This window comes from Podarcis vaucheri (assembly GCF_965113315.1).
Source record: "Podarcis vaucheri genome assembly, chromosome: 2".
In the NCBI taxonomy this organism is placed as follows: domain Eukaryota; kingdom Metazoa; phylum Chordata; class Lepidosauria; order Squamata; family Lacertidae; genus Podarcis; species Podarcis vaucheri.
The window spans coordinates 25,316,914-25,459,866 of NC_138760.1; the positions used below are offsets into that span (position 1 = coordinate 25,316,914).

Consider the following 142,953-nt stretch of genomic DNA (forward strand, 5'->3'; position numbering starts at 1 on the left):
CAGAGCCTAGGACTTGCTGATCAGAAGGTCGGCGGTTCAAATCCCCGCGACGGGGTGAGCGCCCGCTGCTCGGTCCCTGCTCCTGCCAACCTAGCAGTTCAAAAGTACATCAAAGTACAAGTAGATAAATAGGTACCGCTCCGGCGGGAAGGTAAATGGCATTTCCGTGCGCTGCTCTGGTTCGCCAGAAGTGGTTTGTCATGCTGGCCACATGACCCGGAAGCTGTACACCGGCTCCCTTGTCCAATAAAGCGAGATGAGCGCCGCAACCCTAGAGTCGGTCACGACTGGACCTAATGGTCAGGGGTCCCTTTACCTTTACCTTAGAATATTGGTGGTGGTGTAGAGCAGTAGCAAAGTGGGAACCACGTGTTGGAAAGCCCTGCGTTCTAATCTCTCCTCGGATGTCAAGCCTATGGGGAAATCTTTAAACAAGCCGCTGCGGTTCTCAGCCTCAGCTCCTTCTCCATTTGCAATCAAATAATGCTAATCAAATTTCACAGGGCTGTTCTAAGAATTGCTGAGGTTTTGCTCTAAATGGGCATTATATATAAAGGCTAAGCATCGCCATCCTTAGTAGACGTGCTCTCCTCTATAGGGGTGCAGTTACCAAAATCTGTGTGCTAGCTAAAGCAGTCTCTGCTTGCCACTTTTGAGCTTTCTACAGGAAAAGAAAATCCAAATTAGGAGCAGAGCACAAACACTTCCATCACATTTATTGATCACCAATTGCCAAAGATCATCCAGAAAACGAAGAGTCCACTATTAGGGACACAAGCTGATCAGTAGGGATGAACGAATGAGATATCCCACCGTGTTCCTAAAGTATCTTCCTGTCTCTTGAACAAATGGTCACCTCCCTCTCCCCCCCTCCCGCCCTTTCCCTTCTGGTTGCTGTCTGCAGAGGGACAAATGTTGCCTCTCCGCCAAAGCCACCGACAGGATTCGTCTCTTGGGCATGACAGCTGCAGCTTGCATGGGGAAACTAAAATGAAGGGAGGAGCAGGGAAACCATAGCCGGGCTGTGAGAGGCTTTTGTTTAGGCGTTGGGGTAGGTTGTACGATTGAAGTGCCTCCCACAGTTGACATGGGCGTAGCTAGAATTTATGTTGGGGGGAGCAGGCTTTATGTTTGGGGGGGCACATAGCCTCTGTTAAAAAAATATATTTATTTGATGCATTTTTTGGAGTGCACTTGATACATTTTTACTTGGTGTATTTTTTTGATTGACTTTATCGATTTACTCGCTGCCTTTTTATTTTAAATATTTTATTGATTCACTGCCACCAGCACCCCTTGGCTACGCCCATCATGACGGCTGGGCACGTGCTTTCATTTTTCCGCATTGATATGTCACCCGTCAGACTCAGTCACGAAGCAGCAAGCAAGCAATACATGCCGAGAATCCGGCTGCTCAAAGCTGCCAAGTCCCTGGGGCCCTGGCATAGCTGTCAACTTTTCCTTTTTTTAAAAGGGAAATTCCCTTATTCCGAATAGGATTCCTCGCAAGAAAAGGGAAAAGTTGACAGCTATGGGCCCTGGGTGCCCGAGCACCCACAAATTTCGGTGCCACGGGCATGCACGCCGCGTGGCACCCATGGTCGCGATGCCCAACCGGCAGCCCTGAGGCTGCTATTTCTCCTTCCGATCGCAGATATTTCGGGGCGTGGAAAGGATGCGCGCTAGCCAGCCTCGGCTCCCAGCGAGCTTGCCGGGCTTTGCCGCATTGCAGTCCCCGCCTCCCCTCCCTCCCCCCGCGCCACGCGTGTCCGCGCAGCCACCGCGGCACAAAGAGCGCGCCTCGCCCGCGCTGGGCGGCAGGAGGAGGCGGGTGGCGCCGCCGCTCCTCCTCCGCAGCCAAGCAGGCGCAAAGCCTCCCAGCCAACGCCCTGCCTCTCGCAGTGCGGACGGAAGGGGGCGCTGGCGAGCAGCCGCCGGGGAGAGACAAAGAGCCGCCAGGGAGTGGGCGGGGTCAGAGACAGGGAGAAAATGCGGGGGGGGGGAGGCGCGTCCTCCCACGCGCCGTCGAGGTTACTGGATTTCCAAAGCAGGGGCGTCACCGCTTTCTGCAGCAGCGTGGGCATAGCCATTTTTATATATATTTTTGCATGGCCACCACCAAAGGAGTTCGTCTCTTTGGGAGGCCGGGGGGGGCGGACGAGGGTGTGGGCCCGCCCCCTTGTGCTAAAGTTGTGGTTTTAACTTGGGTGGGTGTTATCTATTTGGGGTGGGTTTGTTTTTAATTGTTCTTAAGAGTTATATGTCAGTGTGCATTTTGAATTTGTGTGTTTTCTTTTGTTTTATAAGGCTGATTAATACTCTACAGCCTTTTAAAAATACAGTGGAACCTCGGGTTGCGAACGTGATCCGTGCAAGAGGCACGTTCGCAACCCACAGCGTTCGCAACCTGCAGCGCCACATCTGCACATGCGCAGGTCGCAATTCGGCACTTCTGTGCATGCGCAAAGCGCGATCTAGCGCTTTTGCACAAGCGCCAAAACCCGGAAGTAACCCGTTCCAGTACTTCCGGGTTCAGCGCGGTACACAACCCGAAATTGCGTAACCTGAAGCGTCTGTAACCCGAGGTACCACTGTACATAGCAAACTGAGGTTCTTCCCCGTCCCCTCAAATCCTGGCTATGCCCATGGCTTGCTTCTGAGTAAGCATGCTATGGATTGTGCTGTTACAGAACCCCATCTGTGCTCATCTATAGCTCTACTTTACTGCCAGTCTTCTGCTCTCTGAGGTTTGGAGGGCATTTTATTTGTTTTTATTGTCAGGGCCTCTGACGTCATCTGGGAAGTCATGTCCGAACCCAGTGTTGTGGGTGCTTAAGCACCCAGAAAAAATTCTTGGGATAATTCAGAGGGAAATTCCCATGTGTCAAAAGACTATATATGCTGCTACTACTGCTTCATGTGTTTTGTTAGCCCAAAAATGGAAAACAAGTGAGGCCCCAACTAAAGAAGAATGGCAACTTAAACCGATGGAATACGCACAGCTTGCAGATTTAACATACAGTGGTCCCTTGGTTCTCAAATGCCTTGGTACTCAAACTACTTGAAACCCAAACACTGCAAACCCAGAAGTAAGTGTTCCAGTTTGCAAACCTTTTTTGGAAGCCGAACATGCTCCGTTTTGAGTGTTACGCTTCTGATTTGAGTGCCACACTTCCATTTTGAGGTCTGTTTTTGCAATTTATTTTGCGTTTTTGTTTTTGCGGCTCTTTTTGTTTTGTTTTTGTGACTGTATGGAATCCAGTTCAGCTACTGATTGAGTGTGTGACTGCAATACATTGTTTATTGCTTGCTTTCATTTTATGGATCAATGCCCTTGTTAGATTGCAAAATTCATGTTAAATTGCTGTTTTAGGGGTTGCTTTTAAAAGTCTGGAACAGACTAATCCATTTTGCATTACTTTCTGTGGGAAAGCGCACGTTGTTTTTGGAATGCTTTGGTTTTGGAACGGACTTGCGGAACGGATTCAGTTTGAGAACCAAGGTGCCACTGTATAGAATAAGAGAACAAGAAGAATATACATTTAAAGAAGATGGGGAAATGTTTACTGAGATGGAGGTTGAAATATACTCAGAGTCGCAAAGTGATTTCATGCTCTTTATTCAGCTCATAGTGGTGAGGAGGAATGAATGAAAGTCCCCTCAAAGTATCTGCTTTATATACATTATTTACACAATGGGCTGCACATGATTGGTTAATTCTGGAATTCTACTGTAAGCCAATCAGGTTGTGGATTCACTTCTATCTGGAGCATGATTGGGTGGTTCCTGCCAACCAATCATACTGCTGCATTGTTCTTGGACCAATCAGACTGCTGCATTCTGAATCCTATTGTTCTAGGACCAATCAGACTGCTGCAGTTTGGATCCTATTCAACTCAGTACATAACAGAGGTCATTTTCCAAGGTTGCATGAAGCCACCTGCAGAGGTCGTTGCTTGCCTCTCTCATGGCTAGCCATTGTGGTGCCTTGCAGATGTTTGGTGGGCTCCAGAGTCTCCTCAATGCCTAGGGATGGTGGGAGTTGTAGCACAGCAACATCTGGAGAACGTCAGGTTGCCCACCCCTTACCCTTAGATCTTCCAGGGTGTTGAATCCAAACGGAATGGGTGTGTCCATGAATCCACTGCAGGATGGGGTGGGTTTTCCCCCACATACCCAGTCTGATTTTGAGCCAGATCAAGGAACTTCCAAGAATTCCCAGCCCTGAGTGACTCCCAACATGATTCTTCCCACGATCTTTCTCTTTATAATCAAGTAAGCCACCCTGGGCTCCTTGGGAATAAACATGTAATTAAGAAATAGAACGGGACACCACAGCACACCTCTTTATGCTGCTGAAACTGCAGTCATCAGAACCTCCTGTACTTGGGAGTCTGCCCCACCAAATTTATCCGTAGTCATGTTTACGATTGTGCTGTAAGGCTGCAGTCCTGTTCATGATTTCTTGGGCGAAAGACAACGGAACCCAGTAGGGCTTACTACTGAGTGTACTTGCATGGACCACTTATGAACGCCATCTCCATCTCCTTGAAAGATTCCATCAACAGTGTCTCCGAATAGTTTTACACATCACTTGGGAAGACAGGAGAACTAATGCCAGGGTACCGGAAGAAGCAAAGGTCACCAGTGTCAAAGCAATGATTCTTCAACATCAACTTTGTTGGACTGGTCATGTGTGGATACCTGATTATCATCTTCCAAAGCAACTACTCTACTCCGAACTTAAAAATGGAAAGCGTAATGCTGGTGGTCAACAAAAGTGATTTAAAGACTCTCTCAAGGCAAATCTTTCAAAATGTAGTATAAACACTGACAATTGGGAAACACTGGCCTGCGAACGCTCCAGATGGAAAACAGCCTTTACCAAAGCTGTCATGGACTTTGAAGACGCTCGAACTCGGGACGAAAGGTAGAAACGTACTAGGAGGAAGGCATGCTTGGCAAACCCTCACCGTGATCAACTCCTGCCCAGAAACCTATGTCCCCACTGTGGAAGGACATGTGGATCCAGAATTGGCCTCCACAGTCACTTACGGACTCACTGTTAAGATTGTGCTCATGGAAGACAATCTTACTTGGCTACGAGTGATTGCCAAAGACAGGCTGTAAGACCTTTGCTATGTATGGAATCCCATTGAAACTATGGGATCCACATTCATAGGATCATAGAATCAGAGTTGGAAGGGATCCTGAGGATCATGTAGTCCAGCCCCCTGCAATGCAGAAATATGCCGCTGTCCCTTACAAGGATCAAATCTGCAACTTTGGCCCTTGAGCACCATTGATTCTGGCAGTCAGAGGCTTTGAAAGTGGTGTTTCCTGTACAAACAGTGTTCTTCTGCATGTCAGTGAGAGAGATTAGTAAAGGATGCTGAGTCCATGAGCAAAATACAATAGCTACTGGGGGACACGAAGCACAGGAGTGTAAATGTGTACAAGTGGTGAGGGATGATTTTTTAGGTTTCGTTTCCTCCCAGAGCCGTCTTAATTGTACTCCCCCGCAAACCTTGAAGTGGCAATAGGGCCTTGGTGTGGTGTGGAAAGGAATACAGTCGTACCTCGGAAGTCGAACAGAATCCGTTCCGGAAGTCCTTTCAACTTTCAAAATGTTCGACTTCCAAAGCGCAGCTTCTGGTTGGCTGCAGGAATCTCCTGCATCCAATCGGAAGCCACGGAAGCCCAGTTGGACATTCGGCTTCCGAAAGAACGTTTGAAAACCAGAACGCTCACTTCCAGTTTTTGATCATCCGGGAGCCAGAACGTTCGACTCCCAAGGTGTTCGGGAGCCGAGGTATGACTGCTGACTATGCACATGCCTGCTCTTTTCAAATTAACTAAAATCTCTAGGAAAGGTGCTGAATTCAACAGCGCAGCAGGGGAAGGAAGTAACAGAGAGAGAGAGAATGGCAGGAAGGGCAGCGGGTTCTTTGTTTCTTTGTTTCTTTTGTTCTACAGCTGCCTTGCCTGATGTGATTCCTGTGCAAAGCACATGTTGGATGATGCACTGCTTGCTACATAAAAGCGTATTTTTTAAAAAGCCAGAAGATCTAAAGTAAGATAAAAAGCTGACCCTTTAAACCTGTGTGGGAAAACTTATGGAAGATCAATTGGAAATTCACAAAAAATGCAACACAAATGGTACCTAACACCATGGAAACTTTCGAAAATGTACAGAAATGTGTCAAGTAATTGTTGGAGATGCAGGGACAACTCAAGAACTTTCTACCCTATGTGGTAGATATGTAAGAAAATACAGGTATTCTGGGAGAGTATTCATGCAGAACTTCAAAAAATGCTAGAGATCTCTTTTAATAAAAAAAACCAGAGGCCTACCTCCTGGGAATTACAGATCTGGATATTCTGCAAAAGAGGAAGGGCATCTTTTTATACACTATGGCGGAAGCAAGAGTTCTTATCGCGGTAAAATGGAAGAGTAATGAAATCCCGTCTATACAAGATTAGATCCAAAAGCTGACAGAATATGCCGAATTAGAGGGTCTATCAGAAAAAATAAAGAATAAATCAAAACAGGAATTTGTCTCAAAATGGGAGGTTTTCAAAGAATATTTGAAATATAAATATAGTAGTTTAAACTCTGTTGCAGCATTCGAGGAACTTCAGTAATAGTTCCAAGGTAGATATAAGAATTAAGATATATTAAGAAAAAGTTTAATTATGATAAAAGTGTGTATTGGCAATAAGTAATATGAAATCGAAATATGGAATAGATGGAATATGGAATAATTGGGTCTTTAGTGTTACAACCAATTTATGTTTTATTGTTTGTTAAGAAAATTATGTGTCTATGGTTATTCCTGTGTGTAATTTGGTATTTGTGTTTTCTCTTTCTTCTTTTCTTGCTGTGTCAATAAAAAAGAAAAAAAGAAAAAATAAACCTGTGTTCGCACAGGCTCAAAAAACCACGGATTCCTATTCTACCTGCTTGCAAAACACTGTTGAATAATCTGCCTGATGGAGCTCACACAGGCCTCTGCTGTCTGTGCAAAACAAGAACCTATACAGTAACTGGCATGGGTAAAAAGTTAAAGGACCCCTGGACGGTTAAGTCCAGTCAAAGGCGACTATGGGGTTGCGGTGCTCATCTCGCTTTTCAGACTGAGGGAGCCGGTGTTTGTCTGCAGACAGTTTTCCGGGTCATGTGGCCAGCAGTGCCATAGGTGGGTGTGGGTCGCCCTGGGTGTCATCACTGAGGAGGGTGACCGCGGGGCCTGGCCTGCAGCACACCCGAGCCACACGTCTCTCGTAGGGAATGACTCAGTGGCTCGGGTACCTGCAGGCACTGCGCTGCCAGAAATGGCAACATGGGGTTGCGGACTCCGGTTTTCCCCGCCCCCAGGTGCAGGGCATTTGTGCTGCCCCGGGCACCTGAGCAGCTAGCTACGCCACTGATGGCCAGCATGACTAAACTGCTTCTGGTGCAAAGGGACACCGTGATGGAAGAGAGAGCGCACGGAAACGCCATTTACCTTCCCGCCACAGCTGTACCTAATTATCTACTTGCGCTGGCATGCTTTTGAACTGCTAGGTTGGCAGAAACAGGGACAGAGCAACGGGAGCTCACCCCATCACAGGGATTTGAACCACCAACCTTAGTAACTGGCATATATGCTACCTAGAGGTAGAGTGCATTTTCCACTTGGTTGATGCCTGCCTCAAGGCCATTGGTTAGGGTACAGTGTACCTCTGTTATGGGGTGGAGAGCGTCTGCTTCTCAGGTTCTGACTGATTGCAATAACTGGAATCTAGAAAGAATTCCCTCTGACCCTGATTAGATTGACGGTGACCTCCCTACCCCGCCTCCCACAAACAACCAGTGCTTGGAATTGTCTTCCCTTGCAGTGTTTGACTTGTCTCAGCTTGCATGGGTTGTCTGGAAGCAATTTGCTTTGCAAACACCTACCAATCAAGCCTTCGGACTGGTTGATTTCCATGTGCTTTGCTGCACAGTTACAGTGTGATGAATGGATTGGGATTATTGTATGTGTATCTCAGCCTTTCTCCAAAGAACTGATATATAAATGGGGGTTTGGCTTTTGCTGCCCTACCCCCCCATGGGACTCTGAGTCCCCTAAGTCCATGATCGGTCAGAGAAGAATGGATGGAGGCAGGATCCAGTGGAAAGCAACACAGATATTTATTTTTCATTTGCAACAGACTTCCCTCCTCTCCTTCCAAGAAGGGAGAGACCCAGAACAAAAGTGTGTAGGAAACTTTAAAGACTTTTGACCCCCTTAGCCAAAGACTGCCCCAGAATCATCATACATACATCATAGGAGGTGGTCTACAGCAGAAATCCTGTCTGCCAGGATAACTGATAATGGTTGCTGATATCATTACCTGGGCAGCCTGGCCATTCTTTTGTGGTGGTTAATACTTTCATTCCTGAATCCATGTCACAGGCTCACACTATTCCAGGGGTCAGCAACCTTTTTCAGTCGTGGGCCAGTCCACCTTCCCTCAGACCATGTGGTGGGCCGGACTATATTTTGATGAAAAAAATAAATGCATTCCTATGCTCCACAAATAACCCAGAGATGCATTTTAAATAAAAGGACACATTCTACACACGTAAAAACATGCTGATTCCCAGACCGTCTGCGGGCCAGATTGAGAAGGCGATTAGGCCGGATCCGGCCCCCGGGACTTAGGTTGCCTACCCCTGCCCCATTCATACACAAATATGCCCTTAAGGCAAGATTTGTAAGCGAAAAGACAATTGGAAGGCTTTCCCCATTTGCCTCCCTTAGCGCAGAGGAATATTTTGAGCTCATTGGGAGAGTCAAAATGGCTTCAGGATTGCTCTCCTGTACTATTTCAAACTGTAGGGACACGGGAGGTGCTGTGCTCTAAACCACAGAGCCTAGGGCCTGCCGATCAGAAGGTTGGTGGTTCGAATCCCCATGATGGGGTGAGCTCCCGTTGCTTGGTCCCTGCTCCTGCCAACCTAACAGTTTGAGAGCACATCAAAGTGCAAGTAGATAAATAGGTACTGCTCTGGCGGGAAGGTAAATGGTGTTTCCGTGCGCTGTTCTGGTTTCACCAGAAGCGGCTTAGTCATGCTGGCCACATGACCTGGGAAAACTGTCTTTGGACAAACGCCGGCTCCCTCAGCCTATAGGGCGAGATGAGCGCCGTAACCCCAGAGTCGTCTGCGACTGGACTTAACGGTCAGAGGTCCCTTTACCTTTACCTTTACAGTGCTTGAATAGTCTAGTCCTGTGGTAGCATATTACACCGATCCTGGTCGGACCGCACAGTCAGGGGTACCTTTACTATTTCAGACACGTGGTTTATATATTTAGATATGTGAGCATTTATGAATATTCTACATTTGAGACCTTAAAATTCTTGTAACAGTTGCAAGCAGAAGGTGCGTGTTGGTTGGGGGCAGAGGTCTGGGAGTAAGTGGGGCAGGGCCTCAAACGGACCAGACCACCACAAACTAGGAGAGAGATCAGCTCAGGATTCATTGCTGTTAAAGCGAGTACAAAAGCACCTCCTGCTTTACCTCTCTGTCCATGTGCTTGTGTCTCCTCCTCTGCTTTTAGGCTCCTGCCTCACATCCTCCTCACTGTCCGGTTGGGAGCATGCATAACGCACAGCTAGGCTTGGTCTGTCTCACCTTCCAAGCAGAGCAGCGGAGTGTGGCAGCCCATCTGCCGCGGCTGTCACTCAACTCGCATGCATATTTCATGGGATCTAAAAGGCTCAATTCTTTCCGCCGAGATCAATCAGTGCACATCACAACACCACCCCCCCAAAAGCAAGCAGCTGCAGCAGCGGCACAAAGGCATCTCTCTCCCCGTCTCTGAAGGCTTTCCCGCTGAAGACGTGCTTCCTCTCATGGCAGTGCCTGAGCTGCATCCTCTTTGTTTTATCCTGTGGCCCTGCATAATTGACTGGGCTTGAAAGACAGGCAGGCTTCATTTAAAAAACAAAAACAAAAGCACCAGCAGATTATCTAAACAGGGCAGCATGGAGCCCACCAGCCACAGCCCTTGAAGACATTCGCAGATTCTGTTTTTGAATTTCACTTTCTTTCCTCTTGTGTTCTTTTAAGGGACTCATCACCCTGGGAATGAAATGCACATTAAGAACTGTTTTCTCCCATATCTATCCCCATCTTGTGTCCCCATTATTAAAATCATCCAAGGAGACCCTTCTTTAGGTTCCCCTGAATCAGGGTTTTCGTTAAGGGGTGGGCCAGAGCCTCAGATCTTTTGCATCAGACCCAGTGCTTCCCAAACTTGAGTCTCCATCTGCTTTGGGACTCATCTTCCCTGACCACTGGTCTTGCTAGGCAGGGATGATGGGAGTTGTAGTCCAAAAACGGTAGGATGTAAAATGAGTACAGTGCTACCTCTGGATACGAACGGGATCCGTTCCGGAGCCGCGATTTGCCGCTTCCACACATGTGCGGATGTCATTTTGACTGCGCATGCGCGAGCGGCAAAACCCGGAAGTAACACGTTCTGTTACTTCCGGGTCGCCACGGAGCGCAACCCGAAAGCGCTCAACCTGAAGCAACTTCAACCCAAGGTATGACTGTATTTTAAATTGTAAAACAGAAAATTTAATAAGAATTACACACACACACACCATATTTGGCAAGCCTTTACTTGCCAAATCAGTGTTTCCCAAATGTGGGTCTCCAGCTGTTTTTTGGGGACTACAATTCCCATCATCCCTCACCACTGGTCCTGCTAGCTAGGGATGATGGGAGTTGCAGTCCAGCAGCATCCGGAGGGCCATAGGTTCCTCACATGTGCTTTCATTAAATATTTTCTGGGATATGGGAGATTCGCGCATCGCCTTGCAGGTGTTTGGAATCTGTACATGGGAAGGAGCCTGGGATCGCAGCATCCCAGAGCTAACAGCTTGGAAATCTGGTTGCTCTGTGTTCATCTGGTTCTGGGAATACAAAGCCTGAGGAAATGCTGCTGTAGAGGCAGCTGTTGCTGAAAGATGTATGTATCACTGTTGAGGGAGGTGGGCAGATGTCACACAGTCTCAAAAGAGGAAGGTAGTTTTAATATACCCTTTTCCCCTCCTCCTAAGTTCATTCACCCCAAAAACTGCTGCTGGCAAGTGGACTTCAGGGATCCTTACACTGCAGAATACAGTGGTACCTTTGTTCTCAAACTTAGCACATAAAATGAAAGCAATAATCAATGTACTGTGCATAAATAGGACAGTATTGTAGATGATAAAAAAAAAAATTAATTCTTACCTGCACTGATGATAGTCATTGTTTGGATGGGGGGCTTTTATCCATTTCCGCAGTCACACAATCAATCAATCAGTAGCTGAACTGGATTCCACACAGTCACAAAAACAAATGAACCGAAAAAGCCTCAAAAACAAAAGCACCAAACTTAATCCGTTCTGGAAGTCCGTTTGACTTCCGAAATGTTCAAAAACCAAGGCGCAGCTTCTGATTAGTGCAGGCACCCTGGAAACAATAACCAACAGCCGCATTGGGTGTTTGGCTTCCAAAAAAGGTTTGAAAACCAGAACACACACTTCCAGGTTTTCGGCATTTGGGAACCAAGGCATTTGAGTACCAAGGTACTACTGTACATGGAAGAATAATTTTTTTCATACTGTGGGAGTGCTCAGCGAGGAAAGGTAACCTATAGGTGTGTTAATGCATGGGCAGTGAAAGCTGGTCAAACTTAAAAAGCGACAGCTTGCTGGTACTGCCCATCTCCTTATTTTTGCCTCCTATTTGCTGCTCCCTTAACTTCACTGCTAACCACTCCAACACCATTTACATCTTGTGGGCAAGTCCAGCAGCACAGCCCTATTCCTCCTTCCCTGTTTGGACGGCTGTCCACCCAAGGAACACTTCAGGAGGGCTACTGAATCTCTCCATTAACTGATGTAGTGGCAGGTCATATTATCCGTTAATGCTCACGACCCCCGTTGATGAGGTAAAGGTAAAGGTAAAAGGACCCCTGACCAGTCCAGTCATGACCGACTCTGGGGTTGGGGCGCTCATCTTGCTTTATTGGCCGAGGGAGCCGGCGTACAGCTTCCGGGTCATGTGGCCAGCATGACTAAGCCGCTTCTGGTGAACCAGAGCAGCGCACGGAAACGCCGTTTACCTTCCCGCCGGAGTGGTACCTATTTATCTACTTGCACTTTGACGTGCTTTCGAACTGCTAGGTTGGCAGGAGCTGGGACTGAGCAACGGGAGCTCACCCCGTCACGGGGATTCGAACCGCCCACCTTCTGATCAGCAAGCCCTAGGCTCTGTGGTTTAACCCACATCGCCACCCGCGTCCCATTGATGAGTTGATGAGGACCGTTGATGAGGACCGCCGCACAAAACTGGCGCCCTGCTCTGCAATTTAGTGTCCTTCCTGTTAACACTGAGCCATAGCTGCTAGGAGCTATACAGGCATTGATTTGTCTGGGGGGGGGGAGAACAGTGGAGTCAAGTCAGGGGCAGTCTCTGCCCTGTCTCTGCCATCACCAATGCCATCGCACACCCTGCCACATCTGCCGCTGCCTTCCGTGCAAGATCATGCCAATTTGGGGTAAGATCTCACCTCTAATGGATGTGATCTTGCCCCAAACCAGCGCCAATGGCAGCCGTGCTTCTCTGCTGCTGGCAGAGATGGAGGAACAAGCTGGGAATCTGTAGGGAATGCCGCCTGGAGGGGCTTGTGCCGCTTGAGGCAGCAGCCCCACCTTGCCTAATGACTGGGCCGGCTCTGAGTCAAGTCTGACTGGAGACATTGCCTCCAGATCTCTTAATGGGTAGCTCATCTGCCCTTTCCATCATGGTCTATTGCCCTAACACAGATGGGGAGCTACTGGGTTCCTATGCTAAGGTTAACAGATTTTTTTCAATGAATCTGGGGACACTTTAAATACGTTCATACATACATACATACTACACGTTCGCGATGTTGATGCTGCAGCGATGACAGTGGCAGACGGGTGGCCGCTGCCTTGACCTCAACTGCCACTTTTCCCCTTCCTCCGAGACTTCATCTCCTTTCTCCATGAGCCTGGGCAGCCCTTGAGTTGTTGGTTCTTCGGTGGTTGTGGTAGTGGTGGGGAAGTGGTGTGCGGTGGGTCAAGCACGGAATAATAATAATAATAATAATAATAATAATAATAATAATAATAATAATAATTTATTATTTATACCCCCCCATCTGGCTGAGTTTCCCCAGCCACTCTGGGTGGCTCCCAATCAAGTGTTAAAGACAATACAGCAATAAATCTTAAAAACTTCCCTAAACAGGGCTGCCATCAGATGTCTTTTAAAGAGAAGATAGCTGCTTATTTCCTTCACATCTGAAGGGAGGGCATTCCACAGGTTAGGTGCCATTACTGAGAAGGCCCTCTGTCTGCTGGAGGTGGAGAAGGGAGAGCCGAGAGCCGAGAGCGGCGGTGGCAGCGGTGAGGCTCAGGCAGTGCGATACCTCCCTTCCCATCGGAGCAGCCCTAATCCCATTCCTACTTGCGTGCAAGCAGGAGGGGGTGGGGATCCCTCAGCTGGGAAGGGGGGCTTCCCGTTGCCTAACAGAGATCCCTGCCCCCTCCTGCTTGCATGCAAGCTCTGATAGGCAGCGTGAAGCCTCCCTTCACGGCTTAGTTGCTGAGGTCAGGGAAGGGCGAGGCAACTCGGAAGCCACATCTTGGAGCCCCTACACCACCATCATTTGGGGACTTCTGAGCAGCTCCTGAAGCCAGCCAGAGCCAACTGCTCCGGGCTGCTGAGACTGCCACTGCTGCGTTTCCCGGGGACATTAGATGAAATCCGGGGATGGAATTTTTCCGGGGACTTATTCGCAAATCCGGTGACTCCAAAGGGAGCTTTGGCCAGAATGCCTTGTTTGTTTACTTAATGACTGTTGGGGGGATAAGTGGCTTCTAACAGTCCTGCATGCTTTCCTTTGAGTGATTCTTTATCTCTTTGTGGCTCTCGCCCTCTCCCTCTCTGATGCCTGAAGCAGCATCCAGGGACGGCCATGACAACAGTCGCTTGGGAGAGTTGCTATCAACAGTAAACAAAAAGCCAGAAAGGAAGCTGCTTATCCCAAGAGATTTTGGGGGGGGATCTATGGTCAAGGGGCCATGGTCCCCCCCCCCCGCTTTAAGAAGCCATGCTGCAGATACAATGTACATTTAAAGCGCATGGTTCCCCCCCAAAATCCTGGGAGCTGCGGATTCCTCCTCATGGAGCTACAATTCACCCTTAGCAAACTACAGTTCCCAGGATTACAGTCGTACCTTGGAAGTCAAACGGAATCCGTTCCGGAAGTCCGTTCGACTTTCAAAACATCCGGAAACCATAGCACGGCTTCTGATTGGCTGCAGGAAGGTCCTGCAGCCAATCAGAAGCCGCAAAAGCCCCATCGGACAGTCGGCTTCCAAAAATAGTTAGCAAACCGGAACAGTCACTTCCAGGTTTGTGGCAATCGGGAGCAAAAATGTTTGAGAACGAAGCTGTTTGAAAACCAAGGTACGACTGTATTTGGGGGAAGTCATGAGCTTTAAATGTCTGCTGTGCTCACAGGCCCTACGTACCTTCGGTTTCCTATCTGGGTCACTTCGTAACCCAGTGTGTCTTCTTTTTAGGGATATCTTTGTTGTATATCGACTAAATGACCCTTGGGGTTCCTTTCAGCTCTGCAATTCTGTGATTTTATGATTCTAATCGGCAGCCTATACATAACTTAGTCATTATCAGAAGTGTGTCATTCCCTTTCCCTTTCCTAGGTTATTCTATAGGCATCTGCTGATTATTCTATAGACTCAGTTGGTTAGAGTGTGGTGCTGATAACATCCAGGATGCAGGTTTAATCCCCATACGGGACAGCTGCATATTCCTGCATGATCCTGAGGGTCCCTTCCAACTCTGCAATTCTACAATTCCATGATTCAAATGACCATGTGGGGCTCGCAAAGATCTCCATGCTGTGCCAGTGTGGTGTAGTGGTTAAGAGCGGTAGTCTCGTAATCTGGGGAACCGGGTTCATGTCTCCGCTCCTCCACATGCAGCTGCTGGGTGACCTTGGGCCAGTCGCACTTCTTTGAAGTCTCTCAGCCCCACTCACCTCACAGAGTGTTTGTTGTGGGGGAGGAAGGGAAAGGAGAATGTTAGCCGCTTTGAGACTCCTTAAAGGGAGTGATAAAGCGGGATATCAAATCCAAACTCCTCTTCTTCTCTGCTGATCAGCAGGCTTGAAGACACACCCCAACAGCCACAGTCACCTAGGACTTCGTAAATTGTCTTTTCTGTATGATGGGCAATAAACTTATTACAAGATTTCGCCCTCTACAGTTGGTGTTGTCTACTCAATTGTCTTCACAATGGCAAACAAGATCTGGATTATACTAGCGATAAGAGGCATCTGCCCAGGATTCAGTTCGTCCCTGGCTACTTTCACACATTCCATTGCACGAAAAATCATGGAGACAAGGACTTTATGATGGTAGAAGCCCCAGTTCAGTTAGAGGACAAATAACAGTATGGTTCTGCACCGCATGAAAATGCCAACCATATCATTTGATTTCAAAGTGGAACGCAATGCATTTTCAACAATTTGCATGGGTTTTTGGCAATGGCATTCCATTTAAACAGGCCTTGAGCGTCGGCTCTCCCTGCCTCCCTTTTGCCATGTGCCTTCAGTGACTAATGGTAAGAGCCTGAGCCATGGGAATAGTATTATGGTCTGGTTTTTGAACATTCAAATTTTGCTGAGTTACTTGTTATTTTCATGCTGATGTTTTGGGTGGAATTGTGAAATAGATGTTTTAAATTTATTTTAAAATATATATTTTTTATTGGCTGTATTTGGCTGTGTCTTTTGTGAACCACGTTGCAAAGACTCTTTTATGTCAAAGAGGTTTATAAATCTGTTAGACTTTTTTTTTAAGGGCTGCCACGTGGATATCGAGGATGGGTTCACAGACACTATACAATTTAATCAAGTGGTATGCTACCTTAATAAAAATCTACGCATCAACTGAATGACCATTTGAGAAAAAGGACGCCATTGTCAAACAAGGCCAGATGCTGAGGGTCTTCTGATAAGAACTAGATTCGACCCAAAATTCATGTTTCTACTCCAAAGTGAATATTTCCCCACTTATAACCATTTGGCTGTTCGTGCCAAGTAACTAGGTGAGCTTAAATTGCATTTAAAGGCTGGTGTCGTTGCTATTGAAACATGAGCCTTGGTGCCAGCATTGCTTTTGCAATCCATTGTTTGGATTCAAAAGCTGGGCAGAATTGAATGGCGTAAGATGCAACTGCTTTCTGTATTTACACTGCAATCATGCACAACACATATATTTGTATAGCACTCCACTTTAATACCCAATATAATTATTATTTTTTGTGTTGGACCACAAACTACATGTTAGCTAAATGTATATTCTTGTGACATGATGTTCCTCAGCGCAGAGAATCCAGCATCCACACAAAGCCCTACAAGACTTGTTTCTGGTTCACAGAAGCTGCTGCTCATTCTTGCTGACTGCATTGATCATCCTGACAAATAGATTAATGCCTATGTCAAGATTAGTGCCACTGGTCTGATTGAAAATCAACATATCCTCCAGCACTGGCTGGCTTGGGGTTTTGAAATAGCAAAGATTCTCTATGACTTTCAATATCTGGATACATCTAGCGCAGAGGACACAAAGCACAATGAGCACAGTATGTTTCCACAACTGAATATCCGCTATAGCGTTTAGGTAGTGGGGGCTTCATCTGAAAAGCTGAAAAGCTATTTTCTATAATTGATCATTCTTGGAAAATGTAACTACTGTTGTCTATGCTCTAGTAACCTCAAGGTTAGATTACTGCAATGCGTTATACGTAGAGCTGCCTCTGAAGACGGTTTGGAAACTTCAGCTGGTGCAGAATTCGGTGGTCAGGTTGCAAGACGGTTTGTGCATATCGCACCGATCCTGGTTTGACTGCACTGGCTACCAGTGAGTTTCCAAGCCCAATTCAAAGTGCTGGTTTTGACCTATAAAGCCTTAAATGGCTCAGGACCTCAATACCTCAAGGACCGCTTCTTTCCATATGAACCTACCTGGGACCCTGAGATCACCTTCTGAGGCCCTTCTTTGTGTGCCTCACCCATGTGAGGTCCGGAGGGTGGCAACATGAGAACGGGGCCTTCTCTGTAGTGGCCCCCTGTCTGTGGAATGCTCTCCCCAGGGAAGTTTGCCTGGTGCCTTCATTATACACCTTTAGGTGCCAGGCAAAAATGTTACTTTTTAACCAGGCCTTTGGTTGTTCTGTTAAAATGTGGCTGTTTTTTCGGGGTGTTATTGGGGTGTTATTGGGTTGTTGTTTTTATTCTGGTTATATATGTTGTGATCTTTTCTGTGAACTGCCCTGAGACCTCCGGGTATAGGCCAGTGTATTAATAATAATAATAATAATAATAATAATAATAATAATAATAATAATTTCATTTTATCGTCACAACAACCCAGTGAGGTATGTTAGGCTGAGAGAAAGGATGGGCCCAAGGGCAGCCAGTAAGCTTCATGACTGCTTGGGGACTTGAACCTTAGTTTCCTAGTCCAGCACTCAAACCATTACAGGAAACTCTGGTATTCTATTTATTTATTTATTTTTTAAATAAATATTTTTTATTAGCAATTTCAACATAACAAATTATCAAACCATATAATCGTATACATTATTTTTCCCCCTCAGAGAGAGGAGCTGAGGGAAGTCTCTGGTGGGGGAGGGAGGGAGGGATTGAGGGGGGGAATAATGTGGTATTCTATTTCTTACTACAAGTGTTAAGAGTATTACATTAGGATTACACACTTGATATCTCAAAAAATGATTAGAGCCTCCATTTTGCAAAACGCCAAATGAAGCCCGATTGCATTTGGCCCCGCTGAAAAATTAGAGCCACATTTCACGTTTCTGATTCTTTGTCAGCAATCCTTGTCAAATCGTACGCTTACAGGCCAGTTATTGCATAATGTGGATCTTGCAAATTGCGGCCTAGAGCTTCCCTTTGACAGTAGGCTTCATCTCCTTCTTTTTTTATCCCAGCCCTCTTTTTTTCTTTGCAGTCAAAATGCCAAACCAAACGATGAAGCGCAGCGTCGGCATCTTTGTGATTGCTCTTCGCCACTCAGAGAAAGGAGTAGGCTGAAGAGGACCCTTCGCAGAGCCATTTAAAGCATGGCAACTATACAGTCATACCTCATGTTACGTTTGCTTTAGGTTGAGTGTTTTCAGGTTGCGTCCCGCGGCAACCCGGATGTACCGGAAAAGGTTACTTCCGGGTTTCGTCGCTTGCGCATGCGCAGACACGCAAAATGACGTCACGGACATGCACAGAAGCGGCGAATCGTGATCCGCGCACGCGCAGACGTGGGTTGTGTTCTTTTCAGGTTGCAAACAGGCCTCCGGAACGGATCCCGTTCGCAGCCAGATGTACCACTGTAGTTTGTTAAGGGTGCTGGGATTTGTAGCTCTGTGGTGGGTGAACTACATTTCCGAGGATTCTTGCGGGAGGGGTGATTTAAAATGTGCTTTAGGTATACAGTGGTACCCCGGGTTACAAAAACACTTCAGGTTACACACTCTGCTAACCCGGAAGTAGTACCTCGGATTCAGGATGAGAACAGAAGTTGTGCGGCGGCAGCCGGAGGCCCCATTAGCTAAAGTGGTACCTCAGGTTAAGAATGGACCTCCAGAACGAATTAAGTTCCTAACCAGAGGTACCACTGTACGGTGTCTGTACGCAATGTTTGGTGTCAGGGAGAGTGGGAGGCCAAGACAAAGGAGATTCCTAGCAACCAAAAAGTAGACAAGGCAACTGTCCGTTGTGTTGTTCCTGCTCCCCGTCTCCCAGCCACTGCTGTCGCGCACATTCAAGGCACAGCACAGCGACTCCCAAAGGCACAGCTCTGATGACTTGCAAGGTGAAAAAGGGGATACCAAATGCCACCAGGGTTCCTGTTCCATCTCCTAGCAACCGAACAGCTCGTTGCCTAGCAGCGCAAGGGGCCATCTTACATACATAATTAGGCTGCAAGCATCTCCCAGCATCTTGCTTGCCCTGGGGATGCGAAGGCATTGATTTTTATTCTCAAGCAAGCGAGGCCTGCTCCTCCTGAGAGCAGCCTATTGATCATCCCTGCTGCATTTGGAAGAGACCTTTTTTTAGTTCTGCTGTTACCGGCAACCATACTCCGCATCCTGTGTAGTACGAATTGCTAGCTAAAAACTTGCTAAGTTTGCTAGGGGTAAGGAAGAAAAGCTTCCAAACCTCCCCTCAGCTCTTTGTCTGCTCATCGCCCAGAAAGCTGTTACGGAGCAAGGGTTCAGAGCTAACCTATTATTATTATTATTATTATTATTATTATTAAAGGTAAAGGGACCCCTGGCAATTAGGTCCAGTCGTGACCGACTCTAGGGTTGTGGCGCTCATCTCGCTTTATTGGCCGAGGGAGCCGGCGTACAGCTTCCGGGTCATGTGGCCAGCATGACTAAGCCGCTTCTGGCGAACCAGAGCAGCGCATGGAAACGCCGTTTACCTTCCCGCCAGAGCGGTACCTATTTATCTACTTGCACTTTGACATGCTTTCGAACTGCTAGGTTGGCAGGAGCAGGGACCGAGCAATGGGAGCTCACCCCGTCGCGGGGATTCGAACCGCCGACCTTCTGATGGGCAAGTCCTAGGCTCAGTGGTTTAACCCACAGTGCCACCCATGTCCCAGTATGTTTGTTTGTTTGTTTGTTTGTTTGTTTGTTTATACATACCCCACCCACTATGGGCAGCTCCCAACACAATCAAAAGCACAATAAAAATCAAACATTAAAAACCTCCCTAAACAGGACTGCCTTCAGATGTCTTCCAAAAGCCAATGCTCTCCTGAGGAAGAAGGAAAGCATTCAGGAGGCTATGTGGGGAACAGAGGGGTGGGGTGGGGGTTAAATGTTTTGCATGGCCTCCTTCTCTCCTTTTTTTTTTTTACAATTTTGTATACTGCCCTTCATCCATAGATCGCAGGATGGTTCACAACACAAAAAGACAACACCAAAACCCCTACAAAATTCATAATAAAAATAAGAACGAAAATAAAACAATACCCCTCCTCCCACAACACATTTAAAAGGGTATCGGATGTTAATCAGCTAAAAAAAAAGGTAAAAAAGTAAAGGATCCCTGGACCGTTAAGTCCAGTCAAAGGCAACTATGGGGTTGCGGCGCTCATCTCGCTTTGAGGCTGAGGGAACTGGTGTTTGTCCACAGACAGCTTTCTGGGTCATGTGGACAGCATGACTAAACCGCTTCTGGTGCAACGGGACACCGTGATGGAAACCAGAGTGCATGGAAACACTGTTTACCTTCCTGTCGCAGTGGTACCTATTTATCTACTTGCACTGGTGTGCTTTTGAACTGCTAGGTTGGCAGGCGCTGGGACCCAGCAACGGGAGCTCACCTCGTCGCGGGTATTCAAACTGCCGACCTTCCAATGGGCAAGCCCTAGGCTCAGTGGTTTAGAGCACAGCGCCACCCGCGTCCCTAGAGTACTGCTTATTTTGTCTAAATACTTTAACAAGTCTGTTGTGACTTTCCTCAACATCACTACTCTTGTAAAATATGATGTGTTGATCATTTCAAATCATAATATGCATTACTTTGCTATTATGTACACCGCATTTTTTTCTCACCTGATTCCCGCCCCCGCCCCCCTCTCGACCAAACGACAGCCTTTTCAGTCAGTTCTGTAGGATTTTCAAATCCTTGCACTTTGTGCATCTGTTTGTGGTAAAATCTGTGTGTTTCACAATTCAGAAGGAAAAATGAGCATGAAGTCACGGAATATCAGCACAGTGAGTGGCGCAACTATGCTAGCAAATTCACAGCACACATGGCAAATTATAAGCTACCAATTGGTCAATTGGATTTTAAGTGGAACTGAAGGCAGCCACAGACCCCTGCACAGTTGGGGGGCAGCTGTAGTTTGGGAATTGGCACCAAAGCCTAGTAGGACCTGGGATTGACCTCCTTTTGGCTTCTATTTCCGGGAGTACCGCTGTGACCTATGTTGATCCTAAGTAGGGATGAGCTTCTCAAGCTCATATTTGACCATATGGTTGAGAGATATTTGGACCTCCGGGTGGGGGCAGCAACAAGAGAAGAACTGAGAGGGGCTGAGTGCACCTGGCTTGGGGTCCCAGCTGGAACGGAGTCCCGGAATCAATCCACAAATGAAACAGGCTTCCAAGCAGCAAAGGACGAAAAAGCGCAGTCCGAATGAACCAAGCAGGAAAACTCCTGGAAACGAAGAGAGGTGAGTTCTTAGGAAGCAGCTGTCTGCTTTGTTCTGCCTCTCACTGGAGCCGCTGGGATCTCAGCTGCGCTAGAAAGATGAGCTGGCATTGGTGACTGTCTCTCAAAAGCAAACAATGACACGAGGGCTTCCTCCACGGTTACCTGCTAATTTGATGTGAGTGTACTCTGGCCGTCACCTCCTGGGAAATGTGATTGTCCACAAGGACACCCCATTAGCCTCCAAATCTGATGAACTAGATGGAGAGCTTTTTGTTGTTGTTTAGTCATTTAGTCGTGCCCGACTCTTCGTGACCCCATGGACCAGAGCACGCCAGGCACTCCTGTCTTCCACTACCTCCCGCAGCTTGGTCAAACTCATGTTTGTAGCTTCAAGAACACTGTCCAGCCATCTCGTCCTCTGTCGTCCCCTTCTCCTTGTGCCCTCCATCTTTCCCAACATCAGGGTTTTTTCCAGGGAGTCTTCTCTTCTCATGAGGTGGCCAAAGTATTGGAGCCTCTGCTTCAGGATCTGTCCTTCCAGTGAGCACTCAGGGTTGATTACCTTAAGAATGGAGAGGTTTGATCTTCTTGCAGTCCATGGGACTCTCAAGAGTCTCCTCCAACACCATAATTCAAAAGCATCAATTCTTCAGCGATCAGCCTTCTTTATGGTCCAGCTCTCACTTCCATACATCACTACTGGAGAGCTTATGCTACAATAAATGCGGTAGGCTATCAAGTGCTATAAGACTCTCCTTTGCTGCCTCTCCTTGCTGATAAGCTTCATGCGCAGAGTTTGAGTGGCTGGCTGAAACAAACAGGCCAACAAAGGGTTGAGGCATGCAGGCTGCACATGGGAGGAATAATATAAATAATAAATAATAAATAATAATATTTTTCTGTTTACAGTATACCCCGTCCTTCCCAGTTCAGAAAACCAGGCTCACGGCTAACAACAAATTTAAAACACTTAATTGATGCAACAAAAAAACAGCATAAAATACAGTATAAAATGGGAATAGCAATAAATTCAGAATTCAAAAATCAATTTAGGGGGGAAATCCACCCAATAAACATTAGAGGATCACCAGGGCTAGCTGGCTAAATTAGTCCTATTTGGGCCAGCGGGGAGACCAGGGGAGAATTAGCTGTGGGATCTTCATAAAAAGGGAAGAGGGAGGGAAGGAAGGGGAATAAAAGATCAGGCTAAGTTCAAGTTGAAAGCCAGGCGGAATAGCTCTGTCTTACAGGCCCCGTGGACAGAAGTTAAATCCTGCAGGGCCCTGGTCTCATGGGACAGAGCATTCCACCAGGTCGGAGCCATCACTGAGAAGGCCCTGGCCCTGGTGAAGGATAATCTGACTTCCTTAGGGCCCAGGACCTCTAAACTATGATTATTCATGGACCTTAAGGTCCTTTGCAGGGCATACCAGGAGAGGGGGTCCCGTAAAACAGCATTTGACATTGTCCTCTTTATTAAGTTGTGGGTTGACATAGCAGCCGGCACAGCGATTCCTTCAAGTAGCTCTTTATTAAGGTAAGCTGGAACAGAACTGACTGTGAACAGCTCAGCCGGCCTGTATTTATAGGCAGCCGGCTGTCAACATTGTAACCACAACAGCCCAGAGTTCCCGCCTAAAATAACTGCCGCGGACCTGAGTGAAAACTATCTACAGACCTGAGTGAAAACTATATACAATATCCCCCTGTTGGCCCAGGGTGAAACTACACTACATAACACCCCTCCCCACCGAGATAAGGCGTTAGTTACAATCGTAATGGTTTCCTTATATACAGCACTACGCGTAATGGTTCAATTAGGCACAAAAGCATATCGGTTACATTTCCCATACTTAGACCAACAGTGATACCTGCCCAACAACATAGTCCTTTAAATAGGTTGGGCGCTTGGAAACTCTGCCAGACCGCCGGGGACTGGTAGCCAAGTCCGGAGGGCCACACAGTTCTCGCTGAGGCTGTGGTGCGACCCTAGGTGGCGTTGGAACCAACTCCCCTGGATCCGCTGCTGTGGGTGGAGCCTCCGCAAGTGGAGTGGTCTGAGTCTGTTCTGAAATGGCTTGGTTCGGCTCCACGCTGGCAGTTTGCGAGGGAGGTGTAGGTGGGGCCTCGCCATCTGTACGTGTCTCTTCTGGAGCCGCAAGCGCAGTTGGGGGCACCTCGGTAGTGTCCAAGTCGCCAACCCTGCACCTAAGCTGGTCTATGTGCCGTCGCCACAAACGTCCGTCTTCGAGTGCCACCTGGTACGAGCGAGGTCCAGTGACTCCCACTACTGTGGCTGGCACCCAAGGGATGTCCCCCACATAGTTCCAGGCAAAGACCTGGTTTCCTGGGACAAATGACCGTGGTGCGTTGGCACAGCCTGGGGGTTCAGCCACGGCAAAGTCTGGGTGTAGCCGGTCGAGCGGTGACCTGAAGCGGCGGCCCATAAGCAGTTCAGCAGGACTCCTCCCTGTGGCCGCATGAGGGGTGATGTGTTGCACGAACAAGTATTCGGCGACCCGCTCATGCCAGTCTCCCCGGTCCAGGCGCGCCAGTGCCTCTTTTGTCGAGCGCACCATTCTTTCCGCTTGCCCGTTGCTGGATGGATGAAAAGGTGCCGTTAGGGCATGGCGGATGCCCAGTCCCAAAAGATACCGCTCAAACGTGCCTGACGTGAACTGCGGTCCGTTGTCAGAGACAAGGACATCAGGACACCCATGCGTTGCAAACAGGCCTCGCAGCACCCGGATGACAGCTTCGGTAGTGGTGGAGGGCATCAGGGCGACCTCCAGCCATTTGGAATAGGCGTCCACCACTACCATAAAGGTCCGGCCGTGAAAGGGGCCAGCCAGATCGATGTGCACCCTCAACCAGGGTGTCTTTGGCGTCTCCCAGGTGTGTCCCTTAGCTGCCGGTGGTGCAGGCCTCGACTCTTGGCACGCTTGACAGGCGGACACCCAGGCAGTGATGGCATCGTCCATATTAGGCCACCAGACGTAACACCGAGCCAACGCCTTCATTTTGACAATTCCCGGGTGGCCAACGTGCAGAGCCTCCAGGACGCGCTGACGGAGTCCCTGGGGAATCACGATGCGGTCTCCCCACAGCAGACAGCCGCGATGAGCTGAGAGTTCATGTTGTCTGGTTGCGAAGGGCTGGAACTCCGATGCAAAAGGCCCTTGTGGCCACCCCCTCCACACCCAGTTGAGCACCCGGCTGATGGTGCGATCCTGGGCAGACGCGGAGGCCACAGTGGCAGCCGATACAGGCGCTGCCGGAAGATCCTCAATCAGAAGGAGCGATGAAGCTGGAGCCGGGTCTTCCACAAATGCTGGAAGAGGGCAACGGCTGAGGGCGTCGGCATGGCCCATCGATTTCCCCGGGCGATGGATGAGCCGGTAGTGGTAGGCAGCCAGGAAAACAGTCCATCGCAGCATGCGTGGTGAGAGGACCGGTGGAGTTGGACGATCACCGGCGAGGAGGCCCAGGAGTGGCTTGTGGTCAGTGATGAGGTCAAAGGTCCTGCCATAGAGGTATTCATGGAACCTCTTCACTCCAGCCACAAGTGCCAATGCCTCCTTGTCGAGCTGGCTGTAATTCCGTTCCGTCGGAGATAGTGTCCTGGAAAAGTAGGCGAGCGGTGCTTCTCTTCCATCTGGAAAACGGTGACTAAGGACAGCACCGATGCCAAAAGGTGAGGCGTCGCAGGCAAGGACCAGCGGCCTGGATTCACTGTACTGTACCAGCACACTGTCTGAAGAAAGGAGGGCCTTGACCGCGTTGAAGGCCGCCGTCTCTCGATGACCCCAGGCCCAAGGCGTCTTAGTGCTAAGGAGTCGGTGAAGAGGCTCAGCCACTGTGGCTTTGTGGGGCAGGAACATGTTATAAAAGTTCAGCAGCCCCAGGAATGCCTGCAATTCCGTTTTGTTCTTTGGGGTGGGGGCCTGCTGGATAGCGCGGATCTTGGATGTGGTTGGATGAAGGCCGGAGGCATCGATAAGATAGCCCAGGAACTCTACCTGTGGAACGGCAATCTGGCACTTCTCCCTCTTTACCTTGAGCCCGGCCTCCTGGAACCTGGTCAGCACGGCACGGAGGCGCTCGAACAGCTGCTGATGTGAGTCTGCAGACACCAAGACGTCATCAAAATATGGTACCACGCCAGGAAGCCCTTGCAGGAGACGCTCCATAAGGCTTTGGAAGATGCCAGGAGCCACACTCACCCCGAACTGCAACCGGCGGCAACGGAATGCCCCCCGGTGGGTGACGATCGTCTGGGCTTCAGCAGTGGCATCATCGACTGGCAGTTGTTGATAGGCTTGGGCAAGGTCCAGCTTAGCGAAGACCTTACCCTCACCCAGGGAATGCAACAGGTGTTGGACAACAGGAACTGGATAAGCGTGCTGCGGAAGTGCCTTGTTGATCGTGCACTTGTAGTCAGCGCAGATTCTCACCGACCCATCTGGCTTGACAGGCGTGACGATGGGGGTTTCCCACTTTGCGTGGTCAACCGGCTCCAAAACTCCTTGGGCGATCAGTTTGTCCAGTTGTTCGTCCACCTTAGCCTTGAGCGCAAAGGGAACCCGGCGTGGCTTTAGCTTGATGGGGGCGACTTGTGGATCAAGGCTAAAGGAGATGGGCGTACCTGTATATTGTCCCAAGGTGCCGTCAAAAACCTCGGCAAAGTCTTTGACCAGACCCTCAGTCTCTGCGTTAGAGATGCAGTTGATGCCGGTGACTTCCAGGCCGAGGGCATCAAACCAGTCTAGCCCTAGGAGGCTTGGCCGCTGACCTTCGACCACCACCAACCGGAGCAGGCCCGAAAAATCCTTGAAGGCGATCCAGAACCGGCCAACGCCTACCACGGGAACGTCGTTTCCCTGGTAGTCTCTCAGGTGTACGCGGTGAGAGTCGAGTTGCCTTTTGGACACTCTGGGTACCAGTCTTTTGATGGTGCTCCATGACACGATGGACAGGGCAGACCCGGTGTCGATCTCCATGTCACATGGAGCTCCTTCAATGAGCACCGTGACGTTCAGCTTGCGTCGCGTAGGCGAGTTGGTTTGGCCAATCGTGGTTCCAGACGGGCAGCGGCAGTTGGTGAGAGCGAAACAACTTTCCTTGGCAGACTGGAGTGAAGACTTGAACTTGCGAGTCGATGAAGGGGGGGGTGTCAGACGGAGCCGATCGGCAGACCTTAGCGATGTGGCCCCTTCTGGAACACTTCCTACAGATGGCGTCTCTGAATCGACACTTGGCATGGGAATGGTTGCCTCCGCAGCCAGCACATTCCGGTTGGCCCTTGGACTTCTGTTGGAACTTCCTGCGCTCCCGCTTTGTCTGGTGCATGTCATCGTCTTCACTGGAGGATGCATCATCACTGCTGGCCTCTTCATGATGCACCGGAACTGGCTCCCTAGCAAGACGCGGGCTGCTGGACTTGCGGATCTCCTGGGCGGAGCGTTCAGCAGCTTCTGAGGCCACAGCCTCCTCAATGGCTTTCTGTAGCGTGAGGTCTGGCTTGGCTAGGAGACGCCATTGCAGATGGATGTCCCGGACCCCGCAGACGATTCGATCCATCAGGGCATCGTCTAAGTCTCGGAACTCACAGTGCATTGCAGCCTGTCCCAGGGCGGTGGTGTAGTTGTTGATTGACTCCCCCTCTGCCTGGTTCCGGTGGTAGAACGCATGGCGGGCAGCAATCTTGGACGGCTTCAGTGCGTAGTGGTTGCGGAGCTTCTCTTGGATCGTGTCCCATGGTGTTGCCTGGACTGCTTCAGGCGCAACCAATGCTCGGGCCGTCTCAAACACCTCAGGCCCACAGAGGCTGAGGAATAGGCCCCGCTTCTGATCCGTTGATACTGCTGTCAGCTCGTTGGCTTGGAGGTAGCAGTCGAACCGAGCGAGGTAGGAGTCCCATGATTCAGAGGCTGGCGCAAACGGCGGTAGAGGCACAAGTGAAGCCATGATTCCGATGCCGGCGTGAAGGGCGATGGATGGAACACAGCGCTCCAGCCAGAACAGTCAGCTCTGAATTGGTTCTGCCCAGTGATTTCGCTCAGTGATTTCGCTCTGTGATTCAGCTTAGTTCAGAGGCTGGCCGCATCTGGCTGTGCTCTGATGTCCATCTATCCCATCCTCGTCGCCAGTATTAAGTTGTGGGTTGACATAGCAGCCGGCACAGCGATTCCTTCAAGTAGCTCTTTATTAAGGTAAGCTGGAACAGAACTGACTGTGAACAGCTCAGCCGGCCTGTATTTATAGGCAGCCGGCTGTCAACATTGTAACCACAACAGCCCAGAGTTCCCGCCTAAAATAACTGCCGCGGACCTGAGTGAAAACTATCTACAGACCTGAGTGAAAACTATATACAATATCCCCCTGTTGGCCCAGGGTGAAACTACACTACATAACACTCTTGACCAGGGTTTTCTGCTGCTCCAATGATGTGAGGGAAAGGAAGGAACATGGCACATCAGGTATGGCTGGGCTGTCACTTCCTAAGCCCATTTACAGGCTTCCTTTGTTTATTAAAATCTTGAGAGGTGCCCATTGTGGAGAGATCGTACAGAGCATGCCAAAGCAGATCATGGGAGCATCTTGCTCAGTATTGTGTACACTGACTTGGAGCATATTTCTAGAGTTCATTGGTGGTGTTCAACACCAATCCTGCTCAGAGTAGACCCCTTGAAATTAATGGCAAAGGGAAAGGACCCCTGGACGGTTAAGTCCAATCAAAGGCGACCATGGGGTTGCGGCACTCATCTCGCTTTTCAGGCCGAGGGAGACAGCATTTGTCCACAGACAGCTTTCTGGGTCATGTGGCCAGCATGACTAAACCACTTCCGGTGCAACGGGACACCGTGACGAAATCCAGAGTGCAAGGAAACACCGTTTACCTTCCCGCCGCAGTGGTACCTATTCATCTACTTGCACTGGCGTGCTTTTGAACTGCTAGGTTGGCAGAAGCTGGGACAGAGCAACGGGAGCTCACTCCGTCGCACGGATTCGAACCGCTGACCTTCCGGTCGGCAAGCCCAAGAAGCTCAGTGGTTTAGACCACAGCGCCACCTGCTTTACCTTTCCCTGAAATTAATGACCCTGACTTTGAGTTGTACTTATTTGAATACCACCATAAATTTTCCCCCATCCTACCTGGAGGGGCCAGGGATTGAACCTGGGTCATTCTGAAAGCAAAGCAGATTCTCTTGTCACTGATCTACAGCAGCACTTTGGTGCCCCATCTCTATTTTCTATTCCATTGACCTGCTCTTTATTTCCAAGGATGTGCCAGGGCTTGGTTTTAGAGAGCTCTATTTTTCAGGCTCTGAAGCGCACTGCCAGGGGGAACTCGTCTGAGCTGTTGAGTAAGAAACTTGCCTCAGTCAGCTGAGTCAGAAAGCTGAGATCAAAAGAAGTGTTGTAAGAAGACGAGCATATAAAAGCTATGAAGTAATGGGAAATGTTTTCCTTGCTAAATTTTTGTCTCCCAGAAAGCTTTTTTTAGAGAAATCCAGGAGCCTTGTTTTCTTCAGTTGCAACTCTACTGGTGTCATGTAACCGCTAGGCCAGCCCATAATATTTAAGCGGGTTGGACTAGATCAGTGGTTCCCAACCTTTTTTTGGCCATGCTCCACCTAAGCATCTTTAAAATCCTGATGTAACCCCCCCCCCATGACATATAGTAATTTTTATTACTCAAAAAGTGAACTCCTATTCACGTGGTGGAAGCCTAAAAGGCCATTCAGGGTTAATAACCTATTATCAAATTGCCCCCCTTAAAAATAAAATCACCCCCTTTAAAAATCAAATTGCCCCCCTGTGGGGTGTGTGCCCCCCGTTGGGAACCACAAGCCTAGATAGTCAGCCAGTGTGGTGAAGTGGTTAAGAGCAGTGGACTCGTAATCTGGTGAACTGGGTTTGATTCCCCGCTCCTCCACATGCAGCTGCTGGGTGACCTTGGGCCAGTCACACTTCTTGAAATCTCTCAGCCCCACTCACCTCACAGAGTGTTTGTTGTGGGGGAGGAAGGGAAAGGAGAATGTTAGCCGCTTTGAGACTCCTTAGGGTAGTGATAAAGTGGGATATCAAATCCAAACTCTTCTTCTTGTTGTTCTTTGGGTCTCTTCCAGCTCTACAATTTTTATTATTTTTTTAGTGTCCAAAGTGGAACATCAAATGTGCTCCTCCCTTTCCCCTGTTGAGGCACATGAGACCCAAGTCTGGCCAAGTTATTTTGACACTTGAGGCAGGCACCCAAAATCAGCTGCTGCCTCACTCTGCCTAATGGTTGGGCTGGGGCATCTCCTCCAACATCTGTGGCCGCAGGATGGGACTCCTAAACTTGATTCATCTGCCACTGTGATTGGTGCAAGTACAGTGGGACCTTGGTTCTCGAACTTAATCCATTCCAGGAGTCTGTTCGACTCCCAAAACCGTTCGAAATCCAAGGTGTGGCTTCCAATTGGCTGCAGGAGCTTCCTGCACCCAAGCAGAAGCCACGTCGGATATTCGGCTTCCAAAAAACGTTCACAAACCGGAACACTTCTGGGTTTGCGGCATCTGGGAGCCAATTTGTTCAGGAGCCAAGCCATTCGAGAACGAAGATACCACTGTACGCTCATCATTTGCGAGCGTTTGGATTGTCTCCTTAGCAAAGCCACAGCAGTTAGTGTCATCAGGCAAATGATGATAACAATTAAAGCCACTAATGAGATTAAAAAAAAAAAAATATCAGTTTGTAAGTAGACCAGGAAAAGAAAACCCCAATAGAACAAGAATCATTTCCTGTGTAGTAGCATTTTTGGCTAGCGTTCAACTGGATCTCATTTCAAGCCTGGTTCCTATTGTCACAAATGCACTGAAAAGCCATGGCACAAACCAGAGTAAAATGACCCTGAGAACTAGACCGTACAGAGAGTTGAGTTTCCTGGCATCACCTTCCCCCCACGAGGCAAGGAATAGGCACAAAACAGCCCTGCTCAGAAAGCACTGATCATCATCCAGGAAGAGAGATACAGTATTGCAAGTGAGCAATATGTGTCTCAATGAACCGCAGGGGAAGGTGAACGTAGCACTTTGCTGTGTCTGGCTAAAGCTGAGCTCAGAATCTTATTATATACTGCATGGAAAGCATTATACTCTTCTTCATTCTACTTGTTCGCCAGTGAAGCTGAAATGTGCCTATCCCAATTATTCACCAGATGCAAACCCCCTAGATTTACTAATGTAAAGAAATCATACAGAACCCCACAATCATGCCCTCCTCCCTCCTTTTCCATTTAGCCTGTTTCATTTATTAGTTAGTTGGAAGTTCTTAGCAGGGGGCAGCTTGGTTGGAGTAAAATATTGATGCTCTCTTGGCACCAGCCAACAGCCCACTATTGCTAATGAAGTCTCTGTAGGTAGACTTGCTTTGTTACTAAACCTCATAGGTAAAGCTAAAGGGACCATAAGGTCCAGTCGTGGCGGACTCTGGGGTTGCGGCGCTCATCTCGCTTTATTGGCCGTGGGAGCCGGTGTACAGCTTCCGGGTCATGTGGCCAGCATGACTAAGCCGCTTCTGGCGAACCAGAGCAGTGCACGGAAACGCCGTTTACCTTCCCGCCGGAGCTATACCTATTTATCTACTTGCACTTTGACGTGCTTTTGAACTGCTAGGTTGGCAGGAGCAGGGACCAAGCAACGGGAGCTCACCCTGTCGCAGGGATTCAAACCGCGCGACCTTCTGATTGGCAAGTCCTAGGCTCTGTGGTTTAACCCACAGCGCCACCCGCGCCCCACTAAGCCTCATGAACGTCTTTAAAAAATAAATAAATAAATTGTGTTGTTATTTGCTCATGAACTTCTTAAACATGTCAGGAAATAGTTGGGCTTTATTATTATTATTATTATTATTATTATTATTATTATTATTATTATGAAACCCCAGCAAATTGATAAGATTTCTTTTTCTTTTTTATGACCGCTATGTTTTAGCATCTCTGGAACACTTGTCTGCACTGCAAGTTAGCTCACACCTTTTTCATTTGAGATAGGCTTCTTTCACTTATCATCATCATTTTTTATTTGTATACTGTCTTTCTATCTTACAATACCCAAGGTGGTTTACAAGCTGAAGAATCAAAGAATGTACACCTTATAACAATCTAATTCAATACAAAAATGTGACAATAAAACATAACTTTAAAATAAGCAACTTATAACAAATAAAATAATAGTCATAGAATATTAAATATCAACATCTAAGAATTAAACAGAAATCCACTCTTAACAACAATAATACAGTTATACCTCAGGTTAAAGTTGCTTCAGGTTGAGCGTTTTCAGGTTACACTCCGCGGTGACCCGGAAGTAACAGAACACGTTACTTCCAGGTTTTACCACTCACGCATGCGCAGACGCTCAAAATGACATCACGCGCATGCGCAGAAGTGGCAAATCGCGACCCGCTCACGTGCAGACACGGGTTGCGTTCTGCTCAGGATGCAAACGGGGCTCCGGAACGGATCCCGTTCGCATCCAGAGGTACCACTGTAAATAAATTCTAAACTATAATCAATAAAACGGCAAGTCACAGCGCATAAAATAATAGAATATAAACTGAGAAGCAGAGACTGGAGAGTGGGGCAAAGCAGATGGAAGGAGGCCTTGCCTGATGAAATCTCTCCCCTCCCCTTTCACTTACTAAACATTAGCACAATCTCCATTTCTTTTTAAAAAAGAGAGCTTTTCTAATCCTCATGGAACAAGAAAAGGAGCAATTGCAATAATGATGTTCCTGTGCTCTGTATTAGGGCTTTACCATATTCTAGTGACAAAGCTAAAACTACCCTTTCCTTGTTTGCTTGCTATAATATACTTTGCTATTTCAGTGTTCCATTAATCCCAGATTTATGCCTGCAGTCTAGATTTTTTAAATAAATAAAGTAAAAGGAGTCAGCTCCATCATTTGGAGCAATTACAGAAGGCGGTTATAGAACTATTTATGATGTCTGTGCCTTTCTTAAAGTGACATTAGGTTACAGCTTTTGTTTGGGGCAGGGCTCCCCTGTGCCTTTAAAAACAACGAGACAGCTAGAAATCCAGTCTGCTTCCCTATCACAGCATCTTCACGATTGCAATAAATAAATGAATAATTCTCCCTAGGCGCACTCTTGCAGACTGTGCCACTGCTAAAAGCACAGGACCACTCCCAGGAGAAACGGTGGCAACCTAATGGAAATGAATTAGCGACCGGCTTTCAAGAACCGCTAAAAGAAAAAGATCTGCTTATAGATCCGAAACCGCGGGATACCAAGCTGTACAGCTAAAGTTTGGGGCAGAGGAAAACGCATCGTCCACGCTCAGGAAACCCAGCCATTGATCTGAGGGCCAGCTAGCAAGTGTGCATTAAAATTTGTCTCAACAGGAGCTACTGCTTATTCCGGCAAAACATTTATTGTCAGAAGGAAGCTATATCTGGGGAGTCAGTGGCGTAGCGTGGGGGGTGCAGGGGGGGCCGGCCGCACCGGGCGCAACATCTGGGGGTTAGGGTTAGGGGGCGCAAATCCACGGGTTAGGGGGCGCAAATTACTTGCCTTGCCCCGGGTGCTGACAACCCACGCTACGCCACTGCTGGGGAGGCGGGGTGAGGAGATGGTTGCAGGTCAGTGTGAGGGAATCAGGGCTGTTAGTCAAAGGTTTCAATCAAACGGGCACGGTTCTGAAATAAAGGAAGATCTGGGCATCCGCTGGAGAGGTCGAGGGGGCGCAATCCAACCAGCTTTTTTTTGGGTGGGGGAAGCACATTTATATAACATAGAAAATGCGTAAAAGATGCGGGATCTTGGCGTGAAGAGGGCGAGGGGATACAACATGGGTTTTCATCTTTCTGGTTGCGGGGGGGGGCTGCCTGGCTGTCTGCCTCCGACTCCACCTGCAAGCAGCTGTCTCTCTCCCTCATATCCGCGCGCCCTTCCCCGCCACCTGCCGTCTATCTTGCCAGACGAGCAAGGGAGGAGGGCGGGGATGGACGAGAAGCGGCTGAAGAGCCGGGAAAGATCGTTAACTGCGAGCCCTTGTCAGGCACGATCCGGATCGACGGAGACTGCGACGGTTACTCCTCCTTCCCCCGCGCCCCCTCCCCGTCGCTTCTTCCCCAGACAAAAAGCCACACCCACCCTTGGGGCGTTGGAACAAATGCTCCGAGGGCTTTCCTTACAGGAGGGCGCGCACACCCACCCACCCGCCTTCCTTCGCCCTTCTTGGCTGCAGAAAGGAAGCTGGGAGCGGTTTGCTGGGAGCAGGAGTTGGAGAGGCGGAAGGCGGCACTTTTATTGCGCTTAAGGCTTTGCCGTCTGACCTAGGCGCCCCTGCTTAAGCTCTGGGTTTCGCTCTCCTTCCTTCCCCCAGTTACAAAAAAACATCCCAGTTTATCGTTTTTTATCCCCACCGGGCCCAACCTCAGCCCCTTTCCTTTCAAGCTCTGGGTTCAGATTTTCCCCTCCACCGCATCCCCTGCTAGGAAAGAGACCTCCACGCCGGAAGCCGCCTGCGGCGCTTTCTCCTTGGCTAGGGCTCCCCCACCACCCACGCGCGTCTCGCTCTTGCGTAGACTGGGAGGAACAGGGACCCGATCCCAGACTTATTTCCACGTCAGCCGCAGATTCCCATTGGGCGCTGCGTCCCTCTCGCCAGCTCGCTGCGCAATTTGCCGAGGGCATCCGTGTGACAGGGCAGGTCTGCAAACAAAGTCGCTTTTACAGCAGGTCTGCAGCGTAAGGCAGCAGCCGAATGCACAATTGGGCGTAGAGAGCCCTCTTCTGCAGCTTTTTCCTTGAATGCATAATTCTGCTGACCCCTAACATTTTTGCCTGCTCGTCAGCACCGCTGTGGCCCCACTAAGTCCCAAGTTTCCTCCATCTTAATTATATCTAATAAAATATTTTTTAATGTATTAAATCTTCTTTGCTCATCAAATGAAAGCAATCGCCAGTTGCCCAGACCTCTCTTTCAAAAAAAAAAATACAAATAAAAAATACAGTACTTTTTTCCCCAAATTATAGGAATCTCAGCCCAGCGACCTGCTGCTGTTGCCCTTGATTTTGCAGAAATGCGCATCCCGTGGCAACATTATTTCTTTGCATGTTACTGCAGGATTGACATTTTGGGCTGCACCGTCCTGAGCGGGGAGAGGGCTGTACTTAAATGTTTAAAATCATGCAAAATTCAGATGCTCCTCTGGTACTGCCCCCCCCCCGCGCGCCGCGCCCCGCCTCGCGCGCTATGGCGCATGGAAGAGAGTAACTGTTCTTCTGTTTGGTCTCTTTGTCTGGAGGATGCGAGGCGACTTTGGATGCTGAGGAGAGGCGGGGTGTGGGGAGAGATTACCTCATCCTATGCGCCCTGAGCCAATGGCTTTTCTCCTCCCCTGGTTTCTCCAGGCAGATTGGGGGTGTCTCGACCAACCGCAAAAAGCCTTCGCCCGTCCCCATGGTGACGAGGTTGTATATAGGGAGCCGCGTTGCCCTGTGTGCTACAGGTTCTCTTACATCGACCTCCTAAGAGTCGCGCTGTAAGAAAGCAAAAACCCTCCTCGGCTCCCGTTTGATTTCTCGAAGCTCGGCAACCAAGAGGCAGATATGGTAAGCGCCAGCGCCTCTCGGCTGCAGGGGGGTTTCGGAGGAGGAGGGGGTGGGACAAAGCACAGGCAAATCCTGGCAGCATTTCTCCTGGCCCGCCCCAAGCCAATTCTGCTTTCTTCCCCATCTTTCTCTTGGCTCTTTCTCTGGGCATGCTTTGTCCCTGCGCCTCTGCGGGGGCTCTTTTTCTTCCATCGGCTCGCTGCTGCTGCTGCCGAGCTGTGGAAATGCAGAGAGGCTGCTGGTTCCTCCTTCTCCCTTCCTCTCTGCAAAAAAAAGGGGGGAAAGGACGAGCTGCTGTTGTTCTCCAAGGCGGCAGCAGTACATCTGCGAAGCCTGATGCAATGGCTTCCCCTTAGCTGGGAAAGGCGAGGCAAGGGTGGCTTCCTGCCTGCGTAGCGCTGCTGGCTGCGGGCTTGCGTCTCCATCTCCAGCCCTTCCCAGATGCGGATGCGCATAGGAGGGAGGAGGAGGAGGCAGTGTCAGCGGGGAAGCAGCGGTACCAGCCCCAAGCAAGCCTGTGCTTTAACCCGAATGCAGGGGCGCAAATGGAGCCATCTGCAATTCAAAGCTGCTCTCCTGACTCGGAAGGAAGAGGGGTGGAAGTCGAGGGGGGGTGTTATTTCACAGGATGTAAACCTGATTAGACTGGGGGTTATCAGTGATTATAAAATTAAACCCCTTTTAAAAAAAAGAATCCAAACAAACAAGGCGTACTAAACGCAGCGGCGTAGCACGGGTTGCAGGCGCTCGGGGCAGGGCAAGTGTTGCGCCCCCTGGGCAGCTGGGGTGGGTGGGAGGGCGCGCCTGCCCCTTAGACCAACCCGCCTGCCGCCATGCCTCAGCTGCCAGGGCTCTGTGCCCGTTGCGGGGGCAGCTGATTGAGCCCCTTCAAAAATGTGGGGCCACGGACCACCCCCCTCCCGCCCGCCCACACTACGCCTCTGCCAATGTTATGGGGTTGAAGCTTCAGGATTCCACACACCCCCTTGGAAGTAAACGTGTTTCAGTAGCAAACAAAAGCAATAGGTTTCCGTCTGAAACAAGATACTCAGTATGATTGATTTCTGAGCCACTAGCGATTCCGCAAGGGGGCAAAAGTTAGCAGCAGTGCAGCAGTCGTGGGTCTTGGGGGGCGGCTTATACCGAAGCTTTCTTGTCTTCTGCTGCAATCCTGCGCTCTAGGAAGAAATGGTAGAGGCAGGGGAGATTGCTTCTGAGCAGAGAAGCATGCATAGGCTGGGGGGGGGGGCGGGGGGATCGCCACCAGTTCAGGAGTTGTCAGCTCTGCCGATTTCTTGTGCGCAGAGGGGATCATCTTGGCAGAAGCCACGCCTTTGCATCGCTCCAAGAGATTCCGCATAAATAGCAGCATTGTTAAGCGAGGAATCTGTGTTAAGGATGGGGAGCGTTCGGGAAGAGGGGGTGGGGGAGGGCAGGGCTGGGGACCCACCGAGAATCACGTCGGTTTAAGTGGCAGCTCCTTCCCTCTCCCCCTCCCCCTCGCAGCCCACAGATTGGTCTGAAGGCGATGGCTGAGACAGCAGACAAAGAGAGTGGCTCCTCTGGCAGATGTGACCAGAATAATTATGGAGAGACAATAATGCAGGGCGGCTTAACTACGCTGGTTGCCGTTTTCGAAAAGCACCCTCGCCGTTGTGGTGTTGCAGATAGCTTCCTATGCATTTCCTGCTCTGGAACGACTCTTTAGCTGCCCCCTGAAACTTTCCCAATATAATAAAAAGATACTGGGGCTTAAAAAAACAACAACACACGCATCCTCAATTTTCATGGGAAGAACAGACAGCAACATGCCCTCCTTGGCAAGAGATAGGAGGTTTGTCTTCTGGTCCAGACACCCCCATTGATTGATTTCATTCCCAAGCATGTTCTCAGCCCGGGTCAGAGAAGGGAAAATTGGCAAAACGGTATAATGAGATCATGCTGGAAATAGACTCGGCTGTGTTAATCCATCACAGAGCGCAGGCTCCAGCAGTCAGCGTGGGCGTAGTCAGCAAAAATAATTGACTAGAATGGGTGTACCTAATGCAGAAGAATACCCAGTATTCCTGGACAGGGTGTGGCATTTCTTGGTGTTCCCTATGGGCTAAGGAATAGATCACCTCAAATGACTAAATGTCCCTGAAAGCAACGGAGACAATACCTGGGATTGGGCACATTGTGCTTGCAAATTGGAGGGAGGAAAAGACTGACGATAAATCCCAGGGTTCAAAGGACTTGGGTCTTCTGAAAATTCAGGCATTTACTATGTGCCATGTTAAGGCTGAGCATTCTTGGATAATAAGTCTCCGAATCTCCGTGAGCAACAAAGTTGGATAGTGAATTCACTGAGATTCATAGTATCCAAGGAACAATAGGCTGGGTGTGGCACCCTTGCCTCATTAACAGGTATGCTACTAGAGCTTTTAAATTTCACTGGATTCTATTAAAGGGGGATTAAGGTGGCTCTCTCACACTGTTTTTTAGTTCCCATTTGAACAAGGGTTTTTGAACAATGGGCTAGCACCTGCTGCACAATTTTTGGCTTTTGTATATATAAATAACTTTTATTAAATTTTCTGTTTTACAATTTAAAATACTCATTTAAACATCCTTAAACTATCAGTGACTTCCCGTCTTCTCTTCCCATGGTTCATTTTGCATATCAAAAATCCCTGCATATTTTGCAAAAAGTAAACCATTCAGTATTCCATTATTGCCTCCATCAAAACCTATTTCCACTGTTGAATTTATCTTAATGCTTCCAACGTTTTCAAATGCACACAATTTCCCCCCATGTATTCAATAAACATTTTCCAATCTTCTCTAAACGTATGCTCTTCTTGTTCTCTTTATCTGTATGTTAAGACTGCAAGCTGCGCATACTCTTGTCAGCTGAAGTTGCCATTCTTCTTTATCATAATTATGGGCTTTGTCATTCGCTGACCTTTGCTGTTCACCTTGTACGCATCTCCCACAAAACTGGTTGCCTGCATTTCTTCTATCGATGTCCAGTTGACAGGACTGAGGTAGCGAATACAGGTGTAGCTTACGAGCAGAATCCTATATAGCAGGATTATTAAAAGAGCACCCAAAAGCAAATCCCAATTAATACATATATGTGATTCTCCTTCACCTTTAGCGTGAGTGCATCTCCATCCACGTTGGCCAAGCCGGAGTCCAGATTGGCAATGCCTGCTGGGAGCTCTACTGTCTTGAGCACGGCATCCAGCCTGATGGGCAAATGCCCAGTGACAAGACCATTGGGGGAGGAGACGACTCCTTCAACACATTCTTCAGTGAGACAGGAGCTGGCAAGCATGTGCCCAGGGCGGTCTTTGTGGACTTGGAACCAACTGTGATTGGTGAGCAAACAAGGCACTTCTAATAGCTTTCTAGCTGTGTTTGTGTCTACAGGAGGGATGCCAGAGGTCTTGATGCTTCCACTTGCTTCTCTCCACAGATGAGGTGCGCACTGGCACCTACCGCCAGCTCTTCCACCCTGAGCAGCTCATCACTGGCAAGGAGGATGCTGCCAACAATTATGCCAGGGGCCACTACACCATTGGCAAGGAGATCATTGACCTGGTCCTCGACAGGATACGCAAACTGGTAAACATGTTTTGTCTGAAGGAAGATTTGTGAAGGATAGAAAATGAAGCAACATGATCGTATGTTGCTGTTTTGTTTACTGCCATATAACAAATATCAGTAGTTAAAAGAAGATCAACATTGATATTAGCTACTAGGTTAGTATTGAAAATGCAGATATACATTAATTATAGACCTTATTCTAATGTTAGGGATTAAAAAGTTAGCTTGACATTGGAGTTACATTGAAGATCAAGCTAACCTACTTGAAGAGAAGATGTATAAATCATCCTAATAAGTTCATGGGGAAATGGATTTTTCTTGTAATGCTTTTGAACAGGAACTAAACATTCTAGACTATTATTTTTTTTAAATCCCATTTTGCAAAATTCTAAATATGCTCACTGGCCCAAAAAGCTTGGTGACACAGAATGTCATGAACTAGATTGATACACATTCACTTTAAGAATCTACATAAGTATGCAGTCCTTTCTCATCTAAACAGAATGGAGAGAGAAAATATTTTTTTATTTACATTAGCATCAATTTATCCCAACAGGCCGACCAATGCACAGGTCTCCAGGGTTTCCTGGTCTTCCACAGCTTTGGTGGGGGCACTGGTTCTGGGTTCACCTCTTTGCTGATGGAGCGCCTGTCCGTTGACTACGGCAAGAAGTCCAAGCTGGAGTTCTCCATCTACCCAGCTCCCCAAGTCTCCACAGCTGTCGTCGAGCCCTACAACTCTATCCTGACCACCCACACCACCCTGGAGCACTCCGACTGTGCCTTCATGGTAGACAACGAGGCCATCTATGACATTTGCCGCAGGAATCTTGACATTGAGCGCCCCACTTACACCAACCTGAACAGGTTGATAGGTCAGATTGTGTCCTCCATTACAGCCTCCCTGCGATTCGATGGTGCCCTGAATGTAGACCTGACAGAATTCCAGACCAATCTGGTGCCCTATCCCCGAATCCACTTCCCCCTGGCCACCTACGCCCCGGTCATCTCAGCTGAGAAAGCTTACCATGAACAGCTTTCTGTAGCAGAGATCACCAACGCTTGCTTTGAGCCGGCCAACCAGATGGTGAAATGTGACCCACGTCATGGTAAATACATGGCCTGCTGCCTGTTGTACCGTGGGGACGTTGTTCCCAAAGATGTCAATGCTGCTATTGCCACCATCAAGACCAAACGTACCATCCAGTTTGTGGACTGGTGCCCCACTGGTTTCAAGGTTGGCATCAACTACCAGCCCCCCACGGTGGTCCCCGGGGGCGACCTGGCCAAAGTGCAGCGTGCCGTCTGCATGCTGAGCAACACCACAGCCATTGCTGAGGCCTGGGCTCGCCTGGACCACAAGTTTGACCTGATGTATGCCAAGCGTGCCTTTGTCCACTGGTACGTTGGGGAAGGGATGGAGGAAGGCGAGTTCTCGGAGGCCCGGGAGGACATGGCTGCCCTAGAGAAGGATTACGAAGAAGTGGGTGTGGATTCTGTCGAAGGGGAGGGTGAAGAGGAAGGAGAGGAATACTAAAACAAAATGTCACAATGGTGCTGCTCTTACAGGGAAATTAAAGCTATTTAACAACATTCAAGTTTTGGTCTGATCAGTTAATTTATGTAGCCGTGTTCAGAAACCTTTGTTTGCCCTACAATAACTGATCTGTGCTCTAAAACATGAAGGTTTTTATTACAAGCCCAAGCCATTTAATGTTGTGGGTTTGGGTTTGAGAATAAAAGGCATTCCCTGTCCTAGGATATTTGTGTCTTTGTCTTTATTCTTAATACATGCAATATTTATTTTTTGAAAAATATGATATTGGGAATTGATTGGGGGCACATTCCTATCCAGTGTTACCTCTCTTTTCAAGTGTAATCCGTTCTGGAAGACCTTTCGACTTTCGAAATGTTCAAAAACCAAAGCATATCTCCCATGTAGTCACAGATGCAAACACAGACAATTCCTATCCGCTGGTGTTTTTACCTTTAAAGGTTATTTGCCTAGCTACAATTCTGGAAAACGCTCACCCTGGTGTGTAATTCCCATTGAATTCAGTGGGCCTTCCTTCTGAATGGACATGTATGGGATTGTAATGTATTTTGCATTTTTAAACAACAACAAACAAACCCTACCATTTCTGCTCCTCTGACACAGAAGGGAACAAATGTTTTAAATAAATAATGAAAAGGAAGTAAGAAGCAGAGTGAAATTGGAGATGGGGAAAGCTGAGAAGAAAGAGCATGCCATGAGAGAATAAACTCACATGTGCTGTAAAAATGTCCAGCCCAAAGATCTACACCAAGTCAATATGCCTCATATAAAAAGAAGAGATGTCAAAAAGAGGAAAACTGTTTTCAGTATAATAATAATAATTTGTTATTGTTTTTATTTATACCCCGCCCATTGCACTCTGGGCAGCTCCCAACAGAATATTTAAAACATTACAAAACACCAAACATTAAAAGCTTCCCTAAACAGGGCTGCCTTTTATTTCTTTTTCAAAAACAATAATTACAAGAGAGTGTTGTTTTTTTAAGCATGCTATAAGTTAAAGTTAGGGATATTATATGCTACTTCCAAAAAGCAAACTTACCCCCATTAGCTTTGGTGATATGGTTTTATTTGTGGCAGATAAATACTTCATTATTTGCTCTCAGGCGTGTGTAGATCCCTAGCATGTTTTCCAAAAAGTATTGTAAAACGATGCTAGCGTAGACTGCTATTGCTACACATTTCAACACATTTATTCACGTAGAGATGGCTTTAAATGCAATGCCATGCTTAGGGACATACGAAGCTGCCTAACACCAAGTCATATAACCCACACTGGCTGGCAGCAACTTCTCCAGGGTTTCAGACAGGAGGTTTTCCAGCCCTACCTGCAGATTGTGGGACGCGGGTGGTGCTGTGGGTTAAACCACAGAGCCTAGGACTTGCCGATCAGAAGGTCTGCGGTTCGAATCCCCGCGACGGAGTGAGCTCCGGTTGCTCGGTCCCTGCTCCTGCCAACCTAGCAGTTCGAAAGCACGTCAAAATGCAAGTAGATACATAGGTACCACTCCATCGGGAAGGTAAACGGCATTTCCGTGCGCTGCTCTGGTTCACCAGAAGCGGCTTAGTCATGCTGGCCACATGACCCAGAAGCTGTACGCCGACTCCCTTGGCCAATAAAGCGAGATGAGTGCCACAACCCCAGGGTCAGCCACGACTGGACCTAATGGTCAGGGGTCCCTTTACCTTTACCTGCAGGTGGTGGGATTTGAACCTGGGACCTTTAGCATGTAAGGCATATGTTCTGCTACTAAGCTATGGCCCTTCCCAACCCCACATGTCACAAGCAGACTGGGATAATGGGGCTGTGCTAAAAATCCTTGAGCTTATGTGGAACGTTTTTAAACAATGATGTGACCATGCTCATTATTGCTATTAACTTTGGTTGATGAAGTGACGTCACTCACTGGAGATGACCATATGACAGTTCTGCCTTTTGCATGGGTAAATACAAATATTACCACGGTCATGGTGCTGTTTGCCCCACGCTCCTGGCTGTTTACCATAAGGTCACAAACATAAGTCACACTTTAACTTTTCATGAACAGAATTTGGAGAGAAAGCAAGGCTTATATCCAGGCCAATACGGTATTTATTTTAAAGGGAATGTCTATAACAGAAGCCGATAATATCTGCAAGCATGAATGAATACTGGAGTGAGTAGTGATGTCAGCAAGTCTTGTTAAGCAACTCTTGGTAAGGATCTAGATAAGATTTTTGTCTGATTTGGAAGGGTTCTACTTATGCCCTTGTATTTTCCAGTTACCAAGGAACTATCACAAAGGGCAAATAAACAAAGCAAAGGTACCATTTTCCTGCAGCTTGTCTTGCTACTAGATTCTGAAATGGACACAAACTCCAGACTCTAACAGTGAGTCATAAAGCCTTAACTGAGTCTTCCTAGTCCCTCTCAAGAACCAGAAAAACTTACGTTTTAGGTGATAGTATTACCAACAACATGTGATGATGCTAATATTTCTTTGGCATTTCATTAGACTGGGAACATCTGGAGAGGAGAAAGGAACCGTCTTCAAATCCAAAGCACTCCAGTTCTTTGCCTTCATGACAGATTTGGCATCACATGTCAGGATGAGTAATCCTAGTTTCTTCCTTCTCTTTAGGAAGATTTCTTTCCTACCTAAAGGCAGTGCTAGCATGCACAGTAGGCACCCAAAACATGCAAAATTTGTGCAAAGTGTGCAGGCTGCAGGCAGGAAGTGGAAAAAAATGAGAATCACCTCCTGCCTTCTTTGTGCCTGTAGTTTGCACCGATTCCCACTACTGACATTTTCAGTGGAGGTTCAGCACAAAGGAATAGCTGAATGCAAAATCCCGTTGGGTTGGAGGACAGAATTCCTCTCCTACTGTAGATATTAATATTGCACAGCATGAAGCAATTGGAGGCATAAAAACCATCTCCTTTGGAAATAAAAGTAGTCCAGACCCATAAATATTATTCAAAGCTTTTCTAACCAGAACGTCTTCAAAACAGGTACAAAACAATCAATGATACATCCATAAAGTTGTATAAAGCATATGCATATAGGTGGTTCATATAACATAATTACAATTAGAGTAAAAATTCAAAGGTCTGTCTCTTCCATAGCTTGCATTAGCCTGCGTTCAGCCTAAAGCTATGCAGCTCCTGGAGAGACTCATTTATCACATCTTTCTCTCACTGTGCCTGGAAACAAATGGCCCAGAGGCAACACCCTTCAAGATGGAGATTTGCAATCGAATACCTTTCACATGATTTAAGGTTAAACATCCATGTGAAAGCTAGCAGAGAACATCAACAGTTAACTATCAGCTCAATTAGAAGCTTAGAGAGCTTCAGTACGCTGCAATGGAATTTTCCAATGTTAAACCCTGTCAGCAAGACACATGCAGGCATTCTCCATTTCCGGTGCAATTAAACAATTATACATAACATGCCCTCCCCACTCCACCATAGGAGTCAACTTCTAGGGGCTGAGGTCCTTTCACCTCCCCCTATAAATTGAGGACCCCCCCCCGTTAATGAGCACTGCCGTTCAAATGATGTGTGCGCGCCGCATCATGTGATCAATCATGTGGGGTGGGGCTTACCTGGGCCTCCTCAACATTTTATTCAAGTTGGCATCCCTGGACCCCAGCAAAGGGAGACTGGGGGAAGCTATAAAATGTTTAGTATGTGAGAATTGTCCCAGGCGAGCAAGCAGAGGGCAGGGATAGAGAAAATGAGATTAAAAGCGACACCCTCGTTCAAGACCGCAATTGTACTTAATAAGGTGAGGTTGCAGTAGTAGGTTGTACAGCGGTACCTCTGTTGCGAATGGGATCTGTTCGGGAGGCCCGTTCGCAACATGAAAAGAGCACAACCTGCAGTGGCACGTCTGCACATGCGTGGGTTGCGATTCGCCGCTTCTATGCATGAGCGTGACATCATTTTGCGCACATGCGCGAGAGGCAAAACCCGGAAGTAACCCTTTCCGGTACCTCCAGGTCACTGCGGGACGTAACCTGAAAGAACGTAACATGAAGCGGACGTAACATGAGGTATGACTGTATGGGCAATGTATCCGGAAGATAAATTGTATATCGAGGAGTTTATGATCTAATACAGTTGCCCTTCCTGCCTCTGTTCCTTCCTCTTCTTATCTCTTATTAAGTTATTTGATGGCATGAGAACAGCATTTAATGTCCTAATCAGTGGCGTAGCGTGGGGGGTGCAGGGGGGGCCGGCCGCACCGGGCGCAACATCTGGGGGTTAGGGGGCGCAAATCCACGGGTTAGGGGGCGCAAATCCACGGGTTAGGGGGCACAAATTACTTGACTTGCCCCGGGTGCTGACAACCCACGCTACGCCACTGGTCCTAATCAGTTGGGAGGAAGTGATGGTGCTAGGCAGTAGCGGAGAAAGGTGGGGGTGGTGGGGGTGGTCCGCCCCTTGTGCCGTCCCTGAAGGGGGGTGACATCGCCCTGGGACACACGCCGCCACTGGTGCACCCCTCTGAGACGCTCTCTGCTGCTGGCACACACCCCTGGGACATGTGCCATCGCTGGCACACCCCCACGGACGACTAGCCCTGCCCCTGCAGGCTGCTTCAGGTGCTGGAGCATCTAGCGCCGCCTCTGGTGCTAGGTATCTTCCTTGATGCTGGACACTGTTTTGAGAAAGTGAAGCATTGGGAGGGGGTGGCTAATGAATAATCTGCACATAGCCAGTCGGGAAGCCACACAGGCTAGTTATCTATAAATCGGATGTAAGAAAGGATGTTAATTGTGAAAGCCGATGTAGGGAAGGAAGGAAGTCCGGGTGCGATAATGCGCATGGTAAATAAGCAGACACAAAAATGTTGACTGTAAGAGTATATGCTTTATTTACACTCCTGTGTGAGTGTCTGGAGGCGGTTGGAGGATGGATGGCGGCTAACAGATTGAGGTTGAATCCTGACAAGACAGAAGTACTGTTTTGGGGGGATAGGAGGCTGGCAGGTATGGAGGATTCCCTGGTCCTGAATGGGGTAACTGTGCCCCTGAAGGACCAGGTGCACAGCCTGGGAGTCATTTTGGACTCACAGCTGTCCATGGAGGCACAGGTCAAATCTGTATCCAGGGCAGCTGTTTACCAGCTCCATCTGGTACACAGGCTGAGACCCTATCTGCCTGCGGACTGCCTCGCCAGAGAGGTGCATGCTCTGGTTATCTCCTGCTTGGGCTACTGCAATGCGCTCTACGTGGGACTACCTTTGAAGGTGACCCGGAAACTACAACTAATCCAGAACGCGGCAGCTAGACTGGTGACTGGGAGCGGCCGCCGAGACCATACAACACCAGTCTTGAAAGACCTACATTGGCTCCCAGTACGTTTCCGAGCACAATTCAAAGTGTTGGTGCTGACCTTTAAGGCCCTAAACGGCCTCGGTCCAGTATATCGGAAGGAGCGTCTCCACCCCCATCATTCTGCCCAGACACTGAGGTCCAGCTCCAAGGGCCTTCTGGTGGTTCCCTCACTGCGAGAGGCCAAGTTACAGGGAACCAGGCAGAGGGCCTTCTCAGTAGTGGCGCCCGCCCTGTGGAACGCCCTCCCATCAGATGTCAAAGCGATAAACAACTACCTGACATTCAGAAGACATCTGAAGGCAGCCCTGTTCAGGGAAGTTTTTAATATGTGACATTTTAGTGTATTTTTCATCTTTGTTGGAAGCCGCCCAGAGTGGCTGGGGAAACTCAGCCAGATGGGTGGGGTACAAATAATAAATTATTATTATTATTATTATTATTATTATTATTATTATTATTATTATTTTGGAAAATCAATAAAAAGCATTTTTTTTAAAAAAAAAGAATAAAATCTTTAATCTTCTCACTCACTTGCGTTTTGTATTGCTTGCGAATCTCATTTCAAAAGAACCACCTTGCATTTGGCCAGACAGAGGTGGGGATGTTTCACAGAGCAGAAAGGCGTCGGCTCTGCATTGCGCAGGGGAGTGCAGTGAACAGGGGCAGAGATGCCACGTGGGTGCTGGGTGAGAAGCCAGGTCTCTTCCATTCTGCCTGCACACACAGACCGTGGAGCCAGCAAAACGAGGGCACGCAAGGCAAAACATGGCGTTACAAGGAGGTTCACCTTGTTTCCCGCCCATCCTTCTTTCCCCGCTCTCCCCGATTTTACAAAAATGTAAATCCAGCTTCATACAATTGACATCCAGTACCCACAGCCGGGAGACCCAATCTCTGAACTTCCCTTCGTTCAGTCCCTTCTGCATCCTTATACAGGGCAGCAGAGGAGCCTTTGCTTGGCAGTCGTGCGTATTTGCATCTTCGCAGCCTTTGGTGCTTCTGCCCAAGGGCAGGAGAGCAAAGCCGGTCCCAGTGTCTCACAGTCTGCAGCAATCTCCAGAGATATTAATATCGTCGTGGCTGCCGCAGTTTTCCTCTGCAGGATGAAGCTGCAGCCACGCAGCGCACCGCTCAGCGTCAGCTCACCCCCGCTCTGCAGTTCTGTCTTATTATTTATGGCATCCGGGACATTCCTCACTCATGCTCTGCATTTGGCTCCCCGTCCTCTTGTTGTTCCAGAGCCCTTTTAATCCCCTTGCACATGGCCGTGTTGTTTTTGCTTTTCCGAACGATCATCTCTATCTAGGACAAAGACTGGGGCTGAGTCTTTCTGATTCTTTTTTCATTAAGGAAGGCTTATCGACCTATGATGACGCTACGACAGGTTGGGCTAAGGTCAAAATAAAATCAAAATGCAACTGTGCTGGCCTTCCTTGAATTCCAGGCCTGTCTTATAAATCACTCAGCAGATCCAGCTACAAGGGGGATGGGGGAAGATACGCATATTGTATCTCAGCCAGAAAGCATGCGAGTTATTTGACCACCAAATATGCTGAGAAGCCCCTGCAGCTGTCCGCCATTTGTCTTCCAGACCCACCCACCCAATTCCAGCAGGATAGAGATCATTCTGAAGTCGGTTTTTCGTTTTAGCGCCACAAGCGATATTTTGCACCGTGCATTTCAATGCTGTTTTAAACAATGCAACGATGGAATTGTCCTAAAGAACATAAGCCCTGGGTTAAAAACAGAGACCTACTGGGGAAACTGTGGTTTGAGGAAGGTTTGCTGAAGATATGGCAAAATGCAGCCCCATTTCTCTGCTTCGATTTCAAAAGGGGGGGAGGGAGCTGTGTACAGCTTTTATGAATGCATGTGTGTGCACACACGATTCTACTGGAGGCCTGCAACTGTTGTGTCCCAGACAGACGGCTTAGACAACACATTATAATCCAAAAGCGCCACTGTATCCCTATGGGGACAATAGGATGTGAATAAAAGGGACAGTGGCGCCATTCGAGTGGCCTCATGCCCCCCCCTGCATTTCTTCCTACAGAATGACCCTTTGATCCTCTCCAAAAGCAAAGATAATTGCCCTGTTGAAGGATCAGGGCTCTCTTGTCTCCCTAGAGGGGGGGGGAGGAGGGCTGTTTTGTTACATCACTCTATGAACAGTTGTTGTTTTTAAATACCGGTAAATACATAAAATACCCTGTGATCGGGAGTTTCCGATGCAAGGAATTCAGCTGGGTGCTATCAAAGAATCTTCAAGCCTGTCCCCTAAAAAAATGAAGGATTCGCCCTCGTCGGAGAGCAGGAGGAGTGGATCCCGGGAGCCCACACACCTCGCCGCCTCCCTCTCTTCCCCCCAAAACCCATCTTCCCAGCGAAAAGGGGGACATTGGTTTCAGCCAATCACGGATTGTGAGCTCACAGACGGACGTGCCCGGCTGCCCAATGGCAACCGCGCAAGCAGAAGGATTATCCTAAATGCATTGCCAGCCCAGCTTCCCCCGCCCAGCCCTGGGAGGGAGATGTGAGATAAAAGCAGCCGGGCGGCCCCTCCATCTCCCATTCGGTTACTTACATCGACTCTTAGCTTGTCGGGAGAAGTAACATCCCTGCTTTCTGTCCCTTCTTTCCTTCTCCTGCTTCCTGAAGCCCTTCCTCGTCGACATCATGGTGAGTGAGGCGAGGCAGGAGGAGGAGGAGGAGGAGGAGGAGGAGAAGGAAGCCGGAGTGGGGGTTTTTTTTTGGGGGGGGGAGAGAAGGGGATCCTTTTTTTTTTTTTGCAAAGGAGTAGATCCCAGGGTGGGGCGCCCCTCCGATGTCCAGGGAAGCGTGGGGAGAAGGGATCGGGGCGGGAGGGGGGAGAATCCGGAGGCCGGACTGGATTCCCCACTAGGAAAGCCACCGGCGGTGATGGCTGGAGCGCGCGCGCAAGGATTACGGGATCCACCGCTTGGAGGGTCGGGTGGGGGCTGGGGAGGAGGTTTTACCTTATGGAACATAAGCATCGAGAAGCTGGGGGGAGCCCAAGGGACAGGCAGCTCGCCCATAGTGGCTCGGGAGAGGATGTGATGTGTCTGCTGGCGGAGAAATCGATTTGGATCTTGGAAAGGGCACCTCTGAAATAATAACAAAAACGCGAGGCGTAAAGAGGGGGCTGGAAAAGGATCGTGGCAGGAGCCGGGCCAGTCCTTGATCTCGGGAAGGAAGGTGGTGAGGTTTTCTTGTTGGGGGGGGCTGGAGAGCCAGGGGTGGGGCGGAGAGAAGGTTCTAGACTGGGTGGCCAGGAGCTGGTGGTGGGCCTGGAGGAGGGCGATGATGGAGAAGGGGGGGTGCGATCTCAAAAGACGGAGGTGCTGATGAAGGGAGCTCTTTCCCCCTGCATTTTATGCCGTGCCCTACACGGTCCCGCCCCCCCCCCCGTTTCACCTTCCAGCCAGGTGGGTTCAGCTGAGTTGAACGAGACGCGCGATGCGAAGCCGGGTCAATCCTCGGCTCTGATCCGACCCGTTCATTACCGCCTCCGGATTAATGGCAGGATTGGAAGGGAGTGTGTGTGATCGTGGCGGGGGGCGGGGTAGCCCTGCTGCTGAATTGCAATTGCGGGAGCGGAGAATGCACCAGGTCGGCCCCGGTGGAACGGGGGGGGCGACTAAATGCGCCATTGGGCGCAACCAAGAAGGGCTTTTCCTCTGTCTGGAGGTGGGAATGCAAGAGGGCTCCCCCCGCCACTGCAAGATAGATGCCAACTTCTTAATAGGATCTGAAGGCTCTGCATGGATTACCTCCATATCCTAAAAGCCCTTAACATACAGTCCCCGTTATCCACTGGAATAGACATTCTTGCTGGTGCCACTGGGGGAAAACTACTGGGGCCAAGGCTTGCCTCCCTATTATTATTATTATTATTATTATTATTATTATTATTATTAGGAGTTGCAAGCCTTGTCATCCGAGATGCGTGGGAGGGGTTTTGCTAATTTCATTGGGTTATTCGGATTATTATTATTATTATTTCTTCTACGCTGGTGGTGATGGGGAGAGGTTGAAAAGGCGCATGGAGCCCCCCTTTGGCTCCTCCCCCGCGCGCCTGCCGTTAACATTTTCCCGCGCTGCGAGGCTGGAGGAGGGGGCTGCTTGCCTTTGGCGCGCGGAAGGGGCGCTGAGCCCGCGCCACGAGGTCTGCTTCCGCTGCAGCAACAGCAAAGACGCAGCAGCTGCATATGCTTCCCCTTCCCCCATCCGCGAAGCAGCGCACACATCACATATTCTGTTTTGGCACAAGGGGAGGTCGCTCAATCGGGGAGGGGGAAAGCTCGCCAGGTTTTCCTGAAAGTAGCCCAAGAATTTTGGGGTCTTGAAGTTCAACAACTTTTGGAGTGTCCTGGTTTTTACTTTTTTTGTGAAAAATGGCAACCCTGTCCCCTGCTTGTTTCTGCAAATCTCCCTCTTCTCCACCCCAACCTTTTGGAAACGTTGCAGAACATTAGGATCCAGAGCTGTATCTTTGCTATGTTATACCCCCCTTTTTATTATTATTTTTGCAAATTTCAAGACCGGACATAACAAAATCTCTAGTAATAAGGTGCAGTGTGAATTGGAAAGAAGACCTATAGAAAGGTCAATTAAGTATTCCTCCTTACAAAACTTCTTGTAGTCCTACTAGCGTAATTTGTTGGTTACAATTGCTTTTCAAATAGTTCATATACTTCTTCCAGTCTTCTGCAAATCTCTGGTCCCGCAGGTTTCGAAGTGCTACAAAGTAGATAAAGAATAGAGATACTGGTTATGTGTTTTAAATGTAACAGGGAAAATAAGAAACGTATACCAAGAGATTAGATTGGGAAATTTTCAGACAGGACTGATGGAAGTAAAAAAAAATTGAATAAGATGTAAAAATATGTTTAATTACTGTTGAAAATGTAATGTAATTAATATTATATTATATTATATATATATATATATATATATATATATATATATATATATGAATGAATGAGAAAGGTCAATTAAACAGGTGGGTGGAGTGCTGCTTTTCCTCAGTAACGCATATCCAGGCTGGTAGGTCATAGAGTTGGAAGGGGACCCCAAGGGTCATCTAGCCCAACCCCCTGCGATGCAGGAATCTCAGCTAAAGCATCCATGATGGCCGTCCAACTCTGCTTTCAGACGTCCAAGGAAAGGGAGTCTTACTGAGCCCTTGGACGCTTGAGGAAAGCCATGGCTGAGGCAGGCCGCCGAAACCAGGGGTTAGCACGACACGAGGGGCTGTCCTGAATAATGAAGGTTACATTTGGGGTCCCTGGGGCATGTTCTGCTACTGCCTAATTTGCCCTGCTTAGAATGTAAAGATAAAGGGACCCCTGACCATTAGGTCCAGTCACGGACAACTCTGGGGTTGCGGCGCTCATCTCGCTTTATTGGCCGAGGGAGCCGGTGTACAGCTTCCGGGTCATGTGGCCAGCATGACTAAGCCGCTTCTGGTGAACCAGAGCAGCGCACGGAAACGCCATTTACCTTGCCACTGGAGTGGTACCTATTTATCTACTTGCACTGGTGTGCTTTTGAACTGCTAGCTTGGCAGGAGCAGGGACTGAGCAACGGGAGCTCACCCCGTCCTTGCGGGGATTCGAACTGCCAACCTTCTGATCGGCAAGCCCAAGAGGCTCAGTGGTTTAACCCACATCGCCACCTGCATCCCTGCTTAGAATGACTAATGTCTGACATGCTCAAGAGCCCAGTGGCCTCTCAAGTGCCACCTGTTGGGAGGAAGATTCAAAAGGCATGTTTCAAAGCAAGTGACACCCTGGGGTGTGTGGTCTGTGCCTGATGAGCACAAGTGGATTGCAGAAGGCATCTGACAGGAATCTACATCTAGGCTTGAGATAATCCTCGCAGCAGGCCGCCAGCAGGTGCTGCACAGAGTAAATTGATTCTCGAAGGGTGGGGCTAGCGGTTTCCGGTCTCTGCTTTACACATGGGGGAAGAAGCCGATTCCATCAGCTTTTTGCCTTCCGAGTCAGCTGACGGCAAGTGGCGTGACCTGCTGGTTGCTGACTGCAGAGAGTACAGTCACAGCTTTGTGCTGAACAGCTTATTCATGCTGGTTTTTTTATAGACGGCAGAATTCCCCTCTGTGATTAAGTCTGTCTTAGTGCGGGAACTTCATTAGGCCTGCAAATGAAAGCTAATGTTTAGAAAAAATTCCTCTTACAATATGGTGAGCTAGGCCTTGCCAGCTGAACTGTAAATGTGCCTCACTAGCAATCTTAACTGCAGCACGACGTTGCTCCTGTTACCAGTAAATTCGTGCAATTCTTTTCTTTTTGATCCATTATACAGTGGTACCTCCGATTACATACGCTTCAGGTTACAGACTCCGCTAACCCAGAAATATTGCTTCAGGTTAAGAACTTTGCTTCAGAATGAGAACAGAAATCATGCTGCGGCGGCAGCAGCAGGAGGCCCCATTAGCTAAAGTGGTGCTTCAGGTTAAGAACAGTTTCAGGTTAAGTACGGACCTCCGGAACGAATTAAGTACTTAACCCGAGGTACCACTGTATAAAGCACAAGGTTTCCTTCGCGAAAGTCTGAGGGAGGGGCCACACAGTGTTTGAAATTCCCATTGATTTGGGTGCGTTTTGCGACAGGGAATTTCAATAGCGTGAGCAGCTTCTGAGCTCTGGGCGCAGTTCTGCGCCTGAGATTTCAGATTAAAACTGCAGAGTGGAAGGAAAGGAGGAGCTTTTTCTGCCTCCCTGCTTCCAGATGCTCTCTGAAGACTGGAGAAGATACCCTCTTAAGGATATTAAGGGGATGGGCAGGGGAAGGACTAGACCAGTGTTTCCCAACCGGTGTTCCGCGGCACACGAGTGTGCCGTGAGACATCGGCTGGTGTGCCGCGAGATGCCTGGAGGGAGGCGGGCGAGTCGGGCGGCGAGAGGCGGGGCGGCGGCGGCGAGGAGAGGCCGTGCCTCCTGCTGCTGCCTGGCGCTCCTCCTCGCAGCCGGCAGCGCTGCCTGGGCGCCTCCGCGCGACTCTGCCTCGCTGGGTTTGGTCTCCCAGCAGAGACGGGTCACACGCGCCCCTCCCTCCCTCCCTCCCTCAGCCTGCGCGGAGGGAGAGCCAGAGAGAGGCATCGCTCCTGCGCGGCGGGAGAGGGAGCAGCCGGAGCGATGCCCCAAACGAGCTGAATTCCGAGCGAGGGACTGAGGGGGGAGGGAAAAAACTTTCACTTTCGTGCGTCCCTCCCGGCGTGACGCTGCGCGCTGACGTCACGGGGCGGGGCTTTAATGGTGGTGTGCCGCGAGATTTTTTTTTCAGTAAACAGGTGTGCCGTTGCCCAAAAAAGTTTGGGAAACACTGGACTAGACCAGGCACATCCCAACAGGTAGATAGTGATCTACCGGTAGATCACTGGATATCTGTGGTAGATCACTGGCTCCCCCCAAAGAAGCTCAACAAGTTTGGCTGCCCCCCCAAAAAAGTTCAACATTTAAATAGCCCTGCACCCACCCAAAAAAGCTCAATGACCTTGACCTCAGCCCCCCCCAAAAAGAGGGCTTTCCTTCCCAAAAAGGCTCAACAACTTTAATCTGCACCCCTAAAAAGGGGGTAGATCACTGCCAGTCTTTGTGAGTAGATCACAGTCTCTCAGGAGTTGGCCACCCCTGGACTAGAATACGTGAAAAATAAACTTAAGATTTTAGCTGAATTTTCAGCTTTGTATTCTTTTTATAAAAACACGCCCAGACATTCCATTGTTGCACCAATAATAATAATAATAATAATAATAATAATAATACTTTATTATATATACCCTGCCCATCTGGCTGGGCTTTCCCAACCACTCTGGGCAGCTTCCAATCTAGGTTTAAGATGTCATTTAGCTCCTCGCTTTCCTGTCTCCGTTTCTAGCACTGGGACCACATAATCTTTAATGCAAAGAGCCGTAGAAAAATACCAAAGCAATAAGGGCACCTGCTCAACGCATACAGTCCCCAGTGTGGTTCAATAAACTGTTTATGAAGGGAAATGTGAAATGGGTCTTGATTCAGGACTGCTTGGAACATTTCTTCTAATATGAATCATCAAAACTTTATTCCATTTCTCACATGTTACTTTCAAAACTAGTTGGGAACTGTCCTATCGTACAGCTGGTCCTGATACATTGTGCTAATACAAAGAACTGTACCCAGCAAGGGCCTTTTCAATGGAAAAGGACACTTAGGGTGGGGCCTCCTTGTATGGGGAACTCCCGACACAGGTGTGTCCGGCCTCTACTTTGAGGTGGTTGGTTCAGACGCATCTCTTTTTTGGCAGGTATTTGTGGGAAGGAAAGACCTGATCGCTGCTGCTATTAGCAACGTTGTTTTTAAATAATCGAGTTGTTTGATTGTGTTTCTATTTTATAATGTATCTTACCTAGTGAGCTGCTCTGAGATCTTCAGATGAAGGGTGGTATAGAAATTCAGTCAATGATCTGCTTACCTACAAATCGCCCTGTGGCTTTGTGCAAAGGGTTGTATATAAATAACAAACAAAACAAACCTGCTAAATTTGTTCATCAGCTATTCCTCTCTCTCTCCTTGTTGCAGCGTGAGTGCATCTCCATCCACGTTGGCCAAGCCGGAGTCCAGATTGGCAATGCCTGCTGGGAGCTCTACTGTCTTGAGCACGGCATCCAGCCTGATGGGCAAATGCCCAGTGACAAGACCATTGGGGGAGGAGACGACTCCTTCAACACGTTCTTCAGTGAGACGGGAGCTGGCAAGCATGTGCCCAGGGCGGTCTTTGTGGACCTGGAACCAACTGTGATTGGTGAGCAAACAAGGCACTTCTAATAGCTTTCTAGCTGTGTTTGTGTTTACAGGAGGGATGCCAAAGGTCTTGATGCTTCCACTTCTCTCCGCAGATGAGGTGCGCACTGGCACCTACCGCCAGCTCTTCCACCCTGAGCAGCTCATCACTGGCAAGGAGGATGCTGCCAACAATTATGCCAGGGGCCACTACACCATTGGCAAGGAGATCATTGACCTGGTCCTCGACAGGATCAGGAAGCTGGTAAATAACTTGCAGACAGGTTTTAATGAGGAACTGGGTGAGCTTAGTAGGATAAAGCATTTGAGGGCACCAGTGGAATGATCTCAGGCAGGCAAGCAAGCCCCGATAAGAATTAAGGAGTCTCTGGCAGTTTTGCGGTATGTTTATTTACAATTAACTTTCGCAGGAAGGAGGATGCCAAAGTCCAGCCCATCCTCTCTTTTACTTCCATTGCTTTATAACCCTTTCAGCTCTTCTGGGTTTGGGAGAAGGTGGGTAAACTCCCCCGCCCCATCAAACGAAAATCATTCTAAGCGTTTCCTACCTCCTGGTTGCATAGCAACCCTCTCAATGTCATCTATCTCCTCCCCTCCCTCTGCCTGCGAGCTCTCTGAGACTGCTGCTCTATCCGAGTCTGGGAACTCTTGATGAAGGGGGCTGAATTAACCCACTCTTGCTCTGTCTGTGGCTGGCTGCAATCCCTCGTCTCCAGAGTCAGACTCTGGCTCCCTGTGTACTGACATTCCTCCATCTCCAGTGTCAGACTCTTCCCAGGCGTTCGATTCAGCCACATCCCTGACAACCAGCACAGTGAGAAGAACCCTTTCTGGGTGAGGTTTTAGAAGCTGATAATCTCCAGACTTGAGGATATGTAAGGGGAAGGGAATTGGGTGGCCTGAAAGCAGTGATAAAAGGCCATGGATGAGTGGACAGTTCAGCACTAAAGGGTCGGCTTCCCCTAACAAACCCCATTGGTGGAAGTCCTCTGCAAGGTTTCCCACTTGTGGAAAGGGGGTTCCCTGCTCTCCTCAATCCTTGCAACCACCGAAATCAACTCATGTGAGTTTAGGAGAACTCCCAGAACAGTGCATGGTTAAAGGTAAAGGACCCCTGGATGGTTAAGTCCGGTCAAAGCCGACTATGAGGATGCGGCACTCATCTTGCTTTTCAGGCTGAGGAGCTGGCATTTCTCCACGGACAGCTTTCTGGGTCATGTGGCCAGCATGATTAAACCGCTTCTGGCACAATGGGACACCGTGATGGAAGCCAGAGCGTACGGAAATTCCGTTTACCTTCCTGCCGGAGCAGTACCTATTTATCTACTTGCACTGGTGTGCTTTCAAACTGCTAGGTTGGCAGAAGCTGGGACAGAGCAACGGGAGCTCACCCCGTTGTGCAGATTCGAACTACCGACCTTTCTGATCGGCAAGCCCAAGAGGCTCAGCGGTTTAGACCACAGCATCACCTGCATCCCTACAGTGCATGGAGGGAGGAAAGCAGGGATCATTCCATCTGGAAAGCTGAAATGCTTGTGCAGGCAAAAGGTTTGCCATAGTGTACAGCTGAAATGAGGCATTGTCTTTTAAACATTGACTATCATACCCTCAAATGCAAGGTGTCTATGACAAAAGTGTCTCTCGCTAAATGTAAGCAAACCATGAAAAAGACTATAAATTGTATTGTGGGAAGGGTAGAGGGGGGGCCAAAATGTGTAGTCTCTGCCCCCCCACCCCCTGCTGGCAGTCGCCCTGCCTTCCCAAAACAGGCTAAGCAAGGCACTCAGCTTTGGGAAGGAGGCGTGAGGCTCTTGTAGGGTCCTAGAGCCCCCCCCCCCTTCGCAGGAAGACTCTAGGACACTGCCAGAGCCGACACCTCCTTCCCTTGCTTACCTGGATGCGGGTGGCGCTGTGGTCTAAATCACTGAGCCTCTTGGGCTTGCCGATCAGAAAGGTCGGCAGTTTGAATCTGCACAACGGTGTGAGCTCCTGTTGCTCTGTCCCAGCTCCTGCCAACCTAGCAGTTTGAAAGCATGCTAGTGCAAGTAGATAAATAGGTACCGCTGTGGTGGGAAGGTAAACAGCGTTTCTGTGTGCTCTGGCTTCCATCCTGTTTCACCAGAAACGGTTTAGTCATGCTGGCCACATGACCCAGATAGCTGTCTGGACAAACGCCGGCTCCCTCAGCCTGAAAAGCGAGATGAGAGCTGCAACCCCAGAGTTGCCTTTGACTAAACTGTCCAGGGGTCCTTTAACTTTTACCTTTACCTCCTTTCCTTGCTTACCTGGCTTTGGAAATGTAGTGCAAGGGCTGGGGAGGCAAGGTCCAATGTTGCCAAGGGCTGCCAAAAAAGGCATTGAAGCAACGTGTTGGACCTCCCTGTTCTAGAACTTCAGAGAACAAGGAGTGAGCCTTTTCTCATACCCAAATTCAGCTGCAGATTGGAATTATTTGTTTTGGATTTACATAACCAAGTGCTTTTTCTGGGAGGGGTGCAGGGGTACACATACCCCTAAACATTTTGTGAACCTTGGACTTTTGTCAGTTTACTATATTTATTTCCCTCGATTTGAACTATAAAATGGTGAGTTTCTTGAGTCAAAATGAGATTACCCCTAAACATTTTTTTAAAAGAAAGAAAAAGCACTGTACAGTGGTACCTCGCAAGACGAATGCCTCGCAAGACAAAAAACTCGCTAGACGAAAGGGTTTTTTGTTTTTTGAGCTGCTCCGCAAGACGAATTTCCCTATGGGCTTGCTTCACAAGACGGAAACGTCTTGCAAGTTTGTTTCCTTTTTCTTAACACCGTTAATACAGTTGCGACTTGACTTCGAGGAGCAAATCATAGAACGTGGTGTGGTAGCCCTTTTTGAGGTTTTTTAAGACTTTGGTGATTTTTGAAGCTTTTCCAAAACTTTCCCAACACTGTGCTTCGCAAGACGACAAAACTCGCGGAACGAATTAATTTCGTCTTGCGAGGCACCACTGTATAACTTGTATTTGTGAAGGCTTGGAAGTGTGGAGCCATATCAAGCTTCTTCTTTTTTTTAATAAAATATTTATTAAAATTTTTTGAAATATAACAGTAAAAATGAAAAAGAAAAATACAAAATAAAAACAGTTAAAAACATACATTTTTTTCTTTTACTTATTTTCTTTTAACTTATTTCCCAGACCTCCTCATACCTCCCTTTTTTGTATTCCACTTCAATTTATTGGTTCAGCAAATCCTTACCACAAGCTTCTGCCCACCTTAGCTACCCAAGCTCCCAGATCCATCCTGGTTGTTCTGCCTATGTAAACACTAGCCTCTGCCCTTTGGTGAGGGCAAGCATATTTAAACACAATTCACCATGCGAGCGATGAAAGGGATAAAGGGGGGGGGTTGGAATCCTCAGATGAACCGCAATCAGCACGAGACATCTGGGGAAATCTGATCATGAAAAGCAGCCAAGACTTAACTGCAGATGCATGAGGGAGTTTTGAGTAGATAAATGCATGGTTTAGTCTGAGGTTTGCCAGTGAAATGGTATTGATGTGAAGAAGTCCTTGAGGGCTATGCTAGTAACTTTTACAGTGGTACCTCAGGTTACAGACGCTTCAGGTTACACACTCCGCTAACACAGAAATAGTACCTCGGGTTAAGAACTTTGCTTCAGGATGAGAACAGAAATTGCGCGACAGCGAGAGGCCCCATTCGCTAAAGTGGTGCTTCAGGTTAAGAACGGTTTCAGGTTAAGAACGGACCTCCGGAACGAATTAAGTACGTCACCAGGGGTACCACTGTGTTTAAAACCAGCATCCTTTCAAAACTGCTTCTGCTGTGGCATAACATGCCTAGAGAAGCACAGCTGGAGTTTGGTGTTAGTATTGGGATCCAAAACAGTCTTGAAGAGATCAGTGTATGAGGCTGTTAATTTGTTAAGGAGGGCCAGGAGTCAATTTAGTTGCTGAACGCTAATCCTGCCTGTTAAATTATGTGATAGGGCTTGCCTTGCAATAGACAAGAGTGTTAGAATTTTTGAAAAATCAGCACTAAATATTGTGTGGTTATTTCTAACAGGCTGACCAATGCACAGGTCTCCAGGGCTTCCTGGTCTTCCACAGCTTTGGTGGGGGCACCGGCTCTGGGTTCACCTCTTTGCTGATGGAGCGCCTGTCCGTTGACTACGGCAAGAAGTCCAAGCTGGAGTTCTCCATCTACCCAGCTCCCCAAGTCTCCACAGCTGTCGTCGAGCCCTACAACTCCATCCTGACCACCCACACCACCCTGGAGCACTCTGACTGTGCCTTCATGGTAGACAACGAGGCCATCTATGACATTTGCCGCAGGAACCTGGACATTGAGCGCCCCACTTACACCAACCTCAACCGGCTTATCAGCCAGATTGTGTCCTCCATCACGGCCTCCCTGCGATTTGACGGTGCCCTGAATGTAGATCTGACAGAATTCCAGACCAATCTGGTGCCCTATCCCCGAATCCACTTCCCCCTGGCCACCTACGCCCCGGTCATCTCAGCTGAGAAAGCGTACCATGAACAGCTTTCTGTAGCAGAGATTACCAACGCTTGCTTTGAGCCGGCCAACCAGATGGTGAAATGTGACCCTCGTCACGGTAAATACATGGCCTGCTGCCTGTTGTACCGTGGGGACGTCGTTCCCAAAGACGTCAACGCTGCTATTGCCACCATCAAGACCAAACGTAGCATCCAGTTTGTGGACTGGTGCCCCACCGGTTTCAAGGTTGGTATCAACTACCAGCCCCCCACGGTGGTCCCCGGGGGCGACCTGGCCAAAGTGCAGCGTGCCGTCTGCATGCTGAGCAACACCACAGCCATTGCTGAGGCCTGGGCTCGCCTGGACCACAAGTTTGACCTGATGTATGCCAAGCGTGCCTTTGTCCACTGGTACGTTGGGGAAGGGATGGAGGAAGGCGAGTTCTCGGAGGCCCGGGAGGACATGGCTGCCCTAGAGAAGGATTACGAAGAAGTGGGTGTGGATTCCATTGAAGGAGAAGGGGAGGAGGAAGGAGAGGAATATTAAGCCTGTTCTCCATCACTTCTGCTGCATGGCTCATCTCCACGGTTTTTTCAGCTTAACACACTTAGCATACCTGTTAACTGGGGGAGTGTTGTCTATGAAAAAGTGCAGCGGTCTTCACTAGGTTATCTCTCCATTCCACTATGTGATTATGTCAATTTTCCATGTCTTTTAAAGTATCATCATGTCTGTGAAATAAATGCTTTAAAAGGATTTGGATATGCATCATTGAATTATTAGCAATCTCTTAACACCAAGGGTGCACAGACTGAAAGTGCTGGAAATGCTAGTTCTTGCCTACTACACCATTCAGCACTTTCACTTTCTTTAGAAACTGGTAGGACAGAAAACAAATCTCTTTAACTGATGTCCATAGCCGTTAATATATAAGCTAATATGCAAACTTGTACAGTATATAGCTTATTCACTGTTCCTTTGATGTCTGGACTTTTAAGTACAAGTACACAATATCATCATCATTTATTAGACTTCTTAGTTTTTACAAACAGATCATTAAGTAACTTGCACCATATTTACAAACAAAAGAACATAGCGACACATTAGCAGAAAAATACTGTACATGCAATTCATGAAAAACGTGGGAAGCAAAAAGCAGCTGCACAAAGCTTTGGCAGCACACAAACTGCAAAACCATCATAGTCCATTAAAAGCCTGCAGATGCTTGCCTATGACTTTGCAGCTGTGTGGTGTGTTTTTTTAAAAAAAACATCTGTCCCAATTTGATTTACTAAAACTGGCTTGAGAAAAGGAGAGAAAGAAACACAGTGCTAATTGGCTGGTAAATGTCTGCTTAGAAATAAGTCCCATTAAGTTAAATGAGGGTAAGTCCCAAGTAAATGGGTATAAGGCAGGGGTCAGCAACCTTTTCCAGCTGTGGGCCGGTCCACCATCCCTCAGACCATGTGGTGGGCCGGACTATATTTTTTTTGGGGGGGAGGAATGAATTCCTATGTCCCACAAGTAACCCAGAGATGCATTTTAAATAAAAGCACACATTCTACTCATGTCAAAACACCAAGCAGGCCCCACAAATAACCCAGAGATGCATTTTAAATGAAAACACATTCTACTCATGTAAAAGCACACTGATTCCTGGACCGTCAGATTGAGAAGGCAATTGGGCCGGATGCGGCCCCTGGACCTTAGTTTGCCTACCCGTGCTCTAGAGCTATACACTTGTCTTACGCAAATTCCCAGCATTATCCCGGCTAAGCAGATTACTGAAGCCGTTACAGAACTCCAAATCCCTGCTAACACTCCAGAGTAAAAACACGCTGGCTCCCGGACCGTCTGTGGGCCGGATTTAGAAGGCAATTGGGCTGGATCCGGCCCCTGGGCCTTAGGTTGCCTACCCCTTGGGTATAAGGATTACAACCATAGGGTGAGTAAGTGCAAATATGCCATCACAACCTCCCACTGAAAGCAGTAGGAGTGTAGCCCCCTTTTCTGTTGTAGCTAAGCGATAACTAGCAGTCTTGTACCTGAAAACACTTGGGAATTCTAAGCTTCCAAAAATATTGCAGTTTTTAAATCAGTGGTTAAAATTGGTGAAGGATGTACAGTGGTGCCCCGCAAGACGAACACCTCGGAAGACGAAAAACTCGCTAGACGAAGGAGTTTTCTGTTTTCTTAGCCACTTCGCAAGACGCATTTCCCTATGGGCTTGCTTCGCAAAATGAAGCTTGCCCCGCAAGTTCCGGGGATAGCGGGGAAGCGCAGCGCGTCTTCCCCGCTGTCCCCGGACCTCTTGAAGCAAGGGGCGGCGGGGAGAAGATCGCTTCTCCCCGTTGCCAGCCCCGCAATCTCTGGGGACAGAAGGGTAGGCGTGCGCACCTTCCCCTCTGTCCCCGGAGATTGCGGGGCTGGCAACGGGGAGAAGCAATCTTCTCCCCGCCGCCCCTTGCTTTAAACAGGTCCGGGGACAGAGGGGAAGGTGCGCGGCGCTTCCCCTCTGTCTCCGGGCGGTCTCCATAGGAACGCATTGATTGATTTTCAATGCATTCCTATGGGAAACCGTGCTTCGCAAGACGAAAAACTCGCAAGAAGAAAAAACTTGCGGAACGAATTAATTTTGTCTTGCGAGGCACCACTGTAGTCTGTTATCTTGATTAAAATGGGGTCCAATTGTATCCAAACACAGACTCCTTGATCTCCTCATGCAAAATTTGTTATGATATCCGAATGCATAGCAAACAGATAATTCCCTCACTGGCAGTTCCCTCACTGCGAGAAGCGAAGTTACAGGGAAACCAGGAAGAGGGCCTTCTCGGTAGTGGCACCTGCCCTGTGGAGTGCCCTCCCATTACATGTCAAGGAAATAACCAACCATCTGACTTTTTGAAGGCAACCCTGTATCGGGAAATTTTTAACATCTGATGTTTCATTGTATTTTTTTTTCATTTTCTTGGAAGCTGCCCAGAGTGGCTGGGGAAACCCAGCCAGATGGGTGGGATATACCGTATTTTTCGCTCTATAACACGCACCCGACCATAACACGCACGTAGTTTTTAGAGGAGGAAAATCCGTATGCATGCCACCCGTAGGCATTCCCTCCATAACACGCACAGACATTTCCCCTACTTTCTAGGAGGAAAAAAGTGAGTGTTATGGTGCAAAAAATACGGTAAATAAAAATAATAATAGACCAATACAGTGGTACCTCTGGTTACATACGCTTCAAGTTACAGACTCCACTAACCCAGAAATAGTGCTTCAGGTTAAGAACTTTGCTTCAGGATAAGAACAGAAATCGGGCTCTGGCGGCGCGGCAGCAGCGGGAGGCCCCATTAGCTAAAGTGGTGCTTCAGTTTTAAGAACAGTTTCAGGTTAAGAACAGACCTCCGGAACGAATTAAGTATGTAACCTGAGGTACTGTAATGTCCTGGTGACCGATAATGCCAATTTAAAAAATGATAATCTTGGTTGTATTGCTGGAGCTTTATTAAAAGCATGTCGGCCCCCCACAGCCTAATTCTTCTTTGTCCACTGATACTCTCCACCTGTGCTGCTTTATTGTCACATCAGCTTGAGGTGCAGTGTAAATACTAGATGGGGATGGTTACGATGGTGCACTGGGCTGATAGATGGGGGCTTGCATGCTGCTCTTTTGGAGCTGGTGCAACGGGGCCCTGGCGACATAGCACAGTCAGCGCGCATTACAGTTGATGCAACAAAGCTCCTTTGTGCATTCAGGGGATAAAAAATTAATCTGGCCACCTGACGGAGCAATCAGATTACTATTTTATTGAGTGCCCAGCTGTAATGTGCATGAAACTTGCCCCATGGCAAGGCTCAGTTTTCATTAGTGTACTCTTCCCTTGTGATAAATGACTGAGAACTATTGTGGAAGACTTTTTTTATCATTGGCTGTCTTAAACGCAGCCTGTCTCTCATCTGATTGTACAGTGGTACCTCGGGTTAAGAACTTAATTCGTTCTGGAGGTCCGTTCTTAACCTGAAACTGTTCTTAACCTAAGGTACCACTTTAGCTAATGGGGCCTCCTGCTGCCACCGCACAATTTCTGTTCTCATTCTGAAGCAAAGTTCATAACCCGAGGTACTATTTCTGGGCTAGCTGTAACCTGAAGCGTCTGTAACCTGAAGCGTCTTTAACCCAAGGTACCACTGTTGGGACGCGGGTGGCGCTGTGGGTAAAACCTCAGTGCCTAGGACTTGCCGATCGCATGGTCGGCGGTTCGAATCCCCGCGGCGGGGTGCGCTCCCGTCATTCGGTCCCAGCGCCTGCCAACCTAGCAGTTCGGAAGCACCCCCGGGTGCAAGTAGATAAATAGTTGCGGATGACTGGGGTTGCGGTGCTCATCTCGCTTTACTGGCCGAGGGAGCTGGCGTACAGCTTCCAGGTCATGTGGCCAGCATGACTAAGCCACTTCTGGCTAACCAGAGCAGCGCATGGAAACAGTACACACATAATATTTTACTACTAATATGTACATTCTGTGACAGCGAGCACATAAACATTTTACTGCCAAACTGCATAATCTTGGTGAAGTGTTAATTGCATACATGCGATTGCACGTCTTCCTCTGTATTGTGGGAGTGGATATGGCTCGGACACACTGTCGGCACCTGGTGCCCTCCAACAGTGGGTGGTGCTGTGGTCTAAACCACTGAGCCTCTTCGGCTTGCCGATCAGGTCGTGGTTCAAATCCCCGTGATGGGGTGATCGCCGGTTGCTCTGTCCCAGCTCCTGCCAACCTAGCAGTTCGAAAGCACACCAGCGCAAGTAGATAAATAGGTGCCGCTGTAGCAGGAAGGTAAACAGCGTTTCCATGTGCTCTGGTTTCCATCACGGGGTTCCGTTGTGCCAGAAGCAGCTTAGTCCTGCTGGCCACATGACCCAGAAAGCTGTCTGTGGACAAACGCCGGTTCCCTCGGCCTCAAAGCAAGATGAGCGCTGCAACCCCATAGTTGCCTTCGACTGGACTTAACTGTCCAGGGGTTCTTTACCTTTTACCTTACACACCGACAGTTGCCAGGGCTCAGCAGTCCTGATGGATCCCATTGGGCACTAACACCTATCCTCATCCCCAGCTGTGGACTTAATGTGCCCCAGAGTTATGCTGGTGTGGGGCACCTCATGTCACCATGGGCAATGGAAGTCCACCGGAGGGCACTTGGCTGAGGAGCTACTTACACCTGCAGCAGGCCCAAATGCATCTCTCATGTATAACAGGGAAACTTATGCCCCTGTACCTCTGCCACTGCCTCAAGTGGCAAAATGGGACTTGCTAGCCCAGGCATTGACGGGACGCGGGTGGCGCTGTGGGCTAAAGCCTCAACGCCTAGGGCTTGCCGATCGAAAGGTCGGCGGTTCGAATCCCCGCGGCGGGGTGCGCTCCCGCTGCTCGGTCCCAGCGCCTGCCAACCTAGCAGTTCGAAAGCACCCCCGGGGGCAAGTAGATAAATAGGTACCGCTTACCAGCGGGAAGGTAAACGGCGTTCCGTGTGCGGCTCTGGCTCGCCAGAGCAGCGTTGTCACGCTGGCCACGTGACCCGGAAGTGTCCCCGGACAGCGCTGGCCCCCGGCCAATAGATGTGAGATGGGCGCACAAACCCCAGAGTCTGTCAAGACTGGCCCGCTCGGGCAGGGGTACCTTTACCTTTACCTTTAGCCCAGGCATTGAGGGGAAGACTGGCAGCCTGCTGGACACACAAAGATGTTGAAAGAGATTGAGGAAGATGTGTGTTTGCCTAGGTAGGAGAGCCAGCACTGGAAGGAATAAATAATAATAATATTATAATAATTTATTATATCTACCCCGCCCATCTGGCTGGGTTTCCCCAGCGACTCTGGGCAGCTCCCAACAGAATATTAAAAACACAATATAACATCAAACATTAAAACTTCCCTAAACCTGGCTGCCTTCAGACATCTTCTAAAAGTCAGATAGTTGTTTATTTCCTTGACATCTGACGGGAGGGTGTTCCACAGGGTGGGCGCCACTACCGAGAAGGCCCTTTACCTGATTTCCTGTAACCTCACTCCTCGCAGGGAGGGAACCACCAGAAGGCCCTCAGAGCTGGACCTTAGTGTCCAGGCTGAACGATGAGGGTGGAGACACTGCTTCAGGTATACTGGACCGAGGCCCTTTAGAGATTTAAAGGTCAGCACCAACACTTTAAATTGTGCTCGGAAACGTACTAGGAGCCAATATAGGTCTTTCAGGACCAGTGTAATATGGTCTCGGGGGCCACTCCCAGTCACCAGTCTAGCTGCCGCATTCTGGATTAATTGGCTTTAAAGGACCTACAAGCCAGCTCTGAGAGAGGTGTGGAACTTAATGAACAGAAGAAGAAGAAATTGCTGAAAGCAGGACATGAGCACATAAGCACTCGATTCCTATCTTTCCCCGTGATGAGGTATTGTTAAGCCGCTCTGAGAATTGTAGCTTTGTGAGGTCAATAGGGGCCTCCCTAACAATGCTCAGCACTCTTAACAAACCACAGCTCTCATAATTATTGGGCATTTGTGTGCCGTGACTGTTTAGAGTGGTAACATTTTGCTTCATATAGATGGTGCCAATGTGGCATAGATGTCTTTTGAGAGGGATACCATGTCGTGCACCTTCTCAGAAGATAACCTCCCTGGTTGTTTTTCTAATTCTTGCAAGGCCTCTAGATGGTGCTATATGCATATGGTTATTTCCGGGGTGCGCATGAGAGCAGGTCTGAACTTAATGCATGGTAAAATTGGGGAATTGGTCACAATGAGTAGCTGTCATGCTGTATGTTTTCATAGGTCATGCTGGGCAGTGAACCCTCAACAGTGTAATAAAGCACAGAATCTTAATTGTGATGCAAACCCTTATTTAGTGGTTTTGATAATATGGTGCGGCGTCTCAGGCTAAGCGCATGGCAGTGAGTCAGGTGCCTCAATTACTCTATACAGAGAGACATAAGGCTTGTCTCATCCACTGTTGGGTCCAGGTTTTGCGAGGGGCTCTGAGCAAGAACCCCTTAGTAGGCTCTTCTCTTTCTCATTGCCTATTGTGAACGGAGAAATCTGAGGGCTCCCTTGGACAAAAAACAAGGACACCAGCCAGGAATACCAGAGCAAAACAGCAGCCAGTAGGCTTGGTCTTTATTGAAGGCTGTCGCGACAGGACTCCCACCTGCCACAAGGTGGAACAAGATGGAAGCCCCGAACTAAAGAGTCCCCAAACTTTTATTAGCTGCTAACCCCCGTGTCACACCCCCCCAAACTACGTCACTCATACATCACGGTTACATCATGAAAGGGGAGGTCTGGTGGCAGTAATCTGAGCATCCTGGACCCTGCCCCATAGTTCTCCTTGCCCTCCACCAAACACCCATCAGGTGTAACAAAAGAGATATTTGCATTTCCCTATTTCCCAGCCAAGTTAATCCCACCCTTTTGTCTTCAGCTGGGTTTGTTATTTCTGGAATGGCTACCTGTCTGGCACTCAGGTATCAGGATGCCAGGGATTATCACTCAGGCAGAGGGGCTGCTCAGTAGCTGAGCTCACATGTCTATATGAATTTCTGAAGTTTTCCCTGTGAGACAGTACATAGATACATTTATCAGTGAATTGTCACATTTGGTATTGTGCAGCAAAGGCCCTTTGAATAGATAGGAAGAAACTGTGATGAAGTGTTTTGTGGGGACAAATCACAAAAGCGATTGTGCTGATTTTGGTAGTGGGCTGCATGTGCATGATATCTGCTGGAGGGGCAACCCCCCTCCAACCTATACATAAATTCCTGCAACACTATCAACCCAATGTTTACAAGTGACGGGGGGGGGGGGGAGAGAATGCAAGGCAAGTGAAAGAAGTCCATGCAGCCCCATGGATCTACATGAGCCCAAAATGCCAACCTTGGATGCTTGTTCTGACTCTGCCACATGGCAAGGCACTACAACCAGCTGTCCACACTGTGAAACGCACCATAGGGAGGCATTGAGAGTTTAATGGCACTTCCAGGTGTCTTTTATTGCATAATCACAATTGTGCACGATCCCACTTCAAATATTTCAATCTTTATATGCGGTTTTGAGATTTTCAGATTAAAAAAAAACAAACTTGACATTTTCAGTGGGAGGGCTGTGCCCCAAGCAGGACATTGTCCCAGCATCTGCACCAACCAGCAAGAAAACAAACATGTCTCTCTGGTATCAGTCTCCATAACCACAACAGGCGCTGTAACTCTCCAATGGTTTGACTTCCCTCCCAATGGCGCACTCTTCCATTGTCAACGAAGGGGTTGGACTAGGTGACTCTCAGGGTCCCTTCCAACTCTACAATTCTGTGAGTCTAAGTTACGTTGGACATTTTATGCCCTTTAAGAACAAACGTATGGAGGGGTGTGCGTGTTAATGTTGTGTGTTTGTGCATGTGTATGTGTAAACATGTGTGGGGTGCGTGCATCTCCACCCCCATCGTTCAGCCCGGACACTGAGATCCAGCGCCGAGGGCCTTCTGGTGGTTCCCTCCCTGCGAGAAGTGAGGTTACAGGGAACCAGGCAAAGGGCCTTCTTGGTAGTGGCACCCGCCCTGTGGAACACCCTCCCATCAGATGTCAAGGAAATAAACAACTGTCTGACTTTTAGAAGATGTCTGAAGGCAGCCCTGTTTAGGGAAGTTTTTAATGTTTGATGTTTTATCGTATTTTTAATACTGTATTCTGTTGGGAGCCACTCAGAGTGGCTGGGGAAACTCTGCCAGATGGGTGGCGTATAATAAATTGTTGTTGTTGTTGTTGTTGTTATGTGTGCACACCAAACTGCGTCTTGTTACTCTAGTTCTCGGACAGGGAGAGTCACACCGAGAACAGAACTGTGCAAGCTGCATGGGATAACATTTAGTGCTTTTCCAACCAGCAGTTCAACAGCTCCAGAGAGCACAAATAAACTTTATCGAGCGAACTGACCCAGATCTTTAGCAGATGGACTAAATGCTCCAGATTAAATCTAGCAGCTGCAGCGTCTGAGCTCCCAGCAGATTTTGGGTACAGCATGGTGCTGATAATGCCAAAGGTTGCAGGTTCGATCCCCATATGGGACAGCTACATATTCCTGCATCTAGTTTGGACTAGATGATCCTTTATATATATATAATAATTATTAATTTTTCTATTTTAAAATACCCATTTTACATCCTTAAAATATCAGTGACTTCCCTTCTTCTCCTTCCATGCTTCATTTCACGTATCATAAATCCCAGCACATTTTACAAAAACTATACCATGCCGTATTCCATTATTGCATCCATCAAAACTTGTTTACACTGTTGAATTTATCTTAATGCTGCCAGCGTTTTCAGCTGTATGCAATTATTTCCCACAGATGATCCTCAGGGTCTATGACCTTCTAGAAACTTTCCCTCGAACTTCAAAAGAGCCCCCCTGTCTCAACGAGGGTGCCGCACCGGGGCAGAGAAAGGAAGAAATAAATGTAAAGGCAAAGGGACCCCTGACCTTTGGGTCGAGTCGCGGACGACTCTGAAGTTGCTGCGCTCATAGACGCGGGTGGGCGTGGCTACCTGCGGAATAATGGACGCCCCGCTCGGCCTACCAGGTTGAGCCGCGGTCTGCGGAGGCAGCCAATGATAACGAGCCCTTCTCCAGCCAATCGGCGCGTTTCCGTCGAAGGGGAGCTGGCGTCGTCAGGCTGCCTCCTTCCTTTGCTGCGAGAGTGGCGTCGTTGGCTGGCGGGTGGGGGGGGCCGTGTCTCTTTAAGAATGGAACGCGGAGCTCCGTGGGCTGCGGCCGAGGGTACATTGTGACGTCGCCGCGCCATTGTGACGTCGAAAGGGACCCCCACCCCCCATATAAGAGGCGCTTGCGAAGCCGGAGGAGGAGGAGGAGGAGGAAAGCGGACGGAGCTCTTTCCCTTCTCCATTGTGGCTCCCGCCCTGGGGCGCCTCTGGGATTCCCGCGCGCTGCTTCCCCCGGCTCCCGAGCCAGCCCTTCTCGCCTTCAGCCATGCTGACCAGAGCATGGACTCCGCGGAAGGCGATGTGCTGTCGACGCGGGAGCAGCTCTTCCACGAGCGGGTCCGGGAGTGCCTCGTGAGTAGACGGCCGGCGGTGCGGGGATGTTCCCGGGACAGCAAAGGCGGGGGGGGGGGAGTTGGCTTTGAGTCACAGAAGAGTAAGCGACTTGCACCCCAGACCCCATGTTCTCGGGTGGTCGCGCGCCCGGAATTTCCCGGAGACACACTGCGTGTCCGGGGAAATCCGGACGCGTGGCCACCGACGTCGGCGGTGCCGATTTCCGCTTAGCATAGCTAGAACTTGGGCGTAAACAAATAGCTCGACAACTTTTCCGTCCGCCGATTTTCAGCCTTTGAAATATGGGAAGCCTAGACCTGGGGGGTGGGGGGGGGTCAGCAGCGCTTACTTCCCGTGTAGACCCGGTTGGGATGGTACCGTAGGCTGCCTGACACACAGGCTGTGAAGGGGGCATTGGCTGGCGAGGCGGAAAAGCCCACGATTTTCAGGTAGGAGAGAGCAACAAGTCCCGTCAGGCCTCCTCTGCGGTGAAACGTCTCTCCAACACAGAGGCTTGTGCTGTCATAACCTGGTAGTTGAGAAGGCGGGTTGAGAAATTGAGGTCGAGCATGTCACTTGCAGAGTTTTGCTCACTTAGTGAGATAAGAAGCAGTGAGTCAACTTATTTAGGGCGGCTGAGACAACCGGAATCTTCTCTCCGAACCCCCCCCCCCCCGTTTGTTTTTATCTATGTTTCTCGTGGAGTTCTTAAATTCGCAACGGCATAATCTGTAATTATGCAGTAATTAAAAGACTAAATTAATGTCATTGCACAAAGTTCTTTTTATTTGAGCGACTTATTTGTGTGTTTCCCCCCCTATTTGTTGTTGTTTAGTCGTTTAGTCCTGTCCGACTCTTCGTGACCCCATGGACCAGAGCACGCCAGGCACTCCTGTCTTCCACTGCCTCCCGCAGTTTGGTCAAATTCATGCTGGTAGCTTCGAGAACACTGTCCAACGATCTTGTCCTCTGTCGTCCCCTTCTACTTGTGCCCTCCATCTTTCCCAACATCAGGGTCTTTTCCAGGGAGTCTTCTCTTGAGGTGGCCAAAGTATTGGAGCCTCAGCTTCACGATCTGTCCTTCCAGTGAGCACTCAGGGCTAATTTCCTTAAGAATGGAGAGGCTTGATCTTCTTGCAGTCCATGGGACTCTCAAGAGTCTCCTCCAGCACCATAAATCAAAAGCATCAATTCTTCGGCGATCAGCCTTCTTGATGGTCCAGCTCTCACTTCCGTACATCACTACTGGGGAAACCATAGCTTTAACTATACGGACCCATTTATAGAGCTGCCCTCATAACAGGAGTTCTTGAGACAACTTCTGTATCTAGAATAACAGAACTGTGGAGTTGAAAGGGACCACACGGGTGATATAGGTCAACCCCCTGCAATGCAAACATATTTTGCCCATGCTCTACTGATTGAGTCTGCTGAAGCCCCCTGGGTGACCTTGGCCCAGTCACTAAATATAACAATGGCTAATCATTAAATCCTGACCTGACCAAGGCAACCCAGCGTGCTTCACAACCCAGTGGATATTGGAGCCCTAGTCTTCTTGCCCAGGTCCCATATAGTATTTCTCTAGAACCATTGGTGCACATTGTGCTTTTCTGGTGAGCAAAAGCAGGCTGGACTCTGCTTTGAGAAGCCTAGAGTCTAGCTCATGGGTAGGCAAACTAAGGCTCTAGGGCTGAATCCGGCCCAATCGCTTTCTAAATCCGGCAGTCAGCCTATTTTTAAATGAGTAGAATGTGTCCTTTTATTTAAAATGCATCTCTGGGTTATTTGCGGGGCATAAGAATTCGTTCATTATTTTTTTCAAAAAATAGTCCAGCCCCCCACAAGGTCTGAGGGCTGGTGGACTGGCCCCCTGTTGAAAAAGTTTGCTGACCCCTGGTCTAAGCTGCTGACTGCTTTTGTTTTGCATTCTCCAACAGCATGTTTGGCACGGATGAGTTGTGAGGTGTATGTGTGTGCCTAGATAGCTGAAATAAGAAGCATTCGTGGCTGTGGGTCTTCCTGGCCAAGAGAAGTCTGGTGTCATGGGCTGGCTGAGTCAGGGCTGGGCAGGCCAGACCATCTGTAATGTTCAAATACTTATTCCAAGGTGGTTCATGAAAGCAGAAGGTTGCATGTTTGTGTTAATTTCTGGAGGATTTGTGTGTGCGCACATTTGATTTGCCCTTGGTGATGATACAGCAGTTGGTCTAGTGCCAGGAATAAGGGAACTATTCCTATTCCAATCAGCCCAACCAGCGACGATGGGAGCTGTAGTTCCATAAAATGAAAGGCTGTTGTTTCCCCATCTCTGGGCTTGAGGTTTCAAAATTTTATCAACTGCTTGTGCCTCCATTTTCAAACGGCATCTTCTCTGACTGGGTAACCTTGAGGCATCTTAGTCCCACCTTCAAGCTTTTCTGGAAATTGGAATAATCGTGGCTTGCTTCACAATAGAGTATGTGACAGCAAACATCTTGCCTGTGTTTTCCTTTCGTGAACTGGTCGCTTGGTCTTTGTGCAAATAAAGTTGGCATTTCCAGAGCACAGGCTGGGTACTTCTCACTGTACCTTTTGAAAACAGAATTGGGAGAGGTAACAGCCATGTTTTTGTGTCTCCCCGCTTCCCCTCCTGATGCCTGTCTTCCTCTTCCACATGCTGTGTGACCTCCTTAGAGTGTTTCCTAACAGGGGAGGAAGGAGGAAGAGAGAGGAGAAACTGCCCTTAACATAATTTCCCAATTCAGATGCCATTTTAAAGGTGTGTGGGAGAAACTCTAGGGTGTGACCTGGCCAGGATGCCAACCTCTAAGAAATGCATGCAGATAGATGGCTATCTGTGTCTGTGAAGGACTGGCATACGTGTCCCTATTTTGCTGTTAAGTTGTATGTTTGGGAGGCAAAAGTTGCTTAGCCAAACAAGCCTCAAAGGTGTTCAGAACTGTTCTCAGCCATTCTGACACTTGCTGTCAGGAGCTTTCTCTTTTCTGTGAGCTGTACATTCGAATGAGCATTTGTTGTCTTGGTGTATTTCTGAAGTTCAGAAGATCAGGATCTGAATGAAAGACCATTTGGGAATGCCATGCACACTTACTCTCAGGGTCTAGAAGGAAGGGCAAGATACAGCTGTAAAAAACCTGCCAACGGATTAGTAATTTGACAGTGTTCTTTTGCATAAACCCTGTATATGTCCCATTCTCTGATAAATTTTTCATCTGCAACGTCTCTTAACCTGATAGTCTCACCAGTTCAGCGTATTCCCTTAATTGGTTTTGCCAATCTAGTTTAGATGGTATATCCTATCCTTCCCCGTCTTTTGCAATTAAAATTCTGGCTGCTACAGTGGCTTACATAAAGATTCTCCTGAACTTTTTTTGGAATTTCATGACCCATAATTCCTAGCAGGAAGGCTTCAGGGGTTTTTCAGGAAAGAGCATGTAAACATTTTCTTAAGCTCGTTGTAAATCATTTCCCAAAACTGTCTAATCTTTTAAGAGTGAATCCATGTGCCTTCAGCCGCCCTGCATTTCTAACATACGCTTGTCCTGGATCTAAATATTTTAGCTAACTTAACCAGTGTCAAATGTCACCTGTAAAGCATTTTCATGCAATTCTCTTTTAAACTCTAAAGGTAAAGGGATCCCTGACCATTAGGTCCAGTTGTGGCTGACTCTGGGGTTGCGGCACTCGTCTCGCTTTATTGGCCGAGGGAGCCGGCGTACAGCTTCCGGGTCATGTGGCCAGCATGACTAAGCGCTTCTGGCGAGCCAGAGCAGCACACGGAAACACTGTTTACCTTCCCGCCGGAGTGGTACCTGTTTATCTACTTGCACTTTGACGTGCTTTCGAACTGCTAGGTTGGCAGGAGCAGGGACCGAGCGCCGGGAGGTCACCCCATCGCGGGGATTTGAACTGCCAACCTTCTGATTGGCTAGTCCTAGGCTCTGTGGTTTAACCCACAGCGCCACCCAGGTCCCTCTTTTAAATTGTAGCATGCTGTAAATTTGATGTCTTCCCTCCAGAGTCATGATACACACCTCTTATCATGCCATCTCCCCTTTACTTGGAAGCTGCCAGTCTTGCAAGCCTTCCTCATAGGAGACTTGCACCAACCCCTTCAACTTGTGGATTCCCCTTTACTGAATCTTTTCCAGCTCTACAATGAGCAGAACTTTCCCGAAAGCTGTGCTGCTTTCACCATGGGGGAGTAGCCTATGTTAGACCTCCATTAGAAACTCTCCTGGACTTTCTCTCTCTCTCTCTCTCTTTAAATTATTTATTTGGTTTTCAAATTAAAATTTTTACAATCACAAACATACAACATAAAGAGAATATTCCAAAGAATCTCCCAGACTTCCCCCCTCCCCTTTGCGGGTCCTATTATTAATCCTTTCCTCTTGCATCTTTTATAATACAGTGGAACCTCGGTTCCTGAACGCCGAAAACCCGGAAGTGAATGCTTCCTGTTTCAAACGTTTTTTGGAACCCGAATGTGCGACACAGCTTCTGCTGAGTGCAAGAAGCTCTTGCAACCAACAGGAAGCCGCGCCTCGGTTTCTGAACGTTTCAGAAGCCAAACAGGCTTACGGAACGGATTTTGTTCGAGGACCGAGGTATAATCCAAATCATTTCCATCTCCATTATATTCAAAATTCACCGTTAAACGACAAGTGTTATTCGAATCCTACTGACGATTTTCACTGTTTACAATGGTTTTTAAGGTAATGGCCTTTCTCTCTCTTTGTCCCCCACCCTTCCCAGATTTAAGTCAAGACTCTGCTGTGTCACACAGGGACCTCTGAGATGAAGCTTCTGGAATGCTTGCTAAGAGTTCCCTTTTGGCACCTGATGCACAAGCAGCTCAGTTTCAGAGGGCTGGGTGGGATGTTGATGTTTTTTCTGGATGGCAGCATTTGCAAGAGTTGCATCTCTATTTGTGGCCCTGTCTCTGCCCAGAGACAGCTCCGCATGCAGCTTATGCATGATATGAGGAGGTTAGCAAGCCGTGAGATTCCTGGCATCTCTCCCTCTCTGGTGCAGCGAGTTCAGCTTCCCAACGTGGCTTTGTGTGCTAAAGGTTAGTCCAAAGTCCCATCTGCGGACTCTGGAGTGTTAGCAGGGATTTGGAGTTCTGTAACGGCTTCAGTAATCTGCTTATCTGGGATAATGCTGGGAAGTTGCGTAAGACAAGTGTGTAGCTCTAGAGCGTGGGTAGGCAAACTAAGGTCCGGGGGCCGCATCCGGCCCAATTGCCTTCTCAATCTGACGGTCCAGGGATCAGTGTGTTTTTACATGAGTAGAATGTGTCCTTTCATTTTAAATGCATCTCTGGGTTATTTGTGAGGCCTGCCTGGTGTTTTGACATGAGTAGAATGTGTGCTTTTATTTAAAATGCATCTTTGGGTTATTTGTGGAGCATAGGCATTCGTTCATTTTTATTTTTTCCCAAGATATAGTCCGGCCCCCCACAAGGTCTAAGGGACAGTGGACCGGCCCCCTGCCGAAAAAGTTTGCTGACCCCTGCTCTAGTCCAGTATATATGTGGACTGTCAAGTGACTTTTCTTCTTTATGTTCTCAGAGCTCTTAACCTAGCTCAAGGTTGTCATCTGAACTATCCAGATGTTTGACTGAGAATTGATCACAGTCAGCCCATCATTTGAAAAATAAGTCTTTCGGGGCATCTTGCCCCCAAATGGCAACTAGACAGTCTGTTTTGGCGACTGCAACCTTGTTTCAAGGAGCCATTTGGCGCCTAGCTTATACAGTGGTACCTCGGGTTAAGTACTTAATTAGTTCTGGAGGTTCATTCTTAACCTGAAACTGTACTTAACCTGAAGCACCACTTTAGCTAATGGGGCCTCCCGCTGCCGCCGCACGATTTCTGTTCTCATCCTGAAGCAAAGTTCTTAATCCAAGGTACTATTTCTGGGTTAGCGGAGTCTGTAACCTGAAGCGTATGTAACCTGAAGCGTATGTAACCCGAGGTACCGTGCAACATCGCTCCTCCATTCTCATATGCATCAATGAGCCAGCCCATAGTCTCAACAGTGGGGTAGCCAACCTGCTGCTCTCTAGATGTTTTGGATTTCAGTTCCTATCAGTTCCAGCCTAGCATGTTCCTACAGCCAGGAATGATGGGAGTTGTAGTGCAGCAGGATCTAGAGCCAGCATAAGCAAACTCCGGCCCTCCAGATGTTTGGGACTGCAATTCCCATCATCCCTGACCATTGGTCCCGTTAGCTAGGGATGATGGGAATTGTGGTCCCAAACATCGGGAGGGCCGGAGTTTGCCTATGTCTGATCTAGAGACTCCCAGGTTGGCTGCCCTTGCTTCAAGGACACTATCTGAAAAGCAAAGACAACTTTTTGGCCCCTTTCTGTGTGTTGCCCAAAGCCTGCACTGGTGCAATGGACTCAAGTCTGTGGAAACTGATGCGTAGTAAGTGCAAGTAAAGTCTTTGAGGTGCCACAAGGTTCTTGGTGGTCTGTGTTACAGCTAAAACGACCAATGCAGTTGCCCCCTCTGGAAATGATTCCCAGGGATAAAAACAACTTTAGTTTTATAGCAGTTGTTAAGCAAGAATAGGTAAAGGGACCCCTGACCATTAGGTCCAGTCGTGACCGACTCTGGGGTTGCGGCACTCATCTCACTCTGTAGGCCGAGGGAGCCGGTGTACAGCTTCCGGGTCACGTGGCCAGCATGACTAAGCTGCTTCTGGCGAACCAGAGTAGCGCACGGAAACGCTGTTTACCTTCCTGCTGGAGCAGTACCTATTTATCTACTTGCACTTTGACGTGCTTTTGAACTACTAGATTGGCAGGAGCAGGGTCCAAGCAATGGGAGTTCACCCCGTCGCGGGGATTCGAACCACCCACCTTCTGATCGGCAAGTCCTAGGCTCTGTGGTTTAACCCACAGCACCACCTGCGTCCCCCTAAGCAAGAATACATGTGCACAATTTCCTGAGGGATGTCTGTCCAGAGATTAGTTAATGGTGGCTGGTCATGATATATAGATGGAGTTGCAGGCTCCAGCTGATGTAAAATGTAAAGTCAGTTCATAAAAGTATAGTCGTACCTCGGCTTCCAAACGCCTTGGGAGTCAAATGTTTTGGCTCCCAAACGATTGAAAACCGGAAGTGAGTGTTCCGGTTTTCAAATGTTCTTTTGGAAGCCGAACGTCTGACTGGGCTCCCGCGGCTTCCTATTGGCTGCAGGAGCTTCCTGCAGCCAATCAGAAGCCGTGCTTTGGAAGTCGAACATTTCGGAAGTCAAACGGACTTCCCCAGTGGATTCTGTTCGACTTCTGAGGTACGACTCTACTACCGAAAGAATACTATATGTACTATTGGTAGGAATTTCCTCTAATTTCATAGAGTAGACCCATTTAAATTGTTGTTAGGCACCTTAATTTTCGTGGGTCTACTCTAAGTAAAAGTTAGTTGAATTCTATCTTTTCTCTGCTCCGCTCCCCCTGGGTTAACCCAAAAAATAGGGGAGACATAACATTGTGAAACCTTCCCCCCATCCTTTTGATGAGCACAAATTGTGCGCCTTTTCTCCTACAGCCCTGATTAATCCTTTCAGTAGCAGCTTCCAGATTCAGCAGCAGATGGAACCTTTTGTAAGAACATTGAAGAGTAATTTTTTTAATGGACCATGGAATTTGGTGTTTGTACAAGGCAGCCTCCAACATTTAAATGATGGATTTTGACAGCAGATTCCAGTAAGCCTTTTAACAAGCAAAAACCAGAAACCTCAGCCTTAGGACAGTCAGTTCAAGGGTGTCCCAAGCATTTAATAGCTGATATAATCCTGTTTCATAGGCCTCCATTCTTCCAATTGTCAATCTATTACTCACCCAGCAGAGCTCTAAAAAATGATCCATTCTCTAGAGGGCTCAAGCTAATGTACCCCTGGGGTGTCTTTCAATAGTTACTGTATACCAAAGCCATGCCCATTTATGCCATTCACATACCCTCCAACATTTCTCCGGTGAAAATAGGGACATCCCATTCCATAATGATGATTTTACTATTTATACCCCACCCATCTGACTGGGTTGCCCCAGCCACTCAGGGCAGCTTCCAACATAAATAAAAACATAATAAAACATTACAGTGGTGCCCCGCAAGACGAATGCCTCGCAAGATGGAAAACTCGCTAGACGAAAGAGTTTTACGTTTTGGAGGTGCTTCGCAAAATGAATCTCCTATGGGCTTGCTTCGCAAGACGACAATGTCTTGCGAGTTCCTGCTGGTTTCCCCCCCCCCCTTCCCCCCTTTTTCTAAGCCGCTAAGCCGCTTATCAGCTGATCCAATCAGCAGATAAGCCGCTAAAAGCAGCTAAAAGCCGCTAATAGCGCTAAGCCGCTTATCAGCTGATCCGATCAGCAGATAAACCGTTAAAAGCCGCTAACAGCGCTAAGCCGCTTATCAGCTGATCCGATCAGCAGATAAGCCTCTAAAAGCTACTAATAGCGCTAATCCGCTAATCCGTCAATGGGCTTGCTTCGCAAGACGAAAAAAACCGCTAAACAAAGAGAATCACAGAACGGATTCTTTTCGTCTTGCGAGGCACCACTGTAAACATTAAAAATCTTCCCTCTACAGGGCTGCCTTCAGATGTTTTCTAAAGGTTATATAGTTATTCATCTCCTTGACATCTGATGGGAGGGCGTTCCACAGGGTGGAACAATGGGGCACAGTTTTTCCATTCAGGACCACGGAGTCCCCCACACCTGCCCACCCTCTGTCCCCCAGAAACAGTACTTCTACCTTGTCAGAACTCAGTCACAATCCATTAGCTGCCACCCATCCTCCAACCGCTTCCGGACAGGGTTCGAAATTAGCAGGGCTCCTGGCACACTTTGTACCTGAAGATTCTCCATTTGCGAGCACCTCAGAAAGTCTGGGTGCCATTTTTTTCCCCACCTCACTGACACTGAAGGATTACTGAAATGTACAGGGGTTCCTCGGGTTAAATACGCTTCAGGTTACATATGCTTCAGGTTACAGTGCTAACCCAGAAATAGTGCTTCAGGTTAAGAACTTTGCTTCAGGATGAGAACAGAAATCATGCTCCGGCAGCAGGAGGCCCCATTAGCTAAAGTGGTGCTTCAGGTTAAGAGTAGTTTCAGGTTAAGAACGGACCTCCGGAACAAATTAAGTACTTAACCCGAGGTACCACTGTATTTGCTTTGAAGCCTCAAAGTATACGTTGAGGATAGACACTACATCTAGGAGTTTAACAATAAAGTGTAGAGTGTTTTGAAAACTGAAGTAGATACCGATATTTTTATTGTAAACACCAAATTAAACATGTATTAACAATTTCTGCTAAAACTGTGGTATTAACAATGTGTCACTTATGTGCATTGCGTATTAGTTCAAAATAATAAAAAGTGTTGCTGACCCGCCACCGTGGCGACTAAACATTCTGTTTTGGCTCCCATATCCCAAGTCCCAGAAGCCATTTGGCTCCTAGCTTTTCTATTCCAGTTTCTAACACTGCCTCCAGACCAGGGGGTCAGCAAACTTTTTCAGCAAGGAGGCGGTCCGCTGTCCCTCAGACCTTGTAGAGGATCGGACTATATTTTTTTTTGGGGGGGGGGGAACTGAACGAATTTCTATGCCTCACAGATAACCCAGAGATGCATTTTAAATAAAAACACGCATTCTACTCATGTAAAAACACCAGGCAGGCCCCACAAATAACCCAGGGATGCATTTAAAATGAAAGGACACATTCTACTCATGTAAAAACACACTGATACCCGGCCTGTCCGTGGGCCGGATTGAGAAGGCGATTAGGCCAGATCCGGCCCCCGGGCCTTAGTTTGCCTACCCATCCTCCAGACACTCACACAGCATTGGTCCCTGACACAAAGAATTGTGTTATCCTTTTTACCATCTGGAACTGAACTCCAGGCCTTGCTGCGCTCTGAGGTAAACCTTTGTGGGCTTGCTGCTGCATAGCACATTTCTCCCCCAGCCAAAATAGAACAGCATTTGCAGTCATCAATGCCGGGCACCTGGGCTCATTGATATTATTAAAATGCTCTGTGGTGAGATCTGTGCAATAGGCATAGCCTGTGTTGAGATTCCCAGCATAGTTGGTTTTGCACTTTGGAATGGGCCTTTTGAGAGTACAAGCAGTTTGTGGCTTGCAGAATAGCTGACTTGGCAGATGCTCTGGCTGCCACCGCCGCTCCCAAATAAATGCTGCACCTTCTGCCGGAATAATTGGATGTGGCAGCTGATTTGAAGGATGGGCAAATGGGCAGGCTATGCACTTTATCCCCCAACTTGGCAGTCTTTGTGGGGGGATGGAACTGATAACAGGAAAACTCACTTCCTGTTAAATACCATATTCATCCAGAGCTTCAAAAGCCAAAGTGTTATTCCTTTGTTATTCCTGTCATGGACAGCCTTGATAGCTTTTCTTCCTAGTGTTGAATTCTTCACAATGCCTCTTTGCCAGGCACTCTATTCTCTACCCTCACAGCACCTTGCTTGAGTCACCGGTGTGTGTTCTGCTCTACTTATTGAGAGAAGCCGGTAACCTGCTGCATTCTTGGTTTGAAATGTAATGTCATTGCATGCCTCAGTCTCAAACAGGGCTGTGTGCAATCTACAATTCCACAATGGCACCATGTTTGTTAATGGTGACAATTTGTTTTCTGGGTTGCAGAGATCGGCATCTTAAACCATCTCTGCTCTTAATTTTAATCTCTCTCTTGTTAAAAGCACGCTTCTACCTAGCTTCTATTGCTGTAGAAGCTGGTTTAGAAAATGTCTGATAGTCTTGGAACGCAAGTGGGGTGCTGAGCTGGAACCAGGCACGTGCATTATGCTTTTTAGTGCTTCTGTGAAGACAATAAACCTTTTCCCTGATGATCAAGGTGCATTTTGCAGAGCCAAAAGAACTTTTGAGACCAGCATGGTCTTCCCAAATATCTCCGATTATAAAGCATTCACATTTCCCCCTTCCAGCTTCTAGGCATCTGAAAGAGTAATTCTGCATTTAAAAAAGATAAAGGTAAAGGACCCTGAAAGTTAAGTCAAGTTGCGAATGACTCTGGGGTTGCGGCACTCATCTCGCTTTACTGGCCGAGGGAGCCGACATTTGTCCGCAGACAGTTTTTCTGGGTCATGTGGCCAGCATGTCTAAGCCACTTCTGGTGAAACCAGAGCAGCGCACGGAAACACCGTTTACCTTCCTGCCGGAGCAGTACCTATTTATCTACTTGCACTTTGATGTGCTTTCGAACTGCTAGGTTGGCAGGAGCTGGGACTGAGCAACGGGAGCTCACCCTGGCGTGGGGATTCGAACTGCTGACTTTCCAATCGGCAAGCCCAAGGGGCTCAGTGGTTTAGACCACAGTGCCACCCGCGTCCCAATTCTGCATTTAGTTTTGTGCAAATACCATCTGAAGCAATAGTCTCCATTTGAGGGAGAGCACAGGTATTTGGGTATCACTTGAGAAACTGGAAGAGGCAGTTGGTTGCTGAGACCTGTTTTTCCCTCCCACACTCAGATTCTGAACAGTTGTCCTGTTTTTATTATCTTCACTGCTCCCTCCACCCATCCACAACAGGCCAAATATGCTGAGCCAAACTCCTTGCTTCAGCAGAGACAGCGTGGAACTCCAAACCTGAACTTTCAGCTTCAGATTACTTGCGTGTTCTTGCGTCAGCGAACATCTTACTGCATACAAATATGCAGAGCAATAAAAAAATTTTTTGCATGCCAATATAATTTCCAGTGGTTCTGAAAGAAGTTCAGAAATCTCATGCCAGAGGTCAATGCCAATAGGCATGCTTATTGGAAGGTTTAGTGTTCCAGGCATAGCAGGTTTCTGGCTGGCTTGAACTCTTGTCTGTGTGTATGTGTGTAAGCAATTCTGGCTGGCCAGCTGACCTTTGGTTGCCCTACCAAATCAAGTCCTTCAGGTCTTCTGTGCTTCTTTGTCTTCCTTCCAAGTCAGCTCCACCTCAGAAATTCAGCAGGGAAATCAACCCTCAAATAGGATAATGTAACTAAGGCTGCCCTAAGTCCAGAATTTTCCGGACACACCTGGGATTCATCCTTCGGAAACAGCATCCGGGTGAAATTTTCCAAAATTGGAAAAAATGTACAGTGGTGCCCCGCAGGACGAAATTAATTCGTTCCGCAAGTTTTGTCTTCTAGCGAATTTTTCGTCTTGCGAATCACGAAATCCCATAGGAATGCATTGAAAATCAATTAATGCGTTCCTATGGTCAAAAAAAGTCCAAACAAAGCCAAATTTGGTACAACAACAGTTTATTAACTGCTCTTTAAAGTCACACATACTGTAAAGAGCAGTTCAAAAATTGAAGGGAAAATAAATTAACTTTATAAACAAAACATGTCTTTGTTTTTAGACAAAGGAAACAAAGTCGCGAGACGTTTTCGTCTTGCGAAGCAAGCCCATAGGTGAAATTCGTCTTGCGAGGCAAATCGAAAACGGAAAAACCTTTCGTCTAGCGAGTTTTTTGTCTTGCGAGGCATTCGTCTTGCGAGGTACCACTGTATGGGAAAACCCAGGTGTATGGCAACCCATGTAGTTTTCTTGGCAAATTTCCTTAAAAATAGCTCAAAAACAGTTCAACAACTGTATCCGGATTTCCATTTTTTGAAATATGGCAACCCTAATAATGTAGAGATCCTCTTATTATCTAGACACTGGTCTGTGTCTTGTTCCCAACCTCTCCCTCAAACACAGGAGTAGAAATCTGGGGCTCTCCAGATTTTTGTTTTTCTCAACTACAGTGGTGCCTCGCAAGACGAAAAGAATCCGTTCTGTGAGTCTCTTCGTCTAGCGGTTTTTTCGTCTTGTGAAGCAAGCCCATTGACGGATTAGCGGCTTTTAGCGGCTTTTAGCGGCTTATCGTCTTAGCAGATAAGCGGATAAGCGGCTTAGCGGCTTAGAAAAAGGAGGGGAGGAAAAAAACCCCACAGGAACTCGCAATACATTTTCGTCTTGCGAAGCAAGCCCATAGGAGATTTGTTTTGTGAAGCACCTCCAAAGTGGAAAACTCTTACATCTAGCGAGTTTTCCGTCTTGCGAGGCATTTGTCTTGCGGGGCACCACTGTACAGTTCCCATCCTTTACCGCTGGCCGTGACAACTGGAGCTGATGGGAATTGGAGTCTGAGAAGCTTTGGGGAGCCACAAAGTTTCCCTACCCCTGGAGGCAGGCTCTTCAGCGGTCTTCCGATAGTTATTGGCTAGCACCTTGCATACATTATTTTTAAAAGGAGGGTAGTGTTGCATTAAAACATTAGAAACTGTGCGTCTCAGAAAGTTTTTGCAACGATTTTTCCCCGTAGGAGTGAAATTGTATAGAGGTGAACGTTTTATCACGGCTTCATCTTGGCTTCAGTTGGGGTAGGGCTGTGGGGTAGGCCGTACAATGTTTTCCTTGTGTGTTCCCAGTAGAAGTCAATACAACCACAAACACTTAAACAATAAAAAAGTTAATTAATTAATTAAATTTCCAACTTCTTAAACCTATTACTTGACTTCCTCTAATCTCTTCCATCTGAATTTCCTTGTAACTAAATGTAGCAGTTTTCCAATATCATTATTCGAAAGCACAATATTCCGATTATGATCAAATTTCTTAACTTTTCTTAACATTCTATATCTTATTTAGAATTATCTAGAAGTCAGTACGTTTCTGAGCACAATTCAAAGTGTTGGTGCCGACCTTTAAAGCCCAGTATACCTGAAGGAGCGTCTCCACCCCCATCATTCAGCCCAGACACTGAGATCCAGCGCTGAGGGCCTTCTGGCAGTTCCCTCACTGCAAGAAGCAAAGCTACAGGGAAACCAGGCAGAGGGCCTTCTAGGTAGTGGCACCCGCCCTGTGGAACGCCCTCCCATCCGATATCAAAGAGATAAACTACCTGATATTTAGAAAGTATCTGAAGGCAGCCCTGTTTAGGGAAGTTTTTAATGTGTGACATTTTAATGTATTTTTAATCTTTGTTGGAAACTGCCAAGAGTGGCTGGGGAAGACCAGCCAGATGGGTAAGGTACAAATAATAAATTATTATTGCATTCAGAAATGTTAACTTCAGGGCATCTTTTAGAAGATTCTATACAAAACCACTCCAACCTGTCCTGCTGCATAGCTCTCAGGTGTGCCACTTCCCAGGCAGGACAGTCTACCCTTATAATATAATAATAATTATCAAGGATGCCCTTTTGGTGTGAGTTGACTGTTTGGCACTTCCTTTTAAAAGCATAAGCCCCGGGAGAGACCAAACTCTTAAACACAACATTCTGGTCTCTGCAAACACCACCCCACCCAAGCTTTCATTGTCCAAAGGTTTCCAAGCTCCTGAAACACTGAGGGCTAGATACATGGCTTTTATGTTTTCTTTTTTATAACCCTACAAAGCAAGCTGAGCTGCCACACTTGAGTTCTTTGAAGCTGCTCCCTCTGTGCTTTATTATTTTGGTCCTCCGGGGGTCTGATGCAAGTCTAGAGAATTTATTTTGTTTTGTTTTGCTGCGAGGGTTACAGCGTTTAGTTGACAGGCTTATTGGCATGGGATGTTGGGTTTCCCAAAGGCATTTGGAGAGGTGGTGTGTGTGTGTGTGTGTGTGTGTGTGTGTGTGTGTGTGTGTGTTGGTGAGTGGGGTCTGCAACAAATAGTTGCAGTGTGGAATTGCTCCTGTTCAGGTTTCCAGCCATGACGTTCCATTTTCCTACTCCCACTCCAACAACAATTAGTATCCCATGTCTATTCAGCACACACAGTGGGATGTTTTCTGTCACACACCCCTGCCAGCTTTTTCACAAGACTTTTTAATACAGTGGAACCTTGGTTCTCAAACTTAATCTGTTCCGGAAGTCCGTTCTAAAACCAAAGCGTTCCAAAACCAAGGCACACTTTCCCATAGAAAGTAATGCAAAACAGATTAATCCATTCCAGACTTTTAAAAACAACACCTAAAACAGCAATTTAACCTGAATTTTACTATCTAACAAGACCACTGAGCCATAAAATGAAAACAATAATCAATGTACTGTGCTATAAAATAAAGAAGACAGTATTGTAGATGATGAAAATTAAAATAATTTTTTTTCTTACCTGCACTGATGATAGTCGTTGTTTGGATGGGGGAGCTTTTATCTATTTCCGCAGTCACACAGTCAATCAGTCAGTAGCTGAACTGGGTTCCACGCAGTCACAAAAACAAATTAACTGAAAAAGCCTTTAAAAAAACCAACCGCAAAATAAATAGCAAAAGAGGCAAACTTAATCCGTTCTGGATGTCTGTTTGACTTCCGAAGTGTTCGAAAACCAAGGCACAGCTTCTGATTGGTGCAGGTGCCCTGGAAACAATAGCCGACAGCCGCATCGGATGTTCAGCTTCCAAAAAACGTTTGAAAACCGGAACACTTCCAGGTTTTTGGTGTTTGGGAACCATGTTGTTTGAGAACCAAGGTACCACTGTACGTCTGTAAACCTTGAAGTGCCCCCGCCCTCGCATTTTGGCTACATAAGAAGTAGCACTCAAAGAATTGTGTCTCTATTAGTATATATGTGGCTCCACAATTGGTAGGGGTACAAGGTGACTCTGTCTGGGAACCTGGTTTGAGGTAGTGGGTTTATTGCCAGCCAGATGGGCGGGGTATAAATAATAAAATTATTATTATTATTAGGTGGAGGCAAGTGGCAGTGACCTCCTATGGCATTTTGCAATGTTTTTATAGATCTGTTTCTAGTAATCTTCCCCTCCAGAAGAGGCCACACCCAGCCCTGCCCTTGAAATTTCTCGCTGCTGTGAAGCGTGACGCAAATTCAGTATTGTGTATTTTTGTGGGTCATAATTTGGGGAGCCAATTTGGGATTAAAAAGCAGGGTGTGAACATGCACTCCTTTGCAGCTCAAGCTCTCTTATTTAGGGGTAAGGTTCTGGAACTATCAGCCTTGGGTTGAAATGGTTCTTCCTGACCAAAGCCCCAAAGCAGAATCTTAAATGTGGAACCGCAAGCCTTATTCTCAGAAAACCACGTTTTGCTCTGGAGCAGAAGTAACCAATACATTGCTCGCCTTTCCAGTTGTTTTGTACTACAGTTCCCATCAGCCCCAGCCGGCATGGTCAATGGTTGGGGGTGATGGGAGTCGTAGTCCAATATCATCTGCAGTTTGGCTACCTCTGCTCAAGGGCTTTGTTTGAGTGGTGTTCTACGCCCTCTTTGAACATTGAGGAAAACATCCTTGACTTTTGTTCCTTGAGGGAAGTACCACATAAGAAGGTTTGCTTAGCATTTCGTCCCAATGTTTTTGCTTCCTGCTTTTCTCTGCCGCTCTCCACTTCCTCTTTGGAATAAAGAGAAAGGAGGGCACTCCCTTTTCCCTTTTGAGGACATCCTGTCTTTGTTCTGGTAACATACATTACATGACCAAATGGTCCAGGACTAGCGATCTGTATTGGCTTTAAAACAGCCCTGCTCTGGGTTTTGGTGAACTGATACAGGCCAAAGTGGGATGAAGCTGAAGAGTTATGGGCACAGTCCTATGTGTGAACAGGGGCTCCTCATCTTTCTTCGACGCCCTCCACTCCTCCTTAAAAGCTTCTCCTAAACGTCAGGAGGGACATTCCGGTGTGGCACCCGAAGGGGCATTAAGGACTGCCTCCCATAAGGAAAAACTAGCTGATGCCATGCTAGTACGAGAACAGTAACACTCCCAGTGTGTTTGAGCACAATTCAAAGTGTTGGTGCTGACCTTTAAAGCCCTAAACGGCCTTGGCCCAGTATACCTGAAGGAGTGTCTCCACCCCCATCGTTCAGCCCGGACACTGATGGTCCAGCTCTGAGGGCCTTCTGGTGGTTCCCTCACCGTGAGAAGTGAAGTTACAGGGAAACCAGGCAGAGGAGAGGGCCTTCTTGGTAGTGGCACCCACTCTGTGGATGTCAAGGAAATAAACAACTATCTGACTTTTAGAAGACGTCTGAAGGCAGCCCACTTTAGGGAAGTTTTTAATGTTTGATGTTTTATCGTGTTTTTAATATTCTGTTGGGAGCTGCCCAGAGTTGCTGCAGAAACCCAGACAGATGGGTGGGGTGTAAATAATAAAACTACTTCTTCTTCTTTGCGTGCACACATGTGTTTCTCTCTCCCCCCCCCCTCAATAATATTTATTAAGTTTCATACAAATACAGCAAATACTATAAAATCAATGAAACAAAAATAAAAGAGCAAAAAAAGAAGAAATAGAACACATATAACAGATGATAACCGAAAATACAACCACAAACGCTTAAACAATAAAAAAGTTAATTAATTAAATTTCCAACTTCTTAAACCTATTACTTGACTTCCTCTAATCTCTTCCATCTGAATTTCCTTGTAACTAAATGTAGCAGTTTTCCAATATCATTATTCGAAAGCACAATATTCCGATTATGATCAAATTTCTTAACTTTTCTTAACATTCTATATCTTATTTATTTATTTAATCTTAATTTATTCCTATCAGGGATGCGGGTGGCGTTGTGGGTGAAACCTCAGCGCCTAGGACTTGCCAACGTATTGTCGGTGGTTCGAATCCCCGCGGCGGGGTGAGTGCCCGTCGTTTGGTCCCAGCTCCTGCCCACCTAGCAGTTCGAAAGCACCCTTAAGTGCAAGTAGATAAATAGTGGGAAGGTAAACGGCGTTTCCGTGTGCTGCGCTGGTGCAGGCTCGCCAGAGCAGTTTCGTCACGCTGGCCACGTGACCCGGAAGTGTCTTCGGACAGCGCTGGCTCCCGGCCTCTTAGGTGGGATGAGCGCACAACCCTAGAGTCTGTCAAGACTGGCCCGTACGGGCAGGGGTACCTTTACCTTTACCTTTAAGTTATTCCTAGGCCTGTTTAGTACCTTCAAGTAACTACTAATCTTTAATATTACAATATTTGTTCAAATAATCTTTAAATTTCTTCCAGTCTTCTTGATTTTCCTCTTCTTTCTGGTCGTGGATTCTCCCAGTGAGATCAGCCAGCTCCATAAAGTCCATCATCCACATGTGCTTCTCTTTGGATCATGGTCTGCACTCTTAATGCGCACTGTTTCCTTGTGTGCATGCATGCGCCATCCATCACATTGCAGTGCAATGCCCTGTTGCTGATTCAGTGTGCCCCCTCCTCATGGATTGGGAACCTGTAGCTCTTGGTTGCCACATCATGGAGTTCTTAGTGTTTATAGAAATGGGATTTTGAGATGCATGCCTCAGAGAAAATGACACTTGGAACACACCCGGCGTGCATTTGAACAGCACAGCCGGAATGTCTTCTTCCGGCCCTTCATCATGTGACAGATGAAACATCAATGTTTCCTTTGCATGTGACCTCTATGTGCTAGACTTGTGAGAGCACAACTCTGTATTAGTGATTTGTTGTTCATTCCAAGCCTGGCAGGAAGAGGTTAATGTGGGGTGTTTTCCAGGGTTTGTGGAACGTACAGAATGGTAATCTCTTCAGAGCCAGCCCTAGCTTGTTTACATAGCCACATTAGTGCATGAAATGTGGACTCTTCCCAAGGTTCAGTGATAGAAACTCAGATACAGTGGTACCTTGTTTCTCAAACCTAATCCGTTCCAGAGGTCTGTTCCAAAACCAAAGCGTTCCAAAACCAAAGCACGCTTTCCCATAGAAAGTAATGCAAAATGGATTAATCCGTTCCAGACTTTTCAAAACAACCCCTAAAACAGCAATTTAACACGAATTTTACTGTTCAACGAGACCATTGAACCATAAAATGAAAGCAATAATAAAATAAATAAATAGGACAGTATTGTAGATGATAAAAATAAAATTACTATTTTTTCTTACCTGCACTGTTGATAGTCATTGTTTGGATGGGGGGCTTTCATCCATTTCCGCAGCCATAGAATCAATCGGTCAGTAGCTGAACTGGGTTCCCCACAGTCACAAAAGCAAATGAACTGGAAAAGCCTCAAAAACAAAAACGCAAAATAAATAGCAAAAACAAAAGCGGCACACTTAATCCATTCCAGAAGTCCTTTTGACTTCCAAAATGTTAGAAAACGCAGCTTCTGTTTCGTGCAGGTACCCCAGAAACAATAGCCGACAGTTGCATCGGACATTCAGCTTCCGAAAAACATTCAAAAACCAGAACACACTTCCAGGTTTTCGGTGTTTGAGAACCAAAATACCTCTGTATACTGTATTAGCGCGGCACCAAATGCCTCCTTCAACCAAGATTACAGTTGCCATTTTGGAGCCAGACAGCTCGAAAGTCTTTTTTCCCAATACTACCTCTTGGTTCCTGAAATTGGTTCTGATTGTGCAGATGAAATATCGCAGATAGAATTCTGAAGGATATGTTGCTACTTTGTGAAAACGGGCAAGATCCAAGGATCCCCAGGCATGACCCTCCCGATGGTGGAGACATCAGGCACCAACCTGACACACGGGCATATTCACTTGGTCGCAAGTATCCGATAGCTAGGTGCAAACGCCTGGTGAATTTTGAGTGCTGTTCGCCTCAGGTGTCAAAATGTCTTGGACCGGTCCTGGTGGTGTTCAATAGTGCCTGAAACATTGGTTAGGAACCTTTAGAATTTTCTCTTTCACCATTTCCGATTGCTTGTGCATTTTCTTGTGCACTCATTTTGAAAGCTGCCATTTTTGTGCATGCCTTGATCTTTGCCCTTTTGCTGTGGTTGTCTCCATAACCCTTCACAGCTGTGCAAATAGAAGAGATGTCAGTGTCGGACCTCCAGCCACTCACAGTTAACTTATGGAGAAGTTTGGTGAGACATTCAGTGAGTCGTTTATTAGACAGTGTGTCCCTGCTCAAATTTTTAGTATGTGACTGCTGTAGGCAAGTAGTACTGCAGGTTTTCTGGAAGCCGATCAATGCCATCTTGCTATAAAACCAATAAAATATTCTAAAGAAGGATTTAAAAGCCCTGCAAAGTATTTGATCTTTATGGTCTGCAGACCAAATAAAATGAGCTGGTTATGAACCAAGGGTGGCTGAATTCACACAGCAGGCTATATGTTTTCTAAAATAGATAAAAATAGCTGTTAGCAAGAGCTTAGCTCCTCTAGAAACAGCAACTGTGACCTAAATCGAAAAGAATGTTCTGATAGGGTTAAACCAACCACTGCTAATCCCTTTCCCTAAATCTCTCTTTCGATCATGCATTAAAACGGGATCTGTTTCTCTCCCTCCCTTTGCATCTTTGCAATTCTGCCAATTAATATATTTTTTGCATCTCTGCAGTTCTGAGGGCTGGAGCTTAGCTCCAGAGCCTGTCTGCTTGCATAGCCAGTGTGGTTTATAGTCGGGCATGATGAGAATGGTTGTCCAAAACATTGGGAGGGCACCAAGTTGGGGAAGGATGCTTTGACATCTGGCCTGGGAGGCAAATTAAATCTCCTTCGTCCTTTTCCATCCGCCAAGCCTTAACACATGGGATGGCTTCTAAGTTTGAGTCTATCTCCCCACCACCATTCTCTTTATGCCTTCCTATAGCACTGAGCTGCAGCTGTTTCTGCCTGTCCAGTAGTTTTTGGCTGGTACAGCATCTTCCTACCTCCTGAGGCTTGCGGGGTGGGCTGTATTTTCTTCCTTTCACACCCCAGCTGGTGATTCTGCCTCAGCAGCAAGACCACTGTGTTCCAGACATCTCCCCCTCCAGCCTTGCCTATGTAGTGCTCCTGCTGGGGGGTGGGGGGGCAGGAAGCTAGGGAAGTGGCTGCTGACACTATCCTCACCTCTTCCTTCTTCGCATATTTGCTTTCGATGACTTGAGACTGGAAACCAACAGTACTGACACAGTGCTCATATTTTAGTGGTTCGGCGTAGGAATTTTTCCCCCTTTTATAGTACAGTGGTACCTTGGTTCTAGAATTTAAGCCGTGTTGGACGTTCAGTTTCCGAAAAACGTTTGCAAACCAGAACACTTACTTCCGGGTTTGTGGCATTCGGGAGCCGACTTGCTCTGGAGCCAAGCTGTTTGAGTACCAAGGTACTACAGTGGTACCTTGGGTTAAGTACTTAATTTGTTCTGGAGGTCCGTTCTTAACCTGAAACTGTTCTTAACCTGAAGCACCACTTTAGCTCATGGGGCCTCCTGCTGCCACTGCGCTGCCAGAGCATGATTTCTGTTCTCATCCTGAAGCAAAGTTCTTAACCTGAAGCACTATTTCTGGGTTAGCGGAGTCTGTAAGCTGAAGCGTCTGTAACCTGAAGCGTATGTAACCCAAGGTACCACTGAACTGTATTGTTCGGCGAGCCCTTTTAGGAATGCTGTTGTGTTTTGCCTAATCGCTGTTGGGTTTCTAATTGAGCTTTAGCTGTTGAGCGTTGTTACAAAAGTTGGGTGCCACCCCCACTCTCTGCCCAGCCGTGGCAGGAGCCTATGGGGTCCCAGGCACTCGTCCAGGGTCTGCATTCCTTTAGAGAACTGAGACATGGCAGAGACTGTCATAGCTTTAAGAAGTATGGTTTATTCACCTTCAGTTTGCACGACAGCATGGTCATTTCAAGAGAGGCTTGTATCCCACAGCAGGGCAGCCTTGGAGTCCAAAGCATCTCTCCAAGCCAGCTTGCAGCCAGCCTTCCCCAAAAGTATCCGGGTCTTCCTTCTTCCCAGCAACGGTTTTTTTTTTTGTTTAAAAGTTTTTATTATTAAAATAGTTCAACATTAATACACACATATTGTGAATTTAATTTAATTTAATTTATACCCCGCCCTCCCCAGCCAAGACCGGGCTCAGGGCGGCTAAAATCAGGTATAAAAACAATCGATTAAAATAAAAACAAGATTAAAATACTACTTAAAATGCAGCCTCATTTCAGCGGAAGCCCAGGTCAAAAACTGTTTGGGGGGAGAAATCTTCACCAAGGCCAACTATCCAGATTGGTCCTATGTGGGCCAGGGAAGTCCCCAAATAGGGGCCCCATCACAGAAGGAAAAGGAAAGAGGCGGAGGGGATTTCTAAGATAAAAACTGTTCCCTTTCCCTTATGAGGTATTCCGGAGCCCGTATAGAGTCCTTAAGTGGGTTCCCTATTGGTAGGAGAAAAATAACAGAGGCCAACCAGCGTATATTGAGAAGCAAAGCGGCTAGTAAGCCTGATCTTTATTAAAGGAACTGTTGCAAAAGGGTCTCCACTCACCACACGCAGGAGGGAGGAGGAATCCACAACGATGGTGTGCAAGCCCTAATATAGACTTTTGAAAATGCCCACCCTGTAGCCCAAAACCACCCCCCTGAAACATCATACATACATCACAGAAGGAGGTGGTCTACAGCAGAAATCCTGTCTGCCAGGATACCTGATAATGGTTGCTGATTGCTTTACCTGTGCAGCCTGGCCATTGTTTTGTGATGGTTAATACTTTAGTTCCTGAGTCCAGGTCACAGGCTCACCCTATTCATACACAAATACACCCTTAAGACAGGGTTTGCAAGCAAAAAGGCAGTGGGGAGGCTTTCCCCATTTGCCTCCCTTACTGCAGAGGAACATTTGAGGTCATTGGAAGAGTCAAAATGGCTTCAGGATTACTCTCCCATACTATTTCAGACACATGGTTCATATATTTATATATGTGTGTATTTATGAATATTCTATATTTGAGGGACATGGGTAGCGCTGTGGGCTAAACAACTGAGCCTAGGGCTTGCCGATCTGAAAATTGGCAGTTCGAATCGCTGCAATGGGGTGAGCTCCCGTTGCTTGGTCCCTGCTCCTGCCAACCTAGCAGTTCGAAAGCGCACCAAAGTGCAAGTAGATACCGTATTTTTCGCTCTATAACACGCAGTTTTTTCCTCCTGGAAAGTAAGGGGAAATGTCTGTGCGTGTTATGGAGCGAATGCCTGCAGATGGCAGGGGAATCCGCTGCAGTTGTGAGCAGTCCATGGCTCTCTTTGAAACTGCAAAGCGGGTGTAAGCGGCTCCTGTCAGCGAGCCGAGCCGGGGAGCAGGGAGAGAAGCAGATCGGGGTTGGATCGGGGTTGGTTGCTTTAAAACAACCCCGTGCTCTATGTCCCTCTCTCTTCTCCAGTGAGCTGCTAAGTAGCAGCAAAGCTTTTCAGCCAGCCTAGCCGGGAGGAGGGAGAGAAGCAGATCCGCGTTGGATCGGGGTTGGTTGCTTTAAAACAACCCCGTGCTCTATGTCCCTGCCTGCAGTTTTTTGCTGTCCGATTTTGGATCAGCCACTGTAGGGGCTGTGTGTGTGTGTGTGTGTGTGTGTGTGTGTGTGCTTGAGCTATCGTTCTCCTCCTCCTCCTCCTTCCTGTTCACTCTCCCAGCGCCCCTGCGCTCTCCTGCAACTTTAGGATTGATACTGTGTGTGTGTGAGAGAGAGAGAGAGGGGGGATCGTTCTCCTTCTCTTGCTTCCCACTCCCAGTGCCCCTGCCTCTCCTGCGACTTTGGGATTGATACTCTGTGTGTCTGTGTGTGAGAGAGGGATTGTTCTCCTCCTCCTGCTTCCTGTTCACTCCCCCAGCGCCCCTGCGACTTTAGGGCGACTTTAGCATGGATCCACATGGATCCTCAGGATTTTTGCATTGGGCTACGCCAAACTCACCGTCAGATCACATGTCTGTGGCCACAGCATGAACCACAAAAATCATACATCCACTGTTTTGTTTAGAATATTTTTTTCTTGTTTTCCTCCTCTAAAAACTACGTGCGTGTTATGGTCTGGTGCGTGTTATAGAGCGAAAAATACGGTAAATAGGTACCGCTCCGGCAGGAAGGTAAACGGCATTTCCGTGCGCTGCTCTGGTTCGCCAGAAGCGGCTTTGTCATGCTGGCCACATGACCTGGAAGCTGTATGCCGCATACAATAAAGTGAGTTGAGCGCCGCAACCCCAGAGTCAGCCATGACTGGACCTAATGGTCAGGGGTCCCTTTACCTATTCTATATTTGAGACCTCAAAATTCTTATAACAAACCCTTGCTCTCAAGACTCTTTTCCCCGTCTCCTCACACCCAGTTACCCTGGCAACCTTCCAAACCCCCAGTCTCTGTTCACACCTCGGGGTGTGTGACAAGGGCGAAGGACTGTTCTCTTGCATTGCCAATAGCCCTCAATGGCCCTGTATTTGGTGTGGCCCAGAGAAGAAAGCTTGAAAACCACTGGTTTAGATGGGTTGCAGGTATCCTATCGCTGAAATCCACCAGTCCCTTGAAATCCATTCATGTGATGCTGTTGCTTTGGGGGAGATGGGCTGTGCGTCTTTCGATGACAGTGGAGGAAGGTGTTTTGGGGTGGTGGAGAGGCACTGCCTTCTAACTAGCATCTCACCAGCGTTTCCTTGTCCTCCTGCAGATCTGTGCCCTTCTCTTTGCCAGCCTCTACATCCTGTGCTACTTCATCCTAACTCGCTTCAAAAGGCACACAGACTTCACAACAGGTAAGGTGGGGGCAGGAACTTGGGTGAACAGGATCTAACCCCCTGTGTTCATGTCTTGCTCAACGTTTAGGTTTTTAATAAAGGGTGGCTTGGATTCCTTAGGGAGGCATGGGAAGCAACATTTGTTCTCTGCCAGGAGATGCTAACCCAGCTAAATGTGACTGTGGTCCTATGTGCATCCAATGTTTGCGCATGTTTGGGACGACATCTCTGCTACAGCAATGCTCTTTGGGCAAGCTTTTGTGTCTCTAGGGTTCTTATGCTTGATAGGGCCTGGTGATATCTGGTTTTATTTTTTTAAAAAAAAATTTTTATTAGATTTTCTACAAACAACAAAGAATAAAAATAAACAACAACATACCGTATTTTTCGCTCTATAGGGCGCACTGGACCATAGGGCGCACCTCGTTTTTTTGGAGGGGAAATAAAGGGGGGGAATTATCCCCCCCCGCAGCCCCAAAGAGCAAAGAAGCCAAGACAGCCAGCAGGATCTTGCTGGCTGTCTTGGCTTCCTCTTTAGCCACGCACAACCTCTCTAGCTGGGAGAGGCTGCAGCGGCTTTGGCAGAAGCCAAGACAGCTAGCGGGATCCATCCCGCTAGCTGTCTTGGCTTCCTTTTTAGCTGCGGGGCTGGGGCGGGGGAAGCCCAAGCTTCCCCCGACCCCAGCCACCAGAATGGGTCTGGGAGCGAAGGCAAGGTTGCGCGGAACCTCGCCTTCGCTACCGGAGCTTGCCGGGCTGGAGCGCTCCCCAGGCTTTGGGCTGCAGGCTGCTATCCGCAAGCCTTGGGAGCCCGGCGGGAGTTCCCGCCGGGCTCCCAAGGCTTGCGGATAGCTTCCTGAAGCTTGGAAAGCGAGAGGGGTTGGTGCGCACTGACCCCTCTCGCTCTCCAGGCTTCAGCGAAAGCCTGCATTCGCTCCATAGGACATACACACATTTCCCCTTCATTTTTGGAGGGGAAAAAGTGCGTCCTATAGAGCGAAAAATACGGTATACAAAAGCAGTATCAAATCCATGAAATAGGATTCTCTGAATCCTTTGACTTCCCTCTACTCCCTTAGATTTTCTTTTTCAGCTGCTTATCATTATTACTCCGAGCCTCTTTTCCTCCAAATTTTCCTACACTATCTCTACAATTACAAGTGATCTTAAAACCCTGCCAATGTATTAACCTGCTTACAATATTTTTGCAAATACATAATAAACATTTCCCAATACATATTTGGGGATATCTGGTTTTTAGCTATATCACCAGTTTTAAAGTTGTCCAAATATAAACAAGTTAACTTACTAAACCTCACCATTATTTAATAATTATCCGTCTCTGTATTTTTAATAGTGTGAGCAAATCAGTAATTTTTGACATAACTGTAAAAACTACTCTGAAAATGTATTATTCCAACCTTCAACTGGTTGTAAATGTGAAGATTATACCAGCAAGAATGAGTCTTTCTGTAAAAAGAGAGAGATTTAAATCAAGTCTTACTGACTACTGATTTAAATTGTGATTTAAATCAATTTGATTTAAATCAAATCCACCCTGTGTGAAACTATGGAAGACATTGTGCCCCTTCTTCCCCAGCTAGGTCGCTCTAGGGAGGGGCTATTCCCCCATGTCTGACATCTTTGCAGCAGCTTTCATATATATATTCCACAGGGATATATATTTCATATATATTTTCCACAGGGTTTAGCTGCAAATATATATATATATATTTGCAGCTAAACCCTGTGGAAAAGGCCTTTTCCTTCACGCTTCGGTTTGTTTACACTGTGCTTAACCTAGTTGTCCTGGGAGTGGTTGGCCTAGGGAATATGGGAACATGGGGAATATGGTTATTTGAGAACCATTTTCCATCGCTTCAAATGAGCACTGGAACTGAATTTTATGCAATCTGATGCTGGAGATGACTTGCTAGGCACAGGGTCCATTACGAGACCAGGAAAAAGCCATGCGCAGCCCCAAGTTGCGGGGGGTTTGCGCTTGGTTTCCATGCCAACCCAAGGGTTATTTCCCAGAATGCTCAGTTCCAGCAAAGGAGTAGTCGAGAGGAGTCCTGCTGGCCCATAGAACTAAAGGCGCTGGAGTACACTGTATTTTTTGCTCTATAAGACGCACTTCCCCTCCTAAAAAAGTAAGGGGAAATGTGTGTGTGTCTTATGGAGCGAATGAATTTGTTTAATTTGATTTTGGTGTAGCGGCAAGAGTGTCGTACCAGCAGCTCGGAGGCCAGGGTTCAAAGCCCACTCTGCCATTTGTATGGCACTTTGAACTCCTTGGAGAAAAGGTGGGATATAAAATAAATAAATAAATAAATAAAATTAAAATTTACAGTTTTTCGTTACTGTAAAACATTTTTGGGGGCCAGAACATGATCTAGAAGTGCTAAAATAAAACAGTAATGGGGAGAGAGTAGGGGAGAGAAATGGCTTGGCAGAGGATGGAGATAAGTCCTGCCTTCAGAATTGCCTGTCCCTTCTCCCCCTTCCCTTAACCTCCCCCTCTTTACCCTCCCTCCCAAGTTCCCACAGAATATAGTTTGCTACTCGCCGGGCGTTTTGCCAGTCCCAAAACGGCAATTAAGCAAAACTTCATCACAATGCATCTGGGTTACAGGCAGCCGGACCCAGGAAAGAATGGATTAGTTCCGTTTCTCTATAGGGAACCAAGTCTTTTCAGACAATGTGTGCCTTGTATTCCGGATACCAAGGAGACCAGCTGCGCTCCGAAGGGCTTAACATGGCCGCAGAATGGGGAGAGAAGGGGGTTGCCATTCCATTAAAGCAGCTAGAATGTTTGGGGCATCTATGTACGGTTTTGTTTTTGGTTTTTTTAAAGCTGCATTATTAATGGTAATTCATTCGTGCCAAGCAAGCAGTGCAAATATTCTTTTTTTTGAAATCGTTTTTATTTGATTTTACAAATATAAATTAATTACAATGCCAGTTACATACCCATAAAGTGAGGTTGAATCTCGAGACTTCCCCCCATCCCTTCCACGGGTCCTATTGTCAACATTTCCAACTGCATCTTGTTTCATAGCCTATGTTTTATCTATCCAAATTATCCGCAGCATTTGTTACATTACAAGTGAGATTAAAATCCTGCTAATGTTTTCATCTACTTACAGTGGTCTCCTAAATAAATTACAGTCATACCTTGAGTTGAAGTAGCTTAGGGTTGACCATTTTCGGGTTGGGCTCCGTGGCAACCCGGAAGTAACACGTTACTTCCTGGTTTCGCCGCTCGCGCATGCGCAGACGCTCAAAATGACGTCATGCGCGGAAGCGGCGAATCACGACCCGCAGATGCGCAGACGTGGGTTGCGTTCGCTTCAGGATGCGAACAGGGCTCCGGAACGGATCCTGTTCGCATCCAGAGGTATTACTGTATAAAATTTTCCCATCCTTTCTCTAATTTCTTGTCTTCTTGGTCTCTGAGTTTCCCGGTCAATTTTGCCATTTCAGCGTACAGTGGTACCTCGGGTTAAGTACTTAATTCGTTCCGCAGGTCCATACTTAACCTGAAACTGTACTTAACCTGAAGCACCACTTTAACTAATGGGGCCTCCTGCTGCCACCGCGCCACCGGAGCACGATTTCTGTTCTCATCCTGAAGCAAAGTTCTTAACCTGAAGCACTATTTCTGGGTTAGTGGAGTCTGTAACCTGAAGTGTATGTAACCTGAAACATATGTAACCCGAGGTACCACTGTACTACAGTCATACCTTGGTTGTCGAATGGAAACCACTCCGGAGGTCTGTTTGTCTTCCGAAAACGTTCGACAACCAAGGCACAGCTTCCAATTGGCTGCAGGAGCTTCCAGCATGCAATCGGAAGCTGTGTCAGATGTTCGGGTTCCAAACAACGTTCGCAAACTCACTTCTGGGTTTGCGGAATTCAGGAGCCAAAACATTCGAGTCGAGTCACAAGGCGTTGGGGTCTGAGGTATATTAGATGTCAATCTGTCAAAGGCTTGATTTTTGAAATAAAAGACCTGCTCTAGCAGGAACATTAATGAGACCAGGGCTGGAGCTCACATCCCCACTCAGCTGTGCAACAAACTGGGCCTGCCAACGTTTTGGGGCGTGATCAACTTTGCAGGATAAAAAGGGGCAGGGAAGAGAGTGGTGTCTGCCGCCCTGAGCTCCTTAGGAGGAAAGTTGGACGTGAATGTAATAAGTAACGATGTTCCTTCTTTCTTAGTTGATGAAGATGCTGCTGTCAACAGAATTGCGTAAGTTCCTTTCCTCGTCATTCCTGGTACTTAAAATTACTGACATCCTTTTTTTCCTCTCTCCCATCCTCCTCCTTTACCTCCCCTGCCCCCCGTACATATGTTAAAAAAATGTTTTATGTATAATCTGTAAATAGCTGAACAAGAAGCCGACTATAAATGACAATTAAGGCTGCAATCCACACTTGCCTGGATTCAAGTCCCGTTGAATTCATCTATGCTTACCGTATTTTTTGCTCTATAAGACTCACTTTTTCCCTCCTAAAAAGTAAGGGGAAATGTGTGTGTGTGTGTGTGTGTGTGTGTGTGTGTGTGTTATGGAGCGAATGCAGGCTGCGCAGCTATCCCAGAAGCTATCCCAGAAGCTTTCACTGCGCAGCGATCCCTCTTGCTGTTCTGGCTTCTGAGATTCAGAATATTTTTTTCCTTGTTTTCCTCCAAAAACGAGGTGCGTCTTGTGGTCTGGTGCGTCTTGTAGAGCGAAAAATACGGTACTTTGGAGGAAACATGCAAAGGACTGTACTGCTCCTTACTTGTTGAATTTGTCGGCTGAAAAACGGAACAGCATCCTTCAATTTGGGCAGTATCCAATTGGGCAGTATCCAATTGATGGGTCGTGTCAGCACCAGGATTCCTGCTTGCACAACAGAACTTCTCTCTTCCCAAACAGCCACTAAATCTCTTCCAGGGGTTCCCCCAACCCTCCAGATCATATTTGGGGAGGGTCAAGGGAGTTGGAAGGGGGATGCTTCATTGTACAAGTGGAAATTCTTCTGCTGACAGGATGCGTTAGTTAGATTCTGCCCTATGTCTCACCTACATTTAAGGAGATGATTCACAAGATACATTTCTATATGGGTAAAAAGGCACTTAACATGTCTCCTCTCTCTCTCTCTCTAATTTTTATTAAATTTTCTGTTTAACAATTTAGAATACTCATTTAAATAACTTTATAATAACAATGACTTTCCTTCTTCTCTTTCCATGGTTCATTTTGCATAACATAAATCCCTGCATATTTTACATAAACTAAACCATTCAGTATTCCATTATTACATCCATCAAAACTTCTTTACACTGTTGAATTAAGTTAACATGTCTCCTTAAACTCATATACAGACTCCCAAAAGTAGTCAAGGAAAGCTACAGCCATTCTGCGGTCATTAGACACCTTGGGCTGTATTTTATTTCGTTTTATGCATACATACATACCGTATTTTTCGCCCCATAGGACGCACCTAATTTTTTTTGGGGGGGGGAATAAAGGGGAAAGAATTATTCCCCCCCAGGCGCGGGGCTGACCCCAGCTCCCAGAACAGGAAGCTCTCCGCAAGCCCGAGCTTCCCCCTCCCTCAGCCCCCAGAACGGGACCCAGAGCCATGCTGAAGCTGCATGCAGCTTTGGCATTGCTCTGGGAGCTTGCGGGGCTGGGGGTGGAGACCCCAGCCCCCAGAACAGGCTGCCGCCCCAAGCCTTGCGCGCCCGGCGGGACCTCAGGCCAGACGCAGGAGGCTTGCGGACACCTTCCCGAAGCACGGGGCGTCCTCCGGAGGGCACCCCGTGCTTTGGGATGCAGGCTGCTGCCCGCAAGCTTTGCGAGCCTGCGGGAACTCCCCCGGGCTCGCAAGGCTTGCGGATAGCTTTCTGAAGCCTGGAGAGCGAGAGGGGTCGGTGCACACCAATGCTTCTCGCTCTCCAGTCTTCAGCGAAAGCCTGCATTCGCCCCATAGGACGCACACACATTTCCCCTTCATTTTTGGAGGGGGGAAAGTGTGTCCTATAGGGCAAAAAATACAGTACATACATAGGCACTCTTGCAATAGCTGTTCCACAGTATTTTTTTTTATATTGGGGCTTCTCTATCTGTGGAGCATCTTTGGCCTCTTGTCTTTGGCCTCTCTGCTGCTCACCTTCATTCCTGGTGTGGAAGAAATGTTATCAGCTTGAAAGGGGGCAGTGGGTGGGTGGAAAGCTGTCAATCATGAGACACGGGTTTTAATCCCCTTTCCTTTGCTCCCCAGACTCTGGCTGTGCACCTTCACCTTGGCAGTATCTCTAGGAGCCGTGCTCCTGCTTCCCTTCTCCATCATCAGCAACGAAGTTCTGCTTACCTTTCCGCAAAACTACTACATCCAGTGGCTCAATGGGTCCCTCATCCACGGTGAGCTCCATGCTGTGGCTTGTACATTCGACCGCCTGGGTCTTCAGTGCGCTGCTCTATGGGAAGAGAGAGCGACTAGGGGAGTTAGAGGTTGTAAAGACTGCGAAGAGAATAATTGGGTGCACTCTTCCCACCTTGGATCAAATCTATGCTTCCAGGTGCCATAAGAAAGTGCAGAGATAGCGCAGGATAGTGCGCACCCCGGAAATGATCTCTTTCAGCTTCTGCCTTCTGGAAGAAGGTACAGGGTTATAAAGACTAGAGCTAGCCGCCTGAGAAACAGTTTCTATTCCAAGGCAATTTTGGTTTTAAACGCAGTGTAAGATAGTCTCTCTAAGGGACGCAGGTGGTGCTGTGGGTTAAACCACAGAGCCTAGGACTTGCTGATCAGAAGGTCATTGGTTCGAATCCCTGCGACGGGGTGAGCTCCCATTGCTTGGTCCCTGCTCCTGCCAACCTAGCAGTTCAAAAGCACGTCAAAGTGCAAGTAGATAAATAGGTACTGCTCCGACGGGAAGGTAAACAGCGTTTCCGTGCGCTGCTTTGATTCGCCAGAAGTGGCTTAGTTATGCTGGCCACATGACCCGGAAACTGTACGCCGGCTCCCTCAGCCAATAGAGCAAGATGAGCGCCGCAACCCCAGAGTCGGCCACAACTGGACCTAATGGTCAGGGGTCCCTTTACCTTTAAGGTAGTCTCTATGGTAGTATATTGTATTTAATTATGGGGTATCAGAGTTTTTAGGGGGCTAACCAGGCTGGGATAGCTGGGATAGTAGGCTTGTTGGTTTCTGAATGTCTGATGAAGATTTTCAATTTCGTTGTTCTGTATGGGACAGTGACAATAAATATTATCGTATCATAGAGGGAGCAGTTGTGTGGCATTGCCTCTTCAGCAATAGCCTGGGATATTATTTGCTGAATACTTCCCATTACACTGAAAATGACTGTGGCTTCCAGGGCATTAATTGGGTTTCTGAGTACCCCAGCCATGAGACTCCTCGGTGAGGAGGCTTTAGTTTAGCTCAGACAAGTTCTAAGAAGCAAGCTACCTTTTCTTTATTACCAGCAGGGTTTCCCAAACTTGGGTCTCCAGCTCTTGTTGCTGCTTTGGACTACAATTCCCATAATCTCTGACCAGTGGTCTTGCTAGCTATGGATGATGGGAGTTGTAGTCCTAAAAAACACAGCTGGAGACCCAGTCTTGGGAAACACCAATAATATAATAATAATAATTTATTATTTATACCTATCTGGCAGGGTTTCCCAGCCACTCTGGGCGGCTTTCAACAGAATATTAAAATACAACAATCTATTAAACATTAAAAGTTTCCCTAAACAGGGCTGCCTTCGGATGTCTTCTAAAAGTCTGGTAGTTGTTCTCTTTGGCATCTGGTGGGAGGGCGTTCCACAGGGCGGGTGCCACTACCGAGAAGGCCCTCTGCCTGGTTCCCTGTAACTTGACTTTTCGCTGTGAGGGAACCGCCAGAAGGCCCTTGGCACTTGACCTTAGTGTCCGGGCAAAACGATGGGGGTGGAGATGCTCCTTCAGGTATACAGTTGTATCCCACCCTTCCGGCAGGGAAGTTCTCTCCCTCCCCATTTATATTCTCACAACAACCTTGTGAGGGTAGGTTAGGCTGAGGGTTGGGAGTGGGGCATGCAAGGCTGGTCAGATAAGAAGAAAGGAAAGCTTGAACTGTATATCCATAGAGATACATAATTTGCCGTTGCTTAAACCAGGCCTTCTCTCTCGTTCCCACCAGGGCTCTGGAACCTCGTCTTCCTCTTCTCCAACCTCTCCCTCGTCTTCCTCATGCCCTTTGCCTACTTCTTCACCGAATCCGAAGGTTTTGCGGGATCAAAGAAGGTAACAGCTGCCCCTCTGCTCTCCACCCTTCCTCCTCCCCCAGATTCAAAACAGTGATTGATCCTTTTTTCTGCTGCCTCCCCTTTTTCCAGGGGATCATGGCTCGCGTCTATGAGACATTTGTGGTCCTCCTGCTGCTGACCCTGTTGGTGCTGGGAATGGTCTGGGTCGCATCTGCCATTCTGGACAACAACGCAGCCAGCAGGGAGAGTCTCTATGGTGAGTTTGTGTCCTTTAGCTCCCTTTCCGCTTTTCCCAAGGTTTGTGTGCGAAAGCAAGGAAGGGAGACTGGAACCCATCTGTGTGCAAGGCTCAGTCAATATTGCCAGCTAGACATGCATCAGATTGAACTCTCGGCCACCTGGTCTGCATACTGCCAGCAGTAACTGGAAGCAGTATGGTCAGATATGTGTGGGTTTTTTTTGGGGGGGGGGCACCTTTTTGACCAGATGGGCCAGATCTTTCTCTTCCACCCCAGTGAATTTATTTATTTTTACTTTGTTATTGTACTTCACCAGATCTTAACCTATTAACAATATTTGTTAAGAATGGATTCCTAATATCATTGAACTTGTCCATGGCAAGTCTGCGTTTATATGCAAGTTGTTCATATGTTGCAAGTTTGTATAAGTTCAATCCAATCATAGAAGGGAGCCACATTTTTATTTTTCCAATTCACCAGGATCAGTCTTTTTGCTGTGGTAAGGGCTCGGAGATTCCACTCATCTTGTCCTTTTGTAAGGTTCCAGGTGCTGGGTATATAATTAAAGAGGATATTTTGCTCTGTCAATGTAAGGTTGTTCTGTACAGTTCTGGTGATGGTTTCAGTTACCTTCTGCCAAAAATCTTTCAATATAGGACAATAAGAAAAACATACGTTTTAGAGAAGCATTGTCTTTATTGCAACTCTGATGGTTAGATAGCCCTTTTGTAAAACAAAATTAATGGGGTCCAGTATATATTCACCCAGGACGCAGGTGGCGCTGTGGGTTAAACCACAGAGCCTAGGACTTGCCAATCAGAAGGTCGGCAGTTCAAATCCCCGCGATGGGGTGAGCTCCCATTGCTCGGTCCCTGCTCCTGCCAACCTAGCAGTTCAAAAGCACGTCAAAGTGCAAGTCGATCAATAGGTACCACTCCGGCGGGAAGGTAAACGCCGTTTCCGTGCGCTGCTCTGGTTCGCCAGAAGTGGCTTTGTCATGCTGGCCACATGACCCGGAAGCTGTACGCCGGCTCCCTCGGCCAATAAAGCGAGATGAGCGCTGCAATCTCAGAGTCGGCCACGACTGGACCTAATGGTCAGGGGTCCCTTTACCTTTACCTTATATATTCACCCCAGTGAATAATAATAATTTTGTTATTTATACCCTGCCTATCTGGCTGAGTTTCTCCAGCCATTCTGGGCGGCTTACAGCACATATGAAAACATAATAAAACAACAAACCTTTGACAGGTGGGCAGAACCGGCCTTCTATCAAAGTTGCCCCCTGCAGGTGGAGAGAGATACTGCCCAAGAATTCCCTGTGTACCAGCATTTTTTGTCTGCAAAAGGGGGGGGGTGTCAGCTTGCAGGACAGTTTGAATCTATGGAGACAGCTTCGAAAGGGGGGGAGTCACTTGCCAAGGAACAACCAGGAAGCCCATGTTAGGCTCCCAGTCATTCCTTTGCATCTGTACCCTGCCCACTCCTGATGTTAGTTATTTAGTTAATTTGATTGATTGATTTAATTTATATACCACCCTATTCCCAGGGGTCTCAGGGCAGTTCACAGAATAAAATCAAGATATAAAACCACAAAATGCCTAATAAAAATAAAACAATAACCCAATAGCGCCCCCCCCAAAAAAAACCCCACCACATTTTAAAAGGGCATGTAAATCGGATCTACCCAAGGCCAGCTTGGAAAGGAACGTTTTTGCCTGGTGCCTAAAGGTGTGTAATGAAGGTGCCAGGCGAACTTCCCTGGGGAGAGCATTCCACAGATGGGGGGCCACTGCAAAGAAGGCCCGTTCTTGTGTTGCCACCCTCCGGACCTCACATGGGTGAGGCACACAAAGAAAGGGCCTCAGAAGGTGATCTCAGTGTCCAGATAGGTTCATATGGAAAGAGGCGGTCTTTGAGGTATTGTGGTCCTGAGCCGTTAAGGCTTTATAGGTCAAAACCGGCACTTTGAATTGGGCCCGGAGACACACTGGTAGCCAGGACCAGGATTGGTTTAATATGTTCAAACCGTCTTGCTCTGACGGAGCGTCTCCACCCACATTGTTCCACCCGGACACTGAGGGCCTTCTGGCGGTTCCCTCACTGCGAGAAGTCAAGTTACAGGACAGAGGGCCTTCTCGGTAGTGGCGCCCACCCTGTGGAACGCCCTCCCACCAGATGTCAAAGAGAACAACAACTACCAGACTTTTAGAAGACATCTGAAGGCAGCCCTCTTTAGGGAAGCTTTTAATGTTTGATGCATTACAGTATTTTAATATTTTGTTGGAAGCCGCCCAGAGTGGCTGGGGAAGCCGAGCCAGATGGGTGGGGTATTAATAATAATAATAATAATAATAATAATAATAATAATAATAATAATAATTGCTCCAATGAGCATGGTGGCCGCTGAATTCTGCACCAGTTGAAGTTCCACCAGCTGTTAGGTGTTGGGCAGGTGGGGCAAATTGCCTTGTATGGGGGCTATAGGCTCCCCACTCCAGCACTGCCCCAGGTGGCCTGTTTTATTTGCCCGAACCGCACATTGACTGCCTTTCTTTCTGCAGATCTATGGGAATACTACCTCCCCTACCTCTACTCATGCATCTCCCTGTTTGGTGTGCTGCTGCTCTTGTGTAAGTCATTTGGTTTTTTTTAAATGCATCATGCTATTGGGATGCTGCGGGGAGGAAGGAGAACTCAGTGCCAGGAGCGCAGATCCGATCCGGAAGGTTAGAGAGGGGTCCTAAATGCCTGGGGTTGAATTGCCAGCTCCACAGGGTCTGTTGGATAAACAATGTATTCTGAGCTTTGTTTGCATTTTTTAAAAAGGGGGTGTGTGTGTATGTGATGTTTTGTAAGGAGAGGGAAGATAGCTGCTCTACCACTGAGCTATCTTTGCTGCATGCAGAAGATCCCAGGTTTAACACCCAAAATCTCCAGATAGGACTGGGTGAGCACCTGTCTGAAACCCTAAAGCCATCCCCTAGCCCAGGGTTCTGCAACTCGCGGCTCCGGAGCCGCATGTGGCTCTTTTACACCTTTGCCACGGCTCCGGGGCGGATACTAGCGAGGGGAGGAGGCGCATTGTGCGCCCCGACACTCTCCACTGTGGCGGGCGCTGTACTGGCTGTGACGTCGCATGGGGGCGGTACGTGCGTTAGTCACGCACCGCCCCGACGTCACCTTCCCGCCCGCTGTCAGATCCGGAGATATATTTGTTTTAAATGTTGCAATGGTTTTGCGGCTCCCAGTTTTTTTCCCTTCAGAAACGGGTCCAAGTGGCTCTTTTTGTCTTAAAGGTTGCAGACCCCTGCCCTAGCCCTATACCTGTCCTGTATAATACAGGATTGTCCCGTATTTCAGTGTAAAATGGCAGAACTTGTATTGATACAGTTTTGTCCTGTATTTCACTTCTTTCTTTCTTTCTTTCTTTCTTTCTTTCTTTCTTTCTTTCTTTGCTTTCTTTCTTTGCTTTTCAAATTTATGTTTCATTAGTTTTACAATCAATTTAACATTTCAAAATTTGACTTCTTTCCCCTTCTTTCTGCGGTTCCTTGAATTTATTTTTTAATACCTTCTGCATATCCAAGTTCATTTAACCTGCTCATTTAATTATCTACTGTAAATATATACTGCAGGTTATTACAATAATCTTGCTAATGTTTTTATCGGTTTACAATTTATCTGTAAATATTCAATAAACCATTTCCATTCTTTTATTTAAAAAAAGTTTGTTATCTTGATTTTGTATACCATTTCTGCATATTCCATAGGTTTTTGTATCCATTCTTCCTTTACTGGGACTTCTGCTTCTTTCCGCTTTTGGGAAAGTAACATTCTTGCTGCTGTTGTAGCATACATAAATAAATTTCTATACGATTTAGGTAGTTCTGTCCTTATAATTCCCAATAGAAAAGCTACTGGGGATTTAAATAAAAATAAAAGTTATTTTGAACATCCTTTTCAATTCATTATATATCATTTCTCTCTCTCTCTCTCTCTCTCTCTCTGCCAAGTTAGGGCTCCCCCTCCCAAATTCATATGTTTGGAAAAGGGTGTGTAAAAGGTCATATGCCAAGCACAGACACGTCAACAAATCAATGTATATGTGTGTGCACATGTGTGAGTGTGACAAATTCCAGAGGGGGCATCTTGTTAGGCTGCAGTAGATTGTAATGGATTGCTTTGAAGTCATTTCAGCATCAGATTTTTTTTTGGGGGGGGAATCACCCCCTAACTGCCCTGGCCCACCCTGTCCTGTATTTTGTCAGAACATAGGTGGCAATTCTTGACCCAGGCTACCTTTTTTTTTGTACAGTGGTGCCCCGCAAGACGAATGCCTTGCAAGACGGAAAACCCGCTAGACGAAAGGGTTTTCCGTTTTGGAGGTGCTTCACAAAACGAATTTCCTATGGGCTTGCTTCGCAAGACGACAATGCCTTGCGAGTTCCTGCGGGGTTTTTCCCCTCCCCCCCTTTTCTAAGCTGCTAAGCCACTTATCAGCTGATCCGATAAGCCGATATGCCGCTAAAAGCCGCTAATAGCGCTAATCTGCTAATCCGTCAATGGGCTTGCTTCACAAGACGAAAAAACCGCTAGACGAAGAGAATCACAGAACGGATTCTTTTCGTCTTGCGAGGCACCACTGTATGTGTATCTCTCTGCGTATGAAACAGAGGGATAGAAATGCTTGCCCGAATAGCTTTGTGGCGGAAGTAGGAAATGACTATTTTCCCTTGAGCAAAATTCTTGCTCTCTCGCTTTGGGTGTTGTCCTGATCAGGGAAAAACAGTGCTCCTTTTTTTTCCAAGAAGAAAAAAAGTTGGTTACTCACCATGAAGTTGTTACAGTCAGTGCCGCAATTTTAACATTCAGGGGGCACTGAGTACCCATGAGTTCCTACAGCAACAACAACAAAAAAGCACTTGGAGAATCTATATTCCAAGGATGATCTTATAATCTCCCTTGGCTTTCTGCCTTGAGGGTGTGCCTTGAGCTCAGAGAATGTTTTTGAAGCTTCCTGGAGCTCGTTCTTCATTGGATCCAAACAAAACAAAACAAAGAACCTATTAAATGTTAGACAGGGATGACGGCATCTCTGCAAAGAGCCCCAAACCAGAGATTTTGTTGCACTGCGGAATGTGGACACTTTTAAGTACAGGTTTTTTGAGGCCAGCTGTATCCTCAGAGTTGCAACAGTTTCCAAGAGATTTTCTGTGTGTGTCTGACCCTGTGGAGGCCTGTTCCCCCCCCCCCCTTTGAGCCTTGCCAGTTCTTGAGCTTGGAGAATGGTGCCACCTCCTGGCAGAAGGGGCCGTGATGGAATTACATGCTGGTGCTGCTGTTTACAACTCTTTTTCTTCTTCTCTTTCTCTCCCTCCACAGTGTGCACCCCCTTTGGCCTGTCACGGATGTTCACCGTCACAGGGACACTGCTGGTGAAGCCCAGGGTAAGAGCAGGAGAGGCTTTTTGGACTTGCCAGGCCTAGTAGAAGGGATGTGGGTGGCGCTGTGGTCTAAACCGCTGAGCCTCTTAGGCTTGCCAGTCAGAAGGTCGGCGGTTCGAATCCCCGCAAGCGGTGAGCTCCCATTGCTCTGTCCCAGCTTCTGCCAACCTAGCAGTTTGAAAGCACACCAGTGCAAGTAGATAAATAGGTACTGCTCCTGCGAGAAGGTAAACGGCGGTTCTGTGTGCTCTGGTTTCCATCACGGTGTTCTGTTGCACCAGAAGCGATTTAGTCATGCTGGCCACATGACCCGGAAAGCTGTCGGCGGACAAACACCGGCTCCCTCGGCCTGAAAGCGAGATGAACGCTGCAACCCCATAGCCGCCTTTGACTGGACTTAACCATCCAGGGTTCGTTTACCTTTCAGTACAAAAGAGAAGTGGGGAGTGATCAACAAAGCAACCTGGTTGCTTCTCACCAAACGTATTTAGTTGGGAGTGGGGAACAGAATGAGCAGCAGCAGCATAGACGACACTGTTTAGATCAGGGATTGGGGAGTCTCGGGCCCAGAGTCTGAAAGCTGCTCTCCAGACCCTCCCTCTGAGTCTTAGGGAGCTCTGCGCAGGCCATGCCCCTCACAGACCCTGCTCTGCCCCCTCCTCAGGTGCTTTTACCTGCCTAGAATGTGTCCTTAACACCTCTGCCTAGCCTGGGTGGCAGGTGTGTGTGTGTGTGTGTGTGTGTGTGTGTGTGTGTGTGCGCGCGCCTCGGCCCAGTAAACCTGAAGGAGCGTCTCCACCCCCATCGCTCACTGAGGTCCAGCTCGGAGGGCCTTCTGGTGGTTCCCTCCCTGCAAGAAGCGAGGTTACAGGAAATCAGGCAGAGGGCCTTCTCGGTAGTGGCGCCCACCCTGTGGAACGCCTTCCCAGCAGATGTCAAGGAAACAAACAACTATCTGACTTTTAGAAGACATCTGAAGGCAGCCCACTTTAGGGAAGTTTTTAATGTTTGATGTTTTATCGTGTTTTTAGTATTCTGTTGGGAGCCGCCCAGAGTGGCTGGAGAAACCCAGCCAGATGGGTGGGGTATAAATAAAAACTATTAAACTGTGTGTGTGTGTGTGTGTGTGTGTGTGTGTGTGTGTGTGTGTGTAAATCAGATTTTTTGCATGGCTAGAACCATTCAAAACCAGCTCTGTAAAGAGTAAGAGGCCTATGTCTTTCATCCAGCGGGTGGGATTGCTAGTGCTCTTGATTGCCTAGTTTCTCTCATACGTTTTCTTCTTTTTCTGTAGCTGCTGGAGGATTTAGATGAGCAACTGAACTGTACGGGATTTGAGGAAGCTGCCATTTCGCGTAAGATCCACTCTGGTAAGTGCCCAGCTGAGATGGTACAAAACTGGCGTTCGGGTGAGCCTGGCCAGAAATGGCTGATTTGGCACCTGATTTGGTTAATGCCCTGAAAGTAAAGCTGCTAGATGTGGGCATTGTGGCTGATAAAGGTGGTTCTTTCTCTGAGTATTGGTATAGATATTATCTAAATATATATATATATATTTATATTTATTTGTCTTTGCATTGCATAGGGAAAACCTCCTGCTGGCTCAACTTGGATATGGAAGTGCTGAGGCAACAATACCTAGCGATTCACGCACACAGGATAACGCTGGGTAAGAGCAAAGCAGGGCAAAGACAGGAGCTCTGTATCTTAAATATGCCCCATGTATCTAATTTATCACTCGACAGTTGTGGAATATGGGCTCAAATATCCTTAGATTGTTGTCCGCATTATTAAACTTACCACCATGATTCCTACCATTCTGTCTCTGTATGTAGTTTGCAGTTTAAAAAAACAAATCCAGTTTTGCATCAAGAAAGAATGAAGTGGATTGATTATGCAGATCAAGCAAATCCACATCAGCATACATTTAAAGCTACCCATCCCAGCCCTAATAGGGATGCGGGTGGCGCTGTGGGTTAAACCACAGAGCCTAGGGCTTGCCGATCAGAAGGTTGGCAGTTCGAATCCCCCCAACGGGGTGAGCCCTGTTGCTCGGTCCCTGCTCCTGCCAACCTAGCAGTTCGAAAGCACGTCAAAGTGCAAGTAGATAAATAGGTACCGCTCCGGCAGGAAGGTAAACGGCGTTTCCGTGCGCTGCTCTGATTCGCTAGGAGCGGCTTAGTCATGCTGGCCACATGACCCGGAAGCTGTACGCCGGCTCCCTCAGCCAATAAAGCGAGATGAGCGCCACAACCCCAGAGTCGGCCACAACTGGACCTAATGGTCAGGGGTCCCTTTACCTTTACCTTTATCCCAGCCCTAGGATGTTCTGCATTTAATTACCTGTATGATGTGGGTCAGAGAATTTGGCTGGGGCAATGTCTAGTTATCAACTCCCTGTTTTGTGTTTTGTTTTCGCAGAAACACGCCGCAAAGCCTCTGCTTGGCAAAGGAACTTGGGATACCCACTGGCAATGCTTTCTTTGCTATCTCTAACGGTAAATGTCAGGTCTGAAATTGGGGTTGGCAAGTCTGGTGTTTTGTTTTGGTTTTTTTTTTTTAAAAAAAAAAGCCTTTAAATGGCAGCATCGTAGCCGATCGCCATCTCTTCAGTCAGAAAAAAATGAATGTCAGAAAACAGCAGACTTCACTTTGCGATCTCTGTTTGCTGCCAAGCAGCCCCTTGCGCGTTGCAGAGGATTCTGGGAACGCATGCAACAACAGTCTGCCATTTTGGACTGGCCTGAAGGGCCAAGCCAACAAAATGGCGATTGCCTGACGCAGCGTGATTGGTACTGCAGCCCAAGCGGTAGCTGGGCAAAGGCCCCCACCTGCTTTGCACCTCTCCAGGGAAGGAAATGGTGTCCCACTGGGCGGTCCTGTGCCGCCAAGGTGCTCCTACTTGCAGGCTCCCTGCATGTATTTGGTTGGCCACTCTGAGAGCAGAATGCTGGACTAGTTGGGCCACTGCTCCATCAGGCTCTTCTTAGGTTCTTATGCTGGTGCTATATTGATAGGGACGCAGGTGGCGCTGTAGTCTAAACCACTGAGGCTCTTGGGCTTGCTGATCGAAAGGTCGGCGGTTCAAATCCCCATGACGGGGTGAGCTCTGTCGCAGCTCCTGCCAACATAGCAGTTCAAAAGCACACCAGTGCAAGTAGATAAATAGGTACCGCTCCTGTGGGAAGGTAAACGGTGTTTCTGTGTGCTCTGGTTTCCATCATGGTGTTCCGTTGCACCAGAAACGGTTTAGTCATGCTGGCCACATGACCCAGAAAGCTGTCTGTGGACAAACACCGGCTCCCTCGGCCTGAAAGCGAGATGAGCGCTGCAACCCCATAGTTGCCTTTGGCTGGACTTAACCATTCAGGGGTCCTTTACCTTTACCTTATATTGATACCTCCCCCCTTCCTGCTATCTTTTCCAGGGCATCTCTGTTCTGGTTGTCTGTTTTCATGTCTTGGAGCTGCTGTTGGATGATGCGGCCATGCCTCGAGGGATCCAGGTGAGAGAAATGACCCCTTTGCCAGAGTCTCCTAAGCCATCAATACAAGATGGGTGACACCTGGCTTGAGAGCAGTACATGTGAAAAGGATCTAGGAGTCTTGGTTGACCACAAACTTGACATGAGCCAACAGTGTGACGCGGCAGCTAAAAAAGCCAACGCAATTCTGGGCTGCATCAATAGGAGTATAGCATCTAGATCAAGGGAAGTAATAGTGCCACTGTATACTGCTCTGGTCAGACCTCACCTGGAGTACTGTGTCCAGTTCTGGGCACCACAGTTCAAGAAGGACACTGACAAACTGGAACGTGTCCAGAGGAGGGCAACCAAAATGGTCAAAGGCCTGGAAACGATGCCTTATGAGGAACGGCTAAGGGAGCTGGGCATGTTTAGCCTGGAGAAGAGGAGGTTAAGGGGTGATATGATAGCCATGCTCAAATATATAAAAGGATGTCACATAGAGGAGGGAGAAAGGTTGTTTTCTGCTGCTCCAGAGAAGCGGACACGGAGCAATGGATCCAAACTACAAGAAAGAAAATTCCACCTAAACATTAGGAAGAACTTCCTGACAGTAAGAGCTGTTCGACAGTGGAATTTGCTGCCAAGGAGTGTGGTGGAGTCTCCTTGTTTGGAGGTCTTTAAGCAGAGGCTTGACAACCATATGTCAGGAGTGCTCTGATGGGGTTTCCTGCTTGGCAGGGGGTTGGACTCGATGGCCCTTGTGGTCTCTTCCAACTCTATGATTCTATGATTCTATTCTATGATCATTTGTACTGGAGCGTTCTCTAGCTGCTCTCTCTTCATGGCTCAGGCTTCTTGTCTCACCCTGTTGAGTTGCTTAATTTCTCTAAACTACTATTTCACTTGCAAGACATAGATTAAATTCAATGGTTCAAGAGCCTTAGCCATTGCAATGCCTCCCTTGCATGCGTCTAGACCAGTGTTCGAAACTCCCATTGTTCCAGGCGCATTTTCCAACAGGTAATTTCATTAGCGCAAGCAGTTTCTGAGCTCTGGATGCAGTACTACGCCTGCGATTTCAGATTAAAACTGCAGAGTGGAAGGAAAGGAGGACCTTTTTCTGCCTCCCCACTTCCAGCTACTCTCTGAAGACTGGGGAAGAGACCCTCTTAAGGATATTAGGGGGGTGGGCAGGGGAAGGACTAGACCATATGAAAAATGAACATGAATTTTAGCTGCAGTTCATTCATTTTCAGCTTTGTATTCTTGTTATAAAAAAACACACCCAGACATTCCTTTGTTGCACCCATAACCTTGGTTTAAGGTGCCATTTAGCTCCTAGTTTTCGTATCTCACTTTCTGACACTGGTCTAGACTGATGGGTACTCTGGGTCTAACTTGCAGAAGGCATATTGCTTTATTCAGCTCCTCCCTCCCCGAAGGAACCTAATCACACATTTTTCCTTTTGTCTCTCCCTTTCCAGGATGCACCATTGGGAAAAGTTTCTTTCTCTGTCTTTGGCTCTTTTGGGGCAGCCATGCAAGTGATCCTCATATTGTATCCTTTGCAGTTTGTCCGTTTTGGAATTTCCCTCCCGCACCGTTACTTAGCGATACGAAGATTGCCAGGCAGGTTTCACGGTCAAAAAAGTTGCTTTTCCATTGCAGGTTTCTCTTAACCTCCTCCTTGTCAGCCAAAATGTTTGACTCTCTCCTAAGGTTAATCTGCCCTGGCTTGTCCTACTTCTTCATCGTCAAGCAGCACTACTTTAACTACCTGCCGTGATCATCAAACTCTGGCAGGGCAAGACCTTCCTTGCCCTGAAGACTCATTGCTTGAACATCATGGTAGCATTTCTGTTCTGAGCCTTACTTCTGTAGAAAGGGGAGAAGCGAAAGGTTTGTTTTAAAGAAGTTTCTCTGTGCATGATTTGTGTGTGCGCACGCACATGCTTCTCTTCGGAAGTCCTGCTTCCCAGGTGATGACAATTTCTCCATCGTTCTTCCTTAACCCTCTGCTGTATTAGCTACCTAATGATTTCCTCTGTGGTGGGATTCTACAGCTCCCCACTGTTTACCAAACTGCTGCCTGAGCAACATGACACAGCCATGACCAAGGTACTGTATATATCTGGCTGCTGTTTCGTTTTGTTTTGTTTTGTTTAAATCGACACCACTGTCGCTGGTGACATCCCTGGCCAACCCATTGCCTGAGCCGCTTGGCTGGAAAAAGGCAGAAAGACAAAAACTGTTATATCTCAGCTGCTGAGAGAGGGAGGATCATTTACAGCATGGGTAGGCAAATTAAGGCCCAGGGGCCGGATCCAGCCCAATCGCCTTCTAAATCTGGCCTGCAGGCAGTCCAGGAATCAGCGTGTTTTTACATGAGTAGAATGTGTGCTTTTCTTTAAAATGCATCTCTGGGTTATTTGTGGGGCATAGGAATTTGTTCATTTTTTTTTTTTCAAAATATAGTCCGGCCCACCACATGGTCTGGGGGGGGTGGACCGGCCCCCTGCTGAAAAAGTTTGCTGACCCCTGATTTATAGCATGTTAATGGGAGCTCCTGATCTGAAAGCAGGAGTGGGGCCAGGAAATCTCAAAGAAATTGGGAGTCAGAGAGGCTGCTAGTGAGTAGGACTTGGTGGTTTTTTTTAATGGTTTGTTCTCTGCCTTATTTTTTTTTTAAAGTAATAATCATAAATAAATAAGAATAAAAATGTGCACCCCACAACCGAGACCTTTCCATTGTAACTACCCAACCTCCCAAAATTTCAACACCTCTTGCAATGGTTTGACCCCTTTCCATTTTAACAGTACTAATTCTACAAACACCCTCAAAATCATATTCCCTGCATATTCCCCGTCTTACCTTAATGGCACATGTTAATTTATGTTTAATAGCTATATCGCACACCTCTTTATACCATTCTTCCATTTTATATTCAGCTTGTCCCTTCCACTTCCTAGCTATCATAATTTGTGCAGCTGTCAATAAATTTGTGAGCAAGTCCTTCATAGCCTGCAAACCTCCCACCCTGTTGTAAATTGATAATAACGCTACCTCTGGACTTTTGGTCAGCTTTCACCCAATGATTTCTGCTGTCTCCTTAAACACCCTTTGCCAGGAAAATGGTACATATTTACACCCCCACCACATGTGAACGTAATTCCCTGTTTCCTGGATTCCCCTCCAGCATAACACCACGTATTCCTTGTTTATTTGATTTAATCTGACTGCGAGTAGGACTTGCGGACTGCAGAGAGGCAGTAGGGGGGCTGAGTGAGTTACAACTCACACCTGTAAGAGCTGAGGCACAGAGCCTCCTCTTTGAGGGGTGGGGAATAATTGTGGCTATGACGCTACTTCCTTGCTAGTCTGCAGTCAAAAGTAATGTGGGTTTCTAGTGTCACTGGAATGGATGCTGGGAGCTCAGGATTGTCTACTCTGATTGGCAGGTGGCTCTCCAGGGTTCCAGGAGATGCCATGATTTGAACCTGGGAATTTCTCTCTGCCTGCTCTGTCTCTGAGCTACGTTTATTCCAAGATGCTTTTCCTTGCAGATAATCGGGAACTGTGTCTCGTTGTTGGTGTTGAGCTCCGCCCTCCCAGTTTTGTCTCGGACTTTGGGTGAGTTTGGCCTACTTCACTCTGTCCTCCTCATCTTCTTCAGAGTGCATCAGTAACATTCAGCCTCACTGTTGAAAAACTCCCATGTAGGCAGGGCTGTGTGTTTTCAAAACAAATACACCCAGCTCAAGCATGGGGTTGAATGAGAGAGGCACATTGATGGCGTTAAGCTGAATTGCTACCCATTTGTGCTATTTATACTTAGGGCTTGTCCTTATAATAGTCTAAGAACTGGTGGTGCTGGGCTGCTAACCCCAATTAATCCAGGAACATCTCTCCCCATAGTCTGCATAGCCTTTTCTATGAAGCGAGAGGATCACGCTACACTGATGATAATATTCAGAATGACAGAACTGCTCCTTTGGAGACAGCCCCTAGAATTCAACCAGCTATTAACTCTGTTATGTAACCATTCCTGAACGTTTCACCGAATGCTTAACTTGGGGAATGCTTAACCCCTCTTTTTTGAGTTTGATAGTAATATGGGCTACACATACAGTGGTACCTTGGTTCTCAAACTTAATCCATTCTGGAAGTCCGTTCCAAAACCAAAGCGTTCCAAAACCAAGACGCGCTTTCCCATACAAAGTAATGCAAAATGAATTAATCCGTTCCAGACTTTTAAAAACAACCCCTAAAACAGCAATTTAACATGAATTTTACGATTTAACGAGACCATTATTCCATAAAATGAAAGCGATAAACCATGTACTACAGTCACACAGTCAATCAACCAATCAGTAGCTGAAATGAGTTCCACACAGTCACAAAAAGGAAACGAAAAAGCCGCAAAAAACAAAGAACGCAAAATAAATAGCAAAAACAGACAGACTTCAGCGTAACACTCAAAATGGAAGTGTGGCACTCAAATCGGAAGCAGAACACTTACTTCTGGGTTTGCAGTGTTTGGGTTCCAAGGCGTTTGAGAACCAGGGTACCACTGTATTTGTGTATTCATTTACTTTATTTGCATTATTTTGCTTCCACTGATCCTCTGGGTGGAGGCAAAAAGTATTAGGGTGTTGAAGGCCTGTCCCCTGCAAAGTTTATGTAGCTTCAAAGAGGGTAGTGTATTGCCCCTCATGTTTATTTGCAGAATCATTATTGACTAGAACAGTGTTTCCTTTTGGACCCAGAAGAGGGCAGAATAGGGCATGCTTATACTCAATCTACTGACGTGTGCAAGGGCCAGGAATGGAAACCCCGTGCAAAATGGTCGCCCTCTGTATAATGTTCAGAAAACTCTTGCAAGGAGCATAAACCAGTAGATAGTACAATGAATCACAGATCTTTAAAATATTGCAGATGACCTAGAAGACTCAAGTGTGTGCGGCATGGCCACCATTATTATTATTATTATTATTATTATTATTATTATTATTATTTCTTTCTCTCCATCTCAGGAATCACGAGGTTTGACCTGCTTGGCGACTTTGGGAGGTTTAACTGGCTAGGAAACTTCTACATTGTCTTTCTCTACAACATGCTCTTTGCTGGCCTCACGACTCTTTGCCTGGTGAAAAAATTCACCTGGGCTGTGCAAGCTGAACTCATCAGGGCATTTGGTAAGTGCTGGTGCCCACCCACCCCCCAAGCTCTCCTCTGTCTATTTGTTACAGCGATATTGGCAAAGAGAACTGTTAAGTAGTCTGATCAGCAACGAAGGGACCACCATGTCCTGCGTAGAAGGGAAAGAACATAAGATGTGGTCCCATTAGGGCTGCGGCTTCCTTCTGTGGAGGTTGACTATGACCTAGTTTACATGTCATGCTAAGCTAAACCATGGCTTGGTGCAAACGCATGGGCTTGAGAAGAGGAGAGCCACTTGCTCTTCTCCAGTCATACTGCTTTGCTGTGCTTTGGCTTGGCTTAGCACAGGGGTCTGCAACCTTTAAGACAAAAAGAGCCACTTGGAGCCACTGTTTCCAAAGGAAAAAAAACTGGGAGCCGCAAAACTCGTCATTATAAAAATAACATTTTTGTCATTTTTTTATTATTTTTTTGTTTGACCCCTCAGAATTACTTCTCCTCATAGAAATAAACGTTAAATTAACAAGTTACCTTTTTGTGTGTGTGTGTTCTTCACTCCCCTTCAAAACAGTGGCCAGCGTACATGCCCCCTTTCAATGCAGTGACCAGCGTACATGCTCCTTACAATGTAGCAGGCGGGCGGGTGGGAAGGTGACGTCGGGACGGTGCGTGACTAACACACGCACCGCCCCCATGCGACGTCACAGCCAGTACAGCGCCCGCCACAGTGGGGAGTGTTGGGGCGCACAATGCGCCTCCTCCCCTCGCTAGTATCTGCCCCGGAGCCGCGGCAAAGGTGTAAAAGAGCCACATGCGGCTCCGGAGCCGCGGGTTGCAGACCCCTGGCTTAGCACATCATCTGAACCCAGCTTGGTAAGTTCAGCTCTCTCCAAGCTAACCATGAGCTGGAACCAAGGTTTTCCCCTGTGGTTTATCTGGGGCAGCTAAACTACCAGCCTTGGTTTGGCCAAGATGCTAGGCCGTAATTTGGCTTACCTGATTTACCAACCAGGCCGAAGTGTGGTGGGCCCTGGGGGTTTCTTGGAGCATTCCGAACCTACCTAGGGTTGTCGGTTCACAGCCCGGAAAACTTTTCTTCCTATGGAACAACCGTTTTGCATGTGAGGAAACCCCCCACCTCACCCCACCCCCAGTTCATTTCCTGTCTGGGCAGGCTCACTGTGCGTGTTCATTTTATTTACTATTCTTATCAGCCCCTTTCCAGCCACACGCTCAGAATGGCTTGCAACAAATACCTTGGTTCTCAAACCTAATCCGTTCCAGAAGTCCATTCCAAAACCAAGGTGTCCTTTCCCATGGAAAGTAATGCAAAACATTCTTTTTGTTTTCTGTTATGTGAATGATGTCATGATGATAAAAATATGTAAAATTCCCTAAAAATTATTTTTTTAAAAAAGGAAAGTAATGCAAAACAGATTAATCCGTTCCAGACTTTTAAAAACAACCCCTAAAACAGCTATTTGACATGAATTTTACTATCTAACAAGACCATTGATCTGTAAAATGAAAGCAATAATCAATGCACTGTACTATAAAATAAAGAAGACAGTATTGTAGATGATTAAAAAAATTGTTACCTGCACTGACAATAGTCATTGTTTGGATGGGGGGCTTTTATCCATTTCTGCAGTCACACAATCAAACAGTAGCTGAACTGGGTTCCACACAGTCACAAAAACAAATGAACCGAAAAAGCCTCAAAAACAAAAATGCAAAATAAATAGCAAAAACAAAAGCGCCAAACTTAATCCGTTCCGGAAGTCCGTTTGACTTCCGTAATGTTCAAAAGCCAAGGCACAGCTTCTGATTGGCGCAGGAGCACCGGAAACAATAGCTGACCGCCACATTGGATGTTCAGCTTCCGAAAAACGTTCAAAAACTGGAACACTTACTTCTGGGTTTTTGGGAACCAAGGTGTTCTCAAAGTACCACTGTAATAAAATTGCAACGATGGAACAACTTGTTCAGTTGGTCTTCTTCCTGCCTGGGTGTCGGGATGAGAGACTGCAGGCTTTGGCCTTTAATCCATAATCTCCTCCTTCTCCTCTCTTTCTCTCCAGGCCTCCACAAACTGCCTCTACCTGTGACTCGATCCCAGCAGCCATGCAAGCTCAGCTAGGATCAGTGTTGGTGCCTGAACCAAGCCTGGCAAGGCCGCCCACCTTGCCCGTGAGCCACAGCCGGGACATCCTTACCTTGGCGCCGTGATTGTTGCTTGTCTTCTGAGCCATCGGACTGCAGCAGACGAGGGTGGGGCAGACAGCTGCCTTTGCCCTGCCTTCATTTTGACCAATGACTTGTCGGAAAGGAGGGAAGGTGGCGTTTTCAGCCTCGCCTCCCCGTTTCCCAGAAGCCCGAGGAGGGCGATAGACTCGAACCACTCTTGAGACCTCGCTCTCTTCTCTGAGGTCCCCGTTCCTATCAGCTGAGGGAACATCTCAGTAGTTCACACTGTGACTTCAGAACTGGGTGAATAGGTTGTGGAGAAAGAGGCCTTGGACTGTCTTAGAGAGAGATTGATGTAGAATTGGCCCCGGGGCATTGTTAGGGAGCAACGTGGGAGAGACAGGCTGTGGGCGGGGGGGAAGTCCCTTGCCCCCGCAGGGGTGCTGCAGATTCCTGCTCTTGCTCCCTCTCTTCCTTGTTTACATTTGACATTGTCTTAAACCTCATGCCCATGTTGGCCTCTCACTAGACCGTAGGGCCGAAAACCTTTCCAGTTAGGAATTCTGAGCCAGTTCTGTGTACTAGATCAAACTCCGTTCCATTGTTTACATACCTCACTCAAGTGCAATATAAGCTGGCGCTATTGAGCCATTTATCCATGGCTTTCTGTTCAGCAGCCATCTCTGTGAGAGACTATTTTATGTGTGTGTGTGTTTGCGTGCGCTTTGTGTTCTTCAAAATTTGCCCCGCAACATGTAAGCTTCCCTTGTCCGTAACGCTGGGTGTCGTCTCAAAGTAATGGTGGACACATCTAATCAGTTTCCGCTCTGTTTCTCCCCCCAAAATGGAAACTCTGTAAGGGGAAGCAGGCCACAGAGTGCCCTTGCCCAGCAAGAAGGGATAACTTGCCACAATGGCCACCCTTCCCACTCTTAGACCGTTGAGAGGCGGTTGCAGAGTTTGACGTTTTCTGAAATTAAGAACAGACCTCAAGAACACACATCCAGCTCTTTTCTTGCCCTGTGACCCCCATGCCTTGCTTCATGCAATCAAATCCCCTTCAAGGGCAAACTGCACGGCCTGTATAACTTGCTTTGCTCTCCACACTCTTATCAGTGTTTCCCAAACTTGGGTCTCCAGTTGTTTTTTGGACTACGGCTCCCATCATCCCTAGCTAGCAGGACCCAGTGGTCAAGGATTATGGGAACTGTAGTCCGAAACAGCTGGAGACCCAAGTTTGAGAAACGCTGCTTTAGATCAGGGGGAGCCATTATGGTGTCGTTCAGGTGCCGCCCAACTATGTCCCTGGCAGGGGCTGATGGGAGTTGGAGTTCAAGAACAGCTGGAGAACAGACATCGCATTGACTACTTCTGCTCTAGATACTCCCAGCTTGTAGGAAGATCTCCTGTTATTTGGGGTGGAAGGTGAATCTGTTCAATATGGAGGTATATTTTTCAAAATCTGGGGAATGGCAAAGGCGTGTTAGAACACGGGTAATGTGGAAGAATGGTGCAATGGGAAACAGCCCTCTGCCCCCTCTACTATGAGTGCATCATTTGGGCATTTCTTAGTGTTTGGATGCCAGGCTGTGATCTCCAGTTTGTCAGGACTCTGTACCCAGTGCTGGATAGGAATTACATGAGAAAGTTGAATCCCTTATTTTAATTCTCTATTAATGTGAAAGCTCTGTCTATAACCCAGTTTGAGCCTAAATGGCAGGAAGCAGGGAGGTATCAAATTTACCAGCCCAGATGTGAGCGGCCATTTTACAGTTGTGTCTTTTGAGTTTTATGGTAGGAGTTGCTGTGTGTGTGTGTGTGTGTGTGTGTGTGTGTGTCTTTTTCCTCCCTGTCTTTGTGGCACCATTGTTTTGCAGTGTGTATCTATGTGTGCTGGGCAAGACCACAACTGCCTATGCCCCATGTTTGCAGAAAATGTAGACGTTTGCTTCAAGGCACATGGGTGCCCCTTGCGGGCAGTTTTGAAGAACGACAGACTGCTGCGCTCTTGTTATTGTGGCAACCATAATCTCCATAAATTTCACAGCCGGAGCTGAACATAGGAGGCCGCACACAAAAGTCCTGCATCCTTACCACAGATCAGACTTCGATTGGGAGGGGAAGGGTTGTGTGAGAATGAATTATTTTGTTGCAGGAACATATTGTGGCATTGCAGGCCACAACTTCAGAGGGGCCCAAGCGAAATGGAGACTTGTGACCCCTGCCTGCCTTTGTTGCTTCATGTAGTGACTGTCTGATCTCAGTACTATACTGTCCATGGGGCTCGTATCCATGTAAGCAATAAATTGCCTAGTCCTCTTTTATCTCCCCTCTTCTCTCTGGATCCTTATTTTGCGTTGTGGGAGGCTCTGAAAAAAAGGGTGGTTTCTGTCCTGACACGGTAGAGAGAAAACTTTCCAGCTAGCTGTGTCTCCTGTTTATGTTACTCAATGAATGTTTCATAGAGAGAGCCTCAGATTACCTTTCTGAGCCTCTGTAATCCTGTTCATTTGAATATTGGGTCATTATTTAATGGGGAGGTGAGGCATTTGCCATGCAAATGAGCACCCTGGATTTTGTGGTTTGTCATACCGCAAATGAGTTAAAGCAAGGACTGTTTTGAGTCACAACAGCCAATCCAGATTATATAAGGCAGAGTGATTATTCTGCATCTTTATAGCTAAGTAGCTAGCTACTCCCATTGCAAATTAGTATTTAAAACAACAACAACACCTTAAAAGAGAGCAAACATCTTACCTACACCTATCACTATGGTTCTGTCCTGGAGTTAAAAGTCTTGTCTTGCTGTAAACTGGCATGGAGAAATTGTTGGATGTCAACTCCCATCATCCCTGACAATTGACTTGATTGACAATTGTCAATCAGCTTGGGGCTGATGGGAGTTGTTGTCCAACAACATCAGGAGGCCTCCACAATGACTACCCCTGCCTTAGTATTTTAGCTGGTGGGTTGAGACCAACACACCGTTCATGCCCCATTTTCTTTTTGTCTAGAGGGGCTGGGCTTTGACTGGGAGCACCCCAGTTCAAAAGAGGAGAATGGCTCTGTTATATCTCATAGGGTGGGGTCATCTTGCCTACACATCTGTGACTGGCGTGGGAGACCGTTTTTTTTTTTTTTTTTGTATTGGCTTATTTTGGACGGGTGAGAAACATGGCCTCGTCCCCTCATGTTACACAATTCCCATCATCCTTGACTGTCGGCCATCTTGACTTTGGCTGATGGGAAGTAGGAGTCCAACAGAGGACTTATGGGACTGCATTTTATGTCTCCCTGTTCTAAGAGAAAAGAAGAAAGAGAAACGGACGCGCAAGTCGATGTTAAACTGGGCCCCATGGTGCAAGTTGGGATTAAAGGTGGGTTTAAGCTTCCAGAAAACTGCTCCCTTTCTCTTATGGGTTATTCCAGAGTCCGTACAGAGTCCTTAAGTGGGTTCCCTATTGGTAGGAGAAAAATAACAGGCCAACCAGAGTATATTGAGAAGCAAAGCGGCTAGTAAGCCTGATCTTTATTAAAGGAACTGGTGCAACAGGGTCCCCACTCACCACATGCAGGAGGGAGGAGAACCCACAACAATGGTGCGCAAGCCCCTATAAAGACATTTGAAATTGCCCACCCTGTAGCCCAAAACCATCACCCCTAAAACATCATACATACATCACAGAAGGAGGTGGTCTCCAGCAGAAATTTGAGAGTGCTGCTTCTCTCCTGTCTGCTAGGATACCTGATAATGCCTTATTTGATTGCATTTTCTGGGTAGCCGGGCCATTCCTTGGAAATGGTAAATACTTTCGTTTCTGAATCTCTTACACATATTGATAGTTCGCTCAGCTTAACAGATAACTTGCCAGACTGTATTTGCAGGGAGGTGTAAGCCCCTACAGTCCAAAGGCAATTGGAAGGTTTTTCCCATTTCCTTCCTCCTTGCAAAGAAATATTTGAGGTCAATTTGGGAAAGTCAAAATGGCTTCAGGATTGCTCTCCTGTACTATTTCAGACACGTGGTTTATATACTTATGTATGTGTTTGCCTTGTACGTTTATGAACATTTATTTTATATTTGAGACCTTAGAATTCTTATAACAGGAGGTTGCACAATTGCTCATGTATACTGAGCCTGAAATGAAGTTCATTAAATATGTTTGACCTCCATATTTTGCAGCAAGCCCCCTGCACCACAGCTACTTGGTTGGCGTGGCCTGTGCACTGCACAGAGAGGGGTGTTCTTATAGAGAGGCCTTGTCTGCTCTGAAGCAATTCTCTTCCTGATTCCTCTCGCATGGCACTCTTGTTCCTAAGGCTATGGTTTACCTGCACAGGCTGTGAAGGTTTTTGTGAGAAGTTAAGGAGCTGACTTTGTAGAGGAAATCATTAAAGCAACCGACCACCGGCTACTCTTGATCATAGCTGCCAACCTTCCCTTTTTTTGCGGGAAATTCCCTTATTCCAGCACCGTTTCCTACTTCCCGCTGCTATCCCGGATTGTTAGATATCCCGTAGACTGTCCCCGGGACAGGTGAGGCTGCTGATCCCTTATTTTCAAATCTGAAAGTTGACAGCTATGCTCTTGATTGGAACAGGTGATGATCGCTGCCCGACACATTGCTTTTTCGCCACTCTCAGTGTGACATTTGTCATGCATCACGTTAGTGACGAAAGGGAGCAGCAATTCTGTGCATCCTTATGTGAATTCACTGCAAGAAGACTGGTCTACATATAACACAAATTCACAATGCGCACCGAAAGAACTGCTAGCACAATGGATTATGTAAAAGGTAAAGGATCCCTGGACGGTTAAGTCAAGTCAAAGGCGACTATGGAGTTGTGGCGCTCATCTCGCTTTCAGGCTGAGAAAGCCGGCATTCACCCACAGACAGCTTTCCGGGTCATGTAGCCAGCATGACTAAACCACTTCTGGAGCAACAGGACACCGTGACGGAAACCAGAGTGCACGGAAGCAGCATTTACCTTCCTGCCACAGTGGTACCTATTTATCTACTTGCGCTGGTGGGCTTTCGAACCGCTAGGTTGGCAGGAGCTGGTACAGAGCAACAGGAGATCACCCCGTCGCAGAGATTTGAACCACCGACCTTCTGATCAGCAAGCCCAAGAGGCTCAGTGGTTTAGACCACAGCGCCACCTGTGTCCCTGTACCTCTCCTGCAATGCCACATTATTAACCTTAAAGGTGGGGCCTGGGTTATGCTTCACACACGCCTGGGTAAACTTGTGGTGTTTTGTGTTTGTTTTGGCTCTTAGCCATACAGTACTGGAGAAGGTATCCCCCCCCTTTTAATGTTTTCTGGTTGCTTGCCCACTGTTGCAGGAGAAAATAATAATCACAATCCAACTCTTCATAAGAAGCGCAGTTTTTTCGAAGGGGGGAAGCTAGTTCTCGTCCTTTATGCTTAGCTGGAAGGTAAGCGGAAAGGCAGGCCTTGGTTGGATTCAGGCGGGGTGTGTGTGAGAGAGCCTTTTGCTCTGCCATCACATCAGCTCCACCCGACATGGGGGGCGCATGCAATAGAAGTGTGGGGCTGGCAAGGGGAAAGGGGTCTCAGGAAGGCAGGAAGATGGGCATTTTGCCTGCAGAGAATGAACAGGTCTTGCATTTTGACCTTGTTTGGTTTGTTTCCATGTATCCGGGCATGCAGGAAACCGACTTGAGAGGGCAGGAAGTGAAGCCATGACTACCCCAGATTGCTCTTGGCTGTGTACACTGACCCAGTGACCTAGACCTGCTCCCCGCCAGCCTTCCTCTTGTGAGGGAGGAAATGTGGTTCTTGGAAAGTCGGTTGAAGACTTGGCGTGAGGGGGCAGGACAGAAAACTGGTTGAAAATAAGAGGAGGTGGATTGTCCAATATGGCCAAAGATAGGAATGGTAGTGGCTTCTTTCCTGGGCCTCTAGAAACACCCCCCTGTCAGGGGTGCCAACTTGAATAAAATATTGGGGGGGCAGGTAAGCCCTGCCCCACATAATCACAAAATGCAGTGAGCACGCACCATAGGAGCCAATTCCTAGGGGCTGAGGAGTCTTCGACCCCCCAATAAAATATTTGAGCCCCCCAAGTTAATGGGCATTGCCATTCAGAGAGAGAGAAGTAAGAGCCGTGTCATGTGATCAATTATGTGGGGTGGAGTTTCCCCCCAATATTTTATTCAAGTTGGCACCCCAGACACACACCATTTAAATGACAATGCCCATTAACTTTGGGGGGCCTGGTTCCCTCAAATATTTTATTGGGGGGTACTGAAGAGACCACAGCCCCTAGGAGTTGGCTTTTCTGCCCAGACCTTCCAAGTGTCCCTGTTTTCCAGGGACATCCCCGATTTAGAGAAGCCGTCCCGGTTTCTGATTTTATCCCAGAATGTCCCGCTTTTAGGACATCCCTATTTTCATATATACATACACACATTTTTATTAATTTTTTTAACATACCAGTTCCAACAGTCATACAACATAACTTCTCATCTCATACAATATTTTTGACTTCCGTCAACACCTCTGATGATTTTCCGCTTTTATCACTTATTCTGCATTTCTTACTTTCTGTATTACATATAATTAACTAATAGTTCTCTTCATAGTCTTTTTTGCAATATTTCAACTAATCCACCTTACAAAACTTCTTGCAGTCCTACTAGCGTGATCTGTTCATCACAGTTACTTTTCAAATAGTTCATATATTTACTCCAGTCTTCTAAGAATCTCTGATCCTGCCGGTTTCGAACCCTTCCTGTTAACTTATCTCATTCTGCGTAGTCCATCAACTTCAGCCTCCACTTTTCCCTATTTTCATGGGGGAAATGTCGGAGGGTATGGAATGGGACGTCCCCATTTTCATGGGGGAAATGTTGGAGGGTATGCAATGGGACGTCCCCATTTTCATGGGGGAAATGTCGGAGGGTATGGAATGGGACGTCCCCATTTTCATGGTAGAAATGTTGGAGGGTATGGAATGGGACGTCCCCATTTTCATGGGGGAAATGTCGGAGGGTATGGAATGGGACGTCCCCATTTTCATGGGGGAAATGTTGGAGTGTATGGAATGGGACGTCCCCATTTTAATGGGGGAAATGTCGGAGGGTATGGAATGGGACGTCCCCATTTTCATGGTAGAAATGTTGGAGGGTATGGAATGGGACGTCCCCATTTTCATGGTAGAAATGTCGGAGGGTATGGAATGGGACGTCCCCATTTCTATGGGGGAAATGTCGGAGGGCATGGAATGGGACGTCCCCATTTTCATGGGAGAAATGTTGGAGGGTATGGAATGGGACGTCCCCATTTCCATGGGGGAAATGTCGGAGGGCATGGAATGGGATGCCCCCATTTTCATGGGAGAAATGTTGGAGGGTATGGAATGGGACGTCCCCATTTCCATGGGGGAAATGTCGGAGGGTATGGAATGGGACGTCTCCATTTTCATGGCAGAAATGTCGGAGGGTATGGAATGGGACGTCCCCATTTTCCCACCGCCCTCTGTTATTAGCAGGGAGCGCTGAGGGAGATGGGAGCCTCCCGCCTGCCCCGACGCCGTCTCGGCAGCAGAGGGCTCCCCCGAGCCGGCCTAGGAGGCCCTCGCTGCCCGAGCCGGGATGGCGCTGCGCCGTCGAGGGCGCTCGATCGGAGGCGCTGCGAGCCCCGCCAGCGGGAGTCCGCCCTAGGCGGGCAGCGGGTGTCTGCAGGGCGCGCCTCCCTCCGGGCCCAGGGCGGCACCAGGAGGGATGGCGCTGGTACAGCTGCTCGCGGGGGCCGGGCTTCGAGGCGGAGCCGGGCGGAGGACGCAGGAGCCCGGCTGCGGTGCCCCGCCACGGCCACCTCGGCGGGAGGGCAGCGTCGCGCCGGCCGCCCGCCCGTCCTCCCGCCCCATCGCCCGGGAGTGGGAGCCGGGCTGCCCTCGGAAGGTGTTGCCCGGCTGGGATGGCCGGCTTGAAGGGGCACTGCGCGCTTGGCACGGGGAGGAGCCAGGCTTTCCTATGGGCACTGGTGGGTGGCACTGCATGAGTTAGAAGAGAAGATCCACGTGCTGGCGCAGGCTCTGGTTGGCACCAGCGGTGGGCAGCTGCATGTGTGGGCTGGTGCCAAGGCATCCCAAGGCAGCCTTGCCGTGGTGGTGATGATGCCCTCCTTGCTGGACATCACGGACTGACAGGAGAGAGTGGAGAGTTTGGGGGGAGAAGAGGGCCAGGCAGCCCTGCGGGCACCTGGCTTGCCATGGCCTGGCGCCGCCTTGCCATCTTGCTTGGACTTTGCTTGGCCAGCTGCCTTTGGCGCCCCGCTCGGGGCTGCGGCCCGGGCAGGGGCCCGGTGGGGCGCAAGCAGTCTAGCCGCAAGAACCTGACCCCGCTGCAGTACAAGCAGTTTGTCCCCAACGTGGCGGAGCAGACCCTGGGCGCCAGCGGGAAAGCGGAGGGCAAAATCGGACGCCGCTCGGAGCGCTTCAAGGACCTGGTGCCCAATTACAACCCGGACATCATCTTCAAGGACGAAGAGAACACAGGGGCAGACCGGCTGATGACTGAGGTGGGTGCTGCTGGTAGGTTGGGCAAAGGTGGAGCCCAGATCTCTGAAGGCCTTTGACACATCCAGGGCTTAATTTGACGCAGGTCTCGGCCTAATATATTTGAAGCAATACCAAAATAAAAGCACAGTGTCTGTAAGTATATGCTGACCACCTTTCCACTCTCTACTAACTAGAATAAGACTTAACACATCACTGCGATATCCACATTAGAGGATATAACTTCTCATGAGGTTTCATTATCTCTTTCTATGAGTATTAACCACTGGTCTCTCCCATAATTCCCATGTAGGAATTGAAGCTGGGCTTAAGCTCAAATAATCAAACACCAGTAGCTACCTGTAGACTAGCCTTTTTCTAGGTAACCTCTAGTTTTAAGATAAACTAGTTCTGCTGTTCTCTGTTTCATCCAGAGAGAGAGAGAGAGACAGAGAGAGAGAGATTTTCCTGCCGGGGAGAGGCAGGTCTGAGTTGTAACCTGCTGTTTTCAGAATACACTACTTGGTTCAGAGGGGATCCTCAACAAAGTTAATTCTTTTGTGCCACCGCCAGGAACTCCGGCTTTGGGACCTTGAAAGGAGAGTGACAGAGCCTATAGGAGCAGGTGGCATTTGCTAACTCACCGTGTCTGGGATCAATTGCTAGCAATGAACTTTCACTAGGGAGTTAGTTATTCTTCTTGGGGAATCGGATCTCTGGGAGAGTCACCTGCCTCTACTTCCTCAGGCAGGTTTATAGCACTTGGCTAATCTGAAATCTTGCATATCCACTAGTGAACGAAGGAGAGGAGGACCTAATCCTATCTGTCTCCTCAGCTGTGAATGGTCTCCCCTTCATCCTTTTCGCCCTTTGACAGTATCTGAGAAAAGAACCTTTGAGGCATTCAGATATCAAGCAGGAGATACATTATCACCCTCTGGACTTAGTGCACACCCATAAAACCTACAGCGGCCAGACCGAACGCTTGGTTTTAAGATGGCTTTCCCCCCCATTTTCTACCCTGCAGTAAACAACATTCACATGTGTTGCAGTGTATGAGAGAGACTCAGGAGATAAGTCTCAATGTTGTGTCTGAAAGCGCACCGAGGGCTTTTCTTCACACAAGAGAGATGTTCCCTTAAATGCAGATAACTTTTGTGAACACCGTATTCCATGACAGCTGAAATGCGTGGTCTTTAATCTGCGGTACGGAAAACCATCTTATCTCAAGACGTTTGCTACACTTTGCAAGGAATGACGGAATAGCCCAAGGTGGTGTTGTTGGTATTAATTATTACTAATAGCCGTAGCAACTTTTTCATTTCTTAACACACACAGGCTATCCTTTTCTCAGAGTACTTTATAGTTGAAGCTAAGTTTTTAATTCTGCATCTTAACTGCCATCATTTTAATTTTTTTGTGCTGGAAAAGTCTATGATCTTGAGGCACCTTGAATGATTTTAAATTGAAAAGGGGGCGGGGGGGGAAATTTATAAATTAATTTCAGTGTAGGAAAGAAAATATGGACTGCACATGTTTTCTCCATGGAGATTGATGAATGCATGAAAGAGTCATTCAGTGGTAGATTGATCAAGCTGTGGGGAAGTTAAACTTGAGTGTGTTTAAATCGGGGCATAATACTGAGTGCCCCCTCTGTCTCCAGGACCTCATACAGTCCCTGAAACTGGCACAGTGTAGGTACAAAACTGCTTCCAGCTCCTGCTTTAAGTTTCCTGGGATTCAGGTGAATCAGTATTGGGCAGTGTGAGTGATAAACCACTGAGACAGGCTGAGAAAAGGAGAACCTTTCCCTCTTTCTTTCTTTCTTTCTTTCTTTTTTGCAAACCTCCCATTTCAGGCAAAACACAACTTTCAGAGAGTTACATTTTAGTCTGGTCAATTTCTAACTAGGAAATAAACAACAACCCTGGAGCCGTCTCTCCAATTTCCTAATTGTTTAATATGCCCTGACCTTTGCTTTTGTTTTCTCCCTTGGACATTTCCGACTCCCTCCTCATTGCTTTTCCTCTTTGGTTTCCTGATGTCCTTGCAACCAGGTAATCCAAACTGATCTCCGCATGTTAACCCGCAAAATCCAGATCAGATAGGCGACGCAACACACAAAGGCATAAGCAAACAGGAGCTGCAAAGTACATAACTAAAAAACTGGATTGCATCCAATGGATTGTACCCAGAGTTGACCCATGAACCTAGTCATGTCCCATCAGTAGCCAATAGGTAGATTGGGCATTGGACAAATGTATGAAGAACAGGGAGTATGCGTTGCGAGCAGTCTTAGAGAACCTCCATGTTAAGAGGCAGTTAAGAGGCAGTTGGAACGCAGGTGGCACGGTGGGTTAAACCACAGAGCCTAGGACTTGCCGATCAGAAGGTTGGCGATTCGAATCCCTGCGACGGGGTGAGCTCCCGTTGCTCGGTCAATGCTCCTGCCAACCTAGCAGTTTGAAAGTACGTCAAAAGTGCAAGTAGATAAATAGGTAAACGGCGTTTCCGTGCACTGCTCTGGTTCGCCAGAAGCGGCTTAGTCATGCTGGCCACATGACCCGGAAGCTGTACGCCGGCTCCCTCGGCCAATAAAGCGAGATGAGCGCCACAACCCCAGAGTCAGCCACGACTGGACCTAATGGTCAGGGGTCCCTTTACTTTTACCTTTAAGAGGCAGTTAAGTGGCCTTTGGATATCCACTGCCAGAGAGCCAGATCAGAAGAGCATTACAGTGGTACCTTAGTTCTCAAACATCATCCGTTCTGGAAGTCCGTTCCAAAACCAAAGCGATCCAAAACCAAGGCGCGCTTTCCCATAGAAAGTAATGCAAAACAGGTTAATCCATTTCAGACTTTTAAAAACAACCCCTAAAACAGCAATTTAACATGAATTTTAATATCTAACGAGACTGTTGTTTCATAAAATGAAAGCAATAATCAATGTACTATACTATAAAATAAATAAGACACTATTGTAGGTGATGAAAATTAAAATTAATATTTTTTCTTACCTGCACTGATGATAGTCATTGTATAGATGGGGGGCTTTTATCCATTTCTGCAGTCACACAATCAGTCCGTAGCTGAACTGGGGTCCACACAGTCACAAAAACAAATTAACTGAAAAAGCCTCCAAAACAAAAATGCAAAATAAACAGCAAAAACAAAAGCACCAAATACAATGGTACCTTTTTGGTGTTTGGGAACCAAAGCGTTTGAGAACCAAGGTACCACTGTACTGTCTTTGTGCCTACCTTGTGTAATTTTTGTTGGCTATTTTGGAAAGCAAGGCAGAAGGCATTTTAGTCTGATCCACCAGGGCTCTTTTTATATCCTTAGGGGGAAATACTTGTTAAGAGATGCCACAATGGTGCTACCTGTCTACTCAGCTGTGCTCTGGAAAGTTCAGTAGTGTACACAATAATATTCTCTTTCACTCTGATCCTAGAGGACGTCTTAAATTGGAAAAGTAGAGGTCTGTCTCTTTGCATTTGTGTGAGGTCTCACCAACATCTGAAGTTTCCTTTGGGTCACAGTGAAAACCTTTCTTGTTCCCAATTCTAACATACAATCCTGCAAATGTGAACAAGGAAGACCTCCTGAAGTTTTGCACCTTGTCTGATTTAGGCAGGACAAACCTGTAGAACCTGCTGCCTTTGAAGCCAAATGCAACACGCCAATTGGTGCCACAGTTTTTTGCCGCCTGCCTCAGACTCCAAAGTCTCTGAGTGATGTTTGTGCGTTGAGCATTTGACAGTCCACAGTATGCAGCTGGTGAGCTGCATTTGACTCGGTCCAAAGGTGTGCAGGCCTGTTGTTGTTGTTGTTTAGTTGTTTAGTCGTGTCCGACTCTTCGTGACCCCAAGGACCAGAGCACGCCAGGCACTCCTGTCTTCCACTGCCTCCCGCAGTTTGGTCAGACTCATGCTGGTAGCTTCGAGAACACTGTCCAACCATCTCGTCCTCTGTTGTCCCCTTCTCCTTGTGCCCTCCATCTTTCCCAACATCAGGGTCTTTTCCAGGGAGTCTTCTCTTCTCATGAGGTGGCCAAAGTATTGGAGCCTCAGCTTCAGGATCTGTCCTTCTAGTGAGCACTCGGGGCTGATTTCCTTCAGAATGGATCGGTTTGATCTTCTTTCAGTCATGGGACTCTCAAGAGTCTCCTCCAGCACCATAATTCAAAAATATCAATTCTTTGGCGATCAGCCTTCTTTATGGTCCAGCTCTCACTTCCATACATCACTACTGGGAAAACCATAGCTGTAACTATACGGACCTTTGTTGGCAAGGTGATGACTCTGCTTTTTAAGATGCTGTCTAGGTTTGTCATTGCTTTTCTCCCAAGAAGCAGGCATCTTTTAATTGGTATATAACTTGTTTGACCCAATAGCTTGGAGAGCTGTGAATGGAATTGCTTTTGTTTTCACGTTTTGCAGAACTATATTCCTAGTTAAATAAAAGGTAAAGGTACCCCTGCCCGTACGGGCCAGTCTTGACAGACTCTGGGGTTGTGCGCCCATCTCACTCAAGAGGCCGGGGGCCAGCGCTGTCCGGAGACACTTCCGGGTCACGTGGCCAGCGTGACAAAGCTGCATCTGGCGAGCCAGCGCAGCACACGGAACGCCGTTTACCTTCCCGCTGGTAAGCGGTACCTATTTATCTACTTGCACCCGGGGGTGCTTTCGAACTGCTAGGTTGGCAGGCGCTGGGACCGAGCAGCGGGAGCGCACCCCGCCAAATGCCCCCACCTTAAATTGAGCATACAAAGAAATGACAGCTTCAAATGGAAGATTGGGGCAGAGGGGTAGAAACGGTGGGGATTGAAATATATATATATCATGTTTTCAAGTTAGGATGGGTGTTTTCTACATCAGTGTAGCCTAAGAAATTGGGAACTTGGGAACAGGGCAGTTGTATGCTGCAAATTCCTGGGCTAAAGGGTGCTACTGTTAAGGCACAATTGTGCAGTACCATTTCACCAGCAGACATAGCCTGGCAGAAACATCATGTCTGCATCCTGCAGGTGTAAAATGCATACCGTACTATTCCCCGTACTATTTCCCTGCAAAGGTCCTATTTATTGTCTATCAATTTTGTCAGGGCATCGGCAGAAGGAGGGGAGAGTGGGACAATGACATTTTGCCTTTTTGTGAATAGAAAGCTGACTTCATTCCAGTTTCCTGCTGCTGAGTCACAACATGCCATCCGAAGGCAGGGTGGGTGAGGGTTGGCAGCCGGCATTTAACGTTTAATAGCTATGGGGGTGTTGAGAGAACAAAGGGAAGAATTGCAGGAAGGTTGGCCGGATCCTCTGGGGCACTGAGGACTGCCCTAAATGGAGACAGGAAGCTGGACAGCGTGGGCTTTGGCTCCATTGCAAATATCCCAGAGGGCGCTTCCATTATGGAGGTATTTTGTACATGCTCAGGAGCTGACGGTCATATCTGGGGTTGACTAGGTCAGATCGGACAGATATCCCAGTTTGTTTGGGTCTTCTGAAAATATTGCATTTCTCGTCTCACTGACCCAAGTTGTCAGTACAGTGGTGCCCCGCAAGACGAATGCCTCGCAAGACGGAAAACTCCGTTTTGGAGGTGCTTCGCAAAACGAATCTCCTATGGGCTTGCTTCGCAAGACGACAATGTCTTGCGAGTTCCTGCTGGTCCCCCCCCCTTTTCTAAGCTGCTAAGCCGCTTATCAGCTGATCCGATCAGCAGATAAGCCGCTAAAAGCCGCTAATAGCGCTAAGCCGCTTATCAGCTGATCCGATCAGCAGATAAGCCTCTAAAAGCCTCTAAAAGCCTCTAATAGCGCTAATAGCTAATCGTTCAATGGGCTTGCTTCGCAAGACGAAAAAAGCCGCTAGACGAAGAGAATCACAGAACGGATTCTTTTCGTTTTGCGAGGCACCACTGTAGCTCTCAGCTGTTTGAGAGTTTCTGTCCCATGGTTGCCTGCTGCAATCTGGATTGGGGGAGGTCACTCAGGGGAGGAGAATCCTGTAGTCCATTGGCCATGCTGCCTGCGGCTGACATAGTTCAGCAACACCTAGAGCAGGGGCAGGCAGCCTAAGGCCTAGGGGCCAGATGTGGCCCAATCGCCTTCTCAATCCGGCCTGCGGACGGTCTGGGAATCAGCATGTTTTTACATGAGTAGAATGTGTGCTTTTCTTTAAAATGCATCTCTGGGTTATTTGTGGGGCATAGGAATTCATTCATTATTATTTTTCAAAATATAGTCCGGCCCATTTTCTCACACACACACACCCCCGCAAAATATAGTCCGGCCCACCACATGGTCTGAAGGATGGTGGACTGGCCCATGGCTGAAAAAGGTTGCTGACCACTGACTTAGAGGGTGTTTGGGCAGCGAGCAGGGCTAGAGGGCATCATTATTCCTTTCTGGTGTGATGCCATGATGGTTTTACAGTCGGGACATAAAGCAGGGACCACTGATAATATATATCAGACATATCCAATGCGTCAATCGTGATTGACAGGTAGATCCTGCAATGAATTCTGGTCGATCACTAGCCACCCTCCACTGGAGGTGTTGGGAGGGGATGTTTTGACGTTGCACGTGCGCCCACCCCTACCCCGCTGGTGCGCGCGTGCGCACAGTACACCCTCCCTGCATCCACCCCCACTGTGTCGGGGAAGCAGCCGGCGTAGGGGGAAATGGGCAACATGCACCCTCCCTCCTTGCACCCATCCATGTCACCTCGGGGGAAGCAGCCAGCGCCCGCCCGCCCTGCACCCATCTCTGGGTGGTAGATCACTGCCAGTTTTTATATTGGATCGTGGATCACAGTCAACTTGAAGTTGGACATGCCTGATAGACAGTGGTACCTCGGGTTAAGTAATTACAGTGGTGCCTCGCAAGACGAAAATAATCCGTTCCGCGAGTCTCTTCGTCTAGCGGTTTTTTCGTCTTGCGAAGCAACCCTATTAGCGGCTTAGCGCGCTTAGCGGCTATTAAAGGCTTAGCGGCTTAGTGGCTAAAAGGCTATTAGCGGCTTAGCGGCTTAGAAAAAGGGGGGGAGTGGGGGAAAATTGGAACACTCGCAAGACGTTTTCGTCTTGCGAAGCAAGCCCATAGGGAAATTCGTCTTGCGAAGCAGCTCAAAAACGGAAAACCCTTTCATCGAGCGGGTTTTCCGTCTTGCGAGGCATTCGTCTTGCGGGGCACCACTGTAATTTGTTCTGGAGGTCCATACTTAGCCTGAAACTGTTCTTAACCTGAAGCACGACTTTAGCTAATGGGGTCTCCTGCTGCTGCTGCACCGCCAGAGCATGATTTCTGTTCTCATCCTGAAGCAAAGTTCTTAACCTTGAAGCACTATTTCTGGGTTAGCGGAGTCTGTAACATGAAGCGTATGTAACCTGAAGCATATGTAACCCGAGGTACCACTGTATATGAATCTATAGCAGGGGTGGGAGACTTCAGACCCAGGGGCCAGATGCAGCTCCCCCCTGCCTTTGTTTCTGCTTCATGGGACTCTCCTCATGCCCTGTCCCCAGCCACAGACCCTCGCCTCAGGCTTCACCCACCCAACTCAGTTTTGCACCCCTTCTTGAGTGTTTATGTCGGGCTGGAAGGTGTCCCTGAAGTCTGATAGTGCATTTTGCTTCCCAGGGTGGAGGACAGTGAAGGGTGTTTGTATCATGGAATCTTAGAATTGTAGAGACCCCAGGGGTCACCTAAATCCAACCCCCTCCAACGCAGAAATCTCAGCTAAAGCATCCGTGGCCGTCCAACCTCTGCTTTATTTTTATTTTTTTATAATAATGTTTATTAAAGTTTCACAAACAATAAAAATTCCAAAATTTAAACATAAGAAAAACTACAAAGATATAAAAATACAAAAACAAAACACATAGAAAATACACAATAGAAAACAGTTAACAAAAGAAAAGATGGGGGGGGGGGGAGAACAAAAAGAAGGACCAAAAAACAGAACAGAAAATAGATTAATATTTTCATATCTTATACTTCATTCACTAGTTTCTTGACCTCCTCTCACCTCCCATTTTGTATTCCAGTTCAGATATTAAATTCAGCAAATCCTTACCCTCTAGCATTTATCCTCACTCAAGATATTAACCTATTATAAGTATCGATTTTCCAATTATCAATCCCTATTTACATTTTCTTAGAAATCTTTTTACCAATACCACTTATTTTCCATCAGACATCGTTTTAACATTCCTTAATTTTACAGTGCTTCTGCAAGTAGTCCTTAAATTTCTTCCAGTCTTCCTCCACCGCGTCCAACCTTTGCTTTAAAAGCTTTAAGGAAGGAGAGCCCACAACGTCCCAAGGGAGACCGTTCCACTGTTGAACAGTTCATCCTGTCAGAAAGTTATTCTGAATCTCCTTTCTTGTGACTTGAAGCCGTTGGATCGAGTCCTACCCTCCAGAACAGGAGAAAATGAACTTGCTCCATCTTGCATGTGACAGCCCTTGAAACATTTGAGACAGTCTCCTCTCAGGCTCCCTTATTCCAGGCTAAACATGCCCAGCTCCCTCAACTCTTCCTCATAAGGCTTGGCTTCCAGAGCCTTGTGGAAAATGCTCTCCTGTACAAAAGGTACTTCTTACATTCCTTACTCTGTTTTCTCTGACCTCTGTTTCCTCCCCTCAACATACGGCCCCTGAGAGGTTACCCAGCAAAGATTGTGGCCTTCAGGCTGAAAAAGACTCCATGGTCCTGTGTTATAACCTTACCACCAGTGGTATGGAGACATGCTTTCACTTGCTAGAGCAAAGCTCCAGTAAATGCATTATTTTTTTTTTAAAAAACAACCCTGCTCCAATAAATAGGGACAGTGGCAAATTAAGGAAATGGTAGCAGAATCAATCTGGGGAAGAGGCAAAGCAGATTTGCAACTCTGAAACCCTCCTTCCCGATGACTTAAGAAGAGGATCAATTTTTAATTTGTTTGTACTATCCCTGGCTTCAATAATTTGATCCCAGTGAACAAATGCAAACAAGACAACTCTACCAAACATGCAAGTGTGTCTGCAACCTCATGTTGATACTTCCAGCCTTGCCCTTGTGATATGAAAATAATTTCAAGGCTACTTCAAACTGCTACTTACATGGGTTTGTTTTTTTTGTGTGTGTAAAAAGAGCTTCTCTTTCCACCTAGACTTGTGCTGGCTCTCATGCTTTTAAACCCACTTCTTGAAAGTGAGAGATAAGATCTGTGGAATCCTTTAAAATCCCCTCTCCCAGTCTACCTTTGATGCTCACTCAATTATATTGTATTCATGGGAGTCAGGTCATCCTAAAGCGATTGGGGGGGGGGATATCGCTAAGACAAGTAAAAGTTACAGGAAGAGAGCTTTGTGTTCTGTCAATATTCCATCTTAGCTTCTTCTCTGTGTTTGTTGAGCTCCAATTCTGTGAACCACCCTGAGACCCCTGGGTATAGGGTGGTATATAAATTCAATCAATCAATCAATTTAAAAATTGCTTTTATTTTCAAGAATGTAGAACATTACACCCATTTCCTACTGAAATGTTTGCTGAAGTTGTCTCTACACTGTTCTGGGTAATGAGTGCAAAAAGCACAGAGATGTCTTAACAAGCAGTCCACAATTGTGTTTTTAATTACAATGGTATCTCAGGTTAAGAACTTAATTCGTTCTGGAGGTCCGTTCTTAACCTGAAACTGTTCTTAACCTGAGATACCACTTTCGCTAATGGGGCCTCCTGCTGCTGCTGGAGCACGATTTCTGTTCTCATCCTGAAGCAAAGTTCTTAACCCAAGGTACTATTTCTGGGTTAGGGGAGTCTGTAACCTGAAGCGTCTGTAACCCGAGGTACCACTGTATATTACGATCCTTAATTATTACATTCGGGTTTATTGAACTAAGTCAGGGGCAGACCCACTGAAATGGGTGAGTTATGCCCATTAATTTTGAGGGTCCTATTCTTAGTAGGGTGAAAGCCCCTTCTGCTCTGTACATTGAAAGCAGTCTTATACTACCTCAAACAGTCAACGTTCCTCCCGCAAAAAATCTGGGAACTGTAGATTGTTAAAGGTGCCGAGAGTTGTTAGGAAACTCCTATTCATTTCACAGAGTAGTTTAACAATCAATCCCTTTTCCTAGGGGACTCTGAGAAGTGTAGGTTTGCAGTGGCGTAGCGTGAGGGGTGCAGGGGGGGGCCGGCCACACCGGGCGCAACATCTGGGGGTTAGGGTTAGGGGGCGCAAATCCACGGGTTAGGGAGCGCAAATTACTTGCCTTGCCCCGGGTGCTGACAACCCACGCTACGCCACTGTAGGTTTGTTCAGGCAATAGTGTTCTCGGCACTCTTAACAAACTTACAGCGCCCAGGACTCTGATGGAAGTCATTACTATTTAAAGCGGCATGTTGGTGCTTTAAATTTAGGTAAAAGGTAAAGGACCCCTGGATGGTTAAGTCCAGTCAAAGGTGACTATGGAGTGGCAGTGCTCATCTTCCTTTCAGGCCAAGGGAGCCGGTGTTTGTCCACAGACAACTTTCCGGGTCATGTGGCCAGCATGACTGAACCGCTTCCGGCGCAATGGGACACTGTGACAGAAAGCAAAGCGCACGGAAATGCCGTTTACCTTCCCGCCGGAGCGGTACCTATTTATCTACTTGCACTGGTGTGCTTTTGAACTGCTAGGTTGGCAGGAGCTGGGGCAGAGCAACAGGAGATCACCCCATCGTGAGGATTCGAACCATGGTCCTTCTGATCAGCAAGCCCAAGAGGCTCAGCGGTTTAGACCACAGCGCCACAGGGTGCAGCCTTAGTTGGATTCAGCTCATGATGCACATGGATTTAGTTTTTTGTAGTTCCCTCAGGCTTCCCACCACCAAGTGTCTGGCTTCCCAGAGCTGCGTGAATGGCTTGCATAAGGGAATCATAGAATTGTAAAGTTGGAAGGAATCCCAAGGGTCATTCAGTCCAACCCCCTGCAATGCAGGAATCATTCACCCAACATGAGAATCGAACCCATGACCCCGAGTTTTAAGAGTCTCAGGCTCTTCCAAGTGAGCTGTTGTACATCCAGACCTCCATTGGCTCCCGGTACGTTTCCGAGCACAATTCAAAGTGTTGGTGCTGACCTTTAAAGCCCTAAATGGCCTCGGCCCAGTATACCTGAAGGAGCGTCTCCACCCCCATCGTTCTACCCGGACACTGAGGTCCAGCTCCGAGGGCCTTCTGGCGGTTTCCTCCCTGCAAGAAGTGAGGTTACAGGGAACCAGGCAGAGGGCCTTCTTGGTAATGGCACCCACCCTGTGGAACGCCCTCCCACCAGATGTCAAAGAGAACAACAACTAACAGACTTTTAGACGACATCTGAAGGCAGCCCTGTTTAGGGAAGCTTTTAACGTTTGATGCATTATTGTATTTTAATATTGTGTTGGAAGCCACCCAGAGTGGCTGGGGAAACCCAGCCAGATGGGCAGTGTATAAATAATAAATTATTATTAGTAGTATTATTATTTATCCCTTGTTACGTGGATTCTGTTTGGGTTGAGATCCTGAAAACAGATTTAAAAGCCGGCTAATAGATTTTGGGGCTGAACCTTCTGTCATTTGCATTTTTCTGTAAAATATACAAGAGGGCAGGTGTCTCTCCGATAGCCTCCAGCGATCAATCCAGCTTGGATAATTTTTGGCTGGGGAAGAGGTCCATTCCGTGACGAGGCCCATGAATGTGAGTGGGCAGGGAGACAATTTTTTTTTTAAAAAAAAATCAAATGGCCTTCCAGCAAGTCTCCAAGCTTCGTAGTTTCTTGCAGCTCACAATCAGCAGAGACAAACCAGCCGCTTGGTCTGGACGCCTTCTGCTCCGTTCACTGGGTGCCGAAGGAACCCCAGTGGGAGTAGCAGGGGGAGGATTGGTCAACCCGGCAAGGTCTCATCTATGACACGTCCTACGGTGCCCTTTCCCCCCCGCTGCACTGACACCAGCGCAGGGAGTGTGGAGCAGCTGAAAGAGTCCTTTGTGGCAAAGTTGATGATTTTGCTGTTATAACCGAGGAGCTTGAATTCTCGCTGCGTTGAGTAATTCTGGGCCTGGAAAACAGCTATTGTCCTCTGGCCCAGGAGCCGATGGAAAGTGTTGCACATTCCTCTTTGGGCTTCGAGCGTGCTCCTTTCACTATAGATAAGGCTTATATATTTCCCTTTTATTAAACGCCATCTCTCTCTTTTCTGCACCACCCTATTAGAACGGTGCTCACATCTCCATCGCCTGGCTCTTTCTAAGAAGAGATCCTGTCGTTTGGCCAGATGTTTACCTTGTCTGTGTGTGGAAGAAATTGGTTTGCCAGCCATGGGGGTGGGGGGCAGAGAGCTTATGGGACAGAGGCAGTGAGCTAGCTGCATACAATCTACCCATCGGTTGCCTTGAAGAGGAGTTAAAATTTCTGGCTGGCACAGCTTTTATCATCTTCCCATAGAGTTTTATCTGGCTTTTAAACCTTTGTTTCAAATTGCTGTAATTTTGCATCATGAGAAAATCAGGGAGTTGCATTTTTAACTCCTTCCTTCCTTCCTTCCTTCCTTCCTTCCTTCCTTCCTTCTTCATCTGTGCCTTGTAGTCTAACAACAACAACAACAACAACAACAACAACAACAACAACAACAACAACAACATTAGTTGTACCCAGCCCATTTGACTGGGTTCCCCAGCCACTCTGGGCGACTTCTTATATAAAAACATAATAAAACATTACACTTTAAAAAGCTTCCCATTGCACATTAAAAAGCTGCTAGCCTGTTATAGGGCTACTCCTGCTGTAAAGGTAAAGGTACCCCTGCCATACGGGCCAGTCGTGACCGACTCTAGGGTTGTGTGCTCATCTCACTCAAGAGGCCGGGAGCCGGCGCCGTCCGAAGACACTTCCGGGTCACGTGGCCAGCGTGACGAAGCTGCACTGGTGAACCAGCACCAGTGCCGCACACGGAAACACCGTTTACCTTCCCGCTATAAAGCGGTACCTATTTATCTACTTGCACTTAGGGGTGCTTTCAAACTGCTAGGTGGGCAGGAGCTGGGACTGAACGACGGGAGCCCACCCCACCACGGGGGTTCGAACCGCTGACCTTACGATCAGCAAGTCCTAGGCACTGAGGTTTTTTACCCACAGCGCCACCCACGTCCTGCTGTAACTGCATCTAAATGCTGATCACAGGATCTCTATATGAACAATTTATTTTATACGTCGCCAAACTGCACCGCAAAAATTATCCTCATATAAGCAGATTTGACTATTTTTTTAAGTCACAGGAATTGTGTGTGCACGAGCATGTGTGTAACTGCATCGCACGCAACAGATGAAACCGTTCATTCATTTAATTGTATGCTGCTTTTCCGTGCTCACAAAATATCAGGTTCAAAGTGGCTTGCAACAAAGAAACAGGGACGTATTTCAAGGAAACACTACGAAAGGAATCTCGTAATCATAGCAAAACAGTTGTGAATATAATAACGTACCAAAAAACTATATTCTGATACCATAAAAATAACAAGATTATTTAAACAACTGCAGGCAATAAGAAAAATAACAAAGGAGCTTTGCTGTTTCACCTGAGAAACACCCTCCCCGAACATTGCTCACGGTCCCCCTCCTGCGGCAGTTTCTTATAAGACTTCCAAGGGCAAAGGGTGGGGTAGCTGGCAACACTCCTCCCATGATTTTGGGGCTGAATTTATGGCAGTGTGATGACAAACCTAGACAGCATCTTGAAAAGCAGAGACATCACCTTGCCGACAAAGGTCCTTCTATTAAAGCTATGGTTTCCCCAGTAGTGATGTATGGAAGTGAGAGCTGGACCATAAAGAAGGCTGATCGCCAAAGAATTGATGCTTTTGAATTATGGTGCTGGAGGAGACTCTTGAGAGTCCCATGGACTGCAAGAAGATCAAACCTCTCTCTCTTCAAACCCTGAGTGCTCACTGGAAGGACAGATCGTGAAGCTGAGGCTCCAATACTTTGGCCACCTCATGAGAAGAGAAGACTCCCTGGAAAAGACCCTGATGTTGGGAAAGATGGAGGGCACAAGGAGAAGGGGACGACAGAGGACGAGATGGCTGGACAGTGTTCTTGAAGCTACAAACATGAGTTTGACCAAACTGTGAGAGGCAATGGAAGACAGGAGTGCCTGGCGTGCTCTGGTCCAAGAGTCGGACATGACTAAACTAAACAACAACAACGACCAGTTCCACCCCACTGAGCTGCAAGCATAGGGGTCACTGCAAGTGTGTGACGTAGTGAACTGAACAGAACGGAGAGGCCCGGGGGGGAGGCAGCGCGATTTTGGCCTTGCACAGGGCGCTTCTGAAATTTGAAAGACCAAAGTCTGCCCCTGGTTGCATGAAGAGCTGTGAATGGCACGTGGCCTTTCTGCACATGATGCAGAGGGGAAACCCAGGAGTGCAAAACAAGTGTGCACAGAACAGGAAGCCACAGTCAGCCACAGCACCCCCACAAGCGCTTCCTGCGTGTATTCCCCCCCCCCATGAAGATATGTACCTAAGATGTTTCAAGTATGCACACACTGGTCATTTTATAAACAATATGAAATTTGAGGTAGGAAAACAATTTGAAGTAGAAATGGTATGCAGTTGAAAAAGAAAATTAAGAAAGCAGGGGAGCGAGGGGGAGGGAAGTCGTGGGATTCGGAGAATCCCATTTCATGGAGTTGATATTGCTTTTATGTATATTTTTCTCTGTTTTTGGTTGTTGTGGTGGTGGTTGTCTGTTTTCTATTTTTTAACTTTTGTTCAAAATTTAATAAAAATATTGTGTGTGTGTGTGTGTGTGTGCGCACGCGCAAAATATAACTTCTAAAATAGCCCATAAGTGTTTTGTACCTGTAAAATATTTAGGGCTGTATATACCTGTAAAATATTTAGGGCTGTATATTAGGGTTGCCGTATTTCAAAGAATAAGAACTAGGACACCCCAAAAGTTATTGAGTTTTTGTTGTTGCTGTTTTTTTAGACAACCCCCCCCCCAAGTTATTGAGCTGCTTCTTTTTTTCTTTTGGAAAAAATGTGAATTTTTGGTTGATCCAAAGCACCACCTTTCGGAAATCCCCGCCCCCCCCCCCGGACGTCAATTCCACCTTTGAAATCCCAGTAATGTCCAGGAAAATCCAGATGTGTAGCACCCCTACTGTATGTACTTGGCAATGGGAGGAGAGGGGAGAGACCTGGCAGAAGAGTCACTTTAAAAATCTGAATTCTGTGTCCTACATTTTCAAAAGCGGCAAGGCCAGCCATAAATTATGCAGATTTGCATCTGGTTGCACATTTAGCTCAATTCCAGTTTTGTAGATCATGGGTTAGTGGTACTTCAGCACCGCCCTCCTGGAAACTGCGATCTTTTTTTACATTTTTACTGTTCACTTTCTGCCTTTGTTTTGACGATTCACTGATTTTAGAGTTCTTGTTGTTGTGCTTGTTGTCTTTTAAATGCAATTAAAAATAACAAGTTGGGGCTCTTGCAGTTCTACAAATTCTACGATCCTGTGACCTCCGCTTCCACTCTCCTGCTGTGCTGCCAACACAAAATCCATAAAATGGAAGGCTCAATCCATTTCCATTCAAAGGAAAAATGGACAAGTGCTTTTCCAGTTCCACTTCCATCACCCTGACCCTCCCCTCCCTCCCAAACTGGGAATATTGGCACTGGTTGTTCCTGTTTCATCAAGGCTACACCCTGTCCGTGATACGATGATAGCACTCTATTTGCACTGGTAGCACAAATGAAAGCGATAAAAACGTTCTTGTTTTTGTTCCAATCCCTTGGAAAACTAACTGTTATGGCTTCACCTTAGGAACTGAGATAGGCGCTCACGCATTGTCCTTGTGTGACACAACTTATCTCCACGCATTTCCATTTTTTCTAGTCCCAGCAGGGGCGCTTTAATAACTGGACCAAGGATGTGGTTGGAATTACAGGGGATGCCTGTGGTTCTGTCATCGCAGGAGATAACTATGCAAAGTGATGGCGAGAAAATGGATGCAATCATCCAGATATCTTTTCTCTCCCAGTTCCCAGAAGCTGCTGCTGCTGCTGCAATCACTCGTAGCCGAGTAAGATTGTCTTCCATAAACACAGTTTTAGCAGTGAGTCTGTAAGTGACTGTGGAGGCCAGTTCTGGATCCACACATCCTTCCACACTGGGGACATAGGTTTCTAGGCGGGAGTTGATCACGGTGTGGATTTGCCAAGCGTGCCTTCCTCTTAGCATGTTTCTCCCTTTCGTCTTGAGTTTGAGCGTCTTCAGTGCTCATGGCACCTTTGGTAAAGGCTGTTCTCCAGTTGGAGCGCTCACAGACAAGTGTTTCCAAGTTGTCAGTGTTTATCCTACATTATTTAGATTTGCCTTGAGAGTGTCTTTAAACCTCTTTTGTTGACCCACCAGCA

The 142,953-nt window shown here is 47.5% G+C and overlaps 4 protein-coding genes across 4 annotated transcripts in view; all 4 read left to right on the forward strand.

Moving 5' to 3' along the window:
* The first annotated feature begins 34,797 nt into the window (after positions 1 to 34,797).
* TUBA1A (tubulin alpha 1a) lies at positions 34,798 to 40,307 on the forward strand. The gene is made up of 4 exons (XM_082212678.1): positions 34,798 to 34,957; positions 38,097 to 38,319; positions 38,418 to 38,566; positions 39,105 to 40,307. The coding sequence occupies exons 1-4, from the start codon at positions 34,955 to 34,957 to the stop codon at positions 40,083 to 40,085; spliced, it is 1,356 nt and encodes a 451-aa protein (XP_082068804.1). The 5' UTR covers positions 34,798 to 34,954; the 3' UTR covers positions 40,086 to 40,307.
* Positions 40,308 to 47,922: 7,615 nt separating this feature from the next.
* Positions 47,923 to 59,509, forward strand: LOC309526495 (tubulin alpha-1B chain). Its single transcript, XM_082212679.1, has 4 exons — positions 47,923 to 48,107; positions 54,032 to 54,254; positions 54,349 to 54,497; positions 58,319 to 59,509. The coding sequence occupies exons 1-4, from the start codon at positions 48,105 to 48,107 to the stop codon at positions 59,297 to 59,299; spliced, it is 1,356 nt and encodes a 451-aa protein (XP_082068805.1). The 5' UTR covers positions 47,923 to 48,104; the 3' UTR covers positions 59,300 to 59,509.
* Positions 59,510 to 68,465: 8,956 nt separating this feature from the next.
* On the forward strand, positions 68,466 to 120,321 carry LMBR1L (limb development membrane protein 1 like). The gene is made up of 17 exons (XM_082212614.1): positions 68,466 to 68,865; positions 93,183 to 93,267; positions 97,474 to 97,504; positions 99,526 to 99,665; positions 101,431 to 101,534; positions 101,627 to 101,753; positions 104,301 to 104,369; positions 107,122 to 107,186; positions 108,478 to 108,553; positions 108,769 to 108,852; positions 109,605 to 109,681; positions 110,611 to 110,688; positions 112,134 to 112,207; positions 112,677 to 112,767; positions 114,214 to 114,280; positions 115,684 to 115,845; positions 117,892 to 120,321. The coding sequence occupies exons 1-17, from the start codon at positions 68,794 to 68,796 to the stop codon at positions 117,948 to 117,950; spliced, it is 1,461 nt and encodes a 486-aa protein (XP_082068740.1). The 5' UTR covers positions 68,466 to 68,793; the 3' UTR covers positions 117,951 to 120,321.
* A 5,562-nt stretch (positions 120,322 to 125,883) lies between these two features.
* The window catches only part of DHH (desert hedgehog signaling molecule), a 25,389-nt gene continuing 8,319 nt past the window's right edge, over positions 125,884 to 142,953 (forward strand). The window contains exon 1 of the mRNA XM_082212700.1: positions 125,884 to 126,545. Within this exon, the coding sequence (XP_082068826.1) occupies positions 126,237 to 126,545 (309 nt within the window). The 5' untranslated portion in view covers positions 125,884 to 126,236. The remainder of the gene's footprint in view (positions 126,546 to 142,953) is intronic.

What these genes read in the sequence shown, in the direction of transcription:
- TUBA1A (XM_082212678.1), top strand. An exon ending in CTTGGAACCAACTGTGATTG is followed by an intron (nt 38,320 to 38,417) that starts GTGAGCAAACAA and finishes TTCTCTCCACAG; the next exon opens with ATGAGGTGCGCACTGGCACC. An exon ending in TCGACAGGATACGCAAACTG is followed by an intron (nt 38,567 to 39,104) that starts GTAAACATGTTT and finishes TTATCCCAACAG; the next exon opens with GCCGACCAATGCACAGGTCT.
- LOC309526495 (XM_082212679.1), top strand. An exon ending in CCTGGAACCAACTGTGATTG is followed by an intron (nt 54,255 to 54,348) that starts GTGAGCAAACAA and finishes TTCTCTCCGCAG; the next exon opens with ATGAGGTGCGCACTGGCACC. An exon ending in TCGACAGGATCAGGAAGCTG is followed by an intron (nt 54,498 to 58,318) that starts GTAAATAACTTG and finishes TATTTCTAACAG; the next exon opens with GCTGACCAATGCACAGGTCT.
- LMBR1L (XM_082212614.1), top strand. Translation starts at nt 68,794, where the DNA reads ATGGACTCCGCGGAAGGCGATGTGCTGTCGACGCGGGAGCAGCTCTTC. An exon ending in CAGCAGGGAGAGTCTCTATG is followed by an intron (nt 101,754 to 104,300) that starts GTGAGTTTGTGT and finishes TTCTTTCTGCAG; the next exon opens with ATCTATGGGAATACTACCTC. An exon ending in CGCACACAGGATAACGCTGG is followed by an intron (nt 108,853 to 109,604) that starts GTAAGAGCAAAG and finishes TTGTTTTCGCAG; the next exon opens with AAACACGCCGCAAAGCCTCT.